Source organism: Mus caroli, unplaced genomic scaffold (genome assembly GCF_978045245.1).
Source record: "Mus caroli unplaced genomic scaffold, Mus_caroli_1 scaffold_12, whole genome shotgun sequence".
In the NCBI taxonomy this organism is placed as follows: Eukaryota; Metazoa; Chordata; class Mammalia; order Rodentia; family Muridae; genus Mus; species Mus caroli.
The window spans coordinates 70,736,240-70,880,418 of NW_028227267.1; the positions used below are offsets into that span (position 1 = coordinate 70,736,240).

General features: G+C 41.9%; 2 protein-coding genes across 3 annotated transcripts in view; both read left to right on the forward strand.

The window, feature by feature from the left end:
- Positions 1-47,399: 47,399 nt before the first annotated feature.
- Positions 47,400-115,953, forward strand: Htr2a (5-hydroxytryptamine receptor 2A). The gene is made up of 3 exons (XM_021182341.3): positions 47,400-48,899; positions 51,537-51,737; positions 112,107-115,953. The coding sequence occupies exons 1-3, from the start codon at positions 48,488-48,490 to the stop codon at positions 112,907-112,909; spliced, it is 1,416 nt and encodes a 471-aa protein (XP_021038000.1). The 5' UTR covers positions 47,400-48,487; the 3' UTR covers positions 112,910-115,953.
- A 19,993-nt stretch (positions 115,954-135,946) lies between these two features.
- Esd (esterase D) overlaps positions 135,947-144,179 on the forward strand; it is an 18,171-nt gene continuing 9,938 nt past the window's right edge. The window contains exons 1-3 of one of the 2 annotated variants that reach the window (XM_021181641.3): positions 135,947-136,038; positions 139,552-139,626; positions 142,030-142,118. In XM_021181641.3, the coding sequence (XP_021037300.1) occupies positions 139,559-139,626; positions 142,030-142,118 (157 nt within the window). In that variant the 5' untranslated portion in view covers positions 135,947-136,038; positions 139,552-139,558. Of the gene's footprint in view, positions 136,039-136,085; positions 136,142-139,551; positions 139,627-142,029; positions 142,119-144,179 lie in introns of those variants that run through there. The other variant, XM_029469190.2, reaches the window with a different exon arrangement.

The window sequence follows — 144,179 nt, forward strand, 5'->3', positions numbered from 1 at the left end:
GGTCTAGTATGGTTTTGTTCATTTCCATCATCTGTTTGGATGTGTTTTCCTGTTTTTCTGTAAGGACTTCTACCTGTTTGATTATGTTATCGTGTTTTTCTTTAAGGATTTGTAACTCTTTAGCAGTGTTCTCCTGCAATTCTTTAAGGGATTTTTGTGCTTTCTCTTTATTGTCTTCTGCCTGTTTAGCAGTGTTCTCCTGCATTTCTTTAAGTGTGTTATTAAAGTCCTTCTTGAAGTTCTCTATCATCATCAGGAGATATGCTTTTAAATCCGTGTCTAGCTTTTCCGGTGTGTTGGGGTGCCCTGGACTGGGCGAAGTGGGGGTGCTGGGTTCTGATGATGGTGAGTGGTCTTGGTTTCTGTTAGTAAGATTATTACGTTTACCTTTCGCCATCTGGTAATCTCTGGGGTTAGTTGTTATCGTTGTCACTGTTTAAAGATTGGAGCAGAAGCTGTGTTCCACTCACCAGCAGTCTCTAAATCCTGCGGCGGGGGTCGTGGGTAGCTGACGGTACCCCGGTGCTGGTCCAGCCGGAAGAGGCCTGTGGTCCTACACAGGCCGTTTTTCTGCTTCCCTAACTAATGCAGTCTCTGGTCCCGCGTGCAATTTGATTGGAGCAGAAGCTGTGTTCCACTCTCCAGAAGTCTTAAGATCCTGTGGTGGGTGTTGTGGGTAGCTGGTGAGTGTCAGCAGACCCTGCGCCCCAGCTGCCCCGGTGCTTTTCTGACCAGAAGAGGGTTGTGGCCCTATGTAGGCCGGATTTCTCTCTCCCCAACCAGAGCAGTCTCAGGTCCTACGTGATTGGACTGGAACAGAAGCTGTGTTCCACTCACCAGCAGTCCCAAAATCCTGTGGCGGGGGTCGTGGGTAGCTGGCGGGTGTCAGGCAACCCTGCTCTCCCGCTACCCCGGCGCTGATCCGGCCGGATGAGGCCTGTGGCCCTACTCAGGCCAGTTTCTGCTTCCCTAACTAATGCAGTCTCAGGTCCCGCGCAATTGGATTGGAGCAGAAGCTGTGTTCCACTCACCAGCAGTCCCAAAATCCTGCGGAGGGGGTCGTGGGTAGCTGGCGGGTGTCAGGCAACCCTGCGCTCCCGCTATCCCGGTGCTGATCTGGCCGGATGAGGCCTGTGGCCCTACTCAGGCCGGTTTCTGCTTCCCTAACTAATGCAGTCTCAGGTCCCGCGCAATTGGATTGGAGCAGAAGCTGTGTTCCACTCACCAGCAGTCGGCACTGGCATATCTTATAGGCCCATTGCTGCTGTAGGTCACAGGGTTTGTAGCTGGATTGATGAGTGATTTTCTTCTCTGGTAACATGCAGAATACCTTCCATTTCCACAAATTCTAGTCACTAGATGTGAAGCTTCTAGTTAGGCACAAGCTTGACTTTTCTGTGTTCTGTGATATAAACAAGGCCCCCAGCAATAGGGCCATACCATCAGGTTGTAAAGAGCAGTTAATAGCTTAACAATAGACTGAGATGTTTGGGAGGTGCTATGGGACCCCTTTATGCAATGACCCAATGAGATGTAACCCATTCCTGCCACTGGAAGTTTTCATTGGTGGCTTAAAAAATAGATTCAAACAAACAAACAAACAGATTCCATATCCCATAAATAGGTAAGTGGATTAGTAGCTCTTAAACTTCCCAGATATTCCAACCTGTAGTCTCACATACTGGTCTGTGACCCAGGCAGCTGGATTTTATAAGAACTCCTCAGATGATGTTTAGCTCCATCCTGAGAGCCAATGTTCAGTATGGGTTACATGCAAGATTCCTCACATTTATATTCAGTCAAGGACTTTCTAACCCACCTCATGTCTGTTTCCAGATGGTATGAATTATTCGCTCCCCCCCCACCCCGAACACACCAGGAATTCCCACAAATATGCCTTGAAGTAATAAAATCCAAGAAAAGAAGAGAGGGATCATAAACTCTTTCATTTCTTATTCAGTGTATACCTCCCAACCTCATGTTTCCAGTTTGATAACCATTCTCTCCTGCAGTGGGCATTTATTAGGACTATCCCTGGCCTCCTACTCAGTGACATCACTAAAGAACTCAATAGGCAGGCATCCCAAAATCCACCACAACACAGTTACTTTGATATCTGAACGTGAGGTACCAACTTAGGAAACTGACAAAAAAATTTTTTCAGTCTCTCTACAGACAGCAAAATAGTGCACGTATCTATGTACCCAATAGCAGAGAAATATATAGTACATATATAGTACACACTTATGAACTGTGCAGTGGCTTATGATGGACTGATTAAAAAATCATGGTTGTGGAATACTTTAGATTTTAGGTTCTGAGCTCTCTGAGGGCCTTGGGTTCAGAAGGAGAAACTAATTAGTTGCTAACTAATATCATCATTGATTGCTAATAGACAGAGAACAGCCCATTAAGAAATGTTTAGATTTGGTGGCCAGAGGGTAGAGGACTTTGGGAGTAATGAGGAGTCTTTAGAAGGTGGCACCTCCCTGGAGGAAGTGGGTCACTGAATGTTGGCCTTAAGACTTTGTAGATCAATCTCACTTCCTGTTAATTTTCTGACATGGATGTCATGTGACCAGCTGGCCTCCCATTCTTACTGCCATGCCTTCCCTGTCATAATGTACTATTTCCCCTTATCTTAGTTAGAGTTACTATTGCTGGGATAAATCGCCAGGAACAAAGCAACTTGGAAAGGAAAGGGTTTATTTAACATATGTTCCACATCACATTTCATCATCAAAGGATGGCACAATAGGAACTCAAGCAGGACAATAACCTGTATGCTGGAGCAGGTGCAGAGGCCATGGAGGGGTGCTGCTTACTGGCTTGTTCCTCATGGCTTGCTCAGTCTGTTTTCTTATAGAAAGCAGGACCACCAACCCAGGGATGGCACCATCCACAATGGGGTGAACCCTCCCCCATCAGTCACTAATTAAGAATATGCTTTACAGCCAGGCCTTATGGAGGCATTTTCTCAATGGAGGGTCTCTCCTTTCAGATAACTCTCACTTCCATCAAGTTGACATAAAACTACCCAGCATACCTGTTAAAGTATAAGTCAAAATAAATGTTTTCTCTATTTACAAAAAAAGAATTATGGTCAGGATTTTATACCTACATCTGTACCCAGAACTCCACGATTAACTGCTTCAATTTTAACAGCCATTTACTCTATTTTAGCTTTTAGAATCTTATGTATAAAACATTCATGGTAACAATGGCTGCCCTGAGGGACTTTGAGAAGATGTGTGTATGTGGTATATTGACAAACTAGTAGCTTAGAGTACGATGTGTGGTCAACATGCGTAGTTACTACCATTTCTTCCAGAATACCATGCCCTGTCATTCATGCTTCTAAGAGTTTAGTCTTAGCATTTCATCTTCCTGGGATGCCTTTATGTCCTGTCAACCTGGTTTGTTCATTCATCTAGCAATTATTAAATACCTTTTTTGCATTGGTCCTTTCTTAAGCACAAGGATAGAATAATAAACAAAACAGATAAATCCTTCAAGGAAATATAACTTACTGATAAATGCCTTGATGGACAGGTATAGAATGAAATTAAAATGTGTAGGGAGAGACGTCTAATCTTAGAGATGTAGTATCAACCAGGAAATCCACATTCACTAGTCAGGTGACTTTGGACAGGTTATTTCAGCATCTGTGCTTCTGTGGTACCTAGCATATAGTGTTGTCCAGAAAATTAAATGCTTTGAAATCAAGATGGTATGTGGGTTCTGAAAAGGACTTAAGAAATCCTCGGGGAAACTCTCCTTAGGGTTACTGTCTACAAACTCTCCTCCTGTCATTGTTAGGCAATAGTGAGGCAATCAAACAGAAGGAATAGCTGAGAAAGCTTGAGACTCCACTTGTATTGGGCTATACACACATCCCTTTTCTTACAAAGCACTTGGAAGCCTGGGGAGCTTATCTGCATGAGCACACACACACACACACACACACACACACATCACTAAAACAATAGGGTAATGGTCTCCTCCCAGAATCACCATCACGAACTCTCCTTTCATAGATAGTATTTATTCAAAATGTTCCTGGATACACCAGGGACTCCTACTGGAGTTTGGGATAGATATAATAAGTCTAAGTATGTTCTCCAAGTGACTTTTGGGAGAATTTGCCTATGCATAATTGGAAGTATGTGTGCTTAAAATCAAATGCATGCTGGGAAGGAGAACATGCAGTAGAAAACAAAGATTATACGATCGAAACCTGTTAATCAAAATAGAGAACTACCCAAATTATCCCCCTCAGTTAGCAACCCCTCTTTCTTCAAGATTCCATAAGAAGAAAACCCCAAACCGTAAGCACTGAGTACTCTCATACCCATTGCTGAGTAGCGGCACATTTGACCTGCATGTCCTCTCTTTCTAGTAAAGTTTCCTTGCCATCTTGCAGTCCGTGTAACCTTCTTTTTCAATTCTCTGAGTAAGATGCCAGAAACCTGCACACACTCCGTTTAGACGGAGTAATGCTAGTATATTATGTGTTGGTGGAATGAACAAACTGTTCACATGCTGCAAGACAGATATATCAGACTTGTCTCCATTTTATTCAGCTTAACATGAGAGCATTTATTCGCCATGAACCCTAATGTCTTCATTTGACTTCCATATAGTAACTGATATTGTACCTTCCCAGAATTCTCTCTAAAAACTTCAAAAGGAAACTATGCTAGCCTATAAAATAGATGTGATTCTTAAATAACCTTCCTAAATGAGGTCTGGCTTACTCGTTAGTCTTTTTCCATAGCAAACCATATTGTACTTTGATTATGAAACCATAGCAATGCCTACTTTATTTTATGTATGGATATTACTATAATATCCACTTTATAGAAGAACACTTCACAGACTAGTATGTCTATAACCATGGCTATCAATAGGCACAAGCTGGAAATCCCTCAGACATAGGCTCCAAACTCAAGTATCCTTTCATTTTCTTTCATTAAGAAAATGGCTTACATCTGGGTCTTATGGAGGCATTTTTCTCAACTGAAATTCCCTCCTCTCAGAAAACTTTAGTTTGTGTCATGGTGACATAAAACTATCTAGCACATTGACCTCTTGTCAATTTGGCACACAAACACATTACTGTTAAGCCATCTTTTCTTTCTTGTTCATCCCCAAGATCATGCATTAATAACATCACAATATAAAATATTTTACAAACTTAAAATTTATCAGTCATTAAAATTTTGAACATTCTAAAATTCAGTCACTTTAAAAATCCAAAGTTTCTTTTAAAACCTAAAATCTCTTTAAAAGTTAAGTCTCAGCTGTGTACTCACAATTTGGAAGCATCTATCCTTAGCTAATTAGTTTTATTGATGTGGGATTTGGAGAAGCTCAGGAAATGGTGGCGGGGGGGGGGGCATTATGAAGGAAGTCCATTCAGCTCACTATCACTGAGAGAAAAAGAAAGAAAGCCAGGTCTGGTGTTCTGCCATTCATTTCAAGGGCACACCCTCAATGAGCAGAAGACATCACACTGGGTTACTCCTCTTAAGTATCCCACCACCTCCCAGAAGCATGGCAGAGGGGAAATCAAGCTTTCTTGTTAGACTTTGGGGGATGCTTTTTTCAGTCATAGGGAGCTCACCTGTGCTCCTGGTTATGGACAGAGCAGCATCTGAGAATTCCCCGTGCTGCTTTCTCTTTTCTTGGAACTACATTTACACACATTCTACACTTCTTCTTTGTCCCTACACTTTATGTCTCTCCTCTTCAGAGAGTTTTCTCCTCTGAAAGGTTCCCAGGCTGTCTCTCAGACTCTTTGTGTTGGGTCTATCAGTTCTTATTCCTAGGAACATTGTTTTCAATCATGAACCTGGCCAAGGATCAGTAGGGTATGATCTAGGCAAATCTGACTTGGCCAAAAATAAATTTCCAATATCATTGCCAAACATATGAACTAGAACACCCAGAAATCAACTTGACCTCAAGTCATGATGACTCCTGGAATGTCACTTTCAAGTCGATGGCACTTGTGAGACTAATCATCAGCAATAAAGCTGTGAGCAATATGCTATGATGATTAAGATTTAAGTATCCCAGATACAAAGTCAGATGATGATATAAGGTGTAAGTTACCATATTGGCAACATCTTAAAGACTCCTTGTGAATCTCTATGTAACCCAGTTTCAACTGGCACTGATATGTTGGTTGAACCACAGTTCCTAGCAATTTAACCCAGAAAAGATGGAATTTCCCAAAGAGAATACCACTGAAGAGTGTGGTAGTTTGACTGAGAAATATCCCCACACGCAGGTTTTGAGTGTTATAGTCTTGTCCTAATTCCTCTTTGTTCTCTCAGCTGCCTGTTCCTGACACTGGCTGGCATGCCTGATGGCATACCTGCCTACCAGGATAGACTCTTTTTCCCTCTGCAACCACGAACCAAAATCAACTCCTCCTTGTATAAGTTGCCTTACTAATTGTATTTAATCACTCCAAGAAAGGAGTAACTAAGACATGGGAGCTCATAGACAACAACCATAGACAACACTGGCAAAGAAGTGAACATTCAGAAACTTTATCAAAGCTGCCTGTTGTAGTGTGCAACTGGGGTGTCAGAGGCAGAAAGTTTGAAAGTCTGAGCTACTGAGAAAGATACTGCACCCCTAAAAATACTAATTAATTGGGCCCTTTCAGCATAAACATGGCCAGAAATAAGAAAGGAAGGTGAGTTTCATGGTGCTGTTCTCTCATTACTAGAGTGTTAGAATTTAGACATTAGAAATTAAAAGCTGTCTCAGGCCCATAAAACACCTGTGTCTCTGGAAAGAAGACAAACAGTATGTGAAAGAGTTCTTTGACAATGTCAAGAGTTTCCTTTAGGCTTTATGAAAGAGAAAGGTACTGAAATGACAGGACCATTGTCTATAGAATATGGAAGAGCACAGGAACGCACTTATAATGCACACCAGAAACACTCAGAAAAGTAGAGGGGAAGATCTGGTGGTCCTCAGGTCCTGCATGCAAGATGAATGCAGTCTTAGAGAGCCAGAGATACAGGAGAATTATTCAGTTCTTTATTGCCAACTCTAGCAACAAAAGCCCTTGAGACCTACCTAGAGTCAGAGAGGATATGAGGCTCCATAATATACCTCATTGGGACATGGTTGGTGGCAAATAACAAATATGGTCAACTCAGTGACAACTTAAGCTCCCTCAGATTTCCTTAATATGGGACAAACTGTGGATCAACGCTGGAATTGTCCAGCATGCTGGAGGGTGGAAAGATCTGTAAGAAGGAATATAATGAGACCATCACCATAAAGAATCTAGTCAACAAACTAATGAGTCATTTTCCCTGGTAGAAGGTTGTGGGTAGACAACTGGAATTGTTCAGTGGGCACTGTCATGGGTTAGTCATGATTGTCAACTTCAAGGAATGTGGAATCAAGTAAGAGACATTTCTAAATATATGTGTATAGGCATGTCCAGGAAGGAATAAGAAATGAGAGAAGGTTCTCTCTCAGAGTAGATGGCATGCTCTGGTGAGTTGTCAGGGTGTAAAGAGATCCAAAGAAACAGCATCTCACTTTCTTGTCTTCCTTATGTGTTGCTAGTGAGTTTGGCTATCCCAGCTGCTGTGGCCATCTTTTGCTGACACTGCTTCCATCATTGCTATGGACTAGAAACCAGTGACTCTCCAGGAATCATCAATACCTTCAGCATCAGCTTGGTACTTCCTGGAACCTTGGTACTTCATGGAATGAGCTGCTACTGGGTTCACAGCCCCTCTCTGATGCACATGGACACTGTTGGACTATCTAGCCCCCATGGTATAAGCCAATCTAGGGAATCTCTCTTTATAATATACATACATTCTACTTGATCTATTCCTCTAGAGAACCCTAACATAGGTTTCTTTTGCTCTCAATGTTTCTTTAGCTTGCTAAAGTAGTAGGATATGAGTATTTTGTCTGTACAGATGCATATCCACCATGTCTGTTCCTGATGACAACAGAGGTCAGAAGAAGGCATTGGATCTCATGGAACTGGAGTTACAGGTGGCTCACAACTGCTGCGTGGAAGCTGGGAATCAAACTCAGGTCTGCAGAAGCAGTGGGGGCTTCTAACTACTGAGCCAAGTCTCCACACAGCAAATTCCATCTCTTAATATCACCTTGAGGGTTAAGATGTCGACATGTGAATTTAGGGAATAAGGAGACATGTTTAGACCATAACAGAGAATTAGATACACTAGGCTAGACTGAGTTCTGATGAAACTACAAAGGCAGCCAAGATAGGGTACTGTTCACATGAATTTAACCTAAAAACACTTCATTACAAACCCCTCATCTCTCAAGCATTCCAAGACATTGATTCAGCCAAGGACACTGGTCTGCTTAAGCTGTTCCAAGAGGTCTCAGGGTCAAGGGCATGTCAACATCAGGACTGAGAAAGGAATCACCTGAAAGATGGACTTAGCTTAACCATGTTTGACCCTGGAGGAGCCAGTGACATGGATGAGAGGAAGTAAGCAAAGCCCTAAGAATCTAAGTCAAAGAGAAAGTGGGGGTGGGGTGGAGGGATACTCAGTAGATGTTGCACAGACCTCCCTTAAACAGTCCCCTTTCCTCCTAGTCTCCTGAAAGGTATATGTTAAGACACAATCATTTGTCCGGGAGCCCAATGGTTCAGTGTCCAGGAGAACAGCTGAACTCCTTTGGATAAATCAAGGATTATACAAAGATGAGGGACAGGGTGGGTGGATGAGAAAGACAGAGAACAGAGTTCTACAGGAAACTTCGGTTAGCTGGGGCCATGCTGGGTATGATGTGGTTCTCTCATTCAGTTCTCTCTCCCCTAAAATATATACCCACAGGAAACATGGGATTAAGGGTTATTCTGGGGGCTGGGGGAGGTTGGTGTGTGGAAGTGACAAAGACAGCGCTTTGCTAAAAGACAGCAGCAGGAAGTGGAACATGCGGGGCCAGCACATCACACTTCCAGAAGCGAGTTTACAGCAAAAGTGGGGGCCACACTCTCTGTTCCCCACCCTCTTCCCTGCCTCCTAAAGCAGGCTCTAGCTGTGAAGCATGCCTCCCTACTACCCATTTGGGCACACACACCAGATTTCTTCAGCCAGCCTTAAGGAAGGATCCAGACTCTATCCTGTGGGTCCTGATTCCTCTCCTCAGAGATTCCTCCAAGCTGTCTTTCCATCCACAACTTTCAACTCCTTACCTCCAACAATCTGTTTCTGTCCTTTGCAACCTACATTGAAGGCCTTTCAGTATGCAGCTAACTCCAGGCACCTGCCTAGGTTGGCAGGGATACTAACAAAGGGACCTTTGAAAACCTACTTGCACTGAAAACCAAAGGGTCTCAAGAGGAGAGTAAACTCTTCAAAGACATCAGAGCTGTTTCCTGTTCTACCAACTGCTAGGTAACAATTATACCCAACACATAGAGGCTTTAAATGGCTTCTTGCATGACGTTTTACTCTTGACTGCTAGTCTTATCTTTTAAGAGAATTTTTTTTAATGAAATGGTATGAGCAGCCACAGTTAAAAAGAAAGTGATAGTAGGTCCCACCGTGTGAGCCTTGTCTAGGCTTGACCTCATGGTAATCTTCCTGTGTCTACCTTCTGTGTGCTAAGATTACAGATGTGCACCACTACACTCAGCTTCTTGGGCATTTCTTGTGTGCTCCATGCTCTGCTGCATGTGATCCTTCAGTGCCAGTTAGCTGCTGGTCTGATTCCGTATGAATGTCCCAAAGTGTCTATGTTCAGCTTCCTATATCTTTGGTGAGGGTGGCTAGAAAACTGAGTGCACTTGGGACTCTCAGTTTCTCTACATAGTCTAAGAGTCTCTCTCTCTCCCTCCCTCCCTCCCTCCCTCCCTCCCTCCCTCCCTCCCTCCCTCCCTCCCTTCCTCCCTCCCTCCCTCCCTCCCTCCCTCTCTCCCTCCCTCCCTCCCTCTCTCCCTCCCTCCCTTCCTCTCTCCCTCCCTTCCTCCCTCTCAGTTCAAAGATTAGACACTACATGTTTACACTCCGGTTCCAAGACAGTGTGCTACAGTGTTCTCAACTTGTGGCTCGTGACCTTAAAAGACCATCTGAAAACACAGATATTTACATTGCGACTTGTAAAAAGTAGCAACATGACAGTTGTAAAGTAACAAGGAAAATAATTTTCTGGCTGGGGGTCACCACGACGTGAGGAACTGTATTAAAGGGTCATCAGGAAGGTGGGGAACCGCTGATTACAAGAGACAATCAGCAGGAGCTGCAGCCCCCTAGTGGCCAGACTCGGGACTGGTTTAGCATCCCTTCTCAGACTACATCTACAATCCAGTTTCTCAAGGACAGTTACTTGTTTTTTTTTTTGAGAAGAAAGATAAACATTGACATACTATTGAAACTTTGTCAGATCCTGGCCATATAGACATGTTTTCATGAAGAGAGGGATTGCGATGGAAAACGGACACAGAATTCAGCATGTTGAGAGGAAGAAGACAGTTTGATTTTTAAGGCACAGCTTACACTGGGTGGGTGGTCTTGTTACTGCTCCATGTAGTGTTTTGGAGCAATCTGAGCTCTGAGCTTCCATTCTGCATTGCAGTAGCAGACGAGGGCTTCTCCACAGCCTTGGAGAGGTGATGCTAACCTCACACAGCTACCACAGCCCAAAAAGGTCTCCCAAACCCCAAGGGTCCCCAGGAGAAAATTCTGGAGCCCTCATAATTCTGTGAGTGGAAAATAGAATCGGAGGATATATATCTCCACTTCTGTTCTGTGGATGCCCTCTTCCTCCAGAGAAAGGGTGCCAAGGCTTAGAACCATGTGGCCATGGTGATCTCTTGTGGAGATGGCAAAAGGGAAGTCAGTCCTTAATGTGCGTGTTCATGCCGCTGCTGGTTCCAACACCACCATCCAATGTTGAGGATAAAGAATTTCTATTTCCCTTTAGTTTCGTGAGAAAATATCAGGGTGGGTTGCTAAGATGAATGCCAGCACACTCAGACAGCAGACACAGCCTGAGTGTGTAGTCCCACAGACCCAATTATTTTACACACATTCAAACAGTAAAGACCGAAATGTGAGCACCAGAAAACAGGAAGCATGACTGTGCACCTTTTATTGGATGTGGGCAGAGACAGCAATCTGAGGTGGGAAAAGTCAGAAGGTTTGGATACAACCTACATATTTCTTTACTAATCTCCATTTGTGAGTTATCCACCCCCACTCCATGCAGACATGAAAATCCATCAGAAAGCCCAATTCTTTTCTTACTAGCATCATGTTATATAGCACCTCCTTTAACTCTCATCATTTTGTTAGCTGTGTGTTAGAAAATCATGTCAGGACCCTCCAGGCACAGTTAATAGATGCTCAAAGCAAAGCAAAGAGAAGTGGCTCAGACAATTAGCAACTTCAAGGAGAAATGTTTATCGAGAATAAACAGACACAGAACCTGAATGTTGCTCTCTGTCTCGGCACATCAGTCTTCTGTCTCTGTTCCTCTTTGGGTATTTGCCCCATTCTTTCTTACTTGGTGCTTCCATGTCCGTCTCTAGACAAAAGAGTTCTTCTACCATCTAGCATCTACGTTTAAAATTTCACTTGCTCCCCAGTCTGTCTTCTTGCATTCTCTGTGCACAGCTGGACCAGATAAGATTGTGACAGAGACAGGGCTCTCTGTCCCTTGGCCCGCACGGGTTCTGGGCTTACCTTCCAGGTATACAGTAATACCAGGTTTGCTAGAATGTCTAGACTCAAAGAGAGCAGATCCTGCTCTGAGGCTGTGTGCGCTGAGCCTGTGGAGCAACATATGTGCACATCACATCACACATCCTGTGTTGGATGCTGGAAGCTCAGCACTGAAGGAGATGATAGGAAAAATACTTTCAAAAACTCGGACAGTTTAAAGTGGAATTTTTTTTATGTCGCTCTAACCTTTTATCTGTTTTCTTCCATTCTCATTGGTGACTTACTCTATTACTTCATCCACGTAGCTAGTTGCCTCTCCTCTGCCTCGGGGTTTCCATGCCTCTCTCAATGCATCAATCCCATCAGTTAACAGACACCTGAAGCACTGTCCCCAACTCAGTCCTCCCCCTCCCCCCAGTCACCGCCTGACTTTCCCATCATTCTTCACAGGGAAATTCTATTTCCTTGCTGACTCTTCTTTCCTTCTCGGCATTCTGTTCTAAATTCATCCCAGTCAGACTTCCAGCCCAGCTTTTCTCAAAATCTTCCATCAACGAGGTCATGGAATAAGCTCAGTTTTGCGTATTTTTATGAGCAGTTCACTCTCTTCTCCTTGTTCCTGCTAAATAATTTTTGGCACATTCCAGCCCTCTTGGAGAATTCTGGCCTCTTGGATTTCTCAATTTCCTAGACTTCTTCCCAGCCTCACTGTCTGTATTGTCTGCTGTCTTCATTTTAACCAGTTTACATATCAGAGCATCCCAGGCCTCCATCTTCTTTTCTTCACCCTTATTGCTCCTTAGACAGCTTCTTTTAATCTCTCTGCTCTGAAAACCATCTAATGCTGTACTCCAGCCCCAGCTCCTGTTTGCAAGCTCATGTAGCCAATCATTTACTTAATATCCCCACTTAAATGTCTCAAAAACCACCCGACTTTGCATGACCAAACTGGAATTTAATACTTGAACTCTTCAAAAGTAAAATTGCTTTCCCACAGTCTTTCACAACTCGATAAATAGCAATTCTAATTGTTTCCATCAAAAAAAAAAAAAAAAAGACCCTACAGATGTGTCATCAACTCGTTCTTCTCATGGCTATAGGTGGAGTCTGGAGTGTTCTTCATGGGTGTTTAAAATTGTCACCCTATGACACTATGGAAAGGTGACAGAACTGTTCAGAGGTGGCCTAGTGGAAGAAAGCTGTGCAATTGGGGCATTATTTGAAGGGAATATTGGGATCCTGCCTGTTTGTCTTTCCTTCTGGTCACCACTGGAGAACAGCTCTTTTCTGCCCATTCCTACTACTATGGCCTACTGTGGTGTCACAGGCACAAGCAACCAAAGACCAGAATGACAGAAACCAAAACAAACTTTTCTTCTCAATTAGCTATTTGTTTCGTGACAATCACAGAAAGCTGAATGCCATGCTCTGGCCCTACTAGGGTTCATATTCAGAATATTCATCTACAGGTTAAGCCTCCCACTTCCTGGCACTTTCTTACGCTAAAGCAAAAACAAACAAAAACAAAAAAAAAATCCAAAAACAAAACCTAACACATACAGTGAGTCGTATCTCACTTTTTTTTCCATTTTAAAAGCAGTGTTAAAGATATTTCCAAAGAACACAAAAGCCTTCTCCCACAATTTTGGAACTATGAAGAATGTCTTTGTATGACTTTGATTCTCACAATAATACTGTAAGAAAAACATTCCTGATTTCTTAATTATCCCTAGACTAAAGCTGAATGACGCACAAAGTAAGTGATTTTTTTTTTCTTACCTGGTAAGCAGAAGAAATTGAATTGACCCCAGGTTTGTTCGACTCTGAATTGGTCATTGTTCTTGCTGCTGTGACAAAATGGTGACAAAGTCAACTTTAGAAAACAATTTATTTCTGTCCACAGTTTGAGGGTACCGTGCCCACAGTCAGGGTGCACAGCGAGGCTTCCTCTGTTTTATTCGGTCTGCGACCCGAGCCCATGGAATGACTGTTCACATTCAGGGTAGGTCTTTCCTCTCCAGATAATTCCAGTCCACTGGAAGTACTTTTGCTTCTTCAGTCCGGATTACAGGAAGGGGTCAAAACATTCTGCTGAATCCCCTTGCCGCTTATCGAAGCTGTGGCCCCTGTGTAATATGCAGGCCACCGGTTTTTCCAACCTCATCCACCATGCACCTTCACCTACTTCAGTCTAACTTCCTAGATGTCTGCTGTTCCATAAGCACGTTTGTATTTCCTTTTGACTCTGCCTGAAAGAGCCTTACTGCAGTTCTCAGAGGCTCCTTGCCATCCATATTAGTTGTTCAGAAAAGCCTTTCTCGAGCATCCTCTGTTCTCCTATCCCTCACCACCGATCGCCCTCTAGCCTCTGCCTTTCTGCCAAGTTGCCTCACTAAGAACTCAACATCATGGTGCCAAATCTTGGCTATTCCTTTGCATATGTGTTTACGAGTTATCTTCTCAAATGGGATGGAAATGCACAGAAGATGCTTAACTGCTTGCAGCTCACTTCTGTCTGCCCAGCGCCTAGAGTCTGGATAACTGGAGGCCCCAAATAAATTGATAATGAACAAGGAAATGCCAGAGGCAGTTTAGGAGAAACTAGTTGGGGATGGGGGAAATATAAAAAGCCTGCCAAGGTAACTAGAAATGCAAACAGGTTTCAGAAAATAACGGTCCGTTCAATCTGAGAGTTTTTATCAGAGACAGAACATCTCTAACCTAATTATGTTCACAGGAATCTGATTTTTTTTTAAGTACCATTAAAAGGCACAGCATACACTGGAGGGAATGTCAGGCTTCTTGACAAGAAAATGACAGTTGAAAGTTTGTCAGGAATATGTAATGAACATCTTATGACTGAGGAGACTGCGATTAATAAATTGTACCTCAAATTACCATGTAAGCAATGCATATGGAATTTAAATGTTTTCAGTTATCTTTACAAATTCATGTTATTTCTCCTCTTCTTACTTATTATGAAAGGTTATTGCTCTCCATTATTTATAATTTAAAATTTTGTCATAAACTTCCGAGAGGTATTCATTCTATTTTCCCAGCTCTGTTCATATTTAATCTGCTCATTCATGTGGTGTTCAAACTACCTGAATATTGTAGAAATAAATCTTTGGCGTCTTTGTTTTACAAATGAATTGGAACTAGGAAATATTTCTTAGAAACTGTGAGAGTCTCTATAATAAACCATCAACTAGAAACCCTGCTAGGCAAACTCCCTCTCTAAGGCTCCGTTTCTCCCATGCCACAGCCCAGATGACTTCCCTGTAGACCAGACCACTCACCCTGCACAGGTTTCTCAATCTCTGCCCTCTGTTCTAAAATGGTCTTCACAAACTTCAAAGGAAACCACTGTACTTTCAGAAATACAGAATAGAGATGTACTTTCTCCTAAACCCTCTACTTGTGTGTGTGTGTGTGTGTGTGTGCATGCATGTGCACATATGCATACATAGAATGTAATAACTCTGGAAGAAGATAAGAAATGTTTAACATAAGGAACAACACAGTAGTGATTTTTCTAGGGTTTATTTTGGCCTCATATATCCCCCAAATGAGTGCCTCAGAAAGAGCAACTGGGAAATCCAAGGAAGAACAGACCAAAACACACACACACACACACACACACACACACACACACACACAAGCTTCTTCCTAACAAAAGGGCCAGCAAAGGCACAGACTAGGTGTGATGGCCAGGGTTTGCCTCTTTTTTTTTATTTATTTTTTTATTAGGTATTTTCCTCATTTACATTTCCAATGCTATCCCAAAAGTCCCCCATACCCTCCCCCCCCCACTCCCCTACCCACCCACTCCCACTTTTTGGCCCTGGCGTTCCCCTGTACTGGGGCATATAAAGTTTGCAAGTCCAATGAGCCTCTCTTTCCAGTGATGGCCGACTAGGCCATCTTTTGATACATATGCAGCTAGAGTCAAGAGCTCCAGGGTACTGGTTAGTTCATAATGTTGTTCCACCTATAGGGTTGCAGACACCTTTAATTCCTTGGGTACTTTCTCTAGCTCCTCCATTGGGGGCCCTGTGATCCATCCAATAGCTGACTGTGAGCATCCACTTATGTGTTTGCTAGGCCCCGGCATAGTCTCACAAGAGACAGCTATATCTGGGTCCTTTCAGAAAAATCTTGCTAGTGTATGCAATGGTGTCAGCGTTTGGAAGCTGATTATGGGATGGATCCCTGGATATGGCAGTCTTTAGATGGTCCATCCTTTCGTCACAGCTCCAAACTTTGTCTCTGTAACTCCTTCCATGGGTGTTCTTATCAGGATCTAGTACCACCTAGAAGTCCAGGTACCAGGAGCACCTGTAAGGATTGTGTTGGTTACGCTTACTCAGTTGAGAAGACAAACCCTAAGCAAGGGTAGCGCCTTTCCCTGAGCCTGGGTCTTGGGCTGTATCAAAAGGAGAAAGCTAGCCTTCAACTGCTCTTCTGTCTGACTGTGCATTGATATGACCAGCTGCTTCAAGCTTCAACAGCTGTGAATGCTCTGCCGTAACAGAGCACACCCGGGAGCTGTGGAAAAGAGGAAGAGCTTTTTCCTTTAAGTTGCTTTGGCCGGGTATTTTATCACAGCCATAAGAAACGTAATTAAGATACTCAGAAACCAAGATCTTAACAGCTACTCTTTTCCAGCCCAACGACAGAGAATGAGCCCCCGCCGCCACCAAGTCAACCTATACACCTACCTTTGCTGAGAAAACCAAGGCACCCAAAGTCCTATGAGGGTGTGATCCAAGGTCTACAAGGTTTCCAGGACGCTTATTACTGCCGGATGGCAAGTCACCCACATCAGTGTCAGCAGAAAACACAGGGGGAGCTCAGGCCTCGACCCAGCGAAGAGCCTGGTTATTTACTTCCCATCTGACAGTGACAAGGTAGCAAATACGTATCTTCCCCTGTAGGACAATTTCATAGGTGCCAACAATGGGAGACTTAAATAAGACCTAGAATCTCATAATCAAATATACAAATAACAGTTTTCAATGACAACAAAACAGAAAAAAAAAGCCATATATTCCTACAGAAAGAGCTCAGAATGATTAAGAAGGAGCATAAAACAGGAACGGACACCAGATCAGGATTTAGAATCATGAGCAGAGCTTTGAAAACAGCCAGCGTGTGGACACTGTAAAGAGATAATATAAGCATAAGCACATGAATACAAAAAAAAAAAATCAACAAGACAATGGAGTAGAGGATGTAAAGAATAAAGCCAAGAGGTGGTTGAAGCACACACCTTTTGGGAGGCAAAGGCAGATGGATCTCTGGCAAAGGCAGCCTGATCTACAAGGAAAGTTCCAGGACAGCTAGGACTACACATAGAAACCCTGTCTCAAAAAAACAAAAACAAAACAAAACAAAAAAAAAAACAACAAAACAAAAAGAAAAACAGAGAGAGAGAGAGAGAGAGAGAGAGAGAGAAACTGAAAATTAACCATGGTCATATTTTTAAAGATAGTGAATGGCCTCAACAGCAGGTTAGAGAGAATGGATAAAGAATTGCTGACCAAGCAGATCAGTCAGAAACCACTCATCCTGAGGGTGGGGGGGGGGGAGAGGAAGGGAGGGGGAGGGAGGGAGAAATAAGAAGAGAGGGGGAGGGAAGGAGGGAGAGAGAGAGATAGGAAGGGATGGGGGAGGAGAGAGAGAGAGAGAGAGAGAGAGAGAGAGAGAATGCTGATAAAACATGCACAGAGATTCTGGGAGCTGTGAAGTGGTAACAAGGGACCCAATGTTACTGACACACACTTGAAGACTTAGAAAGAAGGAAAAGAGTAAATCTGAAAAAAAAATTAATCCAAGATACAATGGTTAAAATTTCCCAAATTTGGCAGAACGGTAACTTTCATAATTCAAGAGATGAGTCCCAAAGCAAGCAAACCCCAAAGTACCCACACTGCGATGGTGATGAGCCAGTGCTGAAAACCAAGACAAGTTCTCGGCAAGAGCAACCGGGGTTTTAAACTGCTGGACCATCACTCCGGCCTCCTCGTGCTTTTCACTTGTACCAAATCTGCTTTATTAAGTGGCGGAAGGAAAAGTTACATAGTCATATCAACTGGTTCAGAAAAAAAAATTGACAAACTTCAACATCAATTCATGATCACTGAAAATGTCTCAAAACCTAGGGGTAGGAGGCAACTTGCATACGTTGAATAAAAAAAATCACCTATATCTAACATTACACCTAATTGTGGCAGAGAGAAGGCAAAATTATCTCCTCTCCCATTCTCACTCCAAGCAGTGCTAGAAGTTGTAGCCACTTCAGTCAACTGAGACAACAGAACTGAAGAGACAAGAGCATCTCTGTTTGCAGAGTGTGTGATGAAAACTCCCAATGGATTTCCATAAAGCACAGCAGGGAGGAGGAAGAGAGGCTAGCAAGCATCCATGATAGAGGTAAAGATCCCACCCTGAGGGGGTATTCTATCAGTGAGCAGTGAAATCCAAATGGGAGCACCCGGAAGGAGTCCGTGTAAAATGGTTCACTTGCTGTTTGCAAAGACAGAAAAGCCAATAGAGGAACTGTAGTGTTCCTTAAGAATAGTGCCAGAGCACTCGGGATCTATAGTCAAGGAATGGAAACCTCACCTTATGCAAACACTGCCCAAAATCCACCACAGGAAGACAGAAAACTGTGGAACCTCCTAAAAAGTAGTGAGAAAGCTTTGACGTCTAGGTAGAGCTACGAAAACGCTTAACCATAGTGCCAAACTCACGATCTATACATTTTTGAGTGGTGAGTCCCATCAAAATTACAAATTTTTGTTCTTTAAATGAACCCTATGGAAAATATAAAAAGAAACACTACAATGTGGGGGAAATATTTGTAATCCGAAGACAAACCACCATCTAGAATATAAGTAAGCAATAATTAAAACCCAGTACTTTTGATAAAATCAAATTTTAAAATGGAAAAAATACATAAAGACAATTCAGTTAACATAATATAGGGCAGTGGGTAGACATAGAGGAGGTGGCCAGTAGCACTAAGTATTAGGGAACTAGAAATTAGTAACATGAAGGGATGCCACTGCAATCCTGTCTACTAAAATGAAAAGCAGAAACAGCAACCAAATGCTGTAGCAATGTAGAGAAGCCACATCTCTTAGCTGATGCTAGCGGGACTGAAAATTATACAGCTGCTATTCACAGAGCTGGAGGCTTCACTCAGCCATTTTGTCCCTGGGCATTAATCCCAGAGAAGTGAAAATTAACATTCATGCAAATGTCCTTGTATTGATATTTATGGATCTCTTATTTGTGTCATCAAAATAGTAGAAGCAAGCTATATTGCTTCACTAAAAATAATAAATAAATAAATAAATCCTGTAGCACAGTTATGCTACTGAATATACTCTAGTTGTTTTTTTTTTAAAAAAAAACATGTTGATTTATACAAGAAAAACGGAACATGTCAAAGCTCCAGAGAATCACGCTGAGTGACAAAGTCATTTCCTGCCATTGTGTAGCTACTGTCCCTGCTGCAACTCAGTACCTCTGCCCATGCTTATACAATCTAGCATGACTCAGGGATCAAAAAGCCATCTCATCAAGAGTGGGTCTATTTGGTAAGAAGAAAGGGTCCTGAGGAGGAAGACCAGAGAAGCATGGGTAAGAGGTAATACTGGGGTGAGGAGAAGGAGACATAGATGTAATAGCAATGTGTTGTGTTCATGTATTAAACTGTCACAAAGAAAAAAAATAACCTAAATTTGCTCTAATTATAAATATATACCTTTTTAAAGATATATAGGGCATATCACAGGCCAATTTCATTTCTGTTTTAGTTCACTCAAAACACTAAGGCTCATATAACAGGAGTAGAAAGGGTGCAAAAACATTCGTATTAATAATCACTGATCATAATACATCTCAGATGTAGTGAATACTTCTTTTCTTGCATTAGGTCAACCCATTTTCAGTGGAAAAGAAATCTATGAAATATTGTTTTGGTAGTTGAATCATCCATCGTAGACCTCTGTAACTTTCCTTATATTGGTTTTTGTTCAATACATAGGAAGACAAAGAGTATTGCATATTAAGAGGACATTGTTTTTCAAGGGATGCCATGAGTGTCAATAGAGTTCCATACCTGGGCTATGTAAACCAGCCTGAAACCTGTTTCCTTGGCTTGAGCAGGGGCTCAAGTATATCCTTGTATCCTCAAATACAAAAGATGATGATAATAAAACAAAAATCATTTTATTTAAAAGAAATGCCCTCAAACGTAACTTAAAATGTAGCATCAGTCACTTTACCTTATTTTAATTTCTGCTGATTTCCCATGGACTCCTGCTCATTAAGAGTCGAGGTTTTGTATAGTCTATGAGCTGACTACAGGTATGGCTCCCTCTCTACTCTGTGGGTCTGTGTGTCTATGGCTGCTTTGTAGATGGGTCCTTGGGGAAAGAGCAGGAGTGCCTGGATGCTGTGGCATGGACAGGGTAAGCACAAAGTGGCAGCCCCTCATAGACAATAGCCAAGTGCCAAGACAGTTGTGACTATAGCGACTGGATATTAAGAGATAGAATGGGCTGTCTGCACAAGTCTGGCCTCATCAGTACTGAGTCTAAGAAAAGTAGCTCCTAGTTCTCAACGTGATGCCAAAGATATTCTGAGAATTCTTTTCCTTTCAGGCAAGTGTCAGGAATTGAGTCAATAGGCAATGAATGAATCACACTGAAAATCCACCAGGTTTAAAAGTTAGGGACATTGTGTTCTGTGCCATCAGAATAAAGGTGTCTTCTGAATGGTAGCATACCAACTCAACAGCATTACATTACAAACTATAAACAAGGCAGAGAGCTTGATTGTCCCTTGACAGAAAAAGATGACTAGATCCCAGAAATGTTGTCTTCTGGCAGCTTGGCATATTTAACTGGGTGAAATAAAAGATCCTTATCCCCGACATTTTCTATGAACAAGACAAGCTTTCATCTTGCTTCTCCTCACGTGGAAAGAAGATTGGAGCGGAAGGAACATTTTGACAAACCTGCATGCTACCAGAATGCCATACTTCCTTCAAGGCTGCTTTGTCCTAGAAGCACATCCTTAACCACCATCATAATCAAAACCATCATTGCTCCATTTATTGATGGCCCATCACCTGTCAGATATGAAACCTGGCACTTTCTGAATGCTGCCTTTAATCCTGAAAACAACCTACAAGGTACTGCTATCCCATTTCATATAAGAGTAAACCGAGGCTTAGAATAGTTTGCCCAGGCTAATCTTTCAAAGTAAACTGAAAAACTTCTCATTAAAAAAATATCCAAACAAATGCCTGACTTGTGCTTGGAAAATGGATAAGATGGTGTTAAGGCCTCAGAAGCCAGCATTGGAGGACACATGAGCTTAACTCCTAAATTTTTGTGGTTTATGGTTGGTTGGTTGGTTGGCTGGTTGGTTAGTGGTTTGGTTTGGTTTTTTTGAGACTGGATTTCTCTGTGTAACCCTGGATATTCTGAACTTGCTTTGTAGACCAGGCTGGTCTTGAACTCACAGAGATCTGCCTGCTTCTGCCTCCCAAGTGCTAAGATTAAAGATGAGTGCCACCATGCCTGGCAGGTCAGCTTTTTTTATACATGATGAGATACATGAAAAATCAAGACAGTAACTTAAAGGGAGAGGTCTTTCTGGGCGCCAATGTGTCAGCCCCCAAGCCCCGACCTCCAACAGATTTCTTAGCTTAAGACCCAAGGTAAGGCAGAAACATCATGGAGACCATTCACTTTGCTATGACTAGGAAACAGAAAAAGCACAGGGACAAGATAAACCCATCAAAAGCATACCCTCCCTGACCTGCTGGCTACTAATAGGTCCTCCCTCCTGATAGCCCTGTGGCATCAGCGGGTGTCAGTAGTGTGAAGTCAGATCCAGTAGTCTCTCAATAGTGAGTGCCATGAGCAGGGGCACCAAACTTTCCAAACAGGAGCCTTTGGGGACATTTTATACCCAAATCCTGAGGTTTCTGGACTGTTTGATTCCCATTTTCTGAGAGGATGGGTTACATTTACAATGGAAATTGGATCCTTTGATATGATTAGATGCCTGCTGTAAAAAAAAACAAAAACAAAACAAAACAAAAAACATGGAGTTCCCTGAGTGCTGAACACATAGAAAGGATGAAGCAGACACTAAATAGGACTGAACCTGCTTAAAATACTCTACTTTTCAAAATGAAAGATAAAATAGAAAATACAGAAAGTCTCTAAAAAATAATGTGTTTGTCATAACTCTAAATGGGATGTCTCTAGCAAATCCCTCCCCTTGGAGCTTCTAGAGCCCCCTGGAAGAGGAGATAAAAAAGAGTAGAAGAGCTGGAGGGGATGGAGAACAAAGCCCCTCTGAATCAACTGAGCAGAGCTCGTATGAACTCCTAGAGATTGGAGCATCAGGATGAGGGTGTGCACAGGTCTACACTGGGTCCTCTGCATACGTATTGTAGCTTTCAGCTTAGGATTTTTATGGGGCCCCTGAGTGTGTGAACAAGTGACTCTACTCTGACTCTAGTGCCTTCTCTTGGAGCTGTTTTCTTTCTGTGAGATCACCTTGTTCAACTTTAATGTTATTTTTTGTGTGTGGTTGCTTTAGCTTACTCTATTTTATTTTGTTTAAAAAACAAAATAAATTTTAAAAAGAGATAACGTGTTTCTGTAATTAATCATAAAGTGTCATTGAGTAACATATATACATGTTTACAAGCTCATCTGAATAAAAATTGCAGAAAAGATATTTAAACACTGTTACACTGTTCTGTCATAAAATATCAGTGATTGTTGACTTCCATTGGATGCATGCATGCATATGCATGTGTCTGTGTGTATGTGTTTCTCTATGTGTCTGTATGTGACATAATTAAAACCTAAAGCAAATCTAAAACATCTGTAACAACACATATAGTGGTTATTGATCAATTAAAAAATTTTATACCAAGACATAATAAAATGTAAAGGTGCATAGCCAAATAGTAGATGACATAATAGGAAAAAATGACTAGAAGTAAGCACTGAGATCTGGTACAAGCACTGGACCATGATGCAATCTTGGGTGCATCTTTTTACTTTCCAAAAGGCTTGTGTGTCACAGATTGCACCTCTGTCATGCAGAGCTGTCACCAGCACTGTGTGGTATGAATGTGAAGTACGTGGCTCTACTAGCATCCATGCATCTCCCTTGCTTGACTCTGAAACAAGATAGAAATGTGTTCCATACAGAGCCAATGCTCTGTCCTTAATGCCATGATGGCACAGAAAGACTGTATCATCCAATAGGAAAACACTACAATGAAATGTCCATAGCATTTTCAGAATTAGGAAAGCGCTCAGAGTTTTTAGACATTTCCAATTTTGCATGCTTTTCTGGGGTGGACAAGCAATGGTGGCTGGCAAATGAGTTACCAGACTGACAAGCATCTCCTGCTACCAATCCATAACGCACAATGTGACATCTTGAAGAAGCCTGACTATGCTGTCTTGGTTAACAATGTGGAGCTGCACCCTTGCCTCAGTTGGGTGTCACTAACCTATGTGTCAGTAGAGTGAGTGATGATCAAGTTCCAGCAGCCAGATTCAAGTGTGGCAGGAGAAAAGAACTCCTATCAAGTATTTCTGGTTTCAAGGTGAACAGGACTCAGCAAGAACGAGTCTCCATTCACAAGCATCCTATTATTAGATGCCGCAGGAGGGACTGGAACAGTCACATCCATAGCACAGTGACCAAGAGTTTACAGGCCGAAGCTTCCACCATTGCTCCGCATTTCCCCTCCAGGCTCCAGAAGAAACAAGATTCACAGAAGATCTCGAGGGGAAAATGAAGGTTGAAATCTGAGACAGATCTTTATGTCTGAGTCAAAAGATCATGGACAGCAGGAAAAAATATCACCAGTGCATCCCTGAAAAACGAAGCACACTGATTCTTGTGGCATGCTCTCAGCACTGGCTATGGACTGCGTGATCACTTCTCTGGTCAAAAACTATACCGCCTTTGCTGGCTTGTTTTAAGTTTTGGAATACTACAGTTGGTGTACAATGGCTATAATTTCTTACTATAGAGAAAAAATATATCTGGTAATAAAATAAAAACAACAAGCAGAGTAGATGAGAAAAGAGTATGTGGATAAATAAAATTGTTTTATACACTGCAATCTTTCTTTATAGTCTTTGGTTTCTGGGGTCAATAGCAACTGATTCTAGAAGCCATGGGTTATGATCACCCTCAGAATAGGTGATAACAAAATTTAGAGACAGTTATACAATCATGAAAGGTGATATTACAGGAGAGTCTTCTAAACATAATTTAAAAAAAAAACACAGCAAGGATCTTACAGATTTCTGCTAAGTCTCTAAAATTTCAGATTTCCTGCCATTCTCCAAAAAGTAATCACTTGCCAAAATGGTTTCTGCCTGTATCTAAGAAACAACAGAGGAGATCTGCTTATATATTAACCCCACATGCTACTTCCTGGGAGGAAAAACCAGAAGCAGAGGGTTTCTGATTTACTCTACAGTGACCTTGATAGAAAGGAATTCAAAGAATTACAAGATGATAGACAATTGTTCTAATCAGGGCTCAGTAATTTTTTTTTCTGTTAAAAAAAAAAAAAAAAAAGCTCAATAGCACAGGATTGCTTTCACAACACTATGACACCTTTTCTGTGGAATCATGAACACACATCCACTCACCCCAGATAAGGAATCAGTGGTAGACCAAGGAGAATACTGCCAAAGACTGGCTTGGCTACTTGTGGGAATGTGAGTGAGGCATTACTTATAAGAATGGAAATGACTCAAAACTTTTATATGAAAGCCCACCCCAGCATGAAAGTGGGAAATTTGGAGCACACTACACAGCCTGTAGGCGTTCAATAGTTTGGAGAATGTCCTTTCCAGGCTATTGAGCTGGTCTCTGTTTTCTCCAGATAGATGTGCTGGTGTGACAACGTACCTCAGAGCCCTTCTTGCTTCTATATGCTTGTGGAGGAAGGATGTCTAGTATACCTCGTCAGTTTCAGGGACTTCCTGAAGTTTAACAAGTTTCTCTGTGTTTTAATGAGCTTCCCTCCAAGTTGGGGGGGGGCGTTTCCTTGGGGGGGTATCTTGGAGGAAATTTCCACACAATTTGTGATGACTCGATTATGTCACTGTGACATGAAACAAATCATGGGTGATATGTGGGTATGTATGGCTGGGCTCTAATAAAATATCACATAGAAAACAGACAAGTAGTAGTCTGCAGGCCATCGTGTGCAGCCCTCTGCTGTAGAGAATACACATTGATCCTAGTCAGAGGAAGATGTCTGCTCTCATGGGGATATTGAAAGCTGCACACCCACTCTTAAGTGTCTGATCTCAGTACTTAAGACAAATGAAAGGAAGCCTTAATACAAAGTGTAACTCTTAGAAGAACAACTAGTCTACGAGACTAATTTAAGCATGATTCATCCCAACATAATAACACTTCTAATGTAAAACACGTAAACAGGATCATTATGCTTCTGCCTTCTTTCAATGGCGCCATTAAAAAAATCAGGCTGTGAGTTAGAAAGAAAGGCAGTCTTCATTTTCACCATTGCTATATAGGACCTGCCTGTATAGAGTTCCAAGATCTGAGGAGGTCAGAGGGACAAGGCCGAGAACATCCTTGTCACTGCTGATCGAAGATGAAGCTGTCAGAATCCATCTCTCCCCAAGGTCACAGACTGAGGAAGGAAGGCTGACGTCCCCTTTTGGAGGAGGACTGAGGAAGGCATGAGCTTTCTTATCCCATTTGAAAGAGAAAAGGCTCTGAAAGGTTATCAATAAGTCCTGGTGAGTGACTATAGGGCAGCAACTGTGTTTGCATCGATCACAGCCTTCCAGCATCAGTGTCTGTTGGCTAGGGAGACTGAAGCCACAGACACGGGTTGGGAGTGGGATAGAGAGATAGCAAGAGCAAATGGAGGGAAAGAAGGAAGAGAGGAAGAAAAAAGTAGGAGGAGGACAGAGAGAAGAGGAAGAGATGAAAGAGGAGAAAGAGAAAAGGAAGAGGAGGGGAAGGAAGAATAGAAAGGAAAGAGGGATGGAGAAAAATAGAGGGGTAAGAGGGAAAGGGGAAGAAGGGGAGAGAAAAGGAGGGAGAGAAGAAGAGAAATGAGAGAGGAGGGAGGAGAAAGGGAGGAATAGGGGGAGGCAGTGAGATGGGAAGATGCAGGAGTGATAAGGGGAGAGTTGTATAGAGGGATGGGAGGGCAGAAATGGGGAGAGATGAGGAAGAGACAAGGAAGGGGAGGGACAGAGATAGGGAAGGAAGGGGAAGAAAGGAAGAAAGAATGACTCTGGACAAATAAGAAACTTATCTAAACCAGACATACATCCACTAGATAGGACCACGTTCTGTTCTTATGGAGAAAATCTGTAAGTAATAGGAAGAAAACACAATAAAGACAAAAAGAAAGGTTCAATACCAAGAAAAAGTGTATCCTCTCAAAAACAATTCCATGGAGATTGGAATTTTGATCAAACATTATGATGAGACCATCAAGACCTTCATGAAGCAATCTCTCATGTGAACAAAGGCTGCAGGCTTGGATCTAAATCTAGGATTAAAGGGGGACCTCAGAGGGAAGCTGAGACTCAACCATCATCTCCCCAGAATAAAGGACAGCCATAGAAGCAACTGTGAAGGGAGACAGGACCAGTCACTCCATGTCAGGAAGCAAGGGGCTTTTCTCAGGTGTGAAGGGTACCAGGAACAAGTTGGCATTTAACTCATTATGAGATAGTAATTAGTCAGCATCCAGAACAGCCTCTGCCTATCTGTCTATCTCAGGTTCAACACCTGAGAGTCCTGGGTTCCAGTAGACAAATTATTCAATGCGGAGTGGGTTTTAAAGTACTGGATGAACCCATAATTACAGGTTCCAGTGCTATGTTTATGTTTCCCCCATCCCCGTGCCTTGGGAGGCACCCCTACTAAGATGTTAGCCACATCAGTGTGTATACAAACTGAAGAGACTTGAGGATATGGAGAATCTGACAAGTCTACAGACTGCAAAGCTAAGTGTGACCAGCAGGGGCCCCTGGTGTGCAAAGGGAAGCCAGTAAAGTGAAAACAGTTGACAATCTGGGTCTGGGTTGGGTGACTGCTTTGACCTTGCAGAGTAAGAGTCAGTAATCAGTTATTTCTTCAAAAACAGAAATGTGCATACCTTGATGCTCTGAGGATCATATGAGCGGATATGTGTAAGCAGAGCAGAGCCGTGGTGGCACGTAGTCAGTACTTGTTCCCAGTCAGTACTTGGGAACTTCTCTCCTTTTTCAGAGCTAACTTGGTATTGAGTGTGAGGATAGTGTGTAATTCAAAACTAGAGATTTACAGTTGTGAATAGTTTCTGATACTCATCCCCCAAATATTTATGGAGCACCTGTAAATAGAATAAGTTTGATGAGTGACACAAAAACAACTAAATTTTCTGTCTGCAAGGATTTAGTATTAAATAGTTATAGTGTTAGTAGTTAATGATGCAATACACACCATTCATACATATAATATCATACATTTCATTCACAAATAAAGCTCATAGGAATCTTATTTAATGTTTTTTTTTAATCTGCCAATCCTAAATCATCTCTTCTTTGAGTCTACTGGGATTATAAATGCATTTAAGTAACCGTATGTGTATACAAGTGTTTATAAATGAAATTGTAAATACAACCTTAAAAAAATAAATAAATAAATTTTTAAAAGACTAGTCTAGTCTTAGTCTCCAGGTTGGCCTGGGTGTTCTTGCCTGCCATACAGCTGGTTCACAGACTCCAGTTTGGGACGATACAGAAAGAAGGTGCCGCAGCACTTGTTTCTGTCTTCCCTTGCTTCTTTTTCCTAGCCCCTCCCTTGTAAACTCTGTCTGGTAGTAGTTGTTTGTAACGCCATGATCCTTTGTGTATTTTTCCTTCCCTTGCATTTTTGTTGACACATTTTTTTCCTGATAGAGCAGTACCATTGTATCTCAGGTACCTCTCCCTCTTCTTATCCTTCTCCAGGCTCCTAGTTTTCTTGCCTTATTTACCACCCTGCGGCTTTTTGCTTTCTCTGCTTTCCTTGCCACCTCCTCCGTCTTACTCATGGCTACTTCTGCACAGACCTAATCACTTTTTAGCCTCCTCACTCTCATCCTCAGTTCTTCTACTTCCTCTTCTGCGGTCATCGGCAGGGCAGTACTTGGCTTCGATCAATTTTAAGCATATTTCTGCTTCGTTTTGAATGAGTTGTGTCATTCCTTCAGCATGTTCTTTCTCCTCTCTGAGGAGACTGGGGATTGAGATGCTGCGAGTAGGCTGCTCACTAGTCTAATCCTGGGTACGTAGTTGGCGGACTGACTCAGTTCCCATCCCCCCCTGGGATACTCATACATCTGTGTTTATTGCCTCACTATTCCCAAATAGCAGGAAATGGAACCAGCTTAGCTGACTATCAACAAATACATGTCTGAAGAAGGTCTAGAACATCTAGGCATGCAAAATGAAATTTTATACAGCCCCAAAATAAAACTAAAATAGTAATAGTTGCAAAAAAACATATAATTGGAAATCAGTATGTTAAATGAAATTAGCTGGATTCAAAGATGAATGTTGTATAGCTATCTCTTGCCTGAATATAAAATGAAGCATGTATATATATATATATATATATATATATATATATATATATATATATATACATACATATATATATATATATGTATGTATATATATATACACATATATATATATATATGTGATGTGGAGATTCATGAACACATAAAGGGGACTGTGAGAATGGAGGAAGTGGTAAGGAGAAAGGGCAGTGTAGTACGTTTGCTATAAAAGCAGATGGGCAAAAGGCCAGGGGAAGGGAACCTGGGGGAAGGAGAAGGAGAGGGAGAAATGAGGATACATATGAATACATATGCTACTATGGAACCCATTACTCTGTATGGTCACCTAAAAACTTGATAGGAAAAAAATAAAAAGAGGCTTTAACTAAGATGAACCCCCAATAAACCAAATGTAGTGCCTAAACTAGCAGATAAATGAATCACTATAGAAAAATGCAAAAGAAAGAGATAAAGGAAGAAAGGTGATGCTTTCAAGATACAAGAACCCTAAGGGCAAGGGCTATCCTTGACTCTCTTGCCTGCTCTTGGGACCCTTTTCCTCATACTGGGTCGCCTTATCCAGGGTTAGTCTTACTTGATATGCCATGTGTATTTGAGATCCTTGGTGAGTCTACCCTTTTCTGAAGGAAAATGATGGAGGAAGGGGCTGGGTGGGGATGAAAGAGGTAAAACTGCAGTCAGGATATAATATATGAGAAAAGGAGAAGAAGAGGAGGAGGGAGAGTAAGAGGAGGAGGAAGAAGAAGAGGAGGAGAAGGAAGACGATGACCAGAACTCCCAGCATTTAGGAGTCAAAGGCAGGCAGGAAGTTCAAGGCCAGCCTGATCTACAGGGCAAGTTTAAGGACCACCAGAGCTACACAAGAAACCATGTCTTAAAAAACAGAAAGACAGAGAGACAGAGACACAGAGAGACAGAGACAGAAGAAAAGAAAAAATCAGGACTCTTTAACTGCCAAATCTAAAACTTCTTGTTGAAATATTCAACAGAGAATTCAAAGAGTATTGTTAAAATAATAATAATTTCAACAAGGAAATATGCAGAAGGATAAGGTAAGGAGCTCAATGCTCTTTGTAAATATGAAAGTCAGAAAGAGGAAGAAATGTCAGCCACACTGACAGGAAGTTTAGTAAGAATTTTGAGATCCTGAGAAAACAGATGTTGGAAATAAAAAAACTAATAAAGTACAAAGTCAGAGTGAAAAGTACCCCCAATAGACTAGAGCTAACAGGACAGAGAATGCCAGAGACAGAAGACAAGGTTGAAGAACTGCTACAGTAGCATATTGATAAGGAAAAATAGGCAACCAAGCACAACTGCCTAAGAGTCCAAAGGACAGAAGGAGATGGGAGGAGCCACGATAAAAACAAATGACATGGAGATCAAATCAATGAAATTAGAACCAGAACAAGACTTTCCCCAGACTGGTGGAAAGAAAGGGTTACCCAACACAAGAGGCAGTCAGAACTCCAACTTAGAGACTCAACCTCAGTTAGAACATGGCTAGAGAAGGATCTCTCCATGGCATGTTATTGTCAATGTACCAAAATCAAAACAAAACAAAAGCTGTAGTAAAAGCTATAATATTAAGACACTAACATCCAACCACAGTGCTCCATACACCTGCAGTCCCAGCACTCAGTGGTTGGAGGAGGAAGGCTTAGAAGTTCAAGGCCAGTCTTGGCTAGATGATGAGCTCATGCCCAATATGAAATACATGAGACCATATCTCAATTAGACATAAATCAACTTACTAAAGTGTCAAACTTCCCAACAGATACCCTAATATCCAGAAAATCATGAAATGAAACATTTCAAGCTGTACAACAAAACAATTGTCAGCCAAGTTTGCTATATACAGCAAAGTTGTTGATGTGTTTGATTGTTTGTTTGCTTGCTTGCTTGTTTGTTTGCTTTTAATCATCACAGACATGTCAAGACAGGCACAAACTATATCAGCTCATGCCAGATAGGACTATAGACTACTCTTAAAGTCAAGACACACATCAATCATCAAGTCTCAATCACAGCAAAGAATAAGAGAAACAGGCAGTCAAAGGAGAACTGAGAAAGAATCAACCATGCCGAGCTCAATAAATCAGCAAGTTGATAATATAAGGGGCGGGAGGAGCAGAAATTGAACTAAATAGGGAAACAACTAGCAAAATTGCAGGAATTAACAAATTTATGTCAGTGATTCTAAAGATAAACAGCTTTCATTTCCCACACACAAACTGAAGACCAGATGTCTGTGTCAAAAACCAATGAAATCATTGTCTACAGGAACATATCTCACTGGCAAAGACGCACGCACACCAAGAATAACAAGAGTATCAAGCAATTTACGAGGAAACGAAAGCTGAAACACAAACCAACATGGCTACACTCATGTCTTCTCTATACGTGTGTGTGTGTGTGTGTGTGTGTGTGTGTGTGTGTGTATGTGTGTGTGTGTGTGTGTGTGTGTGTGTGTGTGAGTGTGTGTTTGCTCATGTGAGTATGGTTAAATCACAATTGAAGTGTGCAGATGTCTTCTTTAGTTGCTCTCCCCATTTTTTTTTAAATAAAGTCTGTTTTTTATCAGCTACACTCATTAGCCAGGGAACCCAGGAACCATTTGTCTGCACCTCCCTAGTGCTAAGATAACAGGTATGGACCATGACTAACTTTCATATGAGTACTGGGATAGAACTCAAATTCTCAATGCTTGGACAACAAGCACTTTGCCAACTGAGCTGTATCCCTGGCCCTAGCTGTATGCATATCTGACAAAATAAGCCTGAAGCTGAGAGTAGTAATAGATAAGGTCACCTCATACTACCAAACAGGTCAATCAATCAAGACAATTTAACAATTGTGAATATATATGAATCTATACTATGAATATATGGTGCAACCAATTTTATATTACTAGATATAAAGCACAGATACATTTAAACAAAATAATGGATATTCAACCCTCCTCCAGCATTAAGTGATTAGTTATCTAAAGATTGACAACAACAAAACACTTTGGGCTGGCAAGATGGGTCTTCAGGTACAGGTACTTGTTATCAAGACCGATGACCATGGGTCCCAGGACCTGTATGATGAAAGAATAGAACCATACATACAAACTCTGCATGTGTGTGTGTGTGTGTGTGTGTGTGTGTGTGTGTGTGTGTGTGTGTGGTGTTAATTTTGATTTTATAATTAAACTGTGCCTAGACCAAATGGATTTGACAGACATCTCCTAGCACTCCTCTAATACACCCTTCCTAGAAGTGCATGGAATTTTCTCTAATGCAAATTGAATTATAGTCATAAATGAAGCTCTAATAAATACGAAAGGATGACAATAATTTCTTCTCCCATATCAAATCAGACTGGAATAAAGCTGTACAAATGTGTGAAGTTTGAGCAATACACTCTAGAATAATCAATGTGTCGAAGAATTTTGGCAGGAAGCTCAAAGAATACTTTGTTACGGCAAAGGCAGTTCATGGTTGAAATTCGGAGCTATGAATGCCTATGTTAAAAAGTAAGGTGGGTCTCAAGAGATGAGTCGATGATTAAAAGCACACATTGTCCTTCCAGAAGATCTGAGTTCCCTTCCTGGCTCACAACCATCTGTAACTCTAGTCCCAAGGGATCTGATGCCCTCTTCTCCCCTCCAAGGGCAACAGCCATATATATATATGGCTGTTTATATATAAACAAAACATGTAAGTAAAACATACATAGGCATAAAATGAAATAAATCTAAAAGTATTCAAACCATAATGAAAACACTAAATCATATGAAAAGCTACTATTGTAAAAGCTTTCTAAAATGTATACCTACATTTATATAAAATATTTAAAGGATGTTACCTTACAACGGGGTAGCAGTGACCATACTAGACAGCAAGGCTCATAAATAAGAACAGGAATGGGTTTCCTCTTTTGAAGCTGTTAGCCTGTCAATCCCATAGGACCTTCCAACAATACAGGGTATGACCACTTACTTACCTTCTAGAACCTACCAGTCATATCCTATTGCTAAAAAGATCACATTCTTGAATCATATAACATGAAGAAACCAAATGGGTATTACCCTGCAAGATTCATCCCCCTGGCTATCTTTCATTGGGTTGGAAGGTTCTATGCACCCTACCAAAGGATAAAAATAAGCGCCAATCTTATCCAATTTTGAACCCTGAGAGCTACAATAACAACTGTCCTGATAAGCCATGCTTGTTGCTGCCATAATGGCGCAAATATTATAGGAACAATATTTACTGATTGGATTTATGTCCTGCTCCAGAAGTTGAAGCCCAAACCTGGTATAGATACTTGAAGCAAGAACCTAGACAAGTGATATGCCCTACAACAGAACCTATTGCTATCCTGCTAGGTAAACATAGTGTTGAGCCAACTTCTAATGATTTATCAGTATACCCATAAATTAGTATATCTGCCAACCCTCACCAGAGAAGTTGCTTTTTACAGTAGATAAGGGCATAGGTCTAGGAGGAGATGGGTGAGGGGTGAATATGATCTGAATACATTGTTTGAAATTATCCTAGAATTAAAAAAAAATGAAAAACATAAAAGTATCTTGGATTAGATTGACTTAGCCATTCTAAAATGTATGCAAGTGTCAAAAACATTATGTATCGGTCATTAACATGAATAATTTAAAACTCAGTTGATTAATTAGAAGCTAGGGAAGACTACTCTTTGCAGGGTTATAGCCCTTTGTTCTAATTCTGAGACCACATCTCTATTCATCTCATGTTTTGGCTTTTCATCACATCCATGCTCGAGCTCGTGCAGAATGATAGTGGCCACAAAGAGAAGCAACTCCAGGCAGGAAGAAAGGGAACTGAACTGATCTGACCATGGTGAGGTTTTACAACTCTGGAAAAGAGTTTGGAGATGGACTCATGATTGCTATGGGAAGTACATGGAAATATACCCATTATAAATTGATAGAAAAACAGAATTTTTATAAACAACGAAATAATCGTATTTGAATGACTCAGCAGAGAGATAATTTCAATGTGATAAACATCATTGATTTTAATTTCAAAATATATTGAGAAAATTCTAATAAACAAAGATGTAACTTAATCCCCCACCCCAAAAGAAACCCAAGAAGCCAAACTCAAGATGAGTAGATGGAAATAAATAATAAAGAGCACAATAAAAAATAATGAAACAATTACCAAAAGAATGAAGAATCAGCAAAAGATCATCAACAAACCTGGGAATGGAGAGAGGGGAAGATAGAGAGAAGCAAAAGGAATAAATAGTTCTAAGGACGTTTTTTAAAAGTCATAGGGACATTTTATGTTAACTGAAAATCATATAGAATAAGAACGTGTGTGCATATACACAAATTTTCCCTGAAATTTTTCATATACCACTTGAACATGATAAGGTCCCCCCGAACGCCATAGACTATTTAGCAACTCCCCCCCCCCATTGCCAGGCATAGGAAGTCTCCTTTTAAATTGTTGGTCAGCAGAATACAAGAGGCCCAAAAATAATACAAGTTACTGCTGTTGCAGGTAAGACATCACACACATCAGACTTGGAGGAATCAATCTGGATATGATCTGACTTGGAAGCTTTCTCACTGAGAACAGCTCACATAGTGAGGTATAGCTCACATAGCATCAGAAGGGCCTATGTATACTCCAGCAGTCAGGAGTCCTATCCAGCTGTAAAACCTATGAACCACAACAATGACCAGAGCAACAAGATATTCTAAAGACGAAATAGTGGCATTTATACTCGGAGGATAACTAATGGCCACTTAGTGAGACTTAATGCCGTCTCACTAGGAAGGAATCCGTATCTGGAACTGTAAGATTAACCAACTACCTATGGCTGGTAAGGCCATGGAGTCCAGAGGAGAGCCCACTACTGCCACTGTCCTAACCAGTACTAACTGCTAACTCCATTCTAACTACTTTTCCTTATATCCACAGGTAAGTGTAGCTCTTGCCTCTCAAGGAAGCTTCTTTATGCAATAGAAAGAACCCATTATCTATGTCACAAGCAGTCAAACTGCAGAGGACTAACCAAAGAGGGTCCATGCCCTATCAATGCACATTTACAACACAGCATCTACACCAACTACTTGCAGCAGGGTGATGCCCTCTAACAAACAGTGATGTGAACTGGAAGGTTCAAGGGAAGGGCGAGGATGGGTGCATATTATAAAAATACATTGTGTGAAATTCTCAAAGAATTCATAAAATATATTTAAATCAACAAACCATTGGCCAACCTAACCAAAAGTCAGAGAGAAAACACAAGTTAATAAAATTGGAGATGGAGAGAGAGAGAGAGAGAGAGAGAGAGAGAGAGAGAGAGAGAGAGAGAGAGAGAGAGAGATATTTCTACTGGTGCCAATTAAATTTGGGGAATCAATAGAAAATACTATATGTTCTAAAAACAGATGGAAAGCCTAGCAGAAATAATAAACTCCAAGTGATATGTGACCTACCAAAATTAAATCAAGGGGACAGAAACAACTTAAATAGATATATAAACAAAAATGAATGCCACTGGACCAATCCCCAGGCTAAATGGAGTCACTGCTGAATTCTCCCAGACTTTGCTATAACAATTAAAGCCATAGCACCTCAGGGACCCCATAAATAGAAAGTGAAGGGAAGATTACCAAAGTCACTCCACAGTATTCAGTTTACCATGTCACAAAAACCAAATGAGGACCACACACACACACACACACACACACACACACACACACGGTGAGGGAGGAGATGGACGAGGGAGAAAGACACAGTGAGAGACAGAGATATCCATATACTAATGAGCCTGATAAACAAAGATATGAAAATTCTCAATAAAATCCTTGCAAACCTAATCCAAAGGCACCTTTAAAGCGATGATCACACAGCCTCTGTGGCTGCATTGACTTCATTCCAGGCATGCAAAGACACATAAGCATAAATGAATTAATAAACACAGCACAGACATTCAGATGCAAATAGACTTAAGCATAAATCACATACAGAAAAGATCCTGGACAAAGTTTAAGATCCCTCCATGATAAAGACCTAAGGAAACAAAGAATAGAAGGCACATACGTCAGGATAATAAAGAGTATATATGGAAAGCCTATATCCACCATTATGCTAAGTGGGAGAAATGGAGAGCATTTCCTCTAAAATCAGAAATGAAAAAAAAATAGATTTTTTTTCCTGTGCCCCAGCTGAACCACCCCTAGGTATTTACCTAAAGGACTCTTAGCAAATATAGCACAAGACACTTGCACATCAATTTTTATTGCAGCACTGTTTGCAGTAGATCAATTAAGGGGCCAACCTAAACTGAGCCATAAAGAGAAGAAAATTATGCCACTTACAAGAAAACTAGAAATCATGCTGTACAAAGTGAGCCAAGTTCAAAGAACAATGTGTTTTCTATCATAGTTAGAATCCTGATTTAAATGTAACATACAGGCATATATATATATATATATATATATATATATATATATATATATATATGTGTGTGACATAAAATATGAGAGGAACCATTATAAAGGAAAAATGGTTCTAAGGGAGGGAGCATGGAGGAAGATATGGAAAAGGAAGAAAGGTAAATATCAGAATTTTTCACATGGACAGAATATATTTTCTGACTACATATCCATCATTCATATGCAATATATATACATACATATGTATATTCATGTATATATATATATACATATGTGTGTATATATATACATATGTGTGTGCATATATGTGTGTGTGTATATATATATATATATATATATATATATATATATATATATATATATGAATGCTGCACACACAGAAGAGAGACTATGTGAGGATCAATGGGGACAGCAGGGGAGAGAGATTAACAAACACAGTGGTCAGGAAATACAAGCACAGCACAATGACACACATCTGAAATGTCATAATGAAACCCATTGTTTTTTATTCTAACCCAAATATTAATAAATTGACTTAACTAAATAGAATTCAAGAAACCTCTGGGAACCTTCAGGAAGGAATTAGCATGCTAACGGAAAGGACGTATGGTGTTTCAGGAAAGCCTGACAGACGATGGAGGTGTATATGTACTAAATTTATATTTTACTCAGGCAATCAAAGCATACATACTAGCTAAAGTGGAAACAGATCCTTCAAGAACCTAGATCAGTGGTTCTCAACCTTCCTAACGCTATGACCCCTTTAACGCAGTTCCTCATGCTGTGACCCTCATCCATAAAATTAGTTTTATTGCTACATCATAATTATAATTTTGCTACTACTATGAATCAGTGTATATATCTAATATTTGGGATATCTGGTATGTGAGACCCTGTGGAAGGGGTGTCTGATAACCCAAAACGAGTCTCAACCCAGAGGTCTCCAACCACTGATCTAGATGAAAGTTTTAACACATGAAGCATAAGCGGCCTCTTCGAACCAAAACTTTTCCACAGCAATATGAATAGTCCAGTGGATGGTTAATTCAATAGCTTCAGCATTGTTACAGAAATAGAATATGACACAGGGTTTTTTTAACTGATCAAATTTTGCTTGTGTATATAGGCAACAGAATTTCTCTTAGCTTTTGAGCACTCTGGGAGCATGGCTACATGATTATTTTTGAAGAAGCCTTGGAGAACATTCTTTGATCAGTCATAGGCTACCCTATGGCAACATGTACAGCATTAAGCATCAAAGCACAGGGCAAAGGGGAGAAGCAACATGGAGATTCTGATAACAAAACAGAAGAGCTTCGACATGATACCTTGCAAATTTGCAAAGACTAATAATGAGAGTGTGTCTCTCTCTATATATATATATAGATAGATATAGATATAGTTTAAAGCTGGCTAAGCAAGTGCTAAAAGTATGCACAAATCTAAGATGCAGAAAGACTGAAAAAAAACTTGCATGCATCCCCAGCTCTGTACAACCCTGCCTGATTCACAATCTAGGCTGTGGCTGGAGCCATAAATTAGCATAGCATTTGTGAGAGCTATTCAGTGATTTTTGAATTTAGCACTCTTTACAACATTACAGTGTATTTAATTTAATTATTGCATTTAACTAAGTGTTTGTTTAATTACTTTAATTATTAAAAGGAACCTGATTGAGTGAATTATGGCATATCCATCAGGAGAATGGTATTGACAATTTGTATTTTTCCCAACATTATTAAGAGTTATTATTATATAGCGAGCAATATGGGAAGAGGCTCTTTATCTTTATCAAGAAAGTGTCTAGAAAATGGTTATAAACCTGTAGTCGAGATGTCCAGGAAAGGACAGTGGAAGGGGAACGCTTGAGTGGGGAGTAGAGGTTTTCCTTATAAAAAGAAAGACTGTGTTAGTCTCAAGCACTGCAACTTACAAAAACCCTGCTACATATCATGCCTTAAAAGTTCATACATAAGAACTTTCTCATAAATGCATCAATTGAAAAGGAATGAAATTCTGTTTTTTTCAGTGAAACAAATCTAAGTAGCTATCTGGTTATTAACAAATTATAAAGTTATTAGAGATGCCCACATAAAGGATCCTTTGTTAGGTAGGTACAAGGGAAATAAAAAATGAGCTGCTTGTGGGAGTGTACATTAGCATATAATGTTAAGGGGCTATTAAATTACCTTGGAAATTTGGCACCTGAAATGCTAACATTTTGCCTGGTTGTCAAAAAAAAGTTCAATTAAATGAATTATGGAGTATCTGTCAGGAAAATTCTATTGCCACTCTGTATTTCTAATTTTATATACAATATCCATATCACATATAAATGATATATATGCGTAATTATACACAAGCACATTTGTGGACAAAGAAAATATCTAGTGAAATACATTCAATATGGGCTTATGTTTAGAAAAGAAATCCTTAATGTCAAAACTTCTTATATACAATTTTTTGTAGTTCAGAATTTTAAAATTAAGATATCAACAATAGTTTTTGCAATTTATTTAGATTCCCTAGATCAAACAATATCAGAGTTGGTAAGGAGCAATAAAAACAAATCAAGTTGTAATCTAGAAATGAATCTCCCTGAAAACGCACAATGCTATCTCCTTCAACCCCTATAACCTGAAGATCCACAACCTCTCTAGGACAAAGTGTGTGCGTGTGGTTCTGCCAAGAGGATCCCTAAAATAAGTCACCAAACTACAATCATGATTCCAGGGACAATGGTCGTCTCACAAGAGCAATATAAAAATGGTTCTGGCTACCTCATGAGTACTGACTACCAATGAGTGGTTCCACAACTGAGGGCTGGCTTTTATCAAGGGGTAGAAAAGCCCCACAGACACAGTGTGGGACCAAGCAGTAGATGAACCTACTGCAATTCTTTCCCCCAGATGCGGTCTGAAGCAAGATGAACCTCCTTGGTCTAATGCTCTAGAGAGTTTCAACAGCATCCAAAGATGCGGGAACAATAATGGCCTTCAAAGAGGGGATACTAGGCTTCTTAAGATCAAATGATTAATTTTGACAAGTAAAGACTATGACATTTTTACTTCAATGTCACAGAGCCAGTCTGCTGTGATTTGGATTTGAACTGTGTCCCTCAAAGGACAATGTGGTAAAGACTTGGCCCGTAGCCATGCCCCTATTGGAAAGTAGTGAAAAACCTTTGAGAAGTAGAATTCTTGAGGCTAACTGAAGGAAGGTAAGTTAATGGTCTCCTGATCTTGAAACTACTGTAAGGCTTAAAGTTGCCCCCACAACACACTCTTAACCTGTGGCACTAAGCCACCACAGGCCCACAGCAGTAGAGCCAGGTGACTCCCCAGAAATCATCTGAAACTGAGCCATAGTAAACCTTTGCTGCTTCTAAGTCACTTGCCTCTGGTATTTTTGTCACTGCAAGTTAACCCCAGGCCTTAGAAGACAGCTGACATACCTAAAGGAAGCATGCTACCTCATCCTGGAGAGCAGCACTGAGCTAATGTGAGATGAACTACTGAACAAGAAGAGTAATTTTCTGTGGCCTTAGAAGAAACCAAATTGAAGTCATGTTCTGAGCCATTTCAACGGTTCCCAGTACCCCATCTGAGATATTTATAAAATGTCCTGAGGGCTTAACCGCATGAATCATCATATTAGGTAGACAGAAAGAACAGTCATTTGGATTTGAAAAGTAGCCTCCTGAAGGTGCAAATTTGACTTTGCTATCTTGGTGTCTCTCAGGGAAGGCAAGTCTCTGTAGTCACAGTGACTCACGGTAGTAAACACGGAAACTGATAATACAGTCTACCCATTTAATCATGTAAAAGCTCGAGGCTTCCTTTAACTCCTGGTGCCCTCCTACTACAAAGGAAGCAAAGTTCTAAACTAGGTCAAGGTCTTTCTTCTGAAAGAAGCAGCCTCCTATGGAAGAAGCAAACGAGTAAGACACCTCTTCTCCAAACACAAACGTGTTTCCTCCTCTTTGGGTATATTTCTTCCTACCCAAAGCCTGCTTTTCTCATGATGCTGGTTTGATAAAGCTGATCTAGAGGCCTCTTCACACTTGGAGAGGGCTTCAGCCATTACTCTTGATAGCCCCTTAAACAGAAAGTGGAAGGCAGGTTTGAGCTCTGCAGACAAATCCAACAAGTGTTTTTGTGACACTGAACAGAAAACAGAATTCACATCTCCTATGGACAACTCTGGCTCACTCCAGACCCTGCTTAGAAGTGAGAAGCAAGTCTTACTTCTTCATGAGTGTATGAGGAGTACCCAGCATTCTTACTCAAACAAAATTAGGCATCCTGACCAAACATCTTCCTGCAAGAAAGTTTCAAATTTTGGAAAAAAACAAACAAACAAACAAACAAACAAAAAACAGTGAATATTTTCAAAGAGTGGTGCTTTGGGACTAGTGCAGATCATCTCCCCCAAAAGTTTTCTTTTTCATGTAAGAAAATAAATGAGAGTCTAGGTGGTGATATATTAATTTCTCTCAAACCAAGGCCATGGCTGATAATAAGTTAAATACTTGAGGAAATATACTTACACTACTTTTAGGTCACTCCTGACTGGAGGGGCTACTTAGCTCCCGCAGAAGAATGTAGCTAAATATGATGTTTCTCCTGAAACCTAAAGATGTCTAAGGCCCCAGAGACAGTGTGACTGAGTAAAAACTTAAGTGTCAAACAGCACCTTCCACTAACAGAATGAATAGTCTTCCTTCCAGAGCAGCCTAGCCTTGGGAAAACATAGGTATAAATTTTTCTCCAACCTACTTTAATAAGGGTTCAATCTCTCCTCTAGCCCATCGCCCACAAGAGGCAGTGGAAGAGAAAAGTTATTAGGGCATAAGGGAAGTTGACCTGTTTAGAAATAGTTCTTTGGGGGCAAGTCCAATCTTTGTTATCAGGATATCAGCAGCTCAGTACAGTAGAAACACCAAATTCAAATCAGCAGCTTCAGTCCAGTCCTCTCAGGACATGCATAACATCATGCGTGAATCAGCAGCTGCAGTTCAATCATCAAGAAACTACAAGGCTCACTAGCTGGCCCAAGGACATCGAAGTGGCAAGAAGTCACGGAACCTCATAAGAAGGTCTTTGGTGAGTTTCTCTCTGAGATCACCACAAACGGAGCTCAGCAACACAATGTCAGGTGAACCAATACTTGCGTGTCACTATCAAAGAATAGCAAGGCAGAACAAAGCAGATCAATGCTCTAGCTCCCATGGTCTGTCGGGTCATAATTATATTCCCTCATCATGCGTCCTTTCACATGTTTGCTATAGCAAAACATCCTTTCACCTGTGTCTGCTTCAGGAAAAATTCTTTCACATGCCTGCTTTAGCAAAACATCCTGTGTGGCCCAGCAAAACATCATGTGACATAATTGACTTTCCAAAGAAACCAGAAGTTTCCACTGAAGAGATGCCCACATGTAACTCATTTTGCTTGCAAAATTCTGAATCTGATATCTTCTGACTTCACCACAGATGCAACCTTCATGGAAGATGGTCTCAGACCATCTTACCAAAAGCCGTTCCTGGCCCTTAGCACTTGATCACATCAACCTGTTAACCACCTTCACAGAATGTATGCACTTTGTGAAAACATTCATCCACTGCTTTGCCAAGCTAATGAAGAAATGGAAACATCTTTCACCATCTCTATCATCAGTACCTACCTGTCCTATCTCCCTGTTTCTATATTTTTACATTTTTTTCAACCCCTTGTCATCACCCAAGAATTTTGTCATAAGACGTATCCAACACCATTTTAGTATCAGTTGCCTGTCCCCGTACTTACTCCAGGCTTGCCTTGAATGCCTGGTCCTCTTTGTCTTCACCTCCGGGTGCTATGCTCTATCATACCCAACATCCCTTCACCCACCTCTGCGCTCCCAGGGGTGCTCCCCAGGTATCTTCCATAAGGCTGTCTGCACTCATTGCCAATACCCCCATCCCTCCCACCTTTCTCTTGAACCCACTCAGCTGAATGTCTGCTCCAAGCACCCCACTAGAACAAGGTTACCCTACCCACTGCTGCCATTCTCACAAGCTCGTTGGTATTCCATCCTCATGGTTTTGAACTCATCATGAGAAGTTTACCTCATTGTAAACTGAGTGCTATCTAAACTCAACCTACTTAACTGACTACTTTGCCTCTCCCTGACCCCCAAATACTGGAAAAAGCCAGAGTTCAGACCTCAGTCCTTTTTTCCCCTTCTCTGTCTCTAGATTCCACTATGATCTCACCCAGTGTCATACTTCAAATGCCATCAATGTGTCGCTGATTGCCAAATTTATTTCTTCTCCCCAAAACAATAGTCATCCATGCTGTTGTCAAGTGTTTGAGCTAGAAGCTGGTTACTTTCAAGGGTGTACTTAGCACCTAGCACAGTAATCGACACAGTACTCAACAGTGATTTAGTTAATAAACACTGTAAACTAAGTATCCACTAAGAAAAAAAAATCAAAGCTTAACAGTCGTTCGCTAACTTCAAACGTTTGCTTCTTTTGATAAAGGCAATGGCAGTTGTACATTACAGACATACAGCAGTCAAGAGTGTTAGCTTGTATATTGGAACTCACAGAGACTACGGTAGCATGCTCAGGGCCTACACCACATGGGCTCCTAGAGCTGCAAGAAAAAGTGAATACATGCCTCTAGCCAAAACCCAGAAGCTATCTGCAATTAAAAACCACCCACAAATAAGAAATTAGTTTTCTACAAGGGAGTCTCACTGGGAAAACAAAAAACTCTCAAGGGCAGCCTCCATGCCCAGCAATAGATGGCCAACCCAAAAGAGCTCAATGGCATTTTCAGAGGTCCTCTGTCGTACAACGTTAACTCGGGGCTTTTGTTTCTTAACTTTACAGGTCCTTTGCATATATATGATGGTTTCCAGTTTGGGAGTTTTATGGGATCCCTCTGTGTGCAAGTGTGTGTGTCTGTGTGTCTACATGTGTTTCTTGTGCTCTTTTCCTTGTTTGGCTGTTTAGTTATATTCTGGTTGGTTTATTTTTTATTTGTCCTACTTTATTTTATTATTCCTTAGATGCTTGTTTGTTTTCTAATGAGAGAGAGAAAGGTTGTGGATCCAGATGAGAGCAGAGGTGGGGAGGAACAGGGAGGCATTATGAGAAGAGAAACCATTATCAGAATATATCAAATGAAAAAGTCTATCTTCAACAAAAGAAAAAAATTAAAAGAGGGTAAGCTTGTTTCAAACCTGAGAATTACAGCATCTAAGGGGGAAGGGCAGATTGAGTACCACAAACAAACAAACAAACAAAGTCTCCTGTGAATAGTAGGTTGTCAGCCTTAGACCAGTAGTAAAATCTATGTCCCAGAAATCTCAGGGACAGATTCCTAAGGAAGGACATGGACTAAAAGAACTCCATGCTGCCAATTCGGGACAAAATTAGATTTAGTTGATTAAATAGAGACTAATGCTGGCACCATCTTGGAAAGGTAAAATTTTAAAAGGACAGACAGAATATAGATCCAGTCTATATTCATGTATAGACTTTTGAAGATTTAACTGAATTATCACCTGTTTTTTAAATTAAGGAGTCGGGGGGTGGGTACAGTTGTGGGGAGATGGCTCAGTGGTTAAGATCACTTGCTAAGCAAACATGAGCACCTCAATTTAGAGTCCCAACACACACATAAAAGGTAGACATACCCACGTGGACCTTTAGTCTCGTCGCTGATATGAGATGGATCAGGAGACCCTTCGGAGCCTTCTGGTTAACCAGCTGACCAAGAAACAGTGAGCTCCAGGTGAAGTAAGAGACCTATTGTAAGAGAATAGGGAAGAAAGTGACAGAGTAGGACACCAGATATCCTCCTCCTTTGGTCTCACCACACCACACACCCCACCCACCTTCTGTCTGTGTCTGTCTCTCAGTCTGTCTGTCTGTTTGCTCTCTCTCTCTCACATGCGCACACACACAGAGAGAGAGAGAGAGAGAGAGAGAGAGAGAGAGAGAGAGAGAGAGAGTTTTACAGTAGCAAACTGTATAGAGCTCACAGACATTCCATGGAGTAAAAGGAAACCAGCTGTCTCTGACTTAAGCAGAGGTCAACCATGGATATGAAGAAACTTTCAAAAGTAATGGAAATATGGAAATGGTAGGCTTGCTGATTTGGGTGATGGTTGTGTGGGTGTATACATTTTTCAAAACTCACTAAATTACATATTTAAGGCCTTTATATTTTGATGAATGCAAAATATAACTCAATTCTTTGAAAGAAAATAAAATTGACCTACAGTGAATGTTTTGGAAGAAGGGAGAAAAGAGATAAATAGAAGCAAATTTCCTTATTACAGCATCTCCCATAGCCTTTAAAATGCTAATGCACACAGTGTATTTTTAAGAGAAGGCTATAAAGATGCAATATGTTCTAGATTTATTTACTCACAGAACTTTTTCTTCACATATTTCAACAACTATAAAGCATTAATATTTCAGGAACCAAGTGACTATAGAATGGGAGGGAAAAAAGAGGTTCAGCAAGGGTTTCTACTGGTACTCCAGCAAATTTTTAAAGCAACTTTAAGCAACCATTTTCTGTCGGCCTATTCAAAACAAATGAATTATAAAAGGCGCCCCCATATGTAAAGCCCAATCATTTGAGAATTCTGCCTCAAATAATAAATTGATTTGAGTTGTTGATTCTTCCAACAATAATAAGGCAGCCGTTGTCCATTGGTAACTGGAAACTTATTCTAAAGAAGAATGCACTAACTTGAGCAACCATTCTACTTCTGCTCTCTGTAGGACAGACTCATCCAGGGGGTGGAAAATAAATAAATAAACATTGAAACAGGAGTTGGGAAAGTTAAGTCTTAGGCTGAGTTCCCCAGGAAGCCAAATCAGGCAGGTTTGTGGAAGAGGGTGTACTGGGAAAGGCTTACAGAGATCAGAGCCTATAGGATAGCAGAAGATGGAGAGGGGCGAGGCTTGTGGGGGCGGGGCTCACAGGAGGGGGCACAACTTGCAGAGGAGGGGGAGTCTCAGCACATCTAATGCAAAGCTCCTCTAAGGAGGTCACTGACAGCTATCTAGCCTTCAAAGGTCATCATACCTCCCCCCACCCCAAGAAAGTATTATTGCCACGCCACATGTCAAGGGGCCTCTTTGGCTGAGGGTAATTGTCATAGCTGAGAGCCATCTGCTAATAGTCCCCACAGTAACAAAGCTCAGCACTAGAGTCCAGCAGGGGGTGCTGGACAGCACATTCAGTGTCCAACACAGCCACCAACACACTGCAAACTCAAAAGGACTATCTAACTTGGAATCGGTAGGGTTGAATATTATCAAAACATATCACATTTACACATATATTAAAATGTCACAATAGTCTTGTTATTATCTAAAACATAGAAATGCAACGATCTTCCTACCCAGTCTGACTCATATCCTATTATCAGTAGTCAACAACCTAGAGAGATCATGTCTATACTGTTTTGTCCATTAAGCCGCAAAAACTGCAAGTAACCCAGTTTTTATAGTTTAGTTTCGCCCAGGGTAGCCTTGAACCTACCCTGAGATCACGGGCTTGTGCCACCTTCAAAAAGCATTAGACATTGACTAACATTTTTATTTCCTGAGTTTCTAAATGAAAATCATGCAGCCAACCATGAACAAGACACACACACACACACACACACCCCTCTTCTTTCCTTCATGCGGCTTGAACTCAATGTGATTAGCATCCAAACGAAAGGCTGCAGAGGATGCCGAAGACTTTGCCTCCACTGGGGGAGGATGGCACCCAGCAAGCTCCCTGAAAGAAATATCCAATAACAGCAGAAAGGCTAAAAACCTATGGGCTTGTAATATGCAAGGCAAATCTATAAATTTACTTAGCTCTGAGATCAACTCTCTGAAGTAGGTGCATAGCTAATCCCATTCCTCTTCATCCAGATGAGGAAACCAGGTGTGGAGATTAAAGAGTTTTAATCAAAGTCACAGAGGTAACTAACAGGTGCCAAACCTGGGATTCTCAACTTGGGAGCTGCACCCTGGAAATCCACAAGGAGGATACAGAAAGACAGGCAGCGAGCAGTCCAGACTCCAGTCTCGAGGAACTTCAAGCACGCAAAATATGAGAAATGTCAGAATCATGAAGATTCGGGCTGTTGCCAGGCTGCCCCTGAAAAAGCTGTGAGAATCTAGGCCTGAACATGGGGGCCCCAGAGAATGAGTGGACTGAGAAAATGGTTGTGTGTCCCTCAAAGAAGAGATAAGGAATATAGGTAAGAGGGTAGTGATGTATTTTTCCTTCAATCAGTAATAATTTTAATAGGAATAAAATGGCTAGTGTAAAATGTAGAGCATCCTATAAGCCAGGCATAGGCTAAACATTTGCGCATGTTGTCTGATACCTCACTGTAACCCAGGGGTGGAACTAAATACCACCCTGGGAGGAGAGAGCACTGGACTCTAAAGGCAACTGAGTCACACACACACACACACACACACACACACACACACACACACACGGCATGCACTGCACTCACAAGACCAGCAGCCCAGTCCCAGGTTGGTAATCTGGGAAATTATGTGCCTGCCCAGGAAGAGCAGAAGGGCTCCCCACTGTGGGCTGAGCAGAGGAGAGCTGAGAACTCTGCGTGGGATGGGCAGGGAATGCTGGGAACCTCTGGGCATAGGCAGGAAGAAGGGATGAAGGACTGGGTGGACCGTATGATGATTTCATGAGCCAGGCCTCAAAGAGAGGGTCAGGATGGAAGGTCTCCTGGGTCATAGACAAACGGATCTAGAAGGCAACTGGACATTTAGCTCACTGCCATGAGAATTGACAACACATCGAAGGCACAGGAGTGGCTGAACTGAGAATGTAAAAGATGGAGAGAATGGGATGGACAGAACCCCTCCAAAAGCCCCTGGTGTCCAGGAAATAATCCATTTCCTTATCTATCATGAGTGCATCTATCTTCCTTTAAGGACCACTTGGGAGAGGGCTTCTTTTGCATGTGAGTCGCCTTATCATTAGGGTCACTTCTAGAAAAAGAAAATAAACATAGAACAAAATAGAACAAAACCCTTCGCTTTCTAACATGAAGTTTTTCATTACTTCTTGGCGACAGGTTTGACATGAAGAAAAGTAAGCAAGTTACAGGATGCATACACATAGCCATAGTGTGTGTGCTTAAATGCATTTAAGTAACTAAAAATTGTTCTGATACTTTATCAGTTATTGCCACAGACTTCCTGAGTCATCTGAACTCATGTCGCCACGGTCAGCCATCCCTCCTGGACACATATCACTGGCTTGGATAGAAGTGCTGGACGCTCCCAGATCCCAGGACATGCAGTTTTCTAGCCTTATTTATCTTCTCATTCTTCAACCCTCAGCCTAAAATATGACTGCCATGTACCCCTCCTCCTGCCTGCTGTCCGCTAGGCTGTCTCCTCCTTCTCTCTTTTTTACGGAAAGGCTCCTAATTAACCTGTAGCAGAAAGAATGGGGGCGCGCGGGGGAGGGGGCTGTTTGGTCCGCCCTTCCTGGCTGTTGCCACCTTGCAGGTTATGACACAGTGACAGAGGGAGGTCTGAGGAAGGAGGCAACCAGGAGGGGCTTATTCTTCTGGAGCTCCGGGAGCCTCTTGATACAGACAGCGTTTCCTACTTTCCCTGCGGCTCTTTTGTGTGACTTTGAGAGGGGCTCCCTAGTGACTGATTCCTCTCTGTGCTCTCGCCTCAGCGAGCAGCCAGGCTCCGGGAGGGAGGACCGGACCAAGCTCAGCAGTGGCAGAAGCAGCCAGCACAGACTTCAACCATGCTGGAACCGGCATGCGGTTTTTGAAGTCAGCAGAAACAGAAATCAAATTACTATCATCTTATGCTGCTAGAAGCTCAAAGAGAGGGGATTCCACACTGGCCTAGTCACCATGCGACAGGCGAGTCACAGGATAGCGGACCCTGGCGACAATGAATGTAAGTTCCTCGGCTGCTGTCTTTTACTGCTGTGGGATTTTCTTTCTGCTTAAAGTCACGCTTGGCTAGGATGCCGTCATTGCCGTGAGAATTTCTGATGTGGAAAGTTCTCTGCTGCGCTTCGGGATGCGTTTTCCTTTCATTAACTGAGCCAGAGATACAAGCTGAAATTCCTGACCACCGCTGCGGCGATTCTGCCTGAGACTAAGAAGGGTTAACCCAAGTATATCCCCTTATGATGGCATTAACATTTTTAATTGACTTCCTTAATTAATATAGAGGGCACACAGCCCTCCCTCCTCGTTTTGGATCTCATGCTGTTTTAACTTTGTGATGGCTGAACTCTTGGAAGCAGCATATCCAACCCGAGAATTAGCTGAAAGATTCTCACCGGATACAAAACTTTTCTTCCTTAACCAGGAACACGTTTGTGTCTCCAAATGCTCCACACTGCTTTTTTTGCCTTTGCTTCCGTGAGAACTTACAGCTCAGCCGTGGACTCTCCCTAGCACTGTGAAGCGAGGCATAATCAAGAGCCATCACACTTCTGTAACTCTTACTATGGAAGAGGAGAAGGCAGCCAGAGGAGCCACACATGGTCTCCGCTTCAGCACGCCCTAGCTCCAGGACGTAAAGATGAATGGTGAGCCCCAGCTATGACTCGCTAGTCTCTCCACACTTCATCTGCTACAACTTCCGGCTTAGACATGGAAATTCTTTGTGAAGACAATATCTCCCTGAGCTCAATTCCAAACTCCTTAATGCAATTAGGTGACGACTCGAGGCTCTACCCTAATGACTTCAACTCCAGGGATGCTAACACTTCTGAAGCCTCGAACTGGACAATTGATGCTGAAAACAGAACCAACCTCTCCTGCGAAGGGTACCTCCCACCGACATGCCTCTCCATTCTTCATCTCCAGGAAAAAAACTGGTCTGCTTTATTGACAACTGTCGTGATTATTCTCACCATTGCGGGAAACATACTGGTCATCATGGCAGTGTCCCTAGAGAAAAAGCTGCAGAATGCCACCAACTATTTCCTGATGTCACTTGCCATAGCTGATATGCTGCTGGGTTTCCTTGTCATGCCCGTGTCCATGTTAACCATCCTGTATGGTGAGTGGTGTTAGCATGTCAGCTGTCCTCACCGTAGTCCCAAAGAGCTTGTGCATGCTGTTAGCGGAGGGACTGGGGCTCCAGGAGAGAAATAGACAGGAAGCTTTGTTTTAGTCTTAAAATTTTATTTTTCTTGAGAGAAAAAAAAAGTCAGACAGCCTAGTACCTTGTCATTGGTGAGTTGTGTGCCTTAGAATGGATACATCTTTGCACAGAAATTATTATCTGTATTCCAATACTCTGTGAGCATAATTTAGTTGTCATTCTGTGCCCATGCAATTTTTTTTTCCTGCTTTTATTTAAGCCTCGGGACAGAACAGTTTTCTATTTCTCACCGGGTTCTCAGCACTTCTAATGGAGTGGTAAAACCTTCCCAATTACCTTGGAACATTTGCAGAGAGAGCATTAGTGCTGGAGGAGTGGGTTTAATGTTAAAATATTCAGTCTCCATTAGAATAAATGAATTACTCTGGTTTTAATTGCCCCCTCCCACCAGCCCAGAGAAGACAATATGGAAGAAAACCTTTGAGTTATTCTTTAAAAATGCACACACATAAACTCCTGTCTGGTTTTGCAGGATGGAAAACAAACTGAAAGCTCTCAGTCTTGCTTTCCTTGCCACCGTTTGACAGTGTCAAACTTCCCAGGAAGTCAGCAAACACTGGGATGGCTTTCATGGAGGAGCAGAATGTGAGATTCTTTCAAAGTGTGACTAAGACAGCCGGATCCCTCCTAACAATGAGTAAATGAAAGAATATTCGCACCACTGGCACATGCCCTCGGCAGTCACCCGAGCTACAGACAGTTTTAGGGGCACCTTTACAAGGAAATTTTCTGGTCAAGTCCTAGAGGCTACAATATGAACATGTCCATCCAGCCCCGAAAAGCTTCAAGGAAGAAGGAAGCAAGCCAGGAGTAGCAAACATCCATTTGCCCCGGCTTGACCATTCAAATGACACACCCAAATAATTCCATTAAATTTGCTTATCATTTCTCAGCCACGGGAGAGAGGCTCTCACTTCCTAAAACCCTGGCCAATCCTCAGAGGCAAACCCTACTATGGGGTGAGCAGGGTGACTCTGCAAGAACCCAAACCACAGCAGGAAGGCAGAAGGACCTGCTGGGCAGCAGGGGTAACCCTGGCCACGTAGGAGGTGCAGCAGGTCCCTGGACTCAGCTTGGGGTACAAGGCTGCCCCCTAGTGACGACTTCTGGGGATGCAGCCTACACTCGCCAAGAGTCTAGTTGACACTTAGCCAGGCTGGCCCTAGCACACAATTCACAAACCTGTCTTGCACAAGTATTCTCTTCTTACCCTTTGGTAAGAAACTTTAAGGGGAGAAGTTTCTTTCCTGAGACTAAAGCTAGAAGATTTGGGATTAGACTTAGGTCCAGCTTCCTTTCCTTTTCTGAACACCCCTGGAGGCGGCAAGGTAGAAATAAGACTTATGCAAAAGGAGGGTCTGCTCAGCCTGAGCTCTGAACTATCCTAAAGAAAGTACTGATCTCTAATCTTCCTTCCTATTCGCAGGCAGATGTAATATCGTTGCTCCTCACATTAGCAGAACAAACCGACAATCTATCCAAGTATCTGGTCCTCTCCAAAACACTCAGGAAAGAGCAGGGCACTTCATTTATGTCACCAAGGCACCTAAGGCGGCAGAGAACCTGCCAAGCTTCCTGCCTTGGACTCTGGGAAGTTTTAAAATCCTTTGCCATTGGGGCTTCATCTCTAGCCACCCTCCAGAGAGAATGATTTAACTGGGCCCAAAGCTATACTGTTTGATTGTGATGCTCAGGGAGACATAGGAGGGGGGCGAGTGTCACCTTTGCCCTAAGCAGGGCTTGTTCCCTGAGTGCCAATACCAGCTTCAGCAGTATGCTTTCTTAAGTTTTTTTTTTTTTTTTTTTTTTTGGAAAATGCACATTTCCCAGCCTGTTCCAGACTTACGGAAGCAGAATTGCCAGAGGCGGGTCTCCATTTTAAGGAGCCACCTGCAAAAACCAGCTGTCACCTGTAGTTTGAACACTGCCCTGGGACAAAGCTCCAAGTCCAGATATCCTTGATATTCTTAACCATCCTCAATGTTCCTCACATGCCCCAAATGTAACAAGACATTAAGGGACTGTGCACCATAAGAAAAGACATTCAAGAGATTTGAAGACATTTTGTCACACAGCTACTAATTGCCTGTCTATGTGTGACTGGACATGTCTAAGAGTGACTAAGATTAGACTAGCCATAGGGACCCTAACTCCAAAGAAAATTATGTGGATAAATAAAGGCTGTATGTGACCGGCAACATCAATTAAAGGGCTCAGAACATAACTTTGGACACATTGCTAAATAAAAGTGGCTTTGACCAGGTAGAGGAGGAGAGAGACTCCATTCCAGAGGAAAAAGCAAATTCCTCCTTCATTAATGTAATTCCACAGGTCAGAAACCTTCAACCCTGCACTCCCCTGCCCGTGCCATCACAGTGCACACTGGCTGTTGGTTTAAATATTGAAAGTCTCTTGTAGTTCCCTTGCCTGTCACCTCTACCTGCCCCCAAGTTGTAAGTCCTGGGGTATAGATTACACGCTGCAGAAAGCATGAAGCTAGCTACTCACTAATGCTAAACTTCTGCCCCACAGGGTACCGGTGGCCTTTGCCCAGCAAGCTCTGCGCTGTCTGGATTTACCTGGATGTGCTCTTCTCCACGGCGTCCATCATGCACCTCTGTGCCATCTCCCTGGACCGCTACGTGGCCATCCAGAACCCCATTCACCATAGCCGCTTCAACTCCAGAACCAAAGCCTTCCTGAAAATCATTGCTGTGTGGACCATATCAGTAGGTAAGCTGAACCACCTGGCAGGGTGGCATCTGACACTAGAGTCTGTCCCTTCCCGAGAGACACGTTCCACATGGTTGTGGTGAAACCAGACTCTCTGAGTCTGTGGTTTCATGTGTTGTAAGGTATGTCTCCACTTCATGGTTATTGGAGTCGTTCTAGGAAAGGAGAATCTGCAGATGCCAATGGCTGACGGCATCTGTCCATATTGTTTTGCACACATAAGAAAAAGCACACCAGCAGATCCTAAGGCAGGAATGCCTGTGTTCTTTCTCACATCTGAGCTCAACACTCTAAGCCTTGGGTCTCCCAGAAACCTGTCGTTACTGGACTGCGCTTGCTAAGGAATATGGGCACTTGACCCAGACAGCATTGGCCTTGAAGGAGGATCCAGAAAGGGGCAGAAGCTGACGACAGAGGGAAATGGCTTAAAGGGTTGGGCATTGCAGCTGCCTGGTACCTCTGTGGCCTTTCTTCCTGCTGTGACATCCACACCAAAGGATTCCAACCCACTTCTGTTAGGCCCGATTACACACACTCACCTCTGGCTAGCATTGATCTCCTGTCACCATAAATAGGATCTAAAGGAGCAGCTCTCAGGCAGCAAAGTCAATTTTACCTGTCACCTCAAAATACTTAGTTTGTAATCAAACATTCCCTGAGACCTGCTGTCAAGTCTCAAAGCTTCTCAAATGGAAACGCTGTGTTTGCTAAGGCCCTTGGGGTATCTACTTGCTGGAAAGACTGCAAGGTTTGATGATAAGTTAAAATTCCAGAACTCATTTAATGCTACTTACTACTTTGTAATTTAAAATACCTATTAGTGGGGGTCAGAGAGACACATTAACATTAGAGCTATCGCTGTCCTTGCAAAGGATCTGTTTTGATTTCCAGCTCCTACAAGGGTGACTCACCACCCAGTTCCAAGAGATTCATCCCCCCCCCTTCTGGCCTCTTAGTGCATCAGGAACACACATGTGTGCAAAGACACATGTGTGCAAACATACAGGCAGGCAAAACATCCATAACACATAAAATAAAAGCGATTTTTCAAATACTTATCAGCAAGCACAGTTTGTGCTCCTTGGTTTCCTTCCTGCTAATAACAGGAGTTAATGTGACGTCATCTCCACTTTGTAGAAGAGGAACAAGTGTTCTAAAAGGGAAATGAGGGGCGTGTGCAGCGAGCGTGAGCACAGTGAGCACTCTCTGGCTCTGATGGTAACAACGACGGGTTATGGTTACACAGCATCTTTGCACATTTTGGGGAAACTTCACCTGTTTTCCACCTTGAGCCTTAAGTTATCACTAGAGGTCAGCAGCACAGACGATACCCGATACCGTTGTATTTGTTTGATAAGTCGGGGGACCTCGGGAAATAGGACTTGTGGTTTCCTGGGTCACAGGTCTGACTCACAAGTGCTATAGCCTGCTGGCACGGAGCCCTCCTCTTTCTGCTGAGTGTAGCACACCTCCCTCAGCTGACAACTTCAGATCCAAGAAAAGGCTGATGGCATTGTTCTGCGCAACCTAGGACTCCTCCTCACCTGGAACAGGAGGGTAAAGTGGCCAGCAGGTGTCCATCCAAGCTGCTTGTCACCACTCTGGAGAATTCTTAGGTTTAAACGGCTGAGTGTTCCAAAGAGAGGTCCATGGTTGAGGACCACTAGCCAGATTATCAGAGACGGAAACAAGGGCAAAGGGTCAAGTGCAATTCACGCAGCAAAGTACACTGTCTTCCCTGCATACTGTCCTGCTAGCCAAGCATGAACTAAAGTGACCCATCAGCTTTTCTTTCCGTGTGTGTGTGTGTGTGTGTGTGTGTGTGTGTGTGTTCATGTGTCTGTATATTCAATGTGGGGGCCAAAGGTTGATGCCAAGTACCCTCTTTAGTTTATCTATACTTTATGAGTCAGGGTCTCTTGCTGAACCCAGAGCTTGTCGATTTGAGCAGTCTAGCCAGCTGCTTTGCTCCAGGGATCCTGTCTCTGCTTCTGCCTCCTGAGGGTTAGGGTTACAGGAAGCCCATCACATTTACGTGAGTGCTGAAAATTTAACTCTGGCCCTCAGATTGTACAGCAAGGACTTGGACCCACAGAGCCATCTCTTCAGATGTTCATTACCCAGAGTTCATTACCTTACCCATGGCCAAAACAACTCTCCATCTCTGTCAACCTTCATAGTGACACCATTAACAGAAGTTAGACATTTATTCTGAGCAATGTACAGACCCAGTCCTGTACAGAGCACCTCGTGGGTAAGTCCCTTACACAGGATCGAAACACTTAGAGCCAAGAGTCATCTCAGGCCAATCCAGCTCTAAAATCTGCACTTTTTCTACTACCTAATAAGGCTGTCTGCCCTAGCTCTTTCTGGCTGTCATCCCAGGAGCGAGACAGGTTAGAATGGTTGTAAGGATGGTAACCAATGGACATCGTTACAAAGAAGTGTTCAGAAATGATCATCCCTCTGTCCTGTGGATATGCTAGAGTAAACCAGATGACTAGAGTGTGTGTTCAAGTACCTCTCCAACTGTGGTAGAAGACACTTAAATCTAAGAAAACTAGAGGTCGCCCAACCTTGCAACTACCTGTGAGATGATGCTCTGAGAAGCAATCAGATAAGAAATGCTAAAAACAAAAAGTCAGTTCTACCCTGGGTCCTGAAGAAGCTCGGGACTCACTTCCTGCTGACTTTTCTGCTCTTGCTTCTGGTTCTACTGTTTTGTTTTGGGTTTGAGGTTTCAGTTTGTGGATTTATGCTTGGATCCTTAGTCCAACTGGAATTGTTTCCTGTTGTTTTGTCTTGTTTTGTTTTTTAATCGTATATAGTCAACAAATGAAACTGATTTCAAAATGCACACTGTGGTGGTTGAAACTATAAATGTTTTGTAAAATAAATACTGTAATTCAATTAGTTAATCTCTCCATCCCCTCACCAAGATGCCCTGTAGTTTTCAGAGCAAACTTACAAGAATAAAACTCAGAATTAACAAATGCAGATACCACATCATTCACCCAGTCCTCTGAGCTAATCCGTCTCCCCTCCCCCCATCTGTCTCTAGTGATGGAGCCAGCCTTGCCAGAGAGGAAATATTCTAAGGTGGTTCTACATTCACTTCTGGCTAACAGACTATTTAAACATTAAACTCAGTGACTCAACATTTCCCAGAGTCCTGTGCTGAGGGAAGGGAAAGACAGAAGCCCTGGTACCAGGCTGAGAAAGAACTTACAACTCTGGAAGAGAGCTCACACTAGTCTGACATCTTAGCAGACCACTCTGCAGGACAGACCAGAGCCAGACAACAAGTCTCAGTGCTGAGTGTACCAGGCTTTGACCAGAACTGTTTAATGATACGTTTTACCCTCTATTGAAATCTAAAGCTCATGGCAGGATCCCAAAGATGAACTGGGGCGTCACTGGACATCTTTATCCTTCCCAAGGCATCCATGCTGACCAAGTTCCCTTCCTCTGTGTCTCTGGCTAGTTCTTTTGAACAGGCAGGTTGCTTATTGGAGGCTGCAGGAGTCCAGAGTTTTACCCTAAAATCCCTGCTACCGGGAAATGTCATCCTTCTGTTTCTATACATTCACCCTTCCTTAGATTCCATGTATGAGTGAGATCATGTGTTCTTATTATGCTTCCAAGACTTAGTCACACTTTGGGAAATGGGCAGATTTCATTTCTATGGCTGCGTAGTACAGAATTCTATTTGTATATGGCCTACTTTGCTTTCAACTAACAGTTAAAGATTTTACAGAATCTATTGTAGAACTTTCCTCCAGCTTACTGATATATTCCATTTTCTGGATAAGTTGATGACTACAGAGCTAAACTTAGATTTATGTGGGTTTTTTTTTCCAGCTTCCTTAAGTGAAAGTCACAGGTTGCCATTTTTTTTCTTTGAGGTCTTTATGTAAGGTAGAAGTATGTATAGAACTTAGTCCTAATGCTCTGGTGCATATATATATATATATATATATATTATCTTTAGCCTTCATTTACACTTTCTACCACTTTGTGGGTTATTAGCCACACACAAATTTTATCTTTCATACTTATTTTTAATCGTTACCAAATGCTCACTTCATTTCTAATGATGCTTCTTGCCTTAAGAATCAACTCTGTAGATACTATATTTATGCCTTTTTTCCAGATTTCTCTTGATTATCATTTGTCTGACTGTATTTTGCTCTATCCTATTGTCGAACTGTGACTTTGTATTTTAAATGTGCTACCAGGATGGAAGCACAATTTCTAAAAATGCAATTCATCTTCATCTTTAAACAATTTTTATTCACATGTAGGTGTGTGTGTGTGTGTGTGTGTGTGTGTGTGTGTATAAGTGCATAAGAGTACAGGTGCCTATGGAGACCAGAGGCGTGGAATCCTCTGGAGCTGAAGTTGCAGACAATTGTGAGATGCCCGACATGGATGCTGGGAGCTGGGTCCTCTGGAAGACCAGCAATTGCTCGCAACAGCTAAGCCTGATGTCCAGTCCCACCTTTGTCTTCCAATTGGAGTATTTAGTTCTTTTATGGTTGATGTCAGTCAATCTTTTTCTGCTCTTCCTCTGGAATGATCAGAATTGTCATTTACCCTTCTCTGTAAGCTTATTAATTATCTCTTCTTTTATATTCTCTTAGCAAGAGCAAATTTTTTTTTAACTTTTTAATCATAAAGAGCCTAAAACAAATGATTTTACACTTCTTGGAAATGCAAGAACTTGAGAATGAGAACGTTTGAACCTCATTTGCCTTGTGATCCTTCAGTGTATGTACGCAGAGGTGAATAAGACCCAAGAGGTCATTGCAGCTGCGCTCTGACCAGGGCGTGTGTTTTCCACATGCAAACTGTTCTGCTGCCATGCGCGCCTTTCTGCCCTTCTGCCTGGGTCTGCAGTCCTCACTGCTGCACACTGACTTGCACGGGATGCTTTTTCTTTGCTCTCTGCTTCCTTAACTCTAGATTGCTCTACTTTACCTTCTTTGAAAGGACCCATTTCTAGAGGACAGAACCCAAACTGGCCTGGTGACGCCGACCCATGATTTCAGCTGCTTGAGACTCTGTTGTCAGAAGAGCACAGATTCAAGGCCGACCTGGCAACTTAATGAGACCTTCTCATGAAATAAAAGTTTTTTAAAAATCACCTTAGTCTATAGCTCAATGGTAGACCACCCGCCCAGCATATGTGAGGTTCTAGGTTCAATTTCAGATTAGAAATGGCTGGTAGCCCAAGAGTCTGTAACACGAATTGAAGCAAGAAGAAAGCAGTCTTCGCAATAAACAAGCAAACAAACAACCCCCAGTCCAATAGATAGATAGATAGATAGATAGATAGATAGATAGATAGATAGATAGACAAACAAATGAAACAAGTAAGCAGTCTCTTTCTCCCAGAACTTTTTCCATGGCCTTCTGAATCTCTAGATTATTCTAGTTTGTTGTTTATAAAGAGTTCAGCTCTCTGGGTCTACAGAAGCCACCATGTCACCCTGGCTTCCTATAGAGTGTCTTCATCTGTATTTTAGAAATTTTCTTAAGTGCTGCCCAGACATAGGTTACATTTGTCTTCATCCTGAACTTGATTTGTGTGGATCCTTAACTTGGATGTTCAACGTCACCTTGTCGTCACTATGGAAAACTCCTTAGCCATATTACCACACCTACCCCCTGCTCCCTTGCCCTCGCTCTGAGGCTCCAGCTTGTGGACATGAAACCCTGGCCCACGCTTCCCACTTTCTTCTTGCTTCAATCCATGTAACAGAGTCTTCTGCCACCAGCTACTTCCAATCTACTGCCAAGCCTGTCTAGTATATTCTCATATAATGTATTTCAGATACCAGATTCTTAGGGTTTTTTTCCTGGTTGATTATTTAGTAGAGTTCAGTTTTCCAAACATTCTCTACCTTCTCATCTATCAAACATCAATCACTGCTTTCTGGATACCTCTGTCCCCTGGTTTTCCCTGGCCTTCTTTGTTTTTACTGAGTTTCTGTACCTAGTAGATGTTTTTAAATTGCTTTATATTATCTTATGTAAAAACCTAGTAGGCAGTGGGCTGATATTAGCTTTCACCACAGGGGAATCCATGAGCTTAGCAGATGTGTGTGTGTGTGTGTGTGTGTGTGTGTGTGTGTGTGTGTGTGTGTAATGTGCATGTGTATGCATGCATGGGCAGGTGTCCTTCAACCCAATCAGACTCTACTTATTTTAAGCAGTGATCTCATAAGAACTGCCTGATTTCCTGTTGTTGCCTTACACTCTCTCTGTATCCCCTACAGTTCCAGGTGAAAACTTGATGTGTCTTGACTTTAGGAGCTCTGACCTCAGCTCTCACATCCTCAGCCCACAAGATGGCTGCAAACTCATCCTGCCTCTGACCGATCAGTGAGTGCTTGAGAAAGTAGTTGGACCCCATCCCTGGCTCCCCATGCCCTCCCCTCCTGCCCTGGAAGCACTCACAGAGACTATCTGCACGCTTGCTTTCCTCTTTGCTCTGTATCAATGCCAGCATGCCTCCTTCTGTTTGGTCCTCTCCAGTGTATTTCCTGTCTCTTCATTTTAACAGTTTGTTTCATTGCCTGATATACATTTCACAATTTGGAGGTGAAACTTATTTTTTTCAAAATATGACAGCCAATGCCTTTTAACCTGAACTCCAGCCTGTCCACATTCACCGCGACAGTTGGTGTAACTGGTTTCCTGTTGTCTGTTTTATGTTATATCTGAGTTTGTTTTCCTGTCATTCTTTTAAGCTGTCCCCTTCCCCTTTTTATTGAACTGCAAATTATGTTTCTATTTCCTTTATCCCTTCTCACTTACTATAATGTCTATAGCATTTTTCTTTTCATTCCTCTCCTGATTAAAATTTTATCCCCGGTAAGAATCCCAACTTTTCTACTAAGGAACATAAAGTAAGAGTCTGAATTTCTCTCATCTGCTCTGTATCTCCAGTTCATCATTTGGTTGTTGTTGCTGTTGTTTGTTTGTTTGTTGTTTGTTTGTTTGTTTTCCTAAGCATTTTTAGCTCATTTACTGGTGCAGCAGGCCTTTTAACACAGGTCACAAAGTACAGGGACTGCAAAGATAATTAGAGGCATAGCAAATTCTGTGGAAAATGTTTGGGATGGCTAAAATCATGGGCAAACTCAAAACTACTTCTGAGAATCACAGACCAAGAAATGTGCTTTTTTAAGAGGCAAAATACTCTTATATCTTGATTTATTTTAAGGACAAATAATCCAGCAAGGGAAGAAAGAAGCCAGATAAGTAGGCAATTTTCAGAGATGTAATTTGGAATGAACAGTAAGGGCCTGGGAACATGGCTCAGGGGTCATGGAGACATGACTGTGTGGCAGGAGTGTGGTGTGGCTTTTCACTCGATGGCCAGCCAGCCAGAGCCACCAAAGATGCCCCACCCCTGCCCTTGCACATGCTATGTCGAGCGTGGCACCGTGTGTACAGCCACAGTCCCAGTGTGACAGAGTAAGTAAGGGATTAGCTCCTGGACAATCCAGCCAAGGCTATTAAACACAGACACCTGCCCTGCTAGACAGATTTTTTTTTCCTAGAAAAATAAAAGTGATTGTATGATGAGATGTGTTCAGCTTAGCTTAGAGATGTGTTCAGCATCTCTAAGCTAAGGTTTGGTGGATTGATTTTTCTATTTCAAAACAATTTGAAGCTCTAAAAGTCACCAAGCTAGGACGTTGGATATTCAAGCAGAGGAGACATGTCTATGGGGTTAAATGCATAAGTCATGTATGGGGAGCACATGTGCTATGACCCGATTCTGATTTTAAGAACACTGATGTGTTAGTCGTGGTCACAGGAGACAGAAAACTGAGGGCTGTTGAAGAACTTCCCATTTACAGAGACTGGAATCCCAAAGAGTGGCAGAGCCACCATCTCTTCCTTCATACACATCATACAGTTGTAGTCACCATGACCATTACTTCCAAGGTGTCCTAGATAACTCGGGATGAAATGTCCCAATTCCATGATGAATCAGACTTCTTGGAGGTGGTGGCCAACCTTTGGGGCTTATATTATAAATGGCAGCCTCCGCAGCCTGTTTACAGAGCCTTTCGGTTCCTTTGAACTAGGTGAATCCCATCATTCTCTGTTTTCTCCCCTCGCTTACGCTACCAGCATGGCTATCTTCATGCTTGTCTAGGCTTGCCTCAACTTCTGAGGGAAATGAGCATAATTACAAATCAATCCCGTGTCCCATCTGTGACTTCTCTGACTGAAGAAGAGATATCGAATGAATAATCCCAGACTGTCTGCACTATAGTGTCCTTCTCCAACCCAATCAGAGGTTATCTGTGACCCAGCTCTAATGTGTACAGCGAGTGAACTCTTTCCTTGATCGCCTTGCTGATGGTGAAAGAAATATATCTCATTTAATTCCCTGACTGTTTGTTCTTAGCCAAGATAAGCACGGGATAAGAAGGGGAAAGTGTCTGCTTGCACGTTGTCCTTTGATGACAAGCAGATGAGCCCCTTCCTGACCATTCACCATAAATAGTCTTTCACTGCAGAAATGCGTGTGCAACTCATGGGGTGATTTCGAAGTGCTTCTAAAGAGAAAGATTTGCCCCTCAAGGCTAAGCACGACCACTTTTGTCTGTGTTATTGTTTCTGTAACAGACAAAGGCAGGCTGGGTGGCATCCAAGTCCTCTATCCTCAAGAACTTCATGCACAGACTAAACCAGAGCCCAGGTGCCTGGATCAAGCCTCTTCTGTAGTCAGAAGGAAAGCCTCCCTTCCCAGGATGGACACTTAGGGACAGGGAAAACTATTCAGCTAACCAGTTTTAATTCATCATTATTTTCACAGGGGATTCTTAGCATCTTTTCACACTGAGCCACACAGTGTATACACACATTCAGATATCACGACACCCCACAAATAGAGAATTCTGTACGTCTTTACATCCGTCAAGAATTTCGATTTAAAAAGAAAAAAAAAAAAAAACAGCAGGTTTTGCCCTTTATGCTCACGGAATGCTCACAGGGAAGTTGGATCTGAAAATACCTTCACAACAGCCTTTCCGATAAATGAACATCACTGACAATTCCTAAGACAATGACCAAAAGCAATTTAAGGAACAAAGAGTTCGGGTTTTTTGGCTTAGCTACCAGCTGGGGACAGCGTGTTCACATTTTTTTCAAGGAAACTTCCACAGGCTGTGACCGCAGCTGTATCTCCTAGCACAGCCTAGCCCAGGATTCACTTTGCAGCTACTACGGGGCACCATGAAGCGCCTCCCCGCAGTGCCTCCCCCTCCCCTGGCTTAGAGGATTTTTACCTTTATCCGCCACCTCTAAGACGCTTCTCTTCTCTCCAGAAATTAGGTATTGCCCTACTTTGGTTCTTCTACGCCCCTATCTCTTCACCTCTTCCATTTATGTGATAATAATCTATCCCCACCCTCACCCCCCGCGAGGTCACAAGTTCCCAGAGAACAAGAAATAGAAAGCAATCCAAACAAATAAATAAATAAATAAATAAATAAATAAATAAATAAATAAATAAATAAAGTGTACTTCATCTTTCTCCCAGCCCCTATGATAATAGAAAACATCTATCCAAGCACTCATGAGAACTCATTTCTGCAGTCTGACACCGAGACACCTTTAAAAGAAATTGTATTTCTCTGTGCTGTTTCAAAACTATTTTTAGAATGTTTCCCTATACTTCAAGTAATAAAGACTAATAGCTATGCAAGAAAGGACTTGTTTTATTGTCCTACTTAGCATCAGACTGGTACACTTATCAACAACGCCGAATTAGTAGAGGCTGTTAGGAAAGGACCCTCCCCTCTGTGCGCTTTGCTCTGTTGTGCTTCCCGTTTGTTGGTAAACCTTAGTTTGAGATTTTGAAATTTCTTCAGAAAGCATTTGGGAATCGTTCCTTTCCAAGTTTGGAATTAAGAGATGTTTCTTTTTCAATTGGGCAAACAGGTGAGGGGAGAATCAGAGACGAGAGAAAAAGGCATGCAGGCTTCTGTATCTGCTAGGGGCCGCAGTGGGTCTCCCACGCAGGCTTTCCACGCTTTGCTTCTGCTTAGGGGGTCTCCACTGCCCATGGTACCATTGGTTACCATAAACCGTCCATGTCTAGGTTACTCCTCTCTTACTGGCTTCCTTTATTCAGGGATTGTCACATTCTACGGAAATTTACATAGCAAATGACATTTAAATTTCCGCGTTTTGAATCTGGAGTCCCCGAGATTTATTTTCTAGCGTCCTTCATTTCCATAGAGCCGTCCTCCCAGCAGGGGAGTCCTCTCAAAGGTCCCATTAAACAACACTGCAGGTGAGAAGTGAGTTCAAGCCTGCAGTGGGCGGGACTGTGCAAGCACGTGAGGGTACAAATGAGCAGCCATCAGGTTTGACATGGAAATGTTCACAGACTGTTTTAAAATAAAAAACCAGCCGTGGGGATGGGAGGGCAATGAGAGGGCCACAGGGTGGATAGGCTCGCAAAACACTGCATCTGTGTATAAAATTGTTGCAACTTAATCTTTAATAAAAATTTTATAGTAAATATATAAAAAACACTAAAGCCTGGAGAAACAGCTCCGTGCAGTAGAAAGTAGAATTGCATTATGATTGACATATATGGAACTCTGGCAGGGTTTGGGGATCAGGGGAGCCCGCCTAACAGCGAAAGGTTAAACTTGAATCTTGAAGGGTGAGCACGATGTTGGCCAAAGAAATGAAGATGGAGGGAGAACTTGGAAGAGGAGACTGCTGCGGGGAAGAAGCACCACAAAGAGTTAAAGTTCTCAAAAAATAGGTAGAGAGAGAGAGGGTGCACAGCCTTGTCCTGTCCCTGCTTTTAGTGGAATTGCTTCAAGTGTCTCTCCATTTAATTTGATGTTGGCTGTTGGCTTGCTGTGTCCTGCTTTTATTATGTTTAGGTATGTGCCATGAATTCCTGACCTCTCCAAGACTTTTAACATAAAGGGATGTTGGATTTTGTCAAAGGCTCCCCCAAGCCCCTGCAGGCATCTTATTAGATGATCATATGATTTTTTTTCTTTGCATTAGTTTATATGGTGGATGACATTGGTGGAGGAGGCACCTAATCCTGTAGAGATTTGATGCATCCAGGAAGGGGGTTGTAGGGTGGGGGAGGAGGCATCTTCTCAGAGGCTAAGGAGAGAGGGGAGAGAGTGGAGAACTCTGGGAAGGGGGGACCTCCAGGGGGGCAATATTTGAGATGTAAATAAATAATTAATGATTAAGCTGAAATTAAATAAGTTATAATTTAGGGGGGAAGTAGGGCCTTACTAGTAGTCAAATTAATATTTTAGGAAAAGTATAAAAATACTCTTCATAAGTGATAAATACTAACAAGGAAGTAATCATTAACAGTGAAAAATTAAATTGTTACAGATTTATTTTATTTCACTCCAAGAAAATAGATTTGAAAAGCTCTATAAAATTAAAAAAAAAAAAAAAAGATTCTCAAAAAAAGAAAAATCAGTTCTGTCCAAAGGAGTCTCACTGGGTATACAAACCACACTTCAGGGCAGGGCCCAGGCCCAGCACAAAATGGACTTGACGGTCTCTGGGGAGGTGTTTAGTCTCATATTGCATTGTCTGGGCATTTGGTATTTACCTTACTGGTTTTATATACCGTGAGTTCTGGTTACCTTATTGGTGTTATATACTATGGGTTCTGGTTTTGTGGTTTTTATGGGATTTCTGGGCATACAAATGTGTGTGTCTCTAAATCTATATATGCTTCTTGTGTTTTTCTCTGGCTCTTCACCCCACCACCTCACCACCCTACCCCACCCCCATTTGTTTTGTTTCTTTTTCTTTTAACTTATTTTAGTTTTATTAATTTTTATTAGATATTTGTGCTTTCTATGAGAGAGAGAGAAAGGAAGGTGGGAATTTGGATGGGTGAGGAGGATCTAAGAGGAGCCGGGGGAGGAAGATCTATAATCAGAAAATATAGTATAAAAAAAAAAACGGACTTTCTTAGTCACTCTTAAAGAAGTCTTTTATAACTCCAATATTCTCTAGTCCTCTGCCATGGGTATCAGTGGTCGTTTACACAAACCCAGTTATCTAAAACCCGAATATTGTTCCCCTGGCACGTGCAGGCCCAACTTGCCAGACGTATCCCTCTCGGGCATCGGGCATCGGCTATTTTTATATCCCAGTTCCAGGATTAACCCTGGCTCATACCAGTCACATTGTAAATTCCTGCTTGATGACATCTAGAGAGCAAAATATTTTTATCAGAAAACTTGCAGAATTCTTCTGGACAGGCTGTTGTAGGAAAAAAGCAGATGAGCAGTTTCATGGGTCTGTGATAAACCTCTGTTTCTTCTCAAAAGGAGGCAGTTTTCGGAGACATTCTAGGACCCTGATTTAGGGCCTCTCTCACTGGTATTACTGTAAGAAGTAGAAATTACAATGGCGTGTTTTAAAAGTGGCATCTTGGAAGTGAATTTTCAAATTTGCCTTTCTCATTTATTACTGATATCTGGCTCCAGTCGTTAGGTCCTTTGGCTGTAGTGAGGTATAGAACCATTTGTGCTTGCTGCTCTTGGTATTATCAAATTGTATGTGTAGGGTGTGTGTAGGGTGTGTGTGTGTGTGTGTGTGTGTGTGTGTGTGATGTATAAGTATGTGTAAATGAAGTCATATTATGAGGACCTTGAGTATTGGTCCTTGCCTCCCACATTGCTTGAGACAGGTCTCTTGTTGTTCATTACTATGTATATCCGGCTAGGTGGTCAGTGAGTTCCTAGGGCCCTACCTCCTAGTCTCAGTTAAGAGTGCAGGGCTTACAGACAGGATTGCAATGTCCAGCTCTGTATGCATCCTGGGGATCTAAGCTCCGATCCTCATGTCATGTGACAAGCATCTTACCCAGTGAGTCATCTCCCAAGCCCCATACTTGGCCTATCACTCTTTAAAATGTGAATTGTCTTCTGTTCTTCACTGCCTTCTGTGGAGCAGATACACTATGACACCTTTTCAACTCTTGCTGTTTTTTGGTTGGTTGGTTTGGTTTGGTTGGTTGAGTGGGTTTGGTTTTGTTTTTTTCAAGACAGGGTTTCTCTGTGTAGCCCTGGCTGTCCTGGAACTCACTCTGTAGACCAGGCTGGCCTCGAACTCAGAAATCTGCCTGCCTCTGCCTCCCAAGTGCTGGGATTAAAGGTATGTGCCACCACCGCCTGCCCCTTGCTGTTTTTTTTTTTTCGTGCTGGGATTAAAGGTATGTGCCACCACCGCCTGCCCCTTGCTGTTTTTTTTTTTAAGTACCAAGTCAGCCACTGTAAAGATTCATGTGGATGGTCATGTTTAACAGGGTACATCCCCAAGCTAAATACATCACCAGGTTGATCGGTATCACCAGTGTGATACAGGAGCCAAAGGACTGCCTGCCTCCTATCTACTCTCTAATAGGTCAGTTCATCCATCTGTAAACATGCTTACTAAAGTTTTGCTTCATCTGAAGAGAAATATTCAAGCTTATCTTAAATAAAGAGAAAGGATCTCCAGTTACCAGGTGTGCAGGAAGCATGGTAACTTCATGCCTAGTGCTTTTATCTTAGACATTGTATTCTATATCTGGCTACATCTCTACCCACCCCCTCACACACACACACACACACACAGACACACGATGCATTTAATGCTGGAGGTTTTTTCAGTTAACCTAACCAAACATCCGTTGTTGTTGTTGTTGTTGCTGTTGCTGCTGCTGCTGTTGTTGTTGTTTAATGGTTTATTGAGATCACTGCAAGAAGGCAGTGAGCTAGGTCCCTACCAACTCTAGCTCTACCAAAAAGCGTTTGTATTCTTCACTATCCCTAATTCCCTAAAGCATCTCTACTCTGGTCTCTCAGCCATTCTATCGCCCCTTCACACTGAAGATATATTCACAGTGCTGTCAGGTGTAGGATATAAGGAACAAAAACAGCAAATTTCCCTTCCCATCACTATCTGTTTAATAGATAGGTTTCCTAGATATGCTCAAACATGGCAGCTTTGTCAATTAGCTTCCCTGAAAACTATGTATCACGAGCCTGAGCTAGACAGGAGGAAATAGAAGTATATGCACATACATATTTAACCACAAATGGGGACACATTGATGTTGCTGAATAAATGACAAATGAGGAACGAAAGGAGAGCAAAATAAAGTGGGCCAACCAAGAGCTGAAAGAAGGGAGAGAATGTTTCCCCAGAGGCCCTTGTGTGTTTCCCTGATAAGGAAGTTGTTTCAACAGTCCAATGTCTGCCTATGCCTGCCTGGGTGCATATGGGACCTTACTTGGAAAAGTACAACAAATGAGTCTGGATGAACATCTCCACGGTGGCTTTTCCAGTATTTTCACAGATTTAATGTCGGTTTCCTTGGAGATAGTTCTGGCAAAGCTGGCTGCAGACTGAAGCCAAGAATGAAAAATCATATAGCAGGAGGATTTTGCACTGAGACAGCGAGGTGTACGCTGTCGCTCTCCTTGCACCGTCTCTCTCTTAGGCTTAGGAGAGCTACATATTAATTCCACCGAGAACTGTCTTCCTTGTGTGAATGTTATATCTCCAACCACTGCATCAGAGTGGGAGCAATTGCAGGGACAGTGTGCACAGGGACTGCTCTTCAGGGGGATGGAGAACTTAGATTCCAGTTACAGCCTTCACGGTTCCTGGCTCAAGCCTTTCCCATGGTGGATATGTAGCCATTCTCACTCACCTGGCTGTTTTAAAGCATTTTCTCTATTAAGTCTGGAAACACCCTTTTAAGGCAGAGATTCAAGAGGAGACTCTAACTGAACTGTAAATGTGACTTACGCTGATGATCCAGACGAGTCTGAGTGGGACACAGACGCAAAAATGATGGCCCCTGAGGACCTCTGCACCTCTGGGTGAAAACATTTATCTTTTCAAAGCATGACTTTTCTGATAAGTTCATAGCAGTTACTGGAAAATGCATTTTCTTAAAGGCCATTCCCAGGGAATCTGATTCAATAGGAGCTGAGGAGCAGCCCGAGATAGAATATACTCAGAGGTGCGCCTCAAACGTTTGGTGAGAGATTTGAGCAGGCTTTGCAGGAGCCATACACTATGTACACTTCTGTCTAAACTCACAGGGTTTCTCTCCAGTCCGTGTGTTTTGTTATGTAAGCACTATGCAGTAGCAACATGCAGAGTAGCCAACTTAACCATGCCATAGAGCAGAATAGAGCTTTAGGCTCTTGGGGCAATGGATGTTATCGAAAATTGGGAGTGGGGGAATGCTGTGGCCAGAGGTGACACATACTAGTAGAAACCAGGGTCCTCTGTCGGGAATTTTAATCTTGTTAGTGAAGTAACTTAAGAAAGGGCTCAGAAGAAAGCTTTAGGACAATGTTACTACAGTTTAAGAGGAAAACTAAAGCAGGCAAACTGTTAATCTCAGCAGCTGCCCAGAGGACAGAGATGGTTAAGAGGAAGGAAGAAAGAAAGCCATACACCTTGAATTAGGCATGGAGGTTCAGGGATAGAAAAAGGAAGCCCCGGGTACCAGAAAAGACATACTTGGGCTCTAGCTAGCATAAGAAAGAAAGAAAGAAAGAAAGAAAGAAAGAAAGAAAGAAAGAAAGGAAGGAAGGAAGGAAGGAAGGAAGGAAGGAAGGAAGGAAGAAAGAAAGAAAGAAAGAAAGAAAGAAAGAAAGAAAGAAAGAAAGAAAGAAAGAAAGGAAGGAAGGAAGGAAGGAAGAAAGGAAGAAAGAAAGAAAGAAAGAAAGAAAGAAAGAAAGAAAGAAAGAAAGAAAGAAGAGAGAGAGAGAAAGGGAGAGAGCGAGAAAGGGAGAGAGAGAGAAAGGGAGAGAGGGGAGAAGGAGAGAAGAAGGGAAAGGGAGGGAGAAAGGAAGGGAGGGAGGAAAGAAGGGAAAGGGAGGGAGAAAGGAAGGGAGGGAGGAAAGAAGGGAGAAAGAGAGGGAGGGAGGGAGAGAGAGAAAGGGAGGGAGAGAGGGAAGGAGTGAAGAAGGGAAAGAGGGAGGGAGAAAGGGAAGAAGGAAGGGAGAAAGGGGGGGAGGGAGATAGGGGAGGAGAGAGGGGGAGGGAAGAAGGAGGGGGGAGAGAGAGAGAAAGGGAGGGAGAGAAGGAAGGAGAGAAGAAGGGAAAGAGGGAGGGAGAAAGGGAAGGAGGGAGGAAGGAAAGGAGAAAGGGAGGGAGGGAGGGAGGGAGGGAGGGAGGGAGGGAGGGAGGGAGGGAGGGAGGGAGGGAGAAAGGGAAGGAGGGAGGGAGGGAGGGAGGGAGAAAGGGAAGGAGGGAGGGAGGGAGGGAGAAAGGGAAGGAGGGAGGGAGGGAGGGAGGGAGATACTATTCCTCATTTCTCTTTAGCATGGTCTTAAAGTAGATCCATATTCCTAAGGGGTGTCCCTTAGCCAGGTGACTGGCTTCTGGGATAAAAGGTCTCCACCCAAGTCTCTTAACTAGAACAAAAGCATCTTCCTGTCATGGGCCTTCACTACAGCTATGACAAGGATACATCTCACTGGGCTTCTCTCATAGACACAAGAAGCACTTAACCCATACTTACAGATGTTCTGTGATAAATCCATCAGGACTTCCTCAGGCAGGTGTGCTGGCCTTCCTGTTTTAGAATTTCCTCTGGTGTTCCCTTTGATCTGGAGTTTGTGCTAAGGAGAGGTTTTCATTCCAAGTTAATGAGAAGGATAAAATGTATCTCCTCTCATCATAAATGGCACCACAATATGTTAAATATGCCCTGCCCATTAATAATTATTTCCAGCCTGTAATAGAAAAGCAAAAGGAAAAGTCAAATAATTTCCCTGGTCTGTTCTGAGACAGCTTATAACACCACAAGTCTTACAGGGAATTTACCTCAAATGAAACATTTTGATAATCCTTTTCAGTATTCCTGTTATATATTAGCTGTCAGGTCTCCACACTTAAGACTTTCAGCAAGCTTCATAAAGGGATTTTTGGAGCAACAGCATAGAATCTGAGGCACAGGACCCATGAAAATTTCAGAGTCATGCTCAAAAGTGCTTGGTTATCATCATTACACACAAGGATGCTACAGCCTCTCCTCGGTGGTCTGACGAGCCACAGCTTTGCCTTCGGACATCTAACTGTAGAGCTTACAAACACATGATTATTTTCAAGTAGGGTTAGTTCCTGGTTGGATACACTGAGCTGTAGAAAAACCTAACTGAATGAGTGATGCTAAGAGTCCATTTTCAAGCTGATTTTCTTGGATTTCTTTTCTTTTCCAAAATAGTCAAAGGCAGAGCAGAAAATTGATTCTTTAACAACTCTGAAACAGGAGAGCAATGGCCTTAGGCCAGGAAAAGCCTGAAGGGACAGAGGGATTCTATTTTGCCCCAACCTCCTGCTCCAAATGAAACTGGAGAGCAGCCCCAGGGGCGGCTTCCACATTGATTTCCTTCTACTCCCTTCTACTTCTTCTGAGTTAAGATTGACCCAAATAATATATGTGTTGGGAACATGTTTTTCTGGGGCAGATATAAGGAGTCCAAACCAGGCTGTATTTATAGGACCATATTTAGCTTCTCTTTCAAAGTCAAAGAATAGCTAAATGAAATCACTCCTGTAATATGAGAAGGCACAACAAGTTATCCAATTTGGTTCATTTAATCTGTGTGTGCAAGCACATGCATCATGTGTATGGATGCATGTATGTAGGCATGTGTTTGTGGATGCCAGAGGGTAAGTGTGGGTGTTATGCTGCAGAAGCCAGGCACCTTGTCTCTTGTACAGAGACATGAGGATCAAACATAGGTCCTTACACATGGACAACTTTACTGACTGAGATAACTCTGTTAGTTTAGTTAGTATAGGTTTATATAGTATAGATTTAAAACAAGAAGCTGGTATCACTCCGTGTTGTCTCCAAGCACTGAGTTCATCCAGCCCTGTCTCTGTAGCAGTGCTGTGGAATCTGAGAACACATGAGAGGTTACACTGCTATAGTGAGTAGAAGACTAAGACTTGGGAGACCCGGGCTTCTGCAGGCTACCAAAGCCCTAAGCTCATTCCCAGCTCCATAATCTTAGCTGTACAAACTGAGTCTTGAAGTCTTACCAGTGAGGATATTTAGGGAGCTGTCAAGCAAAACACGATGTGGAATTTTTAAAAACTGTAACCAAACCATTGGCTTAACTCCAGTGTCATCACCTCAATTAGACGTGATCTGCAGACTAAAAGTTTACATTCTCAGTGCAATTCTGATAAGATACAGTAAATCTATCCCGAATCCGCCAAGTTATTTAGTTGGGTATTGAGTCAACATTGAGCTTTGAGGTACTAAGTCAACCTTTTTCTCTTCATTTTCTCTTTTAAAAAAACTGAATAGTACAACAGCACTTGAAATATTTTAATCCTAGCATAGCTATTTCCATTTTGTGTTTTGTCTGTCACATGTAGTGTAGCTTAAAGTTGCAAGAACACTGTCTGCTGGTCTATGCTCTGATCCTTTTAATCTTGTTAATCTTGTATTGCTAACACCTTTCTTTCTCTCATAATGACCCCAAAACTACAAATTCTTCCCGTCATGTAGATCTAGAGTGGTATGTTAACTGTCGTTCCCAATCTACTTCTGGTCAACCAGCAAAAGTGAACTAAAGTAATGTAGTCACACAGCGTTTTTGGTCTGGTTTTAGTCCACTCCCACCCCACAGAAGTCTACATTTGTCCTTTTAGTTTTATCTGCTTATGATTAGCTCAGGTGTATTTGTTTGGGTTGCAATACATTTTATCACCTGTTTATAATAAATGGGAATTTAGAATTCCCATTTTTCAAAATCACAGACAAAGACATATGTATATCTTAAAAACAAATCTCATAGTGAAGTATCCAACACTGACTTTGCTATTTTAACCATTCTTAAGTGTGACCTTGAATGGCACTCACGGCCAGGATCATCCATCACTACTACCATTCCCAGACCTCCATCTTCTAAACAGAAACTGCCTCTCCCTTAATCACTAATCTTTTCTCCTCTCCACCCAAGCTCCCAGGTTGTCCTTAACCTACTTTCCAATGGTTTGTCTATTCTCAGCATTGTATGTAAGTGGGATTGTACAATGTTCGCCCTTTCAGTATTCAGCTATTGCCATTCCCCTTAGATCACCATTTAACTGCTAAATAATATTCTGCAGGGGTGCAACATCTTGCTTATTGATGAATGGATAGCTAAGCTGTTTCTGCCCTTTGTTGTGAGGGACATTACAGTGAATGTTTGCAAACAAATAACTATTTAGATTCGTGTTTTTAAAACTTAGGTTTGTATCCAGGGGTGGAATTAATGGGCCCTTTAATAGATTTAGGTTTATTCTTTTTTTGTTGTTTTTGTTTTGTTTTTTGAGAAATTGCTGGTATCTTCTCTAAAGCAACTGTATCTTTTTGGGTCCCCATTATCAATGTCCACAGCTACTCTTTTCTCCAAGCCCTCATCTACATTCCTGCTTCCAGTTGCTTTTATTCTGATCGCTGAATTACATATGAACTGTTATGCCCTTGTGGTACTAATTTGTATTTCCCTACCAATTAATGTAATTGGAATTATTCCATATGTTTATTAGCCACTTTCATGTCTTCTCTGAGGAAACATCTGAGTTCTTTGCCCATCTTTCCTTGGTGGCTTTATCTTGTTGAGTTTTGGGTCCTCTTTGTCTAGCCTGGAAATGTAATCTTATCTGATATGATTGACAAATATTTCCTTCTTTTTACACATCACTCCATAAACCCTTTTAATGTTCTTGACAATGCCCTTTCATATGCAAAGGGTTCTACTTTCCATGAGGTTAATATGACTATTTCTGTTTCTAATGTTTAAACTTTTTAATTGAAAGTAAAGGTAGATTCTTTATACAATACATTCTGATGACACGGCCCCCTCCCTGATCTCCTCCCAGGTCCTCCCCTGGCTTCCTCACCTTCCAAATCCACACCTCCTTTCTCTCTCTGTTAAGAAAACAAACAGGCAAATAAAACAAGGAACAAATGAGAATGAAAGAGACAAAAAAACAAAGAAACAAAAAAAGGAAACAAAGAAAGAATGCTAAACACACACAGAGATATCCGTATAAATAAAACCTATAAAAATGGAAAATTGCAAAACCATAATATACAAGAAAAAGACCAGTGAGGTAAAATAAAATATAAAGTAAGTTTTTTAAAGCCCCCCAAAACCAAAATCTCCAAAAAAATGTTTTGAGTTCATTCTATGTTGGTCACCTATTACTGAGCACAGAGCCTACCTTAAGCGTGGTTTGTAAACACAGTGAGACTCCCTTAGAGAAACTATTTTTTATTTTGAAAGAAGTTGTCAATTGGAGAGAGCTTCTTGTTTGGTGATGGGAGTTCTTGTCTACTTCTTCAATTTATCGCTGGGACCCTGAGAGGTTTTGATCTGTGTGGGCCTTATGCATGCTGCCACAGTCTCTTTGACTTCACATACCTGCCTGTCCTGGTGTGTCTAGAAGACACCTTTTCCTTGATGTTCTCCATCCTCTCTGGCTCTTACACTCTTTCCTCTTCTGCATAATTCCCTAAACCCTGAGGCAAGAGATTTCGCAGAGACATCTTCTTTAGGAGTGAGTGTTCTAAGGCCTCTCACTCTCTGCCTATTGTCCAATTGTGGTTCTCCATATTAATTCCCATCTAATGCAAGAGAAAGCTGCACTTCAGCTCATGCTGGTTGAACAGGACATTTATCTATGGGTATAACCAGAATGTCTTCAGAAGTTATTTGATTGCTATGCTCCTTCAGCAGAACAATAGCAGTTGGTTTTCCCCTAGGTCCATGGCCTGTCTAGTCTCAGATTCCTAGCCATTCAAACTGTCTCAGCCATTGGTGCCATCCCATGCAATGGGCCTTAAATCTAATCAGGAACTGTGTAGCTTCCCCCCACATTTGTGCCTCTATTGTACCAGCATATTATGCAGACAGGTCACCATTGTACATCAAAGGGTTTCCAGTAGGGCATCTATCTGTCTCCTCTGAGAGTGTGCAGAGAACCTAGTACTTTGAACACTAGTCAGCAGAGGTGAAGGCTCTAGTTGGGCACCAACTTGAATTCTCCACATTCAGTGAGATTTGTAAGTTTTGTCTTCAGCAATCATATTTTATCATCAGTTTACAGAGATCCACTGCTAGCCTTGGCAGTAGCCTGAGTTGTTTGAGGGTTTTCATGAGGACCTTTGGCCAACATCTCAATTATATGTCACTTATTTCCGACACTGGAGGTTCTACTTGGTGACAAGAGATGTCTTGTTAGGGTTTTGTTTCCCCTATTATTTGGTGAGTTCATTTAGATTTCTTTCATATATGTATATATTTTAAGGCGTGTCTACTCTAGGTTCCCATATGACTCTCCCAATGGCCCTTAGTGTTATCTGGTTTTCTCCATACTCCCTCCCTTACTTACTTCTTCCCTCACTCTCTCCATCTAGTCCTCCCATGCCCATAGAAGGCTTGAAAGCTAAAATCCCATGAAAGAGATGACATAACATATTTGTCTTTTTAGGTCTGTGTTACCTCACTCAAGGTGACTTTTTCCCAGCCTTATCCATTTACTTGTGAATTTCATGATTTTCTCTTTTTTAAAAAAAAAAAAAGATTTATTTATTTATTATATGTAAGTACACTGTAGCTGTCTTCAGACACTCCAGAAGGGGGCACCAGATCTCGTTACGGATGGTTGTGAGCCACCATGTGGTTGCTGGGATTTGAACTCTGGACCTCCGGAAGAGCAGTCGGGTGCTCTTACCCACTGAGCCATCTCACCAGCTCCTGATTTTCTCTTTTTAACAACTGAATAATATTCCGCTGCATAACTGTATCACATTTCCCTAGCCACTCCTGTAAGTTTGCACTCCTACAAGTAATTGGTGCGATTATTTGTGGTTTACTATTTATTATTATTATTATTATTATTTTGTTTAGTGTCCAGGGTTTTGTTTTGTTTTGTTTTTTTAGTTCTTTACATATTTTAGATAATGATCCTTTATCAGATGTATAATTGGTAAACATCCATCCAGGAGCTTGTAAATCTCATTAGTTTCCATTTACTAACGTTGGTCTTAGTGCCTGTGTCTCCCTTGTCTCACTCCTGCTGTTAGTCGGCATGCTTTCAGTATTTCTCCACTGAAGTTGTTGTCTGTGGGCTTGCCGTAAACTGCCTTGTTATGTTTAGGTATGTCCCTCATATCCCTAAACTCTCCAGGACTTTTATCAGGAAAAGGTGTTGGATTTTGTCAAGGGCCTTTTTGAATCTAATAAGAAGATCATGTGGCTGTTGTCTGTGTTTATATGGTAGACTATACTGATAGATTTTCATATGTTAAATCATCCCTGTATTTCTGGGATGAAGCCTACTTGATCATAGTGAATGATCATTCTGATGGGTTACTGATTCAGTTTGCAAGTATTTCACTGAGAATTTTTTTACATCTATGTTCACAAGGGAAATTAGTGTGTAATTTGCTTTCTGTGCTGGGTCTTTGTATGATTTAGGTTTCAGGGTAATTGTTGCTTCATAAAAGAGAATTAGGAAATGTTCCTTCTATTTCTATTTCATAGAATAATTTGAGGCATATTAGCGTTCTTTGAAGATCTGGTACAATTCTGCACTGAATCTAGGTGTATTTTCATCTAGGCCATTTTCAATTTCTGGTTGTGATGAAAATCACAACATTGAGCATGCTTCAGCAAGTGTCTCAGTAGTGGGGTATTGAGTCCTTTGGGTATATGCTTAAAAGTGGTAGGGCTGGATCTTGATGCAGATCTATTCCCCACTCCCTGGGAAGAACAGCCACACTGATTTTCATAGCCACACCTGTAAGTTTGCACTTACATGTACAAACCTGAGATTTGTTTTTGGGGGGTAAGGGAGAATTTTAGGTACCTTTTCTATTTCACTAGAGATTATGCATCTGTTTAAATTGTCTATCTGATCTTTATTTAACTTTGGTAAGTGATATCTATCAAGAAAATTACCTTTTTTTTGGTTTTGGTTTTGTTTTGTTTTGTTTTGTTTTTAGATATTTTTTAGATGGTGTACTGGGGATGAGTCTAAAGAGATCATAAGGATGGCAGGAAGGAGAATGGCAATCGCTTACTTGAATCCAAGTCCAGGGTGACCACTGGGATCCCAGGTAGCAAGTTCTTCTAGGTATTAGAAGCTGACCCAGATGAATGGAGGGAGAAAAGCAAGGTTGACAAGAGCCCCCAGGGAATGGGAAATGCATGTACTTCTACTTTTGCTTTTGGGGTCTCCTTGACTTTGTTGCTTCAATTTCCCTTCTTTAGACTCTCTAAAGCCAATTTATCATGATACACTCAACCACTATGGCAATGACTTTTAATTAAGTAATATATCAAGGAATTAAAACTAAGGGCTTTCAAAAGGTTTTATTTTTCTACCACTCCTTTAAAGTATTTACCTCATTTTGACAGTCTCCTGTGTGCCAGTAGCAGTAAAAAAATCGTTTGCTTACTGTCTCAGTCAGTGTTCTATTGCTGTGAAGAGACACCATAGCCGGGGCAACTCTTATCAAGGAAAGCATTTAACTGGGCTTTGTTCAGAGGGTTAGTTCATTGTTATCATGGCAGGGAGCATGGCCGCATGCAGTCCGACATGGTGCTGAAGAAGTAGTTCTATATCCAGATCCATAAGCAATAGGAAGAGAGAGAGTCTCTAAGCCTGGTTTGGGCTTCTGAAACCCAAAAGCCCAACTCCAGAGACATACTTCCCCCAACAAAGCCACATCTCCTAATCCTTTCAAATTGTGCCACTCCCTGGTGACCAAGCATTCAAATCTATAGACCTATGGGGACATTTTTATTTAATACTATCATACTTACTTTTAGAAATAGTGAGAAGCTTTCAGTAGCTGGTAAATGTGGATAAGTTTATGCCTCACTCTCCTGTGCACTTCTGGAGACAGAACATAGACCCTCACACAGTGAGCCGAGCAAGCTGGGCATGTTTTGCACTCATGCTTATTCAAAGATGAGTATATGCCTGAAGCACCTGAAGATAAACCATGGTCACGCCTTCCATGGGATAAAACAGGAACTAAGTGAGACCTACAGAATTTCAAATTGACTCCCAATGAAGAGGTTCTTGCCAAGAACTGGGAGTAGCCACGGTCTGTTTGTCGGGTGCAAGTCCCCTCATTTTAAGAAAATAATATCACCAGTGATATTTTCTGGGCTCTGGATGGCCCTAACCCTGACATTTACTTTTGATCATATGGGGGAGTCTTGGAAACCATTATCTTGACCGCTGTATTTGTTCTTGCCCATGCCTTTACCCTCCAGGACTTTGTATAAATGTTAAGGCTCAGCTCCCAGTCTGCCCCAGGGCTTTGCTGTCCATTTCACATCCAGGTTACCTGCACTTCTCAGCCTGACTCTGATCCTGCTCACTCTGGCAGCTCACCAAAGCTGGGATGCTAAGCTCTCCAGCCATTCAAATGTCCAGTGCTCCCTAAGGCCTGTCCCTTTAAAGAAAACATTCCCATAGCTGCAGGGTGGTAGAAGTGGGATAGATGCTTGAAAATGGAAACAGAAGTTGTCACAATGGCCTAATGCATTCATTCTATATTTCCAATTACCTAAAGAAGCCTGCGACTTTAGAACAGCCTCTTTAACCACAGCAAAACCACAAGGTGCTGGTTCTCCTAAGGACAGTAAGTTGGTGTGCTTCCCTGATCTCATCTGAGAGTGTCTGAAGAATTAATAGGTTGAAATATATTATTGAAATAGTTATGCTGTGATAATAATTGAGCCATTATTTCCTTGTGTACTTTACAATCCAGATATTCATTACACAAAGAGTTCAGTATATTCATTATGTTTATAAGGTTTTTTTTTAAATCATTCCTCCTTAAATTCTCTTATATTTTACCCTTGAAAATCTAATTCACATAGATATCCAGAGCAGAGGTTCCCAGATTATATCTTTAAAATTTATTCCACTAGCCAACTGGTGAGTTGGCCTGTCATTCTTTCTTGACTAGCAACAGATGCATGACTTTTGGGTCAGAGATTCATCCAGTAATAGCACTGTAGTCGTTTGTTTCCACTAGGCACCTGAGTCTTACTGCCCATCGCTATAGACACCTGATGGCACTAGCTAGAGCAGTGGGTTTCAACCATCCTAACGCTGTGACCACTTAAAAACAGTTCTTATTGTTGTAGTGACCCACAACCATAAAATTATTTTCATTGCCACTTTGTAACTGTAATTTTGCTACTGTTATGAATAGTAAATGTCTGTGTTTTCTGATGGTCTTAGTTGACCCCTGAAAAGGGTGTTTCAACATTCCCTCCCCCACCAAAGGGTCGTTGGACCTCAAAGAGGTCATGACCCACACGTTGAGAATCACTGCCCTAGAGAAATGAAAGCTAAGCTTAAGGAAACCAGCTCTTTCATAATGAACAATAAGCAAATGTGCCCTTTGCTCCAGGTACAGACACCATCTGTGATTCATCCTATTCCTCAGACATGCTCAGAAAGAAATCGGGGAAATGTAGCTACTGACTGTCCCAGGGATTGCCAGATCCTAGTGGTTTTATGTTCTATTTCCCACCTCTTCATACCTAGCCATTTCTTAATTTGGAGATAAATCTCCAATGATAAATGGAGTCAGATTCAAGTTGAAAATACCCATTTCTTGAGACTGATAGTTCAAAGTTTCACAGTTGGCCTTATGATGTGAAGTATTTAGAGCTAGGTATATGGCAGTGTGTGTACCTAGAATGTTCAAAGTTTTAATCCCCAGTAACACACACACACACACACGAGAAAGAGAGACAGAGACAGAGAAAGGAGTGAGAGGAGAGAGACAGGTGAGAGGGAGAAGGAGATGGAGAGAGGGAGAGAAGAAGGAGTGGGAGATGGAGGGAAGAGGGAAGAGAAAGTGGGGGCAAGAGGAGAGAGAGAGAGAGAGAGAGAGAGAGAGAGAGAGAGAGAGAGAGAGAGAGAGAGAGAGAGTTTTAAATTATTTGGCATTTAGCAGTTAGACACTTCCAGGGTAGCTGTTACTATCACCAGTGAGATTGACCAACCCCATTGTACTTTCAGAGCCCCCCTGTTCTGAACCAAGCCTGTGTTACTTGAAGAGCTTGACCATATAGGATTATACTTCATTTCTTTCCAGCTTTTGCTCTGAGAAATCTACCCTGATTCCACAGCAGAAATTATATCCTCTCCCACCCATTTTCTGCAGATTATTTTTCTCCCTATCATGTTACTTTCTAGTATGTCTATAAAGTATTTGGTATACTTTCTTTTTTGTTTTGTTTTGTTTTTGTTGTTGTTGTTGTTTTGTTTTTCGAGACAGGGTTTCTCTGTGTAGCCCTGGCTGTCCTGAAACTCACTCTGTAGACCAGGCTGGCCTCGAACTCAGAAATCCACCTCCCTCTGCCTCCCGAGTGCTGGGATTAAAGGCCTGCGCCACCACCGCCCGGCAGTTGTTATGCTTTCTTTTCGGTTCCCCAAGTAGAAACATAATTTCTATGAGGTAGCTGTTCACAGGATGCCTCTAGTCCCCAAGGAAATAACACCTGGCCTGTCACTGGTCATCAAAATGTGTTAAATGAGCATGCCAAGTCTCAAAGAGATAATGTACCTGGTTGTGCTTTCATAACCCACACGGGGCAGCAAAGCTCAAAAGACTTGTCTTCCAACTTCAAGATGACCAGGCTTTCACTGTGCTATGCTTATTATCACTGTGACCATCCTCTCCCTGCCCTCAGACAGAGTTGATGACATAAGCCCCAGACAGACCAGTTGACAGAGCCCCCAGGCAAGTGTCAGGCAGAGACTGTGAGGCTGTGAAGGCAGGCTGCGGCAGTAGGATGGCTAGCTTTCTGGGTAGGAATTTCCTCTTCGGAGGGTGTGTCTCCTGAGTTAATGACACAGAGTCCTCCCTCTGAACCCTGTAACAGCCAACTGTCAGAAGTCTAATCTCTCTAAGTCAGGACTGCCAGTGGTAATAGACACTTTCTACTGAATTTTAATCTACAAAGCCATGTCTAAGACTCTCACAAATGAATCCTCTTAGGAGTCCCGGGATGTAGGCAAGATAAAGATAGTAGAACTTGAAAATAATGGAATATGTGAAAGCAAAAGAGCAGAAAGTTCTCAGGCGATGGCTGCACAGAGCCCAATAGAGCTTAGCTCATCCCTGCAGGATCAACCTTCAGGGGGTCTAAGTCCTGGGCAGCTCCTGTCAGGGTGGATGATGGGCAGTGCCAACACCTGAAAATCACTCACATTCAACAGCATGGGTGCTGTAAAACGGTTCCCTAGTGAATGGCCCCTCAATTTTTCCCTTGAGTTATCGAATTCTGTGCTGCCCACGGGAGCAGACACTAAGTATCATATTATGACATAGATTTAAGCTGATTAAAAACATAATTTTTTAATTAAAATGTTAACATTCTCCAGTCACACTGCTCACATGCAGTGGTGAGTTGTCTCTCTCTCTCTCTCTCTGTCTCTCTCTCTCTCTCTCTCTCACACACACACACACACACACACAGCTGGTAGCTACCACAAGGAACAACACAGGGCTATAAAACTTCCCTCACTTCTGAAGGTCCAAGAAAAGTCAAGGTATGGGCAGAGGGAGCATACTTGTAATCCCAGTATTTAGGAGGCCGAGGTGGAAGATCTCCTGTTGGAGGCCAGATGCTCTGAAGGACCTAGCATGACCCTGTCTAAAGGAATGGCAAAACACCATGCCATTGGTCATTGTCACCAATGAACAGGTATTGCATGAACATGAAGGGCTGGTTTGGGCCTGCTCTCAACCTGATGCGGCCATAATTCCAGTAGCCAGGGATGAAATGTAACATCTCCCCTGGCTTCTTTTCTTCCTGTGAACTGTACACCATTGTTCCATCTTAGTCTGCCTTGGGGGACCATGAAGTGTTTTATATTCTGTCTTACACTCGCTGACCTTGAACCACTAACAGCTGAGCCTCTCTCTGCTCTGAGGCGGTTGTAATCAGTCCCCTTTCTCTCAGCTGCCTGATAGTTCCCAGCCTCCCAGAGCCCAAATAACCTGCCTTGTTCTTTATCTCACTCCTTTTGAGAGTGTCTTAAAATTAACCCTCTATATTTAAATTCAAGTTTCAGTATGCTATTAAAGATAAGGTCAGAACAGGGTGGGGAGGACAGTAAAGCATAAGCTACAGATTAACACAGCGAGCTTTAGAAGTAGTTTGACACCAACCGTTAATCCAGACACTGAGAGTCTTAACATCGGCTGACATGAGGTCTTAAGAGCATGGAGACCCATCAACATGATCAATATAAGGTCATACGGGGGAGATTCCAAACAAAATCATTTTCAACATAGAAAATTTCTTCTCAAGAATAGTCCAGAAAACAGTGTTGTTGTTGGACACTTAATTTATCAGGAATGATACACACAGGCACAGATGAGAGTTTACAAAGATAGGAAGAAGTTTCATTATTTTGGAGAGTCTTGAAGATGCAACCCATGACACACATATTCTTTTTTTTTAAAGATCTACTTATTATTATATGTAAGTACAGTGTAGTTGGCCTCAGACACACCAGAAGAAAGTATCAGATCTCATTATGGATGGTTGTGAGCCACCATGTGGGTGCTGGGATTTGAACTCAGGACCTCCAGAAGAGCAGTCAGTGTTCTTAACTGCTGAACCTTCTCTCCAGCCTGACACACATTTTCAAAAAAAAGACTAGCTAGTCCTTAAGAAAGATGACGGACAGCACCATCTGCCACACATGGTCCATTTTAGATTCTCCTAGAAACCGGAGTAGCCATCTGTATCAACTAATTGGCTTCCTGCAAAGGAACAAGACATCTTAATGACAAAGGGCAGTTTTGTAATTTGGGGGGGGGGCACCTCTAAAAAACTGGGCTCCCTCCTACCTGCCCTCTCAACATGAGATATAGGAGCACTGTCCTTCTGCTGATTTCATGTCAAACACTAGCTCACTGGCCCTTAGGGAAAGATACTCAGAAATTCCAAGAAAGATTCGGCCTCCAAGAGCAGAGAAGCAATTTATAATCACAAGAGTACAAAGGAAAATGCTGTCAGCAAAGCGCGGGCATGTGGCTTCCTTTGCTTTATGTCCATAGTCATACAGAAATCTTCACAAACTACATTCATTCAAGGCTTTATACAGCCATTTATAGAATGGCACCTCGTTTGACTAATCTGAGAAAATCAACCTTGAATCAACCTTGAATTACTCTAGATAACAAATGGCCTTAGAAATTTCACACCTTCAAATGCACGTGGGAACTAGTTTGCCAAAAGGAACATCAGTGGGCAGAGGTTGCTGGGGTGTCTTCTATCAAGACCAAACTGAACCTTTTCTAATTAGTAGCTGACATCATCAGAAGTGACGGGCAAGGGCTTGCAAATGGTCTCACCGTTCAATTTCCTTCCCCAAAGCTCACTTTACGCTATTTTTCTTTAAACTTTTCATTTTATAGGTGGCACAATTGTACCTTTGTATGTTCTGAAGTGGTAATTAATATTCAAATAAATCCGTACAAATCAGACAACTTAATTGTTTTTTTAGATTCATTGCCCTGCTTTAGATTTTTTTTCCTCCTACATTGAGTTACTAGAAAATATTGCACGTAGCCATGTTACGCTCTCGCAGACTTCTGTTAGAGCTCAGGAAAACTCCCTTTCACATGGTTTGGAAAAAAAAATGATTTCAATCCTTATTAAGATTCTGACTTGAAAAACGAACCCCATCGTTCATGTCAAGGATCAGTTGGCTACAGTTCCTGTATTATTTGTCTATTTCCCTCTTCAGTGATCAGAGCCGTGCCAAGATCTTTAATAGCCATACAAAACAATTAGACAGCTGGGTATGGTGGTACACGTCTGTAATGCCATCACTCAGGAAACAGAGGCAGGAAGATTGCTACCAGTTTAAGATCTATCTGGTTTACATTGTGAGGTTCAGGCTAGCCAAGACTAGACAGTAAAATTCCATGTTAAAAAAAAAAAACTGTATATACACATATACCATACATAATATTATACTAATATATACACACATATGGCACACATATACATTTATCCCATTAATTTGGAATTGAATACATATATAGCAGCTAAGTCATTATTTTAGACAACGAAATTTTCAGAGATGTGAGTTGGAATTATATCTCTTCTGAAGCTGTCTATTGTTTGAAATGTAATCTTTCCTTGCCCTTAGGACAGTTTAAAAGGTCTTTCAGAGCCCCTCCCCCCATTCTCTCCCCCATCACTGCACCCTTCTCCCTCATATCCCTCCTTTAAAGCAGACAGGAACTGTTTCCAGTTACCAATTTTTGCTGTTTTAAGGGGTTCAAATTGACTTTCTGTTCATACCCTCCATCCACTTCATTTCCTGTTCTTCCTTCAGGCCTGGGTTCCAAGTTTATATAGTGGTGTACTTCATTTCCTGTTCTTCCTTCAGGCCTGGGTTCCAAGTTTATATAGTGGTGTATTTTAACCCTCGATCTATTTATTAGGAACCAGAAGATGTTTTTCAAGTTAACCAATACAACATAAGTCAGACTTTGTCTGAAACAGTTCATTTGATATGTAAGCTGTGATTTGCAGAAAAATTAAAGATTCTAAAAAGCCAAGTAAGCACGAGCTCCCGGTGGGACAGAGTTGGAATGTCATGGGTCCAAGAGCCTAATTACCATTTGTCCCCTTGGGAGCTGTTCCTTGCTCTGTTGGACCTGCCATCCTACAATAATCAGGTAGATCTCTTTCAAATGAACAAGAATGGAAATAAATAGTGTAGCGTCTACCAACACAAAGGTTTGGAGTGTCTTCGGCTAGGATCTGAAGCCTAGAGCAGAGACTTCCTCACTTTGCTCTGACCCCCTTTCCTGCTGTTCCCTCATTATACTTGAAAAGTGTCTTACTTCATGGCCTCCCATAAAACCCCATGCAACTGTTGTCACATTGGAACACGGTTACTTGGGGTGGCCAGAATCTACGTCCCCGGGGCCATGACCACTTGGCTCTAGAATACACTACCTTACTCCTTTTGAGGGAGAGCTGAGGTTTTTGTATCGACAGATGGACGTTGCTGTTAATTATCACACAAGCAAGAATCACTGGTTTTCCTGTTCCAGGACTCCTCACTGGGGGACTATGTTCCCAAAGCCTTTTTCATCTATCTCAAAAATAATTGTGCTACAATTTGTTGCCAAATAAATTTCATTAAATTTAGTAGTATGGGAGCTAGAGAGATGGCTTAGTGATTAAGAAGACTGGCTGCTTTTCTAGAGGGCCAGAGTTTAACTCCCAGCACCTACATAGCCACTTTCAGTTCCAGGGATCTGACCTCCCTGGCCTCCACCAGCACCAGGCTTACGAATGGTGTGTGGACATACATGAAGCCCAAACACCCATACACATAAAATAATTTTTAATATTAAAATAAACAACTTGGTAATACAACATAGCATAAGATCCCCTAATAACACACCCAATTGCACACATATTGCAGACCCATAATCTGCAGTGTGATCATCTTTGTAATCTTAGGATGTGAGAACCACGGAGATATACAGAAAAAAAATGAATTTTTAAAGGAGCTAGTTGCTTTAAAGTATGATGTGTCTAAAATTGCATCTGCATTTCCTATATGCTATGCCCTGATAATCAAGGTCAAGAATATTTACAGATGATACTGCACTTGTGTAATTATAATTGAGCAGTGGCAGCCAGGAATCCAACCATATCTGGTATTTTGCATGCTTAATCAGGGGTCATTTTGAGGTCCACAGCTAATTTCTTGTGTAGGAAATCACCCACAACCTAGGCCACTGACTCAGGGAGACAAGCATAGCAAGACAGAGTCCACTTCTGCCTTCCAGATAAACTAAGCACTTGCTCTTGTGTGTGCTCAGTTTTCATCACTGGGCTCCAGTGCAATAGACAGGCACAAAAAGCCCTAAGCTGTCCTCTGGCTGGAGCATCAGTGAGCCACAAAGTCTGGGTAGCTGAGATTGGCTAAGCCAGAGCTAATTCCTCCATCTTCAGAGCATGAGACAGATAAGGTGGCTTCTGCCAATCCCACAAGTGCTATTTTCCCTCATCTAGATGATAATTTCATAACAATAATAGTAGTAGTAATAATAATAATAATCCACCCCACATGATTCAGCCTGGGCAAGACTTTCCTTCAGGCTGAACCTCCACATGCTAAGAACAAAAGGGCTGTAAGCCTCTGTCTCCTCCAGACCCTTGTGTGCTTTCAACAGAGAAGGCAGAAAGGCCAAAAGTCTCTGTGGGCCTGAAGAAATACATGTGTGGTGCAAAATTTTAGCAAGGTTTTGGGAACATCTGAGCTAGAACAGGCCTTTCCACAAGTTATCATGGAAGAAAGGAAACTACAGTGTACATTGCTGGTTCTGCCCAGGAAAAGGAAAGAGCAGGTTGTTTTCTGCGGATCAAATATTTAAAGGTGATGAAAATTTAACACTTCTGAAGGGAGTTTTTGACAAGCTCAACAAGGCTAATTTGTGAGTACCCTTGAACAAAACTAAGAAGAGCATGTCTTTTATCCATCAACTCTAGCCTCCAGATTCCAGAAATGCTGGCAGCTGACTTGATTGGTAGGATTTCAGCTTGGTTTTTCCTCCCATCTTATTCTGGGGTTTCCCCCTACATTCCCCTCCTAAGCCTGGATGCTTTCAGTTTATCAGTTCAGCGTCTCAGCAGCTCTTAAAAAATAACAAGAGCTTTTTCAAAGGACGCATTCTTATCTTAATCTGCCTCCCATTCCTGCTTCCAACCAGAGCATCTGGAGAGTCTAATTTTAAGTAATCAACCTTTTCGGTCTGGCGATTAAGAGATATATATCTAAATTTGCATTTCATTTGTAGAATTCTGCCTAGGAAGTATTTGTTTCCCATCAAGTTCTGGGCTTTTCATTAGTTTCTTTCCTTAGGTCAGCCTGCCTGAATAAGTAGCTCTCCTTCACCCCAGTCTGGTGCTTTCTTTGCAATGTGGGACCATTAGCAAATAATAGTATCCCATCAGGTCTCATTATTTTCATAATGGGATCTGTCAAGGTCAGCCGCGGATCGCTCTTAATGACCACTCTGTTGATAAATAGGGGGTCACTGTAGTAATATTCATTTTAAGCAAATAAAATAGATTCTGATTAAGACCCCATTCTGCCCAGTTGGAATCCAATTAAGGCAGCTAAAGAGGAAGGTTCATTCAAGATTCTCCACTTAAGAATATACTGAATAATCAACACAGTTCAAGTTAGACTCCTTTCACTAAGCCTTAATTTTCTTTGAAAGCAATAAAGCATTGTCTTCCATTGAAAATAGAATAAATGTAATTATTCTCTAGCGCCCCACCCCTTTCTCCAGAGCCTGTATATACTGCCTGTCACAACCATATACACATATACACATATACACATATAGACCTACCTGTCTATACCCACTATAGCATTGGAATTGTTTTTCTTTAACATAAATGAGCTTGTTCCTTGCTAATATTAGGAATCCTTTCTTGATCTAATTGCTGTGGAATTTTCCATGCATTACACAGCAAAACAAATTAAAGATAGTAAGGGATGATGGTCAAAATATGAGCATGTACACATAGACACCAGCTTGACCAAATGTCAGTTTTAGTAGCAGGGCAAGAGCCTGCTTGACCTGGTTGTTAAGCTTGAAGTGGTGGGTTATTGGAAGAAAAGAAAAAAATAAAAACAACTTGAAGACTCCCAGGAGAAGGAGAGCTGTGATGCAGTAATGGGGAAGGATTCCAGGGCTCTGAGTCGTGGCTGGTAAGGAACACAAAAAGCATTGAGCTGCTAACCATCAGCGTGGTCAGAAAAGTGGTGTTGGTTACAAGCACCTGCCAACGGGGATCTCCAAGAGTCAGTGTTTACAGAACAGTGATTTCCCAGCAGACATAACGCTGCTATTGGTTATGTGCAGGTCAGAAGCTGAACAGCACCCCACCTACCCCCACCCACGACCTTAAGTGTTAGGAAAGAAAGACAATGAGCCAGTAAACAAACATGCTTGAACAGTGGCAAGGGCCGTGCTGTGAATGCCCAGGTTCTGGTGCCACCGCTTCAATGATGGAACGGAGAGATGTTTCTAAAAAGGCCACGCTGGCCATCTTCATGTCCACTGAGTCTTGGAGGAGGAGGAGGAGGAGGAGGAGGAGGAGGAGGTAGAGCCGCCTTCACCACATAAGACATCTCAAGAACTTGAGCAAACTTCAAAGTCACTGCTGCAGAGAAGCGCCTGCTTCTTTAGAGTTATTGAACAACAGTGTCCTGCAATTGCTAAAATCCTAGAGGGATTTCATCAGTTTCATCAACATTGAATATGCAAGTGCTATTGCTTTCTAAGACAAAGCATTTCACAAATACAGGACTAATTCCTAAGCCCTAATACTGGGGGGGCGGGGGGGGGGGTGAATAAGTGACATCACGTGCCTCGGTACAGATCAAAGTGGTTGATGGTTGTTTCTTGTAGGGACACAAGTTCTACTGTTTCAGAGACTAATAAGGTTAGACTGAAATGAAAAAACCAAGGTTTATGATCAACCTGTCATGATGTTTTGCACCTAAGGTTCCCTAGCCCCCAGCTGGTGTTGCCCATCCAATAGGGTGACCGAAGCAAAGCCCAGACACTGTCCTTACCACCTTCCCCCATACCTACTGGAATGCTGTGATTCTCATTTCTCCCACATGCATCTCTCTCAAACTCATTCCTTCCTCTCCAACCCCTGGCCTTCAGCCCAGGTTGGGAGCTGATCTTTTGAATGCAGTCTTACTGTAGTCTCTACATCACCCCGCTTTAGCCCCGTTGACAGGCCATATCTCTACTAGTCTAATTTCAAAAACAGATGTTGTTCTCTCTCTCTCTCTCTCTCTCTCTCTCTCTCTCTCTCTCTCTCTCTCTCTCTCTCTCTCTCTCTCTCTCATTTGAAGTCTTTGGCTCTTTCCAAAACCTCAAACACTGTAATGTACAAGGTCAATCAGGAACGACCAGCCTTGAGTCTATTTCCCTCTGTGCCAGCTCCTCACAGTTCTTACTCTCCTTCATCAACACACTTGTTTCTGGGGCACTTTCTGTTTTTTACCTCCTAACCACTAACATTTATCCTTCAAGACTTGGTTCAGCACTCTCTTATTTATTTATTTATTTATTTATTTATTTATTTATATTAGATATTTTCTTTATATACATTTCAAATGCTATCCCGAAAGTTCCCTATACCCTTCCTCCTCCCTGCTCCCCTACCCACCCACTCCCGCTTCTTGGCCCTGGCATTCCCCTGTACTGGGGCATATAAAGTTTGCAATACCAAGGGGCCTCTCTTCCCAGTGATGGCCTACTAGGCCATCTTCTGCTACATATGCAGCTAGATATATGAGCTTTGGGGGTACTGGTTAGTTCATATTGTTGATCCACCTATAGGATTGCAGACCCCTTCAGCCCCTTGGGTGCTTTCTCTAGCTTCTCCATTGGGGGCCCTGTGTTCCATCTTATAGATGACTGTGAGCATCCACTTCTGTATTTGCCAGGAACTGGCATAGCCTCATACAAGACAGCTATTACAGGGTCCCTTCAGCAAAATCTTTCTGGCATATACAATAGTGTCTGGGTTTGGTGGCTGATTATGGGATGGATCCCCAGGTGGGGTAGTCTCTGGATAGTCATCCTTTAGTCTTAGCTCCAAACTTTGTCTCTGTAACTCCTTTCATAGGTATTTTGTTGCCTGTTCTAAGGAGGATTGAAGTATCAACCCATTGGTCTTTTCTCTTCTTGATTTTCTTTTGGTTTGAGAATTGTATCTTGGGTGTTCTATGTTTCTGGGCTAATATCCACTTATCAGTGAGTGCATATCTAATAGCTTCTTTGTGACTGGGTTACCTCACTAAGGATGATATCCTCCAGATACATCCATTTGTCCAAGAACTTCATAAATCCATTGTTTTTAATAGCTGAGTAGTACTCCATTGTGTAAATGTACCACATTTTCTATATCCATTCTTCTGTTGAGGGACATCTGGGTTCTTTCCAGCTTCTGGCTATTATAAAGAAGGCTGCTATGAACATAGTGGAGCATGTGTTCTTATTACCAGTAGGAACTTCTTCTGGATATATACTCAGGAGAGGTATTGCTGGATCTTCCGGTAGTATTATGTCCAATTTTCTGAGGAACCTCCAGACTGACTTTCAGAGTGGTTGTACAAGCTTGCAATCCCACCAGCAGTGGAGGAGTGTTCCTCTTTCTCCACATCCTCGCCAGCATCTGATGTTACCTGAATTTTTGATCTGAGCCGTTCTGACTGGTGTGAGATGGAATCTTAAGGTTGTTTTGATTTGCATTTCCCTGATGATTAAGGATGTTGAACATTTTTTCAGGTGCTTCTCAGCCATTTGGTATTCCTCAGGTGAGAATTCTTTGTTTAGATCTGAGCCCCATTTTTAATGGGGTTATATGAATTTCTGGAGTCCAGCTTCTTGAGCTCTTTGTATATATTGGATATTAGTCCCCTATCGGATTTAGGATTGGTAAAAATCCTTCCCCAATCTGTTGGTGGCCTTTTTGTCATATTGAGAGTGTCTTTTGCCTTACAGAAGCTTTGCAATTTATGAGGTACCATTTGTCAATTCTTGATCTTACAGCACAAGCCATTGCTGTTCTGTTTAGGAAATTTTTCCCTGTGCCCATATCTTCGAGGCTTTTCCCTACTTTCTCCTCTATTAATTTCAGTGTCTCTGGTCTTATGTGGAGGTCTTTAATCCACTTAGACTTGAGCTTTGTACAAGGAGATAAGAAAGGATCAATTCGCATTCTTCTATGTGATAACCGCCAGTTGTGCCAGCACCATTTGTTGAAATGCTGTCTTTTTTCTGAAACTGGATGGTTTTAGCTCCCTTGTCAAAGATCAAGTGACCATAGGTGTGTGGGTTCATTTCTTCAATTCTATTCCATCAGCACTCTCTTCTTAAAGGTCCAAGAGTTGACTGAGGAAGATTCCTATTCTAGATGAATTCCCAGCATCTCCCTGCTCTGGACTCAGCAAGCATAAGTGCTGGCTAGTGTTCTGTCATCTTGACACAATCTGGAGTTATCTGAAAAGAAGAAACCTTAATTGAAAAAAAAAAAAAGCCTCCATAAGATCCAGCTGCAAGGCATTTTCTCAATTAGTGATCAACGGGGGAGGCCCCAGCCCACTGTGCGTGGGGCCATCCTGGACAGGTCTTGAGTTCAATAAGGAATAGGATCGAACAAACCATGGGGAGCAAGCCAGTAAGCAGAACCCCTCCTTGGCCCCTGCATGAGCTCCTGACTCCAGGTTCCTGCCCTGTTTGAGTTCCTGTCCTGACTTCCTTTAATAATGAGCTACAATATGAAAGTGTAAGCCAAATAAACCCTTAACTCCCCAAGATGCTTCAGTCATGGTGTTTCATCACAGCAATAGAAATCCTGACTAAGACAACATATATCAACTTAGATACACTTTACTTCCAACACAGGATGTACAATACAAAGCCAGTACCTTCCCTTTAAAACTTGTCTCTTCCTTCACAAATTCTTATGCCAGAAACCTCCAGTGTTTTCCTTAGCTCCTATTCCTAGTTAATTACTAAGTCCTGCCAATTCTGTCTCTCAGTATCTTAGGAATCCTCTACTTCCTGTCCCCAATACTGCTGTCACCACCCACCTTGTTTGCTCTCACATCCTCTCTGCCCCTCTAGCCCAAATCCATCCTCCACATGGCCAGGCTATGCATCACATCATTTCTGTTCTCTGCCTGGAATCAGTTTCGAGCTACCCATTGCCTCTAGGATAAAGTTAAATTTTCTCTAAATGGCTTGCAAACCCCTTCAAGTTGTACCTCTCACATCTTCATCTGAGCCCAGCTCTGTCTCTCGAGCACCCTTACCTCATATTGAATTACTTTCTGTTCTGATTATGTGCTGAGCTTTCTTGCCTCTGGGGCATTTATCCAATTTGTCTGGATAAAGTCTTGGTGGTTTTTTTTTGATGGCTTGCTTGGCTATCACTTTCCACAGAAATCTTTCCTAATCAGTTCTCAAATCCAAGTCAAGGGCCCCTCCCTGCATCATAGGGTCTGAATATTGGAGTAGATCTCTAAATCTGTGTACTGAAATCCAATCACCAATGTACTGGTAAGAGCTGATTAAATCCTGGGGGCAGAACTCTCATGTCTGGGTTGGCACCTTTGTACAAGGGGCCCTGGAGAGCAGCTTGGGCCCTTCTGCCATGTGAAGATGCCATGAATATAGTTTTGTGTATAAATAAGGAAGACACCCAATTACTGTGACCTCCCATTTAGATTTTCTAGCCTTAAGAATTGTAAGAAATAAATGTGGGTGATTTATAAATGACATTGCTGGTGGTATTTTGTTATAGCAGCCTGTTGGCTCTAAGATGCCAGTGTGCCTCATACCTTGTGCTGTCTTCTTGCTAGTACTTATCATAGTGATACAAATGCTACCTACTGACCTGTAAGCTGTTTAGTGATAGGGACCGTTGCTGTTTTGGACAAAGGGTATATTTCTCAGGATTGAACCTCATGTATGACACACTTTCAGTAAAATATACCCTTCCATGAATCCGTTATGAATTGAATAACAGTATGTCTCTCAATGTAAGTTATAAGGAATCTAATAATCATACATAGCCAGCATGCTCGATGGCCTCAGTGACCTATCCAGCCTAGGACTGTTCAAGAAGCCTCATGAGGCTTAAGGAATTCACTGCCACAGACTTGAATGTGTGTTCAGCATCTGTCTTAGGGTTTTGTTGCTGTAAAGAGATACCATGACAACAGCAACTCTTGTAAAGAAAAACACTTCATTGTGACTGGCTTACAGTTCTGAGGTTCAGTCCATTATCATCATGGCACCATGCAGGCAGGCATGATGCTAGAGAGGAGCTGAGAGATCTACATCTGGATCTGCAGCCAGCAGAAAGAGAAAGAGACTGGGCCTGGATGGATTGTGCACTTGAAACTTCAAAGCCCAACCCAGCCACACACTTGCTCCAACAAGGCCACACCTCCTAATAGTGTCACTCTCTATGAGTCTATTTGGGCCATTTTCTTTTCTTTTTTTTTTTTAATTAGATATTTTCTTTATTTACATTTCAAATGTCTCCACTTTGGAAATCCTCTATCCCTTGCCCCCTCCCTCTCTTCCCCTGCCTCTGTGATGATGCTCCTCCACTCACCCACCCATTCTTGTTTCCCTGTCCTGGCATTCCCCTACACTGGGGCATTGAACACCCTCAGGGCCAAGGTGTCCTCCCACTGATGTCCAACAAGGCCATCCTCTGCCACATATGTGGCCAGTGTCATGGGTAGCTCCATGTGTATTCTTTTGTTGGTAGTTCAGTCCCCAGGAGCTTCGGTGGATCTGGCCTATTAACACTGTTGCTCCCTCCATGGGTCTGCAAACCCCCTCAGTTCCTTCAGTCCCTTCTCCAACTCCTCCATTGGGAACCCCCATGCTCGGTCCAGTGGTTGGCTGAGAGCATCCACCTCTGTGTTTGTCAGACTCTGGCAGAGCCTCTCAGGAGACAACCGTATCAGGCTTCCATCAGCAAGCACTTCCCAGCATCCACAATAGTGTCCAGGTTTGATGGCTGTATATGGGATGGATCCCGAGGTTGGGCAGTCTCTAGATGGCTTTTCCTTCAGTCTATGCTCCACATTTTGTCTCCATATTTCCTTCTGTGAGTGTTTTGGTCACCCTTCTAAGAATCACTGAAGCATCCTATGTGGACCATTTTCGTTCAAACCACTACAGGGTCCATGTCCATTTAAAAGACCTGAACCCCTTGGGAGCAACTGAGCCTCACATACATTTTTAAAGCTCTCTTGCTATTTGAAATCCTGCTGTGTTTTCTACCTCTTGAATTTCTGAAGCTTATGGCATTTCCACTAATATTTCTTAAATAATGTCCCTTCCCACCTGCCTTTGTTAGGAAATTATGGAAGTAATTAGATTTATTGACGTTCCATCGGAAAGATAGAATTCTGTGCCTAAGCCTTGACTTTGTCTTTTCAAAATGATATATTAGTTTGATTATAAATCTATGAGGGACTGATGCCTTGCTTTTATTTTAATGAGTTTCTACAGAGAAAAATTTCAACTGTGTACTCTCACAAGGGATGAGACAGTACTGGCAGGGGCCCAAGAATGTCTTGAGTCTTGTTCTCAGCCCTCTGTGAAATGCCTCAGTTTTCTAAGACAAAGCACAGGAAGGGACTACTTTCATCTACCCACTTTGTCCTCAACTCACATCACATCATTGCTTCCCCCTACTGGATGCTAGGAAGCAGGTCCCTTATAAGAAGGTCAGGTGGGATCAGAAGGCAGCATAGGTCCTAGCATCCAGTGCCATTTCAGACCTTTGGTACTTCTTATTTTTGGAGAGCCTACTTACATATATATATATAAATGTGTTATGCTAAATAACTTAGATGTTTAACTATTAGGCATGTCCAATGAATAGAAACATTTTAACAGATATTTAAATGTATTAATACTGAGATTGCAAATTGTCGTATTTTGGATGATACATTTTTCCGCACTGAAAATTCTCATAGATTCCCACCTGCCTGCCTGCCACCTTCGTTAGGGAGAAGAATGTGGGGATTCTACCTATGTTTACATGTTTATTGGCTACATGGAATGAAGGGCATTCTAAAAGCATTAAAAAAAAATAAAAAGCAAAGAAAAATGTCTCTATTTGGGTATTCCTTCCCCATTTTCTCACTCCCTGAGGAGCTGCAAACTGAAAGCGACATGACCATATATGGTTCCAAAGAGATGTCTACAAAGATCTCTTTGCTAAAAGACATACTAGGTTAAGTCCTGTGAAATTTCTGTTTTGGAACATCATAATGGTTATCAGACTGTCTGTATTTTAGTCTGTATTTGTGTAGGTGTCCCTGAGTTTGACCAACCTACAGTATCCCTTCTGAATGATAGTGCAGGGGTGTATCAACTTCCTGGGTTTGGTGCAGCATGGTTCTTATCTCCCTTTGGACATCAGGAGACTAGGATCAAAGTAGCAGCCAGGACACTTCCCTCTGGGGTCCTTTCTATGCCCTTGTCTTAGATTCTGGGGCTATGTTAGTGATTCCTGATGTCTCTTGGCTTTTAGAGAGTCACCTAATCTCTGTCTTCACTTTCATAAAGCATTATCCCCATGTGCAGGTCTTCCTGGGCCCAAAACACCCCTCTTTTTATGAGGTCATTAGTAAGACTAGATTGGGGCCACCCTCATGACATGACTTTATCTTGGTCATCAGCAAATAGTCTACTTCCAATTAAGATCACACTTGCTCCTGGACTTGGAACAGGTTATAGAAAGCATGCCAACCCCAGCCCGGAAGAGAGCTCTCAAGATTGATGATCTGGCCACAAATTGTTGATGCCTTGAATGTGGGGGAAAAAAAAAAGAACGTTAATTATATTACTCCTGTTCTAGTTTGCTTTGGATCCTGTAATGAAACACCTTGGCCAAAAGCAACTTATGGAAAAAGGTTCTTTTGGCTTACAGGTTGCAGTCCATCACTGAGGGAAGTCAAGGTAGGGGCTGGAACACAGGCCTATGAGGAGTGCAACCACAGGCGCATTCAGCCTTTCTACCTCTTGTTTCTACCTATACAACCAAGAACTACCTGCCTGTGGCTAGCACTCCCCATTTGGAAGTCTGAGATCCTTCCAAATCAATCAAGAAAATTCCCACAGACCAATTTGATAGAGGCAATTACTCAACAGAGGCTCCCTCTTCCCAAGTATGTCAAGTTGATCACCAAGAGCTCCACGTCCCTGTGCCCAGGAGTCTTTCTTGACTCAAGTCAGTAGTCCTGTGGATCATAAAAGCCTGGGGCAATTTTTAATCTAGAAAGAACTAGTTCTGGAATGGTAGTATTTTCTTCAGTATCACTCTCCGACCCCTCTTAGATGGCTTCCCTATGACAGTCCCAAACTGGTCCAACCTACAAATGAACTGTCTGGATGGGCTAATAAAGTCATTTCTGACCATGTCTACAAAAACATCTTAGAGGGGAGGAGCAGGAGGCATGGCTCAGGGAACAGAGGTCTTTATAAGCTCACAATGGGGTTAAGAGGTGCTAATGTCCACAACCACCTGCCTGAGTCAGGCTCATTTCCCCTTCTCTGGGGATCACAAGAGAGAAGCCTGGAGAGATGGCTTAGCAGCTAAGGGCACTGCTTCTCTTCTGGAGGACCTGGGTTCAACACCCAAAACCTAAATGGTGACTCAGAACCATCTGTAACTTCATTTCCAGGAGGGTACAATGCCCTGTTCTGGCCTCCACGGGTATTAGGCACACAGGTGGTACAGGGATGTGCTGACAAACACTTATACACATAAGTAAATAAACAAATAAATAACCTTATCCTGTTCTGAAGGTACACTAGCTGGGACTACAGACTATTCCTCCCAATAAGGGGAAGACAATAGACTCAACTGAAAAACTAAATATCTACACACCAGATCATTAATTCATCTGTAGGAACCATAGGCAGCCCAGAGCAGAGGAATACTGAGAAAGCCACATGGTAGACAGTGCCCTAGTATAGGGTCCACACTGCCTGGCCAAGGACCACCCACCTTTTGCCCAAAACAAAGAGAGGAGTGGTGGCCCAGCATCTTCTCAAGCCTAGGAGGAATGGAGAGCTTGTGCAAAGTACATTGGAATCACCTAGGGGGCTCCATGGGACAAGCCTGTGCCCATGCCCTCAAACTTACCTAAAATGCAAAGTCAGACTCCATATGGATGCAGCCAGATGTTTGTTTGTTTGTTTGTTTGTTTGTTTGTTTGTTTTTTAAGTTGCACATTGGTCCCAATGTGCATCCAATAACCAATAATACTGCAAAGAGGACTAAGAGCCATTAGCTGGTCTCTGAACCTTCTCTTCTGTTTCTAAGCATGAAGACAGAGGATTTTGAGGAAGAGTGATAGCCCATGCAGATGTTCATAAAGGTATCCAGGCAGGATATCAGCACATGATACCTTTTAGTATGATCTCCCTGGAAGCCAGTTTTCCTCCTTCAAAACACAAGAGAGACACAAGCTAGGCCTATATATCCGCTCCATCTGCAAAGCCAGGCAGGACCAGGTGGGCCTTCATCTCCCTCAGTTGCTTTGATCAAATCAATATTCCTGCCTCCTGCTTCCACTTCTAAAGACCTCTATGATTACATTGGGCCCACCTGGGTGGTCCAAGGTGTACAGCCTGTTTTTAATATCAACTGATCCGTATGCTTTACTCCTGACTGTCACCTTAACTCCTCTTTACTGTGGAACGTGACCTAGAACATAGCCATACATTCCGGGAGCCTAGTGAGGGTACCTCTAGAACACCATTATTCTGCCTACCACAAAATAAATCAGGTACAAATGTTTAATGGGCTGCAAAAAACTAAACAACTTCCTGTTATCCTCACAAAATCTAAAAGTTAGCTTGCACATTATAGAGATGTTGGCAACTTGATCAGCAGGATCTACACATACAACATACCACACGCACTCTCTCTCTCTCTCTCTCTCTCTCTCTCTCTCTCTCTCTCTCTCTCTCTCTCTCTCTCTCTCTCTCATACGGATATGGAGAGCTCATATCACGGATCAGCTGATATTAAAAACAGGCTGTACACCTTGGACCACCCAGGTGGGCCCAATGTAATCATAGAGGTCTTTAGAAGTGGAAGCAGGAGGCAGGAATATTGATTTGATCACACACACACACAACCTACTACACATACAAACACATGAAATCACCACATACACACACATGCACCACATATAAACACAACACACCTCACATGCACACACACATACACACACACACACACCACATGTACCCACAATATAGCTATAAGGATGATCTCATTATTCTAAACCTACCCCTATGAAATGGAAAACTATAGCAACTTTCTAGAAGTTTCTGTTTCCATCCTATAGATTTCCCACATTGCAGAGCCCTTCCTACCTGACAGACTCTAATAGGTCCTTTGGCATTAACCTGGAAGAGCTACCCAGCAAATGAACTCCTTCCGGGATGTCAGGGCGCCATGTTTCCCCAGTAGCTTATCGCCATTCCTCTGCATCTCCTCATAAAAGATCTGACTCATTTACTTCTGACTGTGACTTCTGTTCCTTACGATGTTTCCTAATTATAAGGAACTTTCCTGTTCTCAAGAAAGCACTGTCCAGCAAAAGCAGAACAGGGAAGCAGGGAGCCTGTTTTTACCAACAGGGATGAACATGTGTGCACACAGACCACACATATCCAACACATTCACTGTTCATCTAGGCCCAGGGATCCAACATGTCTTATGTATGAGAGTACTGGCAGAGCCCACCTCTTCTGAACTTGGACACACAACTGTAAACGTCTGCATTCATCTCTGCCCCCCCCCCGCCCCCCAACATCCTCCACAGCTTACGTTGGGGGAGAATCCATGACAGTACAGGGCTAGGGCACCACTTCTCGGGAATTCAATGGCGTAACTTAAACGTTATAAGAAATAGTGGAAGAGGGCTGGTGAGATGGCTCAGTGGGTAAGAGCACCCGACTGCTCTTCCGAAGGTCCAGAGTTCAAATCCCAGCAACCACATGGTGGCTCACAACCATCTGTAACGAGATCTGGCGCCCTCTTCTGGAGTGTCTGAAGACAGCTACAGTGTACTTACATATAATAAATAAATAAATCTAAAAAAAAAAAAAAGAAAAGAAATAGTGGAAGAGATGGTAATTTAAACAATGTTGGCCTGCAAATTGTGCATTAAAGGTCTATAGTAAAAGGCAATTATCCCTTCACACTAAGGTCCAGAGGCTACCCCATGCTGCATTCATTTTTATGTTTCCTCTGGGAAGCTATGACCCTGCTTTCACCTCAACTGCATCTTCATGGCTCTAAATCTAAGGTGATCTCCCCTGTGGCACAAGTACACGAAAGAGGTGTGTGCTCAAAAAACATTGCACAGGGCATGACATAACTTCTAGGCCCCTATAACCTGAGGATTCAGGATCCAAGAGAGAGGCCAGACCACCTCAACTCTTTAAAGGGAGAGAACTTGGCCCCTGAACCTGCACAACTCATGTCTAAACTTGTTGTGCTGGGGCCACACTGTGTTAAAGAACAAAGACTACAGAGCCAGATTGAGTATAGGTCAAAATTCTAGTTCAGCCACTCACTGTGTGACCTTGAGCAAGCTGATTAGCCCCTCTGTCTCTCCATTCTCTCATCAGCAAATAGAGATTATGCTACTGCCCAGGGTTGCTATGAGGAATGAGCGAGCTAATTTGCAAAAAGCACTTAGGGTCAGTCTAGTTTTATATAATATTTGCTGCTAATCTGATTTTTAATTTTTGGTCATATAAAATGCTGTTTTCTTATGACATTTTTGTACACACTCACACACATGTGTATATATCTCATTATTTTGCTCATTGTCACCCCCATTATCCAGTCTTTTGTCCCTAAGTTATCCCCATTCTGCTTTAAAGTGGGTATGTGGTTGTTGTGACCACCCCATGCCAAGTTCTCCCAGTATAGTGTTAGGTCAGAAGCATTAAGAGAATTTTATCAGCTGAAACATTACAGACAACACAATTTAGAGGAGTTGCTAATAGAGAGATTAGATAGAGGATTCTCAAATTAATATCTTTATCTGCATCTTCTACGAAGCCCAAGCTGCCGAAATTATTAACCCTCAAAAGTCCTAAATTTGGGCAATCTCTTAGGTCTGTTGCTAAGATGAGAAAGTCTACGACTTAGTCATAACTGCTTTGCCTCATTTTCTTGGTCGGTTATCTCAGAAACATTATTTAAGCACTGTGTGCTGGGCATGACCTTGAAAGACTCTTTGTTCCACTGGAGCGCACGTTCATGACACCCACCAGATAAACAAAGAGACCAATAGAGTGGCCTCAGTGTATGGTGAATGCTTAAGAGGAGGCCAACCAGAAACCAAGCTCAGGGGGTGATCTGAGCCAGTTCAGGCTAACTAGTCAAGAGAGAACCTCTAACGACAGGATATTTGTGAGGATAGGCAATCCTAAGGACACAGCTATGTGAGTTATCAATGAAGAAAGTATCCTGGCAGTGGGCCCAGTAAGTCTCACAACCATAATGAAGTAAGCAATGTATGGGGCTGAAGGACAGAGAAGCCAACAGTGAAGGAGGAAGACTGGAGCATGCCATGGAGGCCCAAGGGTACATAGACAGGACTTGAAGCAGTAAGAACAGTGGGGAAGATCAAACATGAGTCCAAAAGGCTTGCAGTGCAGGCCAAGCAATGGGAATAGAAAGGCAGCCTTGGTCATTAAGTACCCCGCAGGGTAGAATGTGTCTGAGTTCCTGGCTTTCTTAGGATGCTGTCAGTGGCGTTTCCTGGCCTAAGGGGACCAGGCGATGGCACACAGTCCATAGCACTGCTCTGAGTACCCAAAGGTAGGAGATGCAAAACCGAGAGGCTAAGCAGGCAGCTAGGTCCGTGCATCTTCCTGATTGTGGCAGTGCCCTGCCCTGGGGTTAGAGGTTTGATTTGTTTCTGTTTTCTAACTCTTCTTTCTGTTCCTTGGCCCATGTTTAAGTAATGTAAAATCTTGAATAATTTCTATGTGCATCTCAATGCTCCCACAAGGGAATGCACTTAATCCTCAGAACCCAGAAGTATTGGCTATAAAACAAGAGTCATGAAAATGCTAATAAACCTCAAGTTGTCAAGGGATCTATGAAAACTCCTTCCAATGGCCCTATAAACACAACAGCCTAGTTAAACCAGACAAGACTAGCATCCACCAGGCCAAGGTCCATAAGCATCAGAATTATGGGAAAATGAAATAGAGCAGATCTAGCTTGCATTTCTAGTTCATCCGTAGGTTAGCTATAAGAGTAATAGAAAGCCATAAGCTATATTGGCACCTGTGTTTTCTTCATAAAATAGGAAGAATACCTCCTACCCTGTCGTCTCCTCATTCGGTAGACCATCTGTGATGACCTATGCAGAGCTGGACACCTTGTGAATCATTTCTCCCTGCCTGTTACCTTTGAGTGTATGTTTGCACAAAGCATTGAATATAAAGGAAAGCCATTTCATTCGATGACCTTTAAGTGCTATTGAGCTCTTTACAAGAAAGCTCTACTTGGTCTTCTTGGTAACAACCAGATAAACTCTATCAAAGGTGCTTTGTAACTTGAAGCCGGTGCTTCTCTCTGCAAGCCTAATGGCCATCCTTAGTCTGGAGAAGCTAGAGCATGCGCAAGTAGGTATCAGAGAGCCCAGGAAAGTCTCTCTGGTATAAAAAATAAGTAAATAAATCTTCCTCCCAATCCCAGAGCTAAGGTGTCAGAGTGGAAGACAGAGGTGGTAAACTCGTGGCTGGGTAGCAGTTCTCCTGTTCCTCAGCGAATGGCAAATACAACTTGAGAAAAGGCAAAACTCGGAGTTCTTCATCCTGAGCTCTCCTGAGCTGGATTTAATATGCAAGGGTCTGAGCTAATTAGACAGGTGTTGAAAGATGAAATCCTAGAGAAGCTTCCAGAATGGTAGGAGGGCAAGCACAGCTAAGACAGAAGGGGAATACGGCAGTGTGGCTGGGGTTAGAAGATGAAGTTGCTAGTTAGGGACTTTCCTGGGTCCTGAGATGGCCCTGTCAAATTGAGAATTTACCTATCTGTGTAAAAGTGGTGTTTTCTGAGCCAAGGGCATGAATCTGGAATGAAGCTGAGAGCAAGTCCAGCTGATCTCAGGATTTAGGAACCAAATAAAAAGCCACCTTGAGCCTTGCAGTAGAAATGGTGTCAGTTTATCAGTACAGGGACAATGACCCCGAGAGCAAGGCCAAGGTGAGAAGCCCATGAAGAGTGTGAATTTAAAAGAACTCAAGAGAAATTCTCTAAAGCTCTAAGCCTGCCAAGCTAATAACCAAATGGAAACGTGTATCTAGCCCTCAGACACATTTTGTTTTGCTTGTACAGTGTGTCTCGGTTCTCCTATTAATTGAATCTGATTGCACAGATATTATCATTTACCAGGCACCGGTCTCCCAACCATCCTCCACCAACCACACAGCTCAGGTAGGCTTCAGAATTATAAACACTGGCTCTGGAGGCATCTGAGTTCATGGTTGTTATTGAAGGGGTCTATGTTTCCAGATGGGCTGGTCTATGTGTGTGTGTGTGTGTCTGTGTCTGTGTGTGTGTCCGTGCCCAGGAATGTATGCCATGTGAATGTAGGGAAGAGAGAGAAGGACCTTGGGCATCTTCCTTTATCATTCCCTGCCTTACTCCTTTGACACAAGGTCTCTCTCACTGAGCCTGAAGCTAGGCTTCTGGCCAGAAGGCCCCAGTGATTGTGTCTCCATCCTCAACATTATGCCAGGCATTCATGACCAACTTTTATAGTTATGAACTGGGAATTTAAACTGAGGTCTTCATCCAGAAAATGTTCTTAGCCACAAAGCCATCCACCATGACACCCCCTGCCAGAGCCTGTCATTGAGCCTGGAGCTCAGAGATTCATCTAGGTCTGCCCAATTCCAGGGATCTTTTCATCTCTGCCCCACCTTTCAGTTCTGGGATTGTAGTTTGTGCCACTATGCCTAGTCTTTTATTTTGTTTTGTTTACATCCCACCATCAGTTTCCCCTCCCTCCTCTCCTTCCAGTCTCTCCTCACCTCTACACCCCACACCATCCACTCCTCCTCCTTTTCTCTTCAGAAGGTCCAACCTCAATGGATATCCACTAGCCAAACCATATCAACTTGCAGTAAGAGTAGGCACCTCCTCTTCTAAGGCTAGACAAGACAACCCAGTAGGGGGAAACAGTCCCAAAGGCAGGCAACTGAGTCAGAGACAGTCCCTGCTCCCACTTTTGGGAGTCCCACAAGAAGATCGAGCTATACAACTGCAACATGTGTGAGAGTGTCTAGTGCCTGTTTTCCTGTGTGGGCTCTGGGGATCTTACCTCAGGCCCTTGTGCTTGTATAGTAGGTAATTGACCAACTTAGCTATCTTGCTAGCCCTAATTTTTTTAACTGTTAAATACTTGATCCTATTCTAATTGCAAACGTCACAGAAAAACAGTAAAACCCAACAAATGTGGGGAAATGGTGGGGGTGAACAACAGAAATTTTAGCATCATCACTTCTGAAATAAGCCATTTAAGCAGCTACATATCATACTTCATGTTGGCAGAGGGTGCCAGCCCCTGCACTCCAGAGCTGTGGCTCTTCTCAGCCTGGTGTCAACATTTAGAAGAACATGAGAACTCCAAAGCCTTCCAGAACTCTGCCAACTTTTCCTGAGAGCCACTTGGAACCAGTAGAAGCGACCACACTGATCAAAATTTGACTTGGGAAGGAGTGAAGTGAACAAATGAGGTGAAGCAGTTGCCTGGGGTTGGAAGGCTCACACTTGGTGCCAGGTACTGCTTCACACATCTAAGACCCCCTATCGCCAAGGACTGAGTTCCTGAGACCCAAGTACGGAAGTGGCACTTCCATGAGCAGGAAGTGTTCTTCACCTACAGGTTGCATCTACAGTATAATTTTACTTCCGAGATTTTAGCCTGGAGCTAAGCCCTCTCCCACATCCTTGATGTGCTCAGTATCCCTTTATTAAGCTCGGTTTCGGCTGCACCAGCCAGAATCTGTTTCCATTTCTTAAATCCAAACACTTTGACTAGCAACGATGTCAATGCAGACCTTTCATTGAAAGCTTCATAGACAGAGGGTTGCTCATGCTGATTCCCATGAACAATAATGCCAACCAAGGAATCCGCTTGACATAAGGCCCACAGAGAAAGGCCACTGTGGACATCTCTTATCCTTGCTCTGCGAATCTGACTCATCGTGTGTTATCTTAGTCATATCCATTTTTTTGCACCCATTATTTAGTGTTGAAGGCTGACTCCATTGCTCCCACCCCAGAGAACAATATGTTCAGCACTTCTGTTGCCTTGCAAGAATACAGTCTTGCTCTGAAGGGCCCTGGCTTGGGTGGTTAATGGTTTGATGTTAATAGAAGCCCATGTGCAGAGGAGTTAAGCCATGCACACATCTCCAAACCAAGTTATAAAAATGATAGCATTTCTGTTGGAACCAAACAAGGGCAGCTGGAGGTTTGGGCTACAGCAGGGGTTTCCAGCTGGAGATTTGGGCTACAGCAGGGACTTCAGGCCATATGAAGGACTCTGAGCGTTAAGGGAGCTAATGGAGCACTCTTGTCTTTGCCAGATCTTAGACAGTCCCTCAACTGCCACTCATGGTACAGCAAGTCTCCTTTCTATTCCTGATGACAATCCTTTCAAGGGACATTACTGAACAACCCTCATTTTTATAGAAGAAACTCAGAGACATGAAGAGGCTCACTTCAAATAACAGGGGAGCCAAAATGGACTTTTCTAAGATAAGCTGTTTTTCCTCTCTTATGCTAGAGGCCTTCAAGGGTGCTGTGTGGGTCTGAAGAATCCAAGGACACTCTCAGGGAGTCCAAGGGGTCAATGGAATCCTCAAGACCGGGGTTGCCTTCTTCCCGGTTCATCCTCTTATGAGAAAAGGGGCAGTTTCCAGATACAAGGATTAGTGACACACAAAGACTGAAACCGAGAGATGGAACCCTGCCAACCTACCATGTTCTATGAAACTAGTAGACAGATCTCACTTCTAAAACAGTGCCACTCCATGTTTTGGAGGAGAAATATGGGGGGGTGGGTAAAATATACTAATTGTGCTAATGTGTAATATTTTATTATTAAATGAATCAATTACAAAAACTGCTTTTAAAGCGCTCTGTTGAATTTCTGAAGCAACAGATACTTAAAACTCTCCAAAACAAAAGCTTGCTGGACCCTTTAACAATGTTAAGTATCTAAGCGAGTCTTGAGACCAAATATTCCAGGATGGCTAATCCACTCCCAATGCACTTTATATGCCATTCAGCAGTGACTAAGTTCAAGGTGAGCGCAGATTCCCCTGAGTGCATCATTTTTTTTTTAGCAGTGTGATGCTGATAGTAACCCTGACACTGTCTGTTCTCCCCTCCCTCCCCCACAATCTTCTTTGGGACTGATGACAGCGAAAGGTCTTGGATTATAAAGTAACTGATCATGGTAAAGCTCCCTCTTCCTCTTGAACTCCTAAGAATCTCATTCAGTGGGGACTCAATTAAACACTTGATTGATGAATAAATGACCAAAACTGGTTGCTGACCTAGAGGGAGGACCCACTCGTTGCTGACCTAGAGGGAGGACCCACTCGGAGTCTATAAGAAACAAGACATAAGCGTGGGACTCTTATGTAGGTCATCAGGGACATATTTAGTGAACATTGGCTCCCACACACAAAAAAGAAAACAGAAACAGAACAAAGGAAATGTGTGCACATGTTTCTGAGGTTGCAGTGACACGGTGACTGGAGATTGCCAAGATAAACACAGCCAGGTGCCTGCCTCCTGGGATGCACAAGGCCAGGTGTTCCTCAGCCAGGATGCACAGAGATCCCATCCTGTATCCTGCCTTGGTTCAGAATCCCATCCAGATGTTATTCAGCCACAGGGACAACTCAGCAGCTGTTTCCCACAAGACTCTCTCCCAGAACTATGAACTCACTCTGGCCACCCCCACTCCACCATCACTCAGCTGTGCTTCTCCGTGTCTTCTGCTTTGCCTCTTGATCTCATTTCCTCCTGCACTGCCTCCTTAATAAATCATGTATGCACATTTAATTTTCTCTATAAGATCCGGGGCTTCCTGAAGCTTCTCGTATGCCCTTTGTATTACCTACAGAATTTCACCCAGCGTGAAGTGAATTGTAATTGCTTCCATTTAAATAAATCTTGGAGGTTTACAAAAATAATTCTAAACCAGTGTATCACTATTTCCTCATCAAAGATCTCCGTGAAGATGAGAGCAGATTTCTCTCCTTAATATCCCTTTCCTTGAAGGTTGAATCATTAAAATCCCACAGCCTAAGGTCACCCAGCTAAAGATGAGCAGTCAGGAGACAAACTTCTGTTTTAAATACTGTCTTTAAATATAGTCTGCTTTTTTAAAAACTCTTTCCCCACTATATGATTCTCTGTTTTCCTACTAATAAATATACCTTAGAAACAGCTTTAAGCAAAATAATGGGCCAGGAATCAGAACAGTAAGGAAGAAAACTGAAATTCCTGCTTTCTGTATGGTTCTGCCTATACCCATCTCCACAACCCCCAGTGGTTTGGGCTGTTCAAGTAGTCTGTTCTGTGCTGCCCCATCCTGTGGGTAGCTCTCCTATCTCATATAAATGGCCACTTCACACCTCATTACTGCATTTCCTCAGCAGCAATGAAGGAAAACACTATGAAATTATTCAATAATTCCAAGATGTGTCTATAAAATGTATGCCAATTCCCAGCCCATCTCCCTCCACCCCACCCCCATTTATAGTGCTTGATCCTCAGCCCCACAGGCTTTTACCTGAGGTCAGAACTTAGAAGTGTTTCAGATAAAGTATCTCTGCTATTAATAAGATTGCCATCCCACGAATGTAATGATATTTCTAGAATTTAAAAAAGAAATCACTAAGGTGTTGGAAACACCGTGTAAATGTTTAGGGAGTCAACAAGGAGTGCAGAGTTAGGACGGCATCCTTGTTAGAGAGAGAATGATTTGGAATGTTTTCACAAAGGATCTGCCTTGAGAAATGCCTTGAAAAAAGTGGAGGGGGCATCTTGGAATCACGGTCTCCATCTGCAGCCCAATGGCATACTTGGTAATCACACAAAATAACACATGTTCTCTCTATGCAAATGGATCCATGAGATAGGCGGCCCACCCCCAGATGCTCAACTGGCTGCCTTGCCCAAGCCCCTGCTTAGCAGGAATCCTGGAACCACAAACAGCAGTTCATAAAGCATTGGCAGAACTGGATCAGTAGGGAAATGAGCTGTGAGTCTCTGTATCCCGTTAGTATTTACAGTGCCCCTTGATGCTCTAGACATTTAATAACATGCCAGAGTATATTTATCATCTTACTCTCAGCCTAACATCCTAAGCTCTCCCTGTGGCTTCTCTTTCACAGCAGCCAAGGTCCATGCAGACCCACCTCTATTCACTGCCATTTGAATTTGGGTTAAAGCCACCCCTCCTGTGTATTCTAGATATTGCAAAAAGAGACACCTCATACTAACAACAGGACACTGCATACATCAACCAAGTCATTAGGAGAAGATACTTATGAGAGGAGGCAAAGTTTCATAACATCTCAAATCACTGTGCAACCAGTTGAAAGGGCAAGCTGTGTGCAAGGTTGTTCTGAATATCTCCAGAGTCAGAGAGAAAAGATGACACAGTTATGTGAAATTTTAAGAATGTGAATAGTTACATGAAGACGGAATTGCAAAGACCTCCTAAGGTGAGCTGAATGGTTAGTAATGCCTGAGCACGAGGAACATTGAGGGTATATGCCACACTGTGTATATATGTAGTATGGTAAATCCAGTGTGTTAACCCATTTAACTTCCCATAGACATGGGTTGTATGAACACATAGCGGCCACACCCTAGCTTTCCAGACACCAAGGCTGTTTCTACACATACCTTATAGATGGGGTGTGTCAAAACTAGAAATATCACATGTAAAACTTTCTCAAGAAACCTGTCCCAGTAGGAATTCAGAGAAGCTATAATTTTTAAAAAGAAGGGTTCAATAATGTGACCAGGCATGACCTTTATCTAAATAAATTGTTGCTTATAAGCATGTTGCTAAATCCTCGGCTAAGAAAAGAATACTTGGTAATGCTTGATAACTATATGATCATTTAAAAAGAAAGTGAAGTATATAAAATTTTGAGTTTTATTATTAATGCTTTGTTAGAAAATCATAACGGATATGAGTGTGTGATATAAAGTGAGCTTTTAGACATGTATATGGTATAGGATAATTAAACCAGATTAATTTACATAGCCATCACCCAAAGTTCCTTTATTATTTGTGGTTTCAAAAGCAAAGCAAGGTTATACTAACTTGTCTCAGGGACACTGAGATGGCTCAGCAGACAGTGGTGCTTGCAGAATAAGCTTAAGACCTAAGTTCGGTCCCCAGAACTGACAGTGGGAGGAGAAAACCAACTCCACAAAATTCACTGATTGCCACACACATGAGATGGCCCTTGTGTCCTCCTCACAGACATAACAGATGAATTCCTTAATAATAACTTTCAATGATTTCAACTATATCATATGATTCAGACACTCATATTCTCAAAGGGCAAAATTGGCAAATGGAGATAAAGCTTCCCTGGGAAAGTGCGGACAGGTGTTAAGTGACAGCTGACAACCTGCATCTCCAAGTCACAATTCAGTGGGACCCCATTACAGTTCTTAACCACAGCCTCTTCTCTTGGGTGGGGCCAGAAGAGCCAGGAGCCACTGAACCCAGAATCTGTGATGAGGCAGCCTCTGTGCTGCATGCTGCAGCTTAGCTCTCGGAGGCCACTGACATGGTTATTGTTTCAGTATCAGGAAAGAGCCTGGTCATTCATATTTCTTAAAGTCCGTAAATTGCTCTTGGAATGAGGCACAGGCAATGTAATTATTTAAAGCTTCCTGGGTTACTAAAATCAGCAACCAGAGTTGAGAGCAACCGTTACATGTGACAGAGAGCAAGAGAAGGTTTTAAGTTGTCTTTCTAATTTATAGCCTTAAAAATGTAATGTCTCACTGGAGGAAACTTAATTGGAGATTAAGAATGACGATTCAAATTTCTGAGAATCATTGAAGAGAAATGTGTGTGTGTGTGTGTGTGTGTGAATGTGTAATATGTGTGTATGCACGTACATATATGTAGGCATATGAATGTGTGTGCATGCATGAGTATGCAGTATTAGTGTAATTCTGTGGTAATAACAAGGTTGGTTGGTAAAAGTTTTCAGATAAATTAATGGAAGTTCTAGATTTCTCATAGACTGTGTATAAATATGTATCTATGTCAGTTAAAGCTTTGGGGGACTTTCTAAAACTAACATCAATAAGCTCTGATACAGCCATAATTTTATAACTACTATGAAAATAACATACAGTTTTTTAAATATATGCCATAAAAATTAAGAAACTGATATGTCTTAATTTTGTTCCTAAATTTCTGTGCAATTCTAAGTAAGTTGCATAAACTTGCTAGGGCCACTTTTCATCTCCATATGGTGAAATTCTTATCAGCCCTTAGGGTAGTCTGAGTAATGTTTATCCAATCTGTAAAATATCTCAGTGTGGAGGGAGTGCATGTGTGTAACATATCTTGAAGTGTTGCCACATGTTGGAGCTGGCAGGTTGATGAGTGAGCACCATTCCCACTTCCAGTTTTCCCATGTATCTTTAATTCTTATTCCCTGCAGCATGAAGATTAGCCTGGAGCACTGACTTATATGATGCTTTCTGTCAAACTACTACCAATTCCCTCTTACACTTTTTTTAAAGGCAAGGGTTCAAATGCAAAGGAAAGGTAACAATCTGAGGGGAATTGAAACCCATAACTCAAAACTTTCCTCGGAGTCCTGAAATGCCCGTTTCCTTCCGTCTTCTCCACTCTCTATCCACTGAAAGACTCAGTGACTCTCAGTGCTTCATTTCCCATGAGACCCTTGCTACCTAGTACTTCAAACTGCTTGATTCAAAAGGAAAGTACCATCAGTTCTAAGATCCTAAATCATGAAACTGTAGGATTACAAGGAGAGCCTGTCTGTCATAACTGGTAGTCCAGAATTAAGATCCTTTAGCCCATGGAAAGATTCTAACTAGATTGGGGGACTTTATGGGCAAAGCAAGCAGAGAGCTGCGCTCAAGGAGAATGCCCAACAAAACCTTTGTGTTCTTAGTGTCCATGATTCCCCGCTGTTCACTTCGCTGTCTGAATTTTAATGCAGAGGAATAAGAAATGTGCACAGAAGATCTCACACCTTTAGTGCATTTTGATCTGTTTCCTACTCCTCGGGGCAAAAAAATTATTAAACAAAATGCAGAGTAAAGAAGTTCAAACCACCGTCTCTTTGTTCATAAAGCAAAATGCTTAATGTGCAGAAATCTCAGGGTAGAGAAGATGTCAGGTCTCCAAACGCCACTATTATCAAAGAAAGCAGCCAGAAAATTAATGCCCTTGAGATGACTGTGGCCAAACTCTTGGCTATCAGACAGGGCTCTCATTTCTCTTGGTAGGAGCATACTTCGGAGCCCCTCATCAAACACACAAAGCCCACGGAGATGCCTTTGTTTCTTGACAAAAGTTTCTTCCCCTTTCTAGAGTGCTGCTTTAACTTTCCCACCAGTCTTTTTACAAATATTTGCTGGTCACACTTACTCGGGAAGAAACACTGAAAACAAATGGTATGCAGCAGTAGTCAGGAGAGTTTTATTTAGCCATTTAAAGACCCATGAGTTTGATTCTCCCCCAGCCAAATCAAGGTGTCCTCTCCAAGCACAAAACAATCCTGCCTATGACCTGCCAGGATATCCTCCTGTCAGGCAAGTCTTTCCCTCAGACATTTTAGGGGAAGAATCTGTGTCCATGTGAGTGATTCCATTACCCTCTCATGTCACAGCTGCTGAAATCAAAATATCCCACAGGGAGTGTATACTGTGTGTGTGTGTGTGTGTGTGTGTGTGTTTTCTCAACCCAAGAGACAGTTACAAAGTCCAAATGAATGAACCATTAGATATGTTCGGCTGTCTTACATTCTGGTCCAGTGAAAATAGCCACTCATTACCAGGTCATAAATAACAGGGCAAAAAGTCTTTCAAGGAAGGGACTTCCTTTGTATTCATCAAGAAAATGAACACCCAAGAGTTTAATAACAAAATCATACACCTCTTTGGACAGTTGATATTTTGTTTGTATGCATCATGACTAATAGTAATGGCTGTAATCCATCACATTAGAAAAGCAATCAACAGGGCTAGCTGTACCAAATTAAAATTGATTGCGACCTCCCATGACCCTGGCAGAAGCTAATACTTACATCATCATTACATAGCCAATAGTGAACCGTCAAAACATGATCTCGCTTCTTATGGTCTATTATATAAAGGCTAACATAGAACACTGAACAAAACAAATAGATGAGAACAAAATAATGTTGATAATTATTTTTCTGAATAATTCCCACACATAAAAAAATTATTCCCACCTGCTTTGCCGTTTGTTATGCTATCTCACTTGAGTCAGGCACCATTCTGGTGATCTGCATATTTGATCCATTTTATCTTCACGCCATCCATGAGGGCATGTTGGCACCAGCCTCATCCCATCAAGGAGCTGAACATCACCCCAGGAGCCCAGACCCATAGCCATGACTCACATCTAAGTCCATCTGAAGTAGATGCTCAGTGCACCCCTCCTGATCAAGTAAGCAGGAAGTCTATATAATAAGTCTAGATGAATATAAGAACCATCTCTCAAAAATATGAGTTCAAATATTGGCAGAAAAAGAAAACGCTCTTCTTAGAAACCAGAGGCTATCTTTTATGGTTAATTTTCTGAAGTCCCTGAAGTTTGATGAGTTCTCAAATGGTCTCCTAGGATGCCTCCGTTATGGCCACAGCTATTAGCTCAGAAGGTGTTCCCAGTAATGTAGCAGATACACACAGGAATAATGCCATTCATGTTTATCTTCCAAAAAACAAAACATCAAGAACTGGCATAACCTTACATAGACAAGAAACAAATATCATCCCTGAAGCCTGTGGAAAACAACTTGGGGCAAAGTACATTCCAGGCCAAGCATGAGGACCCAAGTTTGAATCCTAAGCACTCATTCAAAGACTTGGGCAGGGCAGCATGAGGGAGGGACAGAACAGAGACAGACAGATCTGGGGCTCACTGGCCATCAGTCTAGCTGAAATTGTTCCATGAGGGACCCTGTCTCAAAACATGGTGGCGAGGTGATTGAAGATGTTATGTTAGCCTCTAGCTCCCACATGAGCCTAAATTATTATGGCCAAGCCCTTGCTCCCTTACTCGTGTTCTCTCTCTCTCTCTCTCTCTCTCTCTCTCTCTCTCTCTCTCTCTCTCTCTCTCTCTCTCTCTCTCTCTCTCTCATACACACACCCATACACACAAACACACAGGGCAGAGAGCAGAGAGACATTCTTGTCAAATATTACACTAAGCTCCAGCTGCTGTCCCTTCTACCAACTGGGTGTTAGGACAGCCATACCTGTGTTTGCAGATAGTCAAACACTGTTCTAACCATGGAGAGTTTGGCTATTTTTTTCTTCTCCTTGTTGTTGTTACTGCTGCTGCTGCCGCCACCACCACCAATGGACTGTGTGTATTACATACATATCTTCAAAGGAAACTATTTTCCTATTGGGTGGCAAGACAAAGGTCAAACAGTGGCCACTGAGCAGGCCTAACAGCAGCATCTTGGGCTACAGAGTGGCTGGAAGTACAACCAAGGGTGCTCTGTCAGGAAACTGGAAATACAAGCCAATGTGGACAGGAAATAACTTTTCTCAGAGCTTCTTAGAGTGAAGGAAGCAAGCTTGAACTAAGCTGTACAGTTGTTTCTTCTCCTTTCTCAGCTACAGGATTCTGCCTCTGTGGCAGAGAGAATAACAGAAGAAGTATACCGTGACTGCTTTGGCCTAACCAGATTCCATCAAACCCCATAGCTCCAAAAAGGGAACAAAAACCTCACATCGAGGTCAAGCTAAACTTCACTAAGTAGGATCAAATCACCATGGAGAGAAATTATCATGATTAGAGCCAGCTGTGAAATTTCTTCACAGCTATACGCCTCTGTCTGAGCCGTGTACCTGGAGGCCCATTATGTAGGCCCCTAATCAGAATGTGCAGCGACTGGCCAGCTGTAAGCTCACATTACCATGTATTATAGCAATCTGCATCTAACTCATACATTAGACCATAGACTCTGCAGATCCTTGTTTTTTGGCAGTTCATCCTTATAGATGTTCTGCTATGAAAATATATGACTTTTATGGGCCAATGGAAGTCTGAACACAAATTCTATATGTTATGGTGTGAAGGGAACACTAAATTCCTCTTCAGGAGAAAGCCTGTCTGTGATTGTTGGTTTCTCTGAAAGTGTTTCACTTTCAATCTACATAAGAATATGTGGCGGATTTCTGAGTTCGAGGCCAGCCTGGTCTACAAAGTGAGTTCCAGGACAGCCAGGGCTACACAGAGAAACCCTGTCTTGAAAAAAAAAAAAGAATATGTGTACATGTTTAATCATATGATATCTGAGGTTTGCCTCAAAATGAGGGTTCCAGGTGAGGGCCTGGAAGACACAATATTTGTCTTGAATTTACAATTATAAAAAGCTAAGAGGCATCCTTGGGATACCATTTTTCTTTGTTCCTTTTTGGGGGTTTGCAGATGTAAGAGTTTTTCCAAAATAAAAACTTTTTAAAACTAACCCAAGTTCATTTATTTGACTTACTTGAAATTAATATTGGAAAATGTCTTTCAAAAGTAGTTTAGAATATGTCCAACTTTAAAACTGGCCATAGTGGCTCATGTCATTCAAGAAGCTGAAGCAGGATCAATGTGAGTCTGAGGTTATCCCAGGCTAGTATCAGACCCTGTCTCAACAAGCACAAGTTTTATAATAAATACTAAATGCCATAGGGAGACCTAAAACTGCACAGAAAGTTCTGTGCAAACAAAAGTAACCTAGGCACCTTGGTGGTGAGAATAAGTGTGATTTTCCTTTACTCACTGTTACCTTTTTATATTTTTCAAATTTGTTAGGAAGCAAATATGTTAGGCTTATAAGTTTACAGAAGAAGTCGTGAATGCTGATAGTATAATATGAAGTGGAAAGTTAAAAAAAAAAAGTAGATAAAGTAGAACCTCGTCCTCTTGCCCAGTGTGTGCATGAGTACATACGTGTGTGAGCGCGTGTGTGAGTACATGGGGGTGGGGGAGAGTACATGCGTGCGTATGTTCCTGCATGTGTCATGTGTGTGATACATGTTAAACTGTCCATGCAGTTAGTCTGTTGATTTCTAGATGATGGTGTTAGCGGTCATTTTTATTTGTTTCATTTTGCCTCTGCGTGTGTTTTCGCCAGTTAATAAGTAAAATATAATTCGAAAAAAAAAAACAGAATAAGAATTAGCCCAATTTTCATTGAAGTAATACTCTTAAAGTAAGTTGGCATCACTTTCTTGACCAGCCAGGATTAAGTGGTGATGCGTCTACCTTCATATCCTCAGTCCCTTGATGGTCTGTCTCACTTTTCATCCTTTTTCAGGTATATCCATGCCAATCCCAGTCTTCGGGCTACAGGACGATTCGAAGGTCTTTAAGGAAGGGAGCTGCCTGCTCGCTGATGACAACTTTGTCCTCATAGGCTCTTTTGTGGCATTTTTCATCCCCCTAACCATCATGGTGATCACCTACTTCCTGACTATCAAGTCACTTCAGAAAGAAGCCACCTTGTGTGTGAGTGACCTCAGCACTCGGGCCAAATTATCCTCCTTCAGCTTCCTCCCTCAGAGTTCTCTGTCGTCGGAAAAGCTCTTCCAGCGGTCCATCCACAGAGAGCCAGGCTCCTACGCAGGCCGCAGGACGATGCAGTCCATCAGCAACGAGCAAAAAGCATGCAAGGTGCTGGGCATCGTGTTCTTTCTGTTTGTTGTCATGTGGTGCCCATTCTTCATCACCAATATCATGGCCGTCATCTGCAAAGAATCCTGCAACGAAAATGTCATTGGAGCCCTGCTCAATGTGTTTGTCTGGATTGGTTATCTCTCCTCAGCGGTCAACCCACTGGTATATACGTTGTTCAATAAAACTTACAGGTCCGCCTTCTCCCGGTACATTCAGTGCCAGTACAAAGAGAACAGGAAGCCGCTGCAGTTAATTTTAGTGAACACTATACCAACATTGGCCTACAAGTCTAGTCAGCTCCAGGTGGGACAAAAAAAGAACTCACAGGAAGATGCTGAGCCGACAGCTAATGACTGCTCCATGGTTATACTAGGGAACCAACACTCGGAAGAGATGTGTACAGACAATATTGAAACCGTGAATGAAAAGGTTAGCTGTGTGTGATGAACCGGATGCTGGAACTATTGCCCAGGGCGCGTGAACAAGTTTACACCCACGTGTGTGGGGGCGGGATAAGGAGGCTCAGATCAAATTAGACTACTCCAGTGGACCAACTATAATTCCGGACAGCATTTGAACTAGGAGTGTTGTGATGCTTTTAACATTGCCAATGAGATCTTTAAAATCATTGGCCTTTATTGTACAATTGTAAGGAGGCATAAAATCCATCTAAATAACTTCTATTGTCAAATAGAAACCAGGCTGCCATGTTGTTGATGGGTAGCATGGGAGTGAGTTGGTGACATATTGTTGTATATAAAAATAGCTAGAAATACTGAAAATAATGAATAGCCTCTTAAAAAAAACAAGTGTTTCAAATTCACCACAACATATATTTTGAAAAGAAAAATAGACAGTATTATGACATTTGTATTGCTAATACAATTCATTGAAATACTTGACGATATTTTTCATTCTTGCTTTTTTCATAGATGCCATTTTGAAATGTTCACAAGACCGCTGGCATTTGCTGCATTTGTCATTAATTCTCAGACGTGGAAGGGTCTTAAATGTTATTCAATAACTCGCTGCTTTCTCTTCTGCTTCTTGGGCTTTACCTGAATTTGCAATATGGTCTTGTTTCGTATATTTTTCTTCTATGTAAACTATCAAAGGGTAATTCTACTTTTCCAAGTACAGTTCTAGAACTCGCTTCAAAGAAACAGCATCCCGGAGGTATTTGGTAACTCACTAGGGAAATGACTGTGTTGCGCATGCGCCCTTTGAGCAGTGACTAGTACAAAGAGTTGACTGTCACAGCTGAACATTAAACTCAGGTTTTTCGCTGTTAGCAGTAGCTTCTTAGGCTATTTCTGTAAAACTCAAGTGACTTTCATATTGACAGTTATCAGGTAAAACTGGTGTTTTCAAAGAGCTGGGAACGTAGCTCCGTTGATAAAAGAGTGCTTGCCTAACATGCAGGAAATCCTAGCGTGGATGCCCAACACTGCATAACCAGGCACCACGGTGCATGGCTGTAATCCTTGCACTTGGGAAGTGCAGGCGAGAGGATCAGGAATTCAGTCACCCTCAGCTATTTATCTAGTATGAGGCCAATGTGGAGTGCATGAGAGACTCTGTCTCCAAACTAAATAAATATGGGGTTTTATTAATGATACTTTTAGATTAATGTATTTATATTATTTATAAAAATGGGTTAGCTTGGTTCCACAGTGATCTGTTGACTGTACCTTATGAGTGGAGCAGTTTCTTAGTTAATAAGGATATTTTAAGAAAGATATATAAGATTTTTGCATTAAAAACGACAACTTAATTAGTTGTTATCAAAAAAGTATATAGATTCATTTTCAGAATCAACCAGTTCATTTTTTTCCTTACCTGATTCAGAAAAGAGTTTGTATCAACTCTTGAGAATTTTTTTAAATAATTCTCATTGGTTATATATGTTTGCCAAGGAAACAAGGAAATGGGAAAATATCAATTGAATCAAAGATTGCTTGTAATGCATAAAAATAAACACCACAAATTGGGTCCAATTCATAAATACAAGGTAAAAGCAATATTTTTGTTCCTTCCCTCTAAAACTACATTCATTTTGCTCTGACAGACACTAGCTTCCAGTCAAAAATCAAGTATCAGCTACCATAACGTTCAGTAGAAATGGCTACTACAGACTAACAAAGGCCAGCTATAGTGAATCCACCATGACACTGTGACACACCGGTGAATTGCACATTACTGTTGAGACAGAGTAAAAGGCTGAAACATCCTTATTGGCTACAAAGGTGTTATGTTGCAAGCCTTTGGGAAATGTTACAGGTTTAGGAACTAAAGCATGTAGAAAACTTCATCATGTACGTTGGAAATTAAGGTTTTCCTAAGTATGTCTTACAGACACTTTGAATGATGGTCGTCATGGCTTCAGGTCCAAAATTTATAACATGTCACCAGTCCCAAGTCTGTACTTAAAAGAAGTTAGTCCTTAGTGATTTAGACCATACTGACTAATAAAAATAGAAGTGTTAAGAAGCCTGCTCTAATGTGTTTTGCCTTAGTTTGAAACTCTGCACATGCCAATGCATATTAAGCAAAGGGTTACAGATTCTATTCCATGAACTTAATCTTCATCAGAATGAACACAAACCCCGCCGAAAGGTGTCTTCTGACTACACATATATTACCAGTGTGTATGTGGCGTTTCCCTCTCTGTAACTATCTCTTAAAGTGTATATAAGAAAACGTGTACCTGTATATATATATGTACAGACATGTTCCATGCACTTTATTCAACATTTATATATTTATATGAAGAAGAGCAAGTGGTGAAAACATACACACGTGCATGTTTGAATCATGTTGATCTAAATGTGAATTAATGTTCTAATGTTCCCATGACCTTCCATGACTGCCAAAGGAGGTTCCTGTGTAACAGAGATACGCTTTAAATAAACTGGAAGATGCTTTAATATAAGGAAAGAGTTTAACACGATTCTATCAGGGTGTTGAAAACAATCGTCTATATTCGGTTTATTAATCTGAAGTTGAATGATAACTTTAGGCCTCTCTTTAGTCTGGTACTTCTAGACATCTATGGCTTCTTAGATACACTCCTCTCCCCAGGAGGGGAGGAAAAATAACCATTGAATGATTTATGGATCCATGATGAAAGGATTCACTTCTAGTCAATATTATTAAGAGTAACAAACTTCACTCTTCTTTAAGTTGATTGATAGAGTCTACTAGACTTAAGGGATTCAACGCCATATTGAAGAAAACCTCAGTTAAAGCTTACATAATCTATTGGACCACAGCGCCATCTCATGGTCAGTTTTGAAAAATGCTACTGTAGTCCAAACCGCTACCGGGCTGCTTTTAGCAAAAGGGTTCTTCTCCCATTTTGTGCACTGATGAAACATATTTATAAAAGTGTTAAGTTATTCTGTGCCATAATGTAACAAATACAGTGAAGATTTATTTTATGTACTGGTTTTAATCTATTCTAAAATATTTCAAGAATGAATGATTAATTGCAAATAAAGTCCACTTAAAAAAAAAAAAGTTGACACCAGAGTTGTGTTTGCCAGAAGGAATTGTCCCAGACTTCCCAAGTCTTCAAGTTGGGGATAGTTGGAAAGCAACAGCCTATGCTTCTGGCTTCAACTATCTCACAACGCTAGAATCCCCTGCATCAGCTTAACGGTCATGAGTCAGCTTCCAGTCATAAGGTTCTCTGTGTCCTCCTGATACAACCCAGAAATATAGAGACACACACATATAGGTGTACATATGCATTACTATACATGCACAAACACACACACACACCAGCACAGGAACCATAGTTAAACAGGGACATGTAACATCATTAAACAGGCCAGAAAGTCACATGACTCATCATTGCACCTTTAAGTGTAGGAACAAAACAGGGCTTTATGCCTGTAACCCCAGCATCAGAAGGTGGGGGGAAGGATGCCTACAGATTACAAGGCTTTATATGACACCTTGTTTCCAAAAAAAATTTTTAATGAAAAAAAAAGTGTAGAAATAATTACAAACAGGGAGAGTAGTTTTGTTTTTGGTTGTTTTTTTTTTTTTCAGGTCGTTATGTGTTGAGCACCTACCTACTGTATAGTCCATGTGTTCAGCTGTTTTGCTCATTTTACATACATGGACTCCTTTACAACTAGCCTAAAGGTAGGAATAGTCTATTTTGAAAATGAGAAAACTGAGATTCAGTTAGTGATGTGTCAAAAGCCACACCACTGATAAGAAATATAGCACTTCAAGCCGGGGCCATCTGATTCCGACCCCTAAGTGCTTCATCCAAGTGGGAGAAGAAGGACGTTTCAGAACCCAAACTCTCCTGTTTCCACATTTGCTTCTTGTTATACACTGGCTATAAGCTTAAGTCGTCCTAAACACCCTGTACCTCATTGGAATGTCTCTAGGGTGCACAGGTTTGGGTCATGCCCTGCCTAATTGACAGAGATGGCTACCGCAGATCACAGCCATCCCTGACAGCCTGCAACACACTGGGCATGTTAGAACTGGGTTTGCTTGCTTTAGTTTTGGTTTTTGTTTTCATTATTATGATACTAAGAATTCAATCTAGGATCTTACAGTGCTAGGTAAGCATTCTGCCACTGGGCTGTAGCCCCAGTCATCTTCTTCTTCTTCTTCTTCTTCTTCTTCTTCTTCTTCTTCTTCTTCTTCTTCTTCTTCTTCTTCTTCTTCTTTTACTTTGTCCAATTTTTATTAGGTATTTTCTTCATTTATATTTCAAATGCTATCCCAAAAGTCCCTTATACCCTCCCCCTGCCCGCCCTGCCAAACTCCTCTTACCTTCAAGCCCTTTCCCACATTCATGTATGTCTTTCCTTCTGTTTTATGGCTCACTGGTTCTAACCAGGACCATTTGTGTGAGCGTGGGTTTTAAGCTGTTTACTGGAGCTTGGTGGATTCATCATCCATGGCACAGCTCTGAAGACAATGACTGACTCTTGTCCAGAAACTACAGGTAGCTGATATTTCAGCAGAGGGATGGGCTCTGGGGGCTCCTTCCTGACCCACAATGGACTAGTGTCAGATCTAGAGATGTGCAAGTCCAGAGGAGGCAGCCTCAGATGCTGCGGGATCCTGACTGCAATGGCTGTCACTCCCAGGAAGTAGCATTTCAAAGACTTTTGCTTTATCACCTGGCTCTTACATTTTATTTCTTCTCCTTTTACTCAGTGTTCCCCCAAGTCTTTCCAGGGGTGATTAAAATTTTAAAAATGTTCTGTTTAAGACTCAGCACTCAGCTATCACTTAGCGTCAGCAGGGAGAGCAGCTTGGTTCTCTGCATTCAGTTCTGCTCACTGGAAAGAAAGGTTTCTCTGATTGAGGCTAAGATTAGTATGGGTATAATTTACTATAGAAGTAAATATTAGAAGGCAGTTACACAATAGGAAGTTTCCACCGAGGGGCTAAGACCTGCTGGCATTGTTTTTTACTGGGATAACTGTGCCAGGAATGAATCCCCTCCTGTGGAGTGGACCTCAAGTCTAATCAGAGACTAGCTGGCTACCCTGTCAACACAAAAACAGCACTCTCTTTTGTGAACAGAATAAGAAATAGTTTATTTTGAAGCTAAAAAAAAAATATGAACGAGTCTAGCCTGGGAACATTGATTTTGATTACCCAAAATTCCATGTTCCAACATGGTAACATACAGTAGTAAAACAAAAGGAGAGGTAAATCAAGCGTTTTAAAAATACATTGGTGAAAACAATTAAGTTGGCGTTTACAGCACAGAGGAAAAATCTCAGCTATAGACCTCATATGCTATCCAATGATACTCAGGGGTTTTGTTAAGTGAGTACATTCCAAAGGTATCTGATAGTCACCAACTGTAAGATCAGACACAGACCTGTTTAGGGGACTAGATGGCCCAAGATAAATGCTATTGACTCTGGACCTCTCCACAATCATTGAAGTGCGAGTCAGTTAATCATCCTTGCAGAGGTGCAGTTGAAGGCTCAATTTCTTTCTAGGGTGTTTCATTCAACCCTTCCATAACAATCACATCACTTTTGCACCAGTGAGCACTGTCTGGCAGGTTAACATTACAATTCATAGAGTTTGCAGCTGATTAAGACTCTTAATGTCTTTTCTCTCTGTATTAACCAGGGTTCCCTAGAGGGAGGAAAACTGATAGAATGAATGAAGATTTTATATATATAGTAAATTCTAAGGGATTTATTAGAGTTCCTTAGTCCAAGAAGCCAGTAGTTTGCTTTGTCCACAAGGCTGGATATCTCTGCTGGTCTTCAGTAAGTATCAGATCCCATATAAGTAGGCTTCCATTGAAACAAAACTGAGGGTGAGCAGGCAAAGAGTCAAAGCTTCTTTCATCCCTGTTCTTTACATAGGCTGCCACCAGAAGGTATGGCCCAGAATTAGGGTGGGTCCTCTGACCTCAAGTGATGTGGATTTAAAGTTTCCCTACTGGTAATGGCCCAGTTTAATAAAAATCCCTCCCAGGTGTAGCCAGCCACTTGGGTTCTATTTAATTGTACATTTAGTCAAGTTTACAACCAAGAATAGCCATTTTACTCTCCCAGCATCCTGTGTAGCACCTTCTAGGACTACGAGAGCCATCTAGCAGAGGTAAAGCTTCCAGCTCAACTCCAGCTTGACTTCTCTTTATGTTCCACTGAAGGTATGTAGCATCTTCAGCAAGAGGGTTGATCAGCTAGTCTTGGTAGGCACTCAAGAGGAATTGTAAGAGCCTTACAATCTAACACCAGTCTGTTCCCATGAGCCAGCACACCATACGAAGTCTTTCTGCTTACTTAGAACCTCCTTCGTGTAGTCCAGTTGCAGCTGAAGACAGACAGAAAACTCAGGTCTGGTCTGCTGCTCTTGTCTGACCTTGGGAAATTGTTTCCTTTACCTACAAAGTAGACCAAAGACAGAGATAATCCCTGAGGAGCCTGTTCTAGTTCTCAACTTATCTGAACGGTAGAAAATCCTGGTCCTTCAGACATCGATGAACCGAGGCAAAGAACATTCTGGAACTCCTAAATTCTATAGATGAATTCCACATAATTCAAACTTTCATAACAGTAATCCTGTGATAAATCATCAATGATCTCAGGAATGTGTAAGCTATGATACCAAAAGCAAGATATAAACATAAATGATTCTTGCTGGGGTGTTTTCTCAGTCAGACCCTCTTTTGAACAGTTTCATAGCTGCTATAAAATAAACAGTTGCTCTTTTTAGTGGTCTCTAGGCTTCTTAAAGATAAATTGAACCTATTATTTGAGATCCATTTCCCTGGAGGGTTAAAAATTGAAAGCCCAAATAGATTTAGAACTCATGGTGACAAATATCCATTTATTTATTTATTTATTTATTTATTTATTTATAGCTAGATTCTTGTTGAAAGGGAGCCAAGGTCATTTAGGTCTTTATTTATAATTAAAATTATGAGCTCTTCAGATGGTGTTTATTCTGCCTCCTAGAGAACAGCACAGTATGTACGTCCTGTCCCACATTTCTTTCTGATATTGAACAGTAATGTATGTCATTACTCATCATGTCTGAGTTAGGGTGACTCTGAAAACAGAGCCAAGAGTGAGTGAGGTTCAAATTACCAATATGCAAGATGACAGGAGGAAGGAAATACGGTAGACAGGGAATATGGTATTGTGGGGGGCTAGGCATGTTGCTGCCCACTGGCGCTATGTTGAACACACTGTTCATTCTCTCAACAGCTTTGTTCATGAAAGCCCCAGTGTGTCCATTCTACACAATTCTTCCCCACTACATGTGAGAAGTCTAGGATAGCAGTGAGGTCACGTACAGGAGGTTATTCAATGAACATTACAAAATGCGTGTTTATTTATTCAGCCCTCCAACTTGGTCACAAATTAACCTAATTAATATGCAGCTAGCTTAAAAGATATATCCAGCCTGAGGGGTGCATATGACAAGATGACCCTTGAGGAAATGCCACCACCCCGGAGCTGTTTTAGCTCCCCTAGACATTGCTGAAAAGCAAGTATATGTGCCAGTGACAAAAGTCGTCAGATTGTTGTAGAATTCATAAAGGTCCTTTAAATAAAAAGATAAGTAAACTACTAGATGTGACTATTTCCTGACTCCATCATTAATGGTCTTCATCCTAAGCAGGTTTATGGTGGGCAACACGAAGAGTCATGTGTAAGAGAGGGGCCATAAGCCAACATAAACAAGAGTTTTTCAAAGTAACCATGGAGTCAAAAAAGAAATGAAGAGTAATCAAGTCAAAGCTGGACTTTTCAACATACACATATTTAATCATTACCATCTCTGGTGCGCTGAAAATGGGATAGATCTGTTTATTTAATCTCTGGAAGGAGATTTTTCTTATGAATTAGAAGGAAAATATGCACTTAGCTATTCATGAGTGAGGTGAATTTGACAAAATTAAAACAACAAAATGTGTCTGAGAGTAACTGGTATGATTTGTATGAAATGTCATAGTTTAGTCAGGCTTCTAATGGAATCCCAGAGAACATGACTGATTAAGTCATCTCTGAACTTCTCTCAACAGAATGAGGAGCTGTGGCCCATACTTGGTCTTGTTCCTACATACACAAAAGACCCAACAAAGTTCAGGAACTCACTAGGACCACTCAAAAAGAATGCATCTTGAATTGTGGGGTATGGCTTAAGAGAAGACCATCTGCCTAACATGCACAAAACCCTGGGTTTTATTCTCAGCAGCCTCCCCAAAAATTAACTAAATCTGGAATCACAATCATGATATAAATAAATTATCTTAATAATAATCAGAAGAGATAAAAACACTAATGTTAGAAGAACATTTACATAATATTCTTCAAGAAGTTTCCCTTACTGATGTCAAAAGATAAGTGAATTATTTCTTCTTTGGGTATGAGTAGTGTTTAAATAGAACATCTTTTATTTGTTCTTTGACAGTTTTATACATGTAAGCAATGTATCTTGATCATGGACACTCCCATTTCCTCTCTCCATTCACACCATATCATTCCAAAAATAATAACAACCACTGAGACTTAGTGCTGCCTGTCTGAAGGGTGGCTGATCTTGTCTTGATCTTGTGCAGGTAACCTCAGCTGCAGTAAACTCAACAGCATGCCATGGCCAGGAGACAGTGTTCAACAGCACCTGTCCCATCCTTCAGCTCTTATGAAGGATACTCCCTTGTGGTGGGGGAGAAGGGAAGCTGATATAGATGTCACACTTAGGACTGAGAACTTGATAGTCACTCAGACAACAATATTAATATATCCACCATCCATCGCTTCTGATGTTAAAAATTCTGAGTAGTCTGACTAGAGTCTAAGAATCTGAGTAAGTTATAGTCACTTGCTAGTCATTTGCGGGTAGGTAAGTAATTCATACCAAAGTAGAAATTGGCAGTATTTCAGCCTTTTCTTACAGTGTGCATATTAGACTCAGCACTAACCAGTCTACTTTCTTTACAGTAAGAGAAAAGGTAAGAGAAATACAGGATGGTGGTGATTCTGAAATCTGTTGAGCAAGGATTTTCTGCAGAGCTCTCCCAAATGTAATCACCATAAATCAACCAACAAGGAAATAGTCTCAGGAAACAGTTTTACCAACTTTACCAAGCTAAAGAATAGAAATCAATCTACATTGCAAGGGAGGGGAGATAGAATTCACGGGTATAAAGGATGAAAAAGGAATAATGGAACAAGAAGGGGTCAGAAGTGGAGGGCAGAGGAAGCAAATGAATGGACACCCACACACATACAATGGAGTTTCCCTATAACTAACAAAAACAAACAGAAAACAATGCCAAGTAGAAGTTAAGTCTTGTGGTGGTTTGAATGAGCGTGGCCCTTTAGGCTCCTATATCTAAATACTTGGTTCTTTTGGTACAACTGTTTATGAAGGATCAGAAGGTGTGGCTTTGCTGGAGGAGGTGTCACTGGGGTGACCTTTGAGGCTTAAAACTCCCATGATAGGTCCAGTGTCTCTCTCTTCACCTGCAGCTTGTGGATCAGTTACAGCTCCAGCACCTTGCCTGCACAGTAGTCATAGACTCAACCTCTGAAAATGTAAGTAAGCCCCAAATTAAATGCTTTCTTTCATAAGTTGCTTTGATCATCGTGTCTCTTCACAGCAATAGAAAAATAACTAAGCCATTTCTTCTGAAGTTGTTGGCCAGCGAGAACCTGTAACCCCCAAACAACACAAACTATCGTCATTGCTCTTGGTTATCCTCCATAACCTGACAATAAGACCCTCTTGCTGAAGATACCATATGCTTGCATCCTAGAACACGCTGAAATCAAGCTGATACTAACCTGGAAGCTTTATCTCCTACTGGATAGCTTTCAGAGTACTGGAAGATGCCATGCAAGCTATTAGAGGAGAAAAGAACTCATCAATCAAACCCAGCTATGAACCCTTCAAGCCTCAATGACTAGCCTGAAAGATTTGCCCACTAATGCAATAGTGGTACAATTTCAAGGAAGTAACCAACCACTTTTTCATTAGATCTAACTCCCACTCCACAGGATGAATCAAAACCTGAAACCCAGTTTTGACCAAGATCCTATGGCCCGACACAGCTTCTCCCTGGACTCCTTGATAGTCTGTTAGTGGGAGATCTTCAACACCCTCTCTTTACTTCCTCAGTTTTCACAGACCACTTCAAGGACTAAATATGTGTGAGTGCATCTCCATCCAAGTTGGCCAGGCTGGTGTCTGGATCGGAAATGCCTGCTGGGTGCTCTACTGCCTGGAACATATATATATATACTCACATTCCTCTCAAACAAAGTAGAAATGCAAAAAAAACTCTATGTCCTTTATACATAAAGTAAGTAGCTTCAGAAATAACTTTCTGGTCTGTTCTTTGTACTTCCTGAGCTAATCAAGAAAAGGATGTTGACTGGAAAGTACTGTTTTAAATGACTGGTAGACATGCTAATCAGAGAAACTGCAAACCCTCTACTTTCTTCAGAGAATGTAGAATTTACTGTCGGGATACAAATGGAAACGAATAAGTAGGGATCAGTAGCATCAGAATTGCCTTGCAGGAATAGAGACACAGTCCACTTCCTACCACACCCAAGGCTTCCATAAAGATGTGTACATAAATCCTCCTTACTCATGGAAGACTTCAACATCCATTGCTACTCTCTCTCAACTTGTTTCTCTCCTATCTCTTCCTTTTACCATCTTCCTGCCAGTCAGTCTTCTAGCATCTTATACATGTGCTGACTTATGATCTGCCATGACTTATATCTATTTGCTGGTCTTTAATCCTCCTCTATGGTTCCCAATTGTCACTTGATCTTCTCTGTACTTCCTTGTGTAGATGTTTAAGGAATGGCTGCTGATCATGGTTCAGGTTCCCCACGGAAGGACAGATATTTCCTTCTGAGCCTTGCCTGAGGATGCAAACTAGAGTAGTTGGAGATCCTTCTCAATCTAGTCATCTGTGATGAGCTGTGAGGGATGTTCCTCAGAAAGGATGGATCCCCTGGCAGGAATAGTCTCCAGATCTACCCCAGGTCAACATGCCACTCAAAACCTTCTCCACAGAGTGACTCCATCTTCTTCCTGTTCCAATTCATGTAGCTGTCCCTTTAAGGCTTTGCATGGCTGTTTCTTTCCATTTTCCCTTCTAATATAACTATTTTCAAGTTCCCATCCAAACCTCTGAAAAACTGAACTTTCACAGTAGTGGACACTTTAAAGGGCATTATAAGAAGCATATCAACCAACTTTTTAAAAATTGTCTAATCTACAAAACAGTCATCGTTTAAAAAAAATCCAGAAGGTTGAATACAAAACCCTAGGAAAACAGTGGATGGAAGATAAATCAAACTCAATGATGCTTTTTCAATGCCTGCCTCAGAATTGTGATTTGATGACCTTTATGGAGCAATTGCAGTGTTCTGTGATGAAAATAGTCACATTACAATCTACAGGAAATTGGACAATTTTGGAAGAAAAAGTCTTTCAAACCTCAGTGGAGGAGGAAATCATTTGGTAACTAAATTAGAAACATCTATGTCATTGGTTTGACAGAGTCCTTAGACCCACTGGTGTTACAAAACTTGTATGTTCCAGAATGCCTGCATTACACCTGCCAATACCGGAAACATGGATTTCAGACTGTGCAGATCAGAACACTAAGATAAATTAGAGAATGAGACACATAAAAACAAGGTAGGCCATGTGTGGTGTTGCACACCTTCAATTCCATCATTTGGGAGGCAGAGGTAGGAGAACTAGGCCAGCCTAGTCTACAGAGAGAGAGACTCCCAGGACAGCCAGGACTACAGAGAAACCACATCTCAAAAAAAAAAAATGTTGGCATATTTCTTTCATTATTTTATTAGGTTCTTATAACTTTACCTCCCTTCTAACCCATATTCCATCCTAATCCCTTCCAGTCCCCCAACACTGCATAGTAGAGAATGAATATTACGGGAAGAGAGGAGTGTCATAGACTTCTTTCAGTCAACAAAATAGACTATTTTCTGCTGGTTAGAAGCATTGGGTTCCTTGGGACCAGTCCAATCTTCAATGTCAGGATATCTCCAACTTCTTCTCGCCACCTGCTCACAAACACTTGACCAACAGCAACATCAGCATCCAGGAGCAGCAGTGGGGAGAGGTAGCTGCCTTCTAGGCACACCTCTGCCCCTGTTGGGGCTCTGGCATTTATACACTCTCCGGAGTCCCCAGAATTAAACCATCTGCAGCTAGCAAAGATCACAGCTTTCCTAGAACACGAGACAATCATAGTTAACAGCTACGGACTAACTGAAACAGCCCTATATCCCACACCTGGGATTAAAGCCAAAACATATTCACATGACATAACTGAATTTAAAATTTTTTTTTCACTACAGAAAAAAAAGGTGTGAAATTTCTGCAGAACCTCCTTCCCAGCATGCAGTGCAATAGTGCGAGATTGTGGGACATTTGGGGCACAGAGCATGACTAGAGGAAGCAGGCCACTGAGGATGAGTCTTCCAGGCTATGACAGTCCTGTTTCTGCTTGTGGGACGCATAAACCACGGGTTTCTGCTGCTTAGGACTGAACAGCTTTGCCCACTGTGCCTTCTCCACCATGAGGAACCATGAGCCAGAACAAATCTCTCTTCCCTTAAGTTGTCCCTGTCTGCAAGGATCAGGGAGCATATAGGGAGTTCTTCCGTAACAGGGGCTTATTCATAGTAGGACTAAAAAGACTAAGGCAAACATATATGAAATCTAGCAAGGGTTTCCCACAAATCTATCCTTGTCTGGGTTTTCCTCTGGCATGTATATATATATATATATATATATATATATATATATATATATATATATTGAACTACCAAGGGGAAAGGTAACAAGAAAAGATGAATACTTCTCAATCTCACTTACATGTGGAATATATAACAATCTAATTCATAAAATTACAATTGAGCCGTGGTTACCCAAGACCAGGGAGTCAGTAGATGTTGGCCAAAAAAATAAAACCTTACAACCATAAATTTGCTAATATACAGCAGGATGACAACAGTTAGTGATATTGTATCTCTTATTTAAAATCTGCTAGAAAAGTAGATCTGAAGTGTTCTTTCTAAATACTCACACAGCCAGATACAAACATGTGGTGGTTGATGCGATAATTTGACTCTGTTAATCGTTATACACTTACGTGTAGATTGAAGCGTAACATGGAATATCTCGATTATATACAGTTTCCATTTGTCAGTTACATCACATTAGAGCTTTTGAGATTTCTGGGAGAAAAGCATTTTATCATTCTTCAATCTACTTTCCCATTCCCAATATACTTTCATGAAGGCTTAGAGAAATATTACATTGAGGAATTTCGCAACAAAGAAACTATTTGACTTTTAAAAAAGGGGGTGGGGGGACATTCTTTGGAGTTCTTTTAAAGATACAGTTTAAAGTGGAGGCATCTGTTTTCCTACCTTGTCTAGTTTCCAAAAGTCTGAGGGCTTCTTCCCATAAGGGGATCACAAAATAGGCCCCTCGGGGCCCCTGGGTTGTGTCATATCAGATGCAGAGAGGATGGGAGCCTGCTTTCAAATGTGGTTAGGTAGTAATGATGTTCTCCCACCCCTTGCCACCAATGTTTCTCAGAGAGGGGAAACACATTGCTGACACTGCTACAGTTGAGAAGGACCAATGGCCTGTTCCATCCTAGACTAGAGCTGGAAGTCAAAAAGACTTCCTCCCGGCTGTCTATGGATAGCAAAGAAAAAAAATCTGATTGGCTAACGTGCTCTAAGCCTAAACCAGGAGCAGAGGAGGTAGACCTCCCTACCTCAGCACTACAGACAAGAGCACCAGGAGGCTTTGGGACTATGTGCTATTTGGACTCTTGGAAGGGAGCAGCTTCTTGGACTTTCCTATCAACCTTTAAGGCAGAAAGGGAGTTGGATATAGACTGAATTTTACTTAGAAAAACATTACTTTCTCTGAAATGCCATTATTTAAAGTTATCAAGTTATGCTTTCTTCAAATGTTATAAAAACTGTCAGTCATCTTGGCTGGGGAGGCAGGAGGCTCATCTGACCCCTACCAACCATCCTTGGAGCAGAGTGCATTCTCTACCACTGACTGACATCTACTGGACACCCACTGCCAAGCAGCTGCAGGCCTTCAGAACTCCTAAAAGAACCAAAAGAGCCATGGAATTCCTGAGGGAGTCTTCAGGAAGTACAACACACCCAAGTCTGCCCCATGTCCTACAGAGACCTTCGTCATGCCCTGAGTTGGAGCCTGTGTAGATAATAAGCAACTCTATGGTTCCCACGGCTGATAAGTTTGAGATCACAGCTACCTATGGGTTGTTGTATGATCACGTGACAAGGTGCTGTTCATTGCCATCATGAGTTAGAAGGAAACAGAAAATTAGAAAATAAGGCAGAAACGGTGGACTCAAGAGCAGTCAGGGAAAGTGATGGCCGTTGTCAAGGTGTAGACAGACTACAGGTGAGCAGCAGAAGAAAATCCCCTGAATCAAATAGTTTCACTTTGGACAACAACAAAACCCATGTTTTAAAAGCTCCAGAATAATAGCTCTCAATGTTTAAACATTTTAAAATATATTTAAAATGCAGAGTACGGGGTCCCTTCTGTTTGGAAGCGTGTAGGATCAAGCCTAGGAAACTAAAATTGTACATAATGCACAGGGTTTCTGTAACAGACAGTCCTCAGACCTCTTTTCAGCAGTGACCTAAAGGTTTGACTGCATCCCCCTTTTCGTTCCTTCAGGGGATGTTTACTTAAATAAACATGCATCCAGGTGGTAACCCCAGCACTCAGGAGGCAGAGAAAGGAGGACTTGAAGTCCAAGACCAGCCAAGTGTGGGTAGTAAGACCTGTCTCAAAATTAATTAACTAAACAAATAAAAGTAAAGTTCTCTCAGCTATTCAGTAGGGGTCCTGGACATTACAGTGAGACTGTCAGTGGAAAGCTCAAGCCTGGGCCTCAGAGAAAGCCCACACAGCCTAGCTGAGAACAAAGGCACAGACAGGAATGGAAAACTATGCTTTAACAGGACTAGAAAGTTCCCATGGATGAGAAGACTACGTTGTGATGATTGGAATCAGAAATTTCCTTCAGAGGCTTTCTCTCCAGAACTTGTTCCCATCTTGCAGACGTAACTTGAAGTCTGTGCTGAATTTGTAAGATGGGGCTTAAATAGATGCAAGAGGCCTATGAGGATTCTACCCCCTACTCGTCCAGCTGCCCTCTCTGCTTCCTGGCTCCTGCTGGGTATCCTGAGCCAGATGTGGTGGCGCACCAGATGTCCTGATGTGGTGCACACCTTTATTCCCAACCTTTAGGAGGGAGAGGCAGGCAGAACTGTGGGAAGCCACATATGGCGTTGCAGGGTGATGCTGGCTACCGCTGGCCACCATGCATAAGTTTGGGTAAACAACCAATGTGTACATATGCAGTAAAGTTTTTTGCCAAGACACTGCCTGGCCTGGGCATGATAATGAGGTTTTGTGAGGTACAGAGAGTATAACCAATCAGATGTGAGACATGCAAACGAGGTATGTTAATGAGGTTTTGTGAGGTACTGAGAGAGTATAACCAATCAGATGTGAGACATGCAAATGAGGTATGTTAATGAGGTTTTGTGAGGTACTGAGAGAGTATAACCAATCGGATGTGAGACGTGCAAATGAGGTGGAAAGCATAACCAATCCGGTGTGAGACACGCCTCTCCTAGGCCTATATAAGCAGCACCAGTTCTGGGCTCGGGGTCTTTTTGCCTCTGCAATCAAGTTCTCCCAATAAACGTGTGCGGAAGGATCCTGTTGTGGCATCGTTCTTGCTGGCAAGTCAGGTGCTCACAAGACAGAACTCTGAGTTTGTGGCCAGCCTAGTCTACAAAGTCAGTTTCAGGACAGCCAGGGCTATACAGAGAAACCCTAGAAAACAAAACAAAACAAAAACAAAAACAAAGAAACAAAGACCAGTACCTCAACAGGCTCCTATGGGTTGCACCATGACTTTCCAGCTGTGGTGGACTGAAATCTCCATGAAACCATGAGCTAACATAAGCCTTTCCTCCCCTAAGTTGTCAGGTATTTTGTCTCACCAGGAAGAAATGACTAAGTCATATCCATGAATACAGACTAATTCACCATAACCCTCAGGCTACAGGAGACTACTGAGAAACCAGAAGTCCCGTGTTGAACATAAAGAGAGAAAGTAGAATGGCAGAGCATGAGGTGGAATCTTATGGAGAGGAGGCGGATCAAAGACAACTCCAAGTTTTCCTGTTAAGAATCTCTCTGATGAGTGGTGGAGGTCACGGACAAACTTAGTGGAGGACAACACATGTGATCAGATTTGTGCTTTTGATTATTCAGACACCGGAGGAATCATAGTGTAGAAGTTAAAGATGCTGGAGATGAGCATGATAGCTCTTCCTAAAGTAGGAAATGTTGACACTGTTTGGAAATATACAGGATAAATAGAAGATAGAAGGACAACTGAATGAAACCCTTTAAAAAACAATTAGGCTCCAGGCTCAGAGTATTGTGACCACAGTCCCAAAACTCTTTATCCTCAATTCCAAAGCCAATATGTCAAAAACCAAAAGTTGCTACTCATTTTAAACACCAGGGCAACAGAGAGCAGTGAGGACAATGGGCATAAAGAAGATAGATCACATCTCCAGCAGGAACTGAGGCTAACCGAAACGATCACCATCTAGAATGAGAAAGAAGACAGAGCCAAAAAACTAAGGAGTGTTCAAGGGAGTTTAGACAGGAAATGTAATTTTCAATTCAAATTCTTAATTTTAAAAAGCAGTTTTGAAAAAGGTCCATTTGTTGGGCAAACTCAAGCTTCCATTCTTTTAAATTAATATTTTGAGAACTTCATGAGTACTGATCTGTATCATTCCCACTGTCTCCCTTATCACACAATTCATATCTTTCTAGAATGTATGCATATATACACACATACACATTCATACATACACACACACATATCCATGTATATACAACCTCCTGAGTTAATTCAGCTTTGTTCATATGTACAGGTGTCCAGGGCTGACAACTTGGGATTGGACAACATATGTGGGAGCTATCCCTGATGAAAACTGATTCTCTCCCCTCAGCAGCCCATTGACCACCTCTTCATCTAGGGATGGGATCCCGTGGAATTTCTCCTGTCCATGTTGCCTTATCTGCAATGTTATCATGCTGATCCTGTTTACTGGCGCATTTCCCCCCATCACCTCAAACTTTTTAAGAATTAGATAAATAAAGACAGGGAACAGTGATGTGTGAGCTGACCAGGGCACTTCAGAGCCTATTACTCATGCTCCTAAAGCTACAGCCTTCAGGCCTCTCAATATTCTTCCTGTGTTTGTATTGCCTGTGCTTACATGTTCTGCAAAACCCTTATTTCAATAAGTATTAAGTTTGCTTTTCTATATATGAAGTTTCAAAAGATATATTCACCATCATTAAAGTCCCTATAGACCAGGAGAGGTTTGCTATCACCAGGAAAGACATTTACAGAGGCAAATGTACTTCCCTGCCAATGCCAGCAGAATCTGCCCCGAGTCCCTCAAATAGAGCTATTTATCTCTGCTCCTAGAGAAACAAAAGGAAGCCATACCTCTCCTGCTCTCAGCAGTCTGGGTGATTTGATCACAGCCTCCCATCAGTAAATTTTCCCCGGTGGTAAGAGAACTGTGGGGATCTGTACATCTACTGCCTTTGTTTGCTTCCCCGTCTCCTGAGTTAATAATAAATTCAACTGTTCCGTTCTTGACTGTGTTCTTCTTTATGCTCCTACGTTTATCAGATGGCTAAAGATTTGTCTCAGTCAACCTGGGTTCCTGAGAAACACATGCTGAAATTATATCCAGGCTGCATAAGTGAAGTCCTATGTGTCCCTAGATAAAGTTGTCAATCTCATCTGTAATTTTAAAAGGTATTAAATTTCATGAGAATATTATATTGAACAGGAGTTTTTAGAAGAACAGAATCAATGAGTGAGTGTGTGTGTGTATAAAATTGGGGTTCACACTGAGGGCTGGGTGGAGAAACAGTGGCTGTGTGCACACTGGAGAGAAACTCCGTAGCAGTCTACCCAAAACTCCTGGATACCTGGGCAGTTCCAATCCATCACTGAAAGCCTAGAGGTTCTCTGGAAAGTCACTGGTACTGAGCCTGTGTGCTTGTGAGTATACACGTGTGCATTTGTGCATTGATGAACATGTATACAGGTACGCTTGTGTGTGACATGCATTTAATTAGAGTAACATACATAACCATGGGTGGGGGTTGTTTAATGGAGCAAGGACAATAACCAGTAACTACATTACTGAGGAATGTGGCTCCCCTTCCCCAGACACCATCAACTTCCTATAGCACCAAGCTCAGGGGTGGAGTACAGCTCATAAACTCATTTCCATTCTTTGACAGGGTATTGATGGGCTTAGTTTTATGCAGGTCTTGAACATGCAGCCACCTGTGCTGCGAGGTCATGGGTATATGATCTCCATCCAGAAGATAGCATTTCACATGACTCCTCTCATCCTCTAGCTCTTAGATCTTCCCCCACACTGCTTCCAAAATGTCCCCTGAGCCTTGGAGGATGTGATAAAGACCCTATTTATAGCTGAGCACTCTGTAGCCATTATTCTCAGCACTCAATTAGTTATGACTTTTTGCATTAACCACTGCCCACTGCAAACAGAAGCTTCTCTGACCAAGGCTAAGAAACATACTTAACTATGGATATAAACATGAATATTTAGAAAGCAGTTTGACACCATGTCCACTTAGCAAATCATAGTATGTTTCTCCGTAGGGCCGAGAGCATCCAGAGACATAGATTTTTGGCCTGGTTTATAATATTAGGCATGAATTCTACACATGGATTGGGCCTCACATACAATCATGAAATGGTCGGTTAGCTCCATATTATTCATATTATTATTGCACCAGTGGGCACATCTTGCCTAGAAGGTTGGTGTTGCAGTTCCCAGGCCTCACAGATGAGTAACAATATTGAAGACTTTTCTCTCTCAAAAGCCTGCATTGAAGTTCTGAAACTAGGAAAGCTATTTGGAAGAGGGGAAGCTTCTAGACCAGTTATATCTTGATTTCATGATATCCTTCAACCAGTATATGGAACCAGTCATTAGACATAGGGCTTTATCATTTAGTTATGGTGGGTCACTGGGTTTGTGAGGGAAAAGATCTATCAATGATGCCATTCCCCAACGTTTGATTCATCTCAGCCGTTGGCTCTCACAATTACCCAAGTCCACAGACACCATGGATCAGAGATCATTTACCTTTCTTCTAACTTCTATCCTATAGAACAAGCAAAACAAGGTGGTGGTGCATATTCCCATGCTTTGCAACAGTTTGTAGAGGACTAATTTCTAAGTCAATGTGATATTTGTTAAGTAAACTGTGGCACATCCACAGGCTAACACAGCACATAGCTATTAAAATGTTTTAAAGCAGGGCATTTCAGAATAGTGCATATGACCCTAGTGTATGAAAGGGAAGATGATAAACACTGCACTTATGAACTTTCCAGAAAGAAATATGGCAGTAGATCTCAAGAGCAATAAAAATGTCCAGAACAATTGAGCAAATAATTCCTCTTGCAGGACTATATCTTAAATTAAAAATGTTTAAGTTCACTATAAATCCAAGAACATCTTGAAAATGTCAACAGAAATCAATCACATCTGGAAATGGCACTAGTATGTAGCATGAATAAAATAGATTACCTCTTTAAAAACAATGACTATAAAAATGTCCTCAAAAACTTAATCCCATACAAAATAGAAAAACTCTCACTAATACACACACACACACACACACACACACATGACACAGTGTCATGCTTTGCAGTCAACAACTTTCCAACTTTCCAACTGAACTGCTGGGTCTGGGGAGCTGCCTGGGGATAAAGGGTTTGCTGTATAAACATGAGAACCTGAGCTGGGATCCTCAGCACATATGTAAGGACAAGACCTCAGGGTGCTCATCTGTAACCCCAGTGCTGAGAGGTGGAGGCCAAAGGATTCCAGGGCTTCCTGGACAGCTAGTTCAATCAGTTGTTGAACTCTGTTCAATGAGAGTCCCTGTTTCAAAATATAAGGTGAAGAGCAACTGAGGAAGGTACCTAGTGTTGATCTCCAGCCTCCATATGTATACGGCATGAACACAAACATTGGTTCACATCATATGCTCAAGCACATATGCATGTACATACACACATGCGCATGTGTGTGAGTGCACGTGCACACACACACACGTAAACACACTGACCTATGTAGAGAATAAAATTAAATTCATTCACGGAGGAAAGAGACAGGGTTCTAAAAGGTGCATATTGCTAGACTCAGACCTAGGTTCATTAACTTGACAGTTAACACGTATTTTAGAATCAGGCATCTAGATGTCCAGAATCCCAGCATCCTTTTGTAGCCTATTAGTTTAATGCAGACTCAACATTTGCATTTCTCAAATTGAAAATTGAAGCCTAAGTCCTTAGATGGCATTTGGAAGTAGATAATTATGGTGACAACTATGAGGCAAGCACAAGCTCCTCACAAGTGTGACTAATGTCCCTGGCAAAAGATGAAGGGACCAGAACTCCTGCTCTTTGCAGTGAACTTATACCAAGATGCTCCTCTGCAAACCAGAAAAAGAGCCCTCACCAGGGACAGAATTGCCCAACTACTTGATCTTCGATTTTCAGCCTTCAAAATCATAGTAAATACATTTCTGATATGCTCCAGCCCAGTGTATAAAGTTTTTGGAAAGCCAAGACAGTTCCTACCCCCACAGATCTGAAGCAGATTGGAGTTTTCGTCATTTTCATTGAGTTCTTTTATTGGTTGCATCCTGCTCATAGCTCATATTCATTCAAACTGAGAAACTGAATATTCTCAGTCAGCAGTGCTTAACCTGGTGGGGGGCACCCCCTTTGGAGGGCCAAATGGCCCTTTCACAGGGGTCATGTAAGGCCATCAAAAACCAGATATTTGCCGGGTGGTGGCGGCGCACGCCTTTAATCCCAGCACTTGGGAGGCAGAGGCAGGCAGATTTCTGAGTTCGAGGCCAGCCTGGTCTACAAAGTGAGTTCCAGGACAGCCAGGGCTACACAGGGAAACCCTGTCTCGAAAAACAAAAAACAAAACAACAACAACAACAAAAACCAAACAAACCAAACAACAAAACCAGATATTTGCATTATGATTCATAACAGTAGCAAAATTACAGCTATAAAGTAGCAACAAAAATAATTTTATAGTTGGGAGTCACCACAACACAAGGAACTGTATTAAATGGCTGCAGTATTGGGAAAGTTGAGAACCACTGCTCTAGGTAATTTTGGACATATTTCTTTAAGTGATTACTATTCATTCGTTTTCATTATCAGAAATATCAACATTACTTTCAGATTCGGTTTTCTTTACTTTCACACCCAAATAACAATATATAGTATTAATGTTCTTGAAAATAGAAGTTTTGATCTAGTATAATTTCATGCTGACTGAGAGAAGCGGTCATCATGATTATTACCACTCATATGGATACAAGAACTCTTTGGAGTTAGTTTGTACCTTAAAGAGGTCAAGATACTAATTGAACACCCTTTAAAACTTTGTTCAAGCATTTAACAATTAGAAAGAATTTGCAGACTTGGTAATCTTTTATAACTTCAGTTGTGAAACTCAGTTTGAAAAAAAATAGCTTTCCAATAAATTACATTTAAAAGTAGTTAGCCTCGGAGTGATAGAGTACACCATCAATCCCAGCATTCCGGAGACAAAGGCAGGGGGATTTCTGAGTTCAAGACCAGCCGGTCTACATAGTAAGTTCCAGGCTAGCCATAATTACATTTAAGACCCTGTTAATAATGATAATTTTAAGAATTTACCTTAATGCTTTCTCAAAATAACATTCTTTGGTTAACCATTAAACAGGTACACAAATGCCTGCCACATGACACAGAAAAGCAACATTCTGTGTGGCAGCTCATCCACACAAGGTTATATTCCATTGAGTTCAGCTCACCCACTTGTGTTTTAGCATGACTAGCCACATAACTTGAAGTCCCCCAGCAAAACTAAGATGGAGAGCTTATACACACAGAGCAGGCACTGGGTCCTTCTGACTGACTGTTGCAAATGCACAGGCTGCGTGATTATTAAAACAGACAACCTTACATGTTATACATAGTATTCACAACCTAGCAGCCTAAATACTGGTTTGAAAAACTACTTGTTATATTTAATTTTCCGAACAAAGTACACTTGCTGGTTAAATTGGATGAAGTTGAGAACTGCTGTAAATGATTAACCAGAAACCCTGACACAGTTCAACTTTTATTGAGGGAAGAGGGGAGAAAAATGCACATTGAAAAGAGTTAATGAATGTGTCCTCCCTCTTCCCACTAGAAGCTCCAACTCAAGCAGGTGCAGCATAGATGTGGAATGAGGGTGCAAATGTGAAATATCTGCTCAGGTTTCCAAACAACTGCAGAGTTCCACACAAGCCCTTTCCACAAGTTAACAGGGGGAGGCCGGCTGGTGTGCCAGAGCCTCACTCTCTTGTTGCCTTCTGGAAGCATCTGAAGCACGCTACAGAGGTCTAGAGGTCCAGTGTCTTAACAGACACACTTTTGGCTCATTCTGACACACCGCGCAAATCGAAACCCCGCGAAAAGGCTCTTGGGAGGAGGGGCGGGCCAGGGAGCGCCTGGTCTCCCTGGGGGTGTATCTGTAGGGCAGGACTGCTAGGAGAGTGCGCGCCCTCGGGGCGGAGTCTCAGAATGGGAGCAGCCCAGGAGGGCGGGCTGGGAGGAGAGGGGCGGAGAAAGGGAGGGACGTGAGGGCGGGGCCGTGAGAAGGGACCAGAGTAAGCGGCCAACGGAGGGGGCGGGCCCGAAGGGAGGAGCCTCTACGTGGGACCCGCCCTGGAGGCCGGGGCGGGACATATGGTGTGGGCGGAGCCAGGGGCAGTGCTCGAGGCGGAAGCCCCACCCTTCTTCCCTGGCGTGTTAGGAGCTACCCCTCACCGAGGTAAGATGGAGTAGGTCGTGAGTCCCAAGCATTCTCCACTACCTGGTTTCGGGCGGCTGTGCGCGGACGCCTAGACCTGCGGTGGTGAATGCAGCGGAGAATGGTGACGATCTCTGCACCCTTCCCGCCGCGGCAGGGCAGGCCTCGTCCGGCCGGGCCTGCTAATCGCTTTAACTTCGGGGAGCTGGAAACAATGTGTGATCTGGGGCGCCAGGCTCGCTGGGAAGCTCCGGTTGGTGGAGTGCCCGCCGGGGCAGCATTTCGCCGAGCATTCCCGCGCGGAGCCCCGGGAACGCTTTCCCTCCCGGATCCCAGCCAGGGCTGCAGGCGACGTCCCTAGGGCCGTCCGCAGCGCGCGCGAGGCCCTGCCCAGTGGTAAAAATTCAGGTGTAGGCTGCCGTCAATTTGTGGTTGAGTCGTTAGAAAGATGGCATTTATGTTATTAAAAATTAATAAAATTCACTATTTTTTATGTAGGCCATATTAGGTCTCAAGGTGAGCAACCTATAGGCATTCTTTGAAAAGTTAAAGGAATGAAACCCCAGGCTTCTATAACGGTATTATTTGTAGTGGGACATACTAGTAAGAAAGTAGACTAAGGTTTTAATTAGCTCTTAGCTATATATAATTGCTATGATGATACTGAGATTTTGTTTTTGAGACATTGTAGTTCTGACTGTCCTGGAACTCACTTTGTAGACCAGGCTGTTCTCGAACGCCTGGCTCTCCTGGGATTTAGGGCGCGTGCAACGACATTTTTAAAGTTCAACTTTTGAGACATTTCAGATATAAGATAGGCTGTACAGGCAAGGATCTAAGTTTAATTTTAAATGTGTTGGGTTTTGCTATAGCGATACGAAATAAGTGCATAGCAGTTTGGCACTAATGCTTAAAATTTGAATATGAAAAGACAGATTTAGATTTTTCAGCTCAGAAGATGTGTTTGAAATTTAGGGACTATGAGTTAGGGGGAAAGTATGTGACAAGAACTGGGAAAGAGGCATGGAGTGGGGGAGTTGGGAACTAAGAGTGAAATAGAGGCAAGGAGGGGGGGGCGGGGCAGGCTTTGAGTAGGTGGTGGTCAGGACTGTGAATTTATGCCTTCCCCAAAGCAGCAGAATAGAATATGTCTGTTCATTGTGAAGTAGCAAAAGTATGTTGCCATTGTCAAAGGTTTGTGACTAAACCCTAACTAAGCCTGGTGGCAACTGTATCTTAACAAGTAGCATAGGTCCTGAGAAAAGTAGAAAGTTCATTCTTGGGTGAGCATCCCAGAATCAGCTTATGCAACCTAGATGGTGCTTTTAAGTGTGAACTTGTACAAGGTATAGAATATGGTAGGCACTTCTAACACAATGGCAACTACTGGTGTGTCTACACACAAAGAAGGTGGAGTAAATTACGGCATAAAAGATTTTCAACAAATAGAATGTCAGTAAAAGAATGCTTTTTGTAACTAGAGCTTACAAGTCTAAAGCCAGTCAGTAAGTCAATTTTGCTATGAGTTAGGGAATGTAAGTGACCTGGACGAAGCTACACTAAATCTATTTTAAAATATCTTATTCATATTTTAACTTTTTATTTTATAAACTTTGTAGATTTTAGAACTATTTAACATTCATTATACAGTCATGCAGACTATTTTTTAAATTTTATCAGCTTTTTTCTGTTTTTAGTTTTCACAAAAAACTTTCTATAAAAACGAAGACACAATCCCACAATCTTCAGGGTTGATTCACAGGACCACTCCCATCAATATTACTGTCTTCTGCATCCACATTTCATCCCATGGAAGCGCTTTAGGGTACATATATGGAGCTATCCTCCCCGACAGACACAGTTCCTTCTCCATAACGCCTTCTATAGTGAGCACCTGCAGGAGGCCCCCACCCCCCCACCCCCCGCAGACAGTAGCTTACTTATTTCTGTCATCTTGAGTTTGATTATAAGTGACTGGTGCACATGAGCCTTCCTTTCCATTGATAAAATCCATGTGATATTTGGTCTCATGTTTTTAAAGTATTTAAGGAGCTTGTTGAGCTTTGCAAGTGGTTCTGTGAAGTCTGTCACTCAGTGTTGTCTTCCCTCTGCAGCTATGTGTGTCCTGGCTGACAGGAACTTTCAACTCTACTGTACTCTTACAGGATCACTGTCATAGATGAAGGATGTCCTTGACTAAACCCTCCCTGTGCTGTCTGTCTGTATTAACGTAGACCAGACTTGTCATATTCATATGACAAATATCCATGTGACAGAGAAGCAGTATTTGCAGTAACATATGAAACATTAAAAGTTAATATTTTGTGTGTTACAAATCAAGCTATCTATGAATGGAGGGTACTTTATCAATGTGTAACTACCCTAATCCTATGGAATTGGCTCATCTGGAATATCTTTTTTTTTTTTTTTAAACGAAAGAGAAAAGGAAACAGAAAGTTCCATGATCCTCTAGGCGGCCAGACCACAAAGCAGCTAAGATCTCTGATGGTAGCCAACCAAAGCTCAAATCACAATTCTCCACTGTACAACTAAGTATCCAGATTAAGAGACAGGACTGAGATTACTCTTAATTGTGCAAAAACATTTTCCAAAATTCACTTTTCAAACTAGAGTTACACTTCTAAGAGTAGCCTACAATAGCATCCAGCCAGCACCCAGTGAGTGACTTCACTGATAAGACCACCAACGTGGTAACGCATCTTCCTGGTGTCTGTCATATATTTTATATTATATGGAAAGTGCTTCAAGGAGTAGGAAGGAAATCTTTCCATGCCAGGTATACATCAGAATCAGTTCAATTTTTCTTTACATAATAGGTATTTATGATAAAAAATGAATTTCCAGCTTTTTCCATATATTATTTCTATTGCAAGATAATATATTTATATGTGTTCAAATTTATCTTCATAGAGACTCAACAGATTGACTTCAGAGAAAAGGGATTAACTACCAGGCTTCAAAAGTTTCTGACGACAAGCTGTTCCTTAGTTCACAGCTAACAGGCTCACGTGTCCTTGTTGATTTGTTTGAAAGGAGAAATGTTGGTCAAACAAAAATCTCTTGTCACTTTCTTGCAAAAACTCATAAATGTGCATAGAAAAATGCCTCTGGTGCTGTAAGTGTTCTGTAATTTTCTAAATTAATCAATAGACTAGGGTCTGTTAATCAATAGACTAGGATCTGTTTTGAAAGGTCGTGAGGCAGTCCACAACAATAACAGCAGCAAACCTCACAGTACCGACCTTTTCCAGAATCCTGTGCCTGTGCTGTATGTACGAGTGTGAAAACTGTTGTGTTTAGATAACTGATCTGAGAACAGTTCTGTTTCAAGTGTTTCAGAGGCCTTTAATAGGCCAGGCATGTGTTGGCATGTGCTTTTAATCTCAGCACTTTAATCCCAGTTTCAAGCCAGCCAAGTCTATAAAGTGAATAAGAGAACATTTAGGGCTACGCAGAGAAACCCTATCCTGATGTGGGGGAGCTTTAAATTAACAGGATTCCTCTTCGTCCCAGGAGGAGAATGGCGCTCAAACAGATTTCCAGCAACAGGTGCTTTGGCGGGCTCCAAAAAGTTTTCGAACATAGCAGGTAAGCATAAGATACCTCTCATTCGGCTTTTATCATCTGCTTTGTTGTAGTTTTACACAAAACCTTCACTTATGAACCTGCTCTCTCTCCCCGACGTGCACTGTCTATCTGACAGCGCCACCAAACTTAACTGTTTCTGGATTGGGCGCTGTGAGATAGGAGAAGGAGAGCCTAGAGACTGTCTTGGTTTTGGTTTGAGAGTCTTCTAAATTTTTCTGGAAAACCATCTGTGTTGTTATTGAAAATTCAGACAACAGCTTCCTTGTGAATCTTCTAAAATAATAAAGAAGCCTAGACTTAAATTAAATTGGCAGCATACACAGACATATTTGCCGCCACCACCTCCTGAAATCTGATCTTATGTCCTTAGGTATATGTATTAAATACACAAATGCATTAAATATACACACACAAACAAATGCATTCAAAACACACACACACACACACCCCTCAGCATGTGCATATGTACCAAGAGGAGATACAGAAGCAGAGGACAGGAGCAGAGGACAATATTTTAGATGCAGATAGTCACATGTTATCTAACTTATTAGCAAAGCCTAGAAAACTAAATTCTAAACCAAAAAGCGACATATTTATATAAATTCCTAAGATACAGTGAAAACACTGGGAAGACAAACATGGAGCCGAGGAGGAAGATGAGTAGTTAGACGTTTATTTTGAAAAATCAGAGAGCTCTCAGATTGTCTCAACATTCTGGATGGTCAGATTGCTGCGTTCTCCTTGTCTCAGTCACTGTTGTGTTGCTGTGAAGAGACACCAAGACCAAGGCAACTCTTAGATGAGAAAGCATTGAATTGGGAGCTTGCTTAGACTTTGGGAAGTTTAGTTCATTATCATCATGGTGGGGAGCACGGCAGCAGCAGCCATGGTGATGGAGACGTAGCTGAGAGATATATCCTGATCCATAGACATGGGCTTTTGAAACCCCAAGGCTCAACCCCCTTGTGAAACATTTTCTTGACCAGACCACACTAGATACCACACCTTTTAATCCTTGCAAATAGTGCCACCCCCTTGTGACTAAGATTCCAAACCTGTGAATCAGTGGGGGCCATTCATATTCCAGCCACCACAGCCCAGGGCCATGTGGTAGAAGGGAAGAAGGGACTCCCACAAGCTACCCTGAGTCCTACACATATACTATGGTGTGGTGGGTACACAGTGCACACTAACACAATGGATCAATAAATAAATGGATGAGGGGTAATTCTAGAACTCTTAAATGTGGTCAGATTAGAAAGGTTATCAAGCACCCTTGTAAAAGCACTAGCCAGGTGTGGTGGCACACGCCTTTAATCCCAGCACCTGGGAGGCAGAGGCAGGTGGATTTCTGAGTTAAAGGCCAGCCTGGTCTACAGAGTGAGTTCCAGGACAGCCAGGGCTATACAGAGAAACCCTATCTCGAAAAACAAACAAAACAAAACAAAAAGCACTAACAGTGCTGTGAAGTATCAGATCATCGGGAACAAAGAACATTTCTAAACATTTAGAGAGGAAATTGATTAAAGTTTTGTGTTGTTGTTTGTTTGCTTGCTTTTTGAAAATAAGGTTAGTTTGTGAGCCACACCAGCATCAAGGAGATGGTGTGCCTTCACTTCTGAAGGATGACCCTATCTAGGCCTAGCCACACGTCCTGTGGAGAGAATGAAAGCATTTTTCATATATTTCCCATGTGCCTTTTCTGGAAGCAGCTGGGCAGAGGGAGGGGCTTCCCCAGAGGGAGGGGCTCGACTGAGAGCTGAAGTCAAGGGACCCAGAGACAGAAGTGTCTAGTTGCAGGCAAAGTAGCTCTGATAAAACATTAGTGATGACAGAGGAAAGGTGCAGAGCACTTTAGTACCCAGAAGCGAGACAGAACTGAACAGACATGTTTTTTGGGATCTGTGTGTCATATCTCATAGAAACAGAGATTTTTTTTTAAGATTTATTTATATATTTTATGTATACGAATACACCATTGCTCTCTTCAGACACACCAGAAGAGGGCATCGGATCCTATGACAGATGGTTGTGAGCCACCATGTGGTTGCTGGGAATTAAACTCAGGACCTCTGGAAGAGCACTCAGTGCTATTGCTGAGCCATCTTTCCAGCCCTGAAATAAAGACATTTTAATAGAAGTGTTACATTGAGAATTACATTTAACATTTTTATGTATGCAGCCTCAAAGCTAGGCTCAGGCCGGGAATAGCTCAGTCCACTAAACTGGCTTCATTCTCTTTTTAAGGAGCTAAGTACATATCTTAAATGTTGGTACATCCTTTGAATGTTTAATCACATTTTAAAAATTCTTTACTGTATATTCTTCCTTGTTATAAAATGCTAAATTATTAGTTTTGGCCCTGCTTAATGAAGGGCACTAATATTTTCTGTGATATTACAGTGTTGAGCTGAAATGTAAAATGAAATTTGCTGTCTACCTACCACCCCAGGCCGAGAGTGGAAAGTGTCCAGCGCTTTACTGGCTTTCTGGTAAGTATTTCACTTTTGAATTTCACAAAGGAGTTCTGCCTTACCTTTTTATTGTGACCCACTTATATACTTTTTGGGTCATTTATTGGAACCTTCGGGTGGGGCTGGAGAGACATCTCAGTGGTTAAGAGCATGTACGGCCCTAGTAGACGACTCAAGTTTGGCTTCTGGGATCCACGTCAGGCAGCTTACAACTTACTGTAACTGCAGATCCAGGGATCTAACACCATCTGCTAGCTTCTGAGGGTACAGCTACCTGTACGCACACGTGCACACGTATGTACACATAATTAAAAAGTAATAAAGTAAATATTGTTTTTAAAATTTAAAAGGCTGTCATACTCTATTTTGTAACTTATTAAGAATAACTTCAGACCTAGAGAATTACATTTTTATTTCCTTTTCAATTAGACCAAGTAACTTAGCTGAAAATGTAAAGTTTAGCACTCACTGATAAAGATTTGGAAATCTTACACATAATTTGTACCTGCCTAAGCATTTCTGGAGTTTGCAAAGACCTCAGCGGTCAAAGAGAACAGTATGAGATGGAACTGAAATGAAAGATTCGTTCGTGCATCAGAAACTACAGACAAGTAACTCCCTAGATGTGTCTGAATACTGCACTCCAGCGCACTTCCCAGCGGCAGTCCAAAGAACACAGCGCTTCTTAACCATGGTTAATATTTCCAGTCAGACTGTAGAACAGATGGTGAGAGCCAGGATGCACAAGAGTAGTTCTGAGTTCCTGTGTTTACTTCTCTTCCATAAAATGTGAGCACATCTGCATCAGAAGCAAACGTAAGCGGAGAGTTACGGCAACTGTCACAGATGCCATTTTCCAGCCATAAAATTATTGCTTATGTTGACAAATCCTACCTAGACATCTTTCAAGGAGATTCCCCTAATGCCAGTGTGAAAAAGAAAATAAGGTTTGCTTTAACAACAAAGTGAGCATTTCTATCGTAGTTTCTTTCTTTCACTGTGATAAAACAGGATGACTAGAGGCAACTCAGAGAAGGATGAGTTTCTCTGGGCTTCCAGAGAGGCTGAGAGTCCATAATGCCAGGGGAGCATGGGAGGAGGCAGCATGGCACGGCAGGCGGCAGAAGCAGGAATCTGTGAGGTCACACTCTCAACTGAAAGTGTGAAATAGAGAAATCAAGCAGGAAGAGAGCAGGTTTATACTCTGAAAGCTTCGCCCAGTGATATAATTCTTCTAGTGTGTAGCTCTTAAACCTCCCCAGATGTGGAGACTCTGCAAACACCATGGCAAGCATAGTGTAGTTCCAGGGGAAGCAAGAAGGAAATTCAGTTCAACCCTGCAGCCAGAGTCCGACTTTGAGTAGTCTATTGAGACATATTTAACCACAGCACAGTATGGTGAAAAACTTCCTGATGATAATTACCTCAATCCTGTGTGAACAACATTGCTTAAGACATGACTGCATTGAAACTCTTTGTAAAATATGTGTGACATCTTCCATAAAGATGGGGTCTATAGATTGACTACATCTGACATCTTCCATAAATATAGTTTGGATAATCTGAGGGAGAAAAACAATCTTATAATAAAGGTCTGAGGGCAGATGTGGTATGGTCTCAGCCACAGAGATAGTGACAAGGTCACCAGGGTATTAACCAAATCTGCTCTTAGCCTGCTGGGTGGAAAACAGGTTAACATCTGGGTGCATTGAAGAGACAACCCTGTGTGTTTAATGTTCCTGGTTCCCCAGTGGTTATCTGTGAGCACAGAGACCTCCGTGCCTCTCATACCCAAACAGTGCCATCACCTGGGGACTAAGTATTCAAATGGTATTCCTCAGTCAAACCACCACAAATTTAGATTTTCTTAAAAGTGTGTTCGACATACCAGCAGCAGTAGTAATAAAATTAGATATTTGATTAGAAAACATGCTAATTGTACAGCTAAAGATATCGTAGAAATCATATAATTCATAGAAGACAGGCCCAGAGAAGCTAAGTACTGTCTAAGGTCACCTGAGTTAGTCACGTTAGTCAGAGTGAGTCCAGACCTATGCTTTTCCTGCCTCTCGTTTATAG

Excerpts from the sequence above, each read along its gene's own strand:
- Htr2a (XM_021182341.3), top strand. The coding sequence starts at position 48,488 with ATGGAAATTCTTTGTGAAGACAATATCTCCCTGAGCTCAATTCCAAAC. Across the intron at positions 48,900-51,536 it reads CATGTTAACCATCCTGTATG|GGTACCGGTGGCCTTTGCCC; the intron begins GTGAGTGGTGTT and ends TCTGCCCCACAG. Across the intron at positions 51,738-112,106 it reads TGTGTGGACCATATCAGTAG|GTATATCCATGCCAATCCCA; the intron begins GTAAGCTGAACC and ends ATCCTTTTTCAG.